The sequence below is a fragment of the Pseudopodoces humilis genome, chromosome 23, assembly GCF_049639895.1.
Source record: "Pseudopodoces humilis isolate 2021_Gansu_Grassland_sample_001 chromosome 23, ASM4963989v1, whole genome shotgun sequence".
Classification (NCBI taxonomy): Eukaryota; Metazoa; Chordata; class Aves; order Passeriformes; family Paridae; genus Pseudopodoces; species Pseudopodoces humilis.
In genome coordinates this window covers 1,883,367-1,996,129 of record NC_142222.1, presented here as the reverse complement: position 1 = coordinate 1,996,129, position 112,763 = coordinate 1,883,367, and the positions used below count along the sequence as shown (strand labels likewise).

General features: G+C 42.7%; 2 protein-coding genes across 6 annotated transcripts; one reads left to right on the top strand and one right to left on the bottom strand.

Moving 5' to 3' along the window:
• The first annotated feature begins 19,898 nt into the window (after positions 1-19,898).
• Positions 19,899-82,054, top strand: USP32 (ubiquitin specific peptidase 32). Of its 4 annotated transcripts, none has more exons than XM_014254982.2 (34): positions 19,899-20,010; positions 39,367-39,494; positions 43,113-43,218; positions 43,738-43,856; positions 46,762-46,921; positions 54,233-54,364; positions 55,687-55,794; positions 56,562-56,677; positions 57,062-57,124; positions 58,670-58,753; positions 61,063-61,124; positions 61,234-61,336; positions 62,661-62,706; positions 63,944-64,119; positions 64,832-64,972; positions 66,640-66,799; positions 68,927-69,081; positions 69,344-69,425; positions 69,917-69,991; positions 70,487-70,625; positions 70,883-70,988; positions 71,388-71,561; positions 72,042-72,216; positions 72,820-72,971; positions 73,559-73,670; positions 73,872-74,083; positions 74,424-74,608; positions 74,964-75,050; positions 75,973-76,093; positions 76,769-76,960; positions 77,506-77,797; positions 78,224-78,627; positions 78,927-79,019; positions 79,683-82,054. In XM_014254982.2, exons 1-34 carry the CDS (start codon positions 19,953-19,955, stop codon positions 79,854-79,856), a joined length of 4,692 nt encoding a protein of 1,563 aa, XP_014110457.1. In that variant the 5' UTR covers positions 19,899-19,952; the 3' UTR covers positions 79,857-82,054. The 4 variants fall into 4 exon arrangements, with proteins under 4 accessions (XP_014110457.1, XP_005525971.1, XP_014110456.1 ...); XM_005525914.3 differs by having other exon boundaries at positions 62,661-62,853; positions 66,640-66,757; XM_014254981.2 differs by having other exon boundaries at positions 62,661-62,853.
• Positions 82,055-92,206: 10,152 nt separating this feature from the next.
• Positions 92,207-107,874, bottom strand: CA4 (carbonic anhydrase 4). 2 transcript variants are annotated; one of them, XM_005525913.3, is made up of 8 exons: positions 107,428-107,870; positions 98,083-98,133; positions 97,541-97,711; positions 95,524-95,681; positions 95,304-95,396; positions 94,954-95,017; positions 94,681-94,844; positions 92,207-93,795 (listed from the first exon to the last, which is right to left on the bottom strand). In XM_005525913.3, the coding sequence occupies exons 1-8, from the start codon at positions 107,483-107,485 to the stop codon at positions 93,607-93,609; spliced, it is 948 nt and encodes a 315-aa protein (XP_005525970.2). In that variant the 5' UTR covers positions 107,486-107,870; the 3' UTR covers positions 92,207-93,606. The 2 variants fall into 2 exon arrangements, with proteins under 2 accessions (XP_005525970.2, XP_014110618.1); XM_014255143.2 differs by lacking the exon at positions 98,083-98,133 and having other exon boundaries at positions 107,428-107,874.
• Positions 107,875-112,763: the final 4,889 nt, after the last annotated feature.

Sequence of the window (112,763 nt, the reverse complement as noted above, 5' to 3'; positions counted from 1 at the left end):
CTTTTTCTAGAAATAAACTCCAGTACCTACAAAGAATTGGCAGCACTGGGAATGCTTTTGTCCCTAAATCTCAGGAACGTTTTGGGCAGTGACACAGGTGTCCCTGGGTGGTGTAAAGTGTGTGCTCTAGGGTCTCGTATTCCACTACTCCTTGCAATCCTCGGTATCTATAGCATGAGTGGCCTTAGTGAGTTTGTTGAAGTGCACATTTTTTTTTTTCTTCTCAGAAGTAAATTTTAAGATGAAAAAGATATATACTATATAAATATATAGAGATATTTAGAAACTTGGTTTGTGGTGCACAAGTTCAGTGTTGGATCGCTAAATACTCGTCGCAGGTACCATATGTGTAACTTTTCTTTTCTGTATATTCCTTTCTGGGAAGCAATGTTGCCATGGTAACTACAACTTTACAATTTCTTTACTACTTAATGATGTGAATGAATTCTACATTTTATTGAATATTACCAGGTTCAGTACTATTTTTATACTTTATTGAACTACAGGGGATTTTAATTTAATAGCATTTTAAAAAAAAATGTTGCTTGAACTCTATAACTGTATAAATTGAACTACTTACACAAACCCACCTCTAAACCAGAATCTCCACCTGTAGTGCCACATTCATTTATATAAAAGTATCTTGCTCATTACTAGACCTCGCAGCCCCCTCTCCCTGTTGTGTCAGGACGAAGGTTTCATACCCCACTTCTCCCCGCCATCCTTTGTGCCCACGGAGCCATCCTATGTTTGTAACCAGCATTGTGATATTCTGTAACTGTATTGCTCAAATGAAATATTGACCTAATAAATAGAGTGTTCCCGCAACCTGGAGTATCTGCAGTGAATTGGTTACAGCTCCCCACAGAGGCTGTGCCAGGGCAAGGTGAAATCCCTGCCTTTGGGGGTCAGTCCTTGTGGATGGGGCTTGTGATGGAATTTGGACAATGGGAGGGGAGAGCCCATGGTCTTTCCAAGATGTGGATCCTTCCTTACTTCTTGGTCTTTTTTTTCCCCCTAAAGTAGCCATGGGAACGCAGATTCTCTCCTGCAAGTGTGTGCTGGCAGCACCAAAGCATCTCGTGTGTGTGCCTGAGCGCAGAGTGGGTTAAAAAGCAGCATTTCTGGGGGGGGTTTATTTTTAAACCATCAGGTTTGTGTCATTTGAGTGACCTGCAGCTCCCCAGCTGTGCGTGGTGCTCAGGCAGGGGCCTCCCCTCGTCTCACGGGGCTGAGAATCCCATTTTGAAAGGCAGAATGCCCTGAACACTCCCCTGGCTCTGAGAACCCAGGTCAGGCTGGGGGCCAGGACCACGAGGGTGACCCCAGAGCCCCTGGGGCTGTGGCAGTGCCAGCTCTGCTCCCGCAGCCTGAACTCCATGAATGGAAATGGATATCCCTGGGTGGCTGTGTGCTCCTGCAGCTTTCTCAATTCTTCCCCTTTTCCTCAGAGAAATGACAAGTGGGGAGTGCTGGATCCACACTGCCAAGAACAAGCCAACAGCTGGAGACTCCAAAATAAATCTGTTTGCTGATGTGACAGAAGAATTAACAGCAGCAACCCTGAAACTTCTGTCTGAAAGGAAAACTGATGTATGAATGAGGCTGTTCTGCTGATTTTTGAGGGGAGCAAGTCCAGCTGCCTCTGCCATCTTCTAAAATCCAGCAGCAGGAAAGGCAATCCCTGTCACACTGCATCCTGTAGTTTATTCCAAAGATTTTCTGATCCTACTTGGAGCAGGAACCCTCGAAGGTGAAATCTTTCCTCTGCCCACATCACCTGGTCAGGAAACTGAGGTTATTTCTGGCAGAGCTCAGTTTTCCTTGAGAGCTTTCCTGTCACTTCTAAGTCAGCTCAAGTCCTACTGGAAAAATTGTGGGACAATCCAAGTCCTGAGCAGCCTTTAATCATGCTCAGGTCCCTGTTAAACCAGTGTGACACTTTGAGGGCAGACAGAGTTTTCCTACAGCAGCCACAGGCACTGCTCATTGGGTTTACCTTTAGCTGGAGGAATTATTCTGTTATCCAGAGAAAATTCCTCGTGATCCAGATCTGTACCACACAAGTGTCTGCTCTGCTGCCCTGGGAGGGTGGGACACAACATCCTCCCACTGCCTCTCAAGGTCAGGGCTGTGTCCAGGGCCAGCCCAGCCCAAGTTTGGGGATGGAAGACACATTTAAAAAGGAAATCTGTTGTCCTGATTCTAAGAATGGTCCCCCAAAGGGGTCTAGGAGAGGTTTTCGTGCTTGGGTTCAGAGCTGAAGGCAGTAACTGAGCTCCCACCCAGCTGTCCCATTCCAGCGCATGGGAGTGAAGGATCTTTGGGGTTTTTACTGGTCAGACTGAAAGATTTCTGGGCCAAATTATTGATATTTCTGATGTTTCCTTAAAGCCTGGATTAAACCATACATCAAATGTGGCCAACCCCAAATCCCAGCCAGAGTCATTCAGAACCCCAGAACCATTCAGGTTGGAAAAAACCTTTGGGATGATCAAGCCCAATGGTGATCCAGCCCTGCCAAGTCCCTGGGAGAGGAGTTTCTGCCCCAGCAAGGAAAGGAGCAAGCTGCTGCTTCCTCCAAAAGCTGCTCTTCCCATGATTGGGGTTTATACAAGAGGAATGAGTACTGAAGGTAGGTCTGGTACTTCCAGAGCCTTAATCCAGTCCTGGTGTTGATGCACAACTCTTAGGGATCTCCAGGATCATCATAAATAAGATCCCATAGCTTAAAATAACAGGTTTTTTTTTTTTTTTTTTCTTTTGGCTGGGCTGGAGCTTGTTGCTATGACGCTGCAAGTATTGCAGGACTTGGTTTTGGGGAACCATGGAGACAGGCTGGATTCCCTGCTTTTGTTCAGGTGAGGATGCTGTACTGATGAATTTCCATTGACCCCTGCTGTTGTCTTGGAACCTTAAAAACCCCTTAAAGGAACTGGAAGGCAGAACTGATCCTGGTGAGCCCCGTCTGTCCCCTGGGGGTTTGACTGGGCAGCTTCTGTTCGTGGCTGCATGCCACAGAAACCTCGGCACCAGGAGAGCAGGGAGCAGCAGGAACTGCAGGCTGCTCTGACAGCCCCAGGCTCTGGGCAGGGAGCAATCCCAGCCCCTCGGGATGTTCCTCGTGTTTCAATTGCACTGATTCGGGCCGTTTCACACGGCGTGTCTCTGGTGCCTTTCCCTCCGCAGGAATTGGCTGGCTGGTGTTTTCCCCAGCCCTGCGGGGAGCAGCCAGGCGGGGGAGGATCGCGAAGCCGGCAGGGCACGGAGGGACTCCTACTCAGCCTCCCGGATCACGTTGTCTGGCAGCTCTTGCGTTTTGACTTTTAGTTTACCAATTTAGATGTGAAGCGCTCCCTCCGAGCTGTTACAGACCAGATTGGACATTTCAAAGGTAAAGACAGAGACACTGGGGAGAAAAGAGATGAGAAACGAGCTGGTTCTGAGTGCCCGAGTACTCCCACAGAACACCTGGCTGTGTTTTAGCAGCTTGAAAATAAGTTTAGGACAAATCCTCCTTCCCGGGCAGCCTGTGGCACCTGTTTGTGGCAGAGCCGGTGCTGTCAGCAGCTGCCTCTCCCGTCCCTGTGTCATTCCACCTTCGGGGTGTGCAGGGACCGGGAGGCACGAACACCCCTGCTACAGGTCGGGCCGCATTTTTGGAGGAAGACAAACGTATGGCTGGGCTGGGGTGGCCCCAGAGCAAACCACAGCTATGTTGGAGCATCCAGATTGCAAGGTGGGGACGCCTTAATTACCAGCAGCTGACAACAAAGCGATGGCTCATTCCTCACTCCCTCCCCGGCTGGAGGAGCTGCTCCTGCCGCTGTTTTCCCCGCTCCCATGTCTGGGACAGCAGCTCAACCATCCCAGCTCCTCCAGCACTGATCACATCTTCACCTGCCCATCCTTCTGTAAAAACTGCAGGCGTAAGGGCTGTGTGTGAGCAGGACAATGTTCACCCCGCTCGGTGGCAGTGTGACAGTGGCTGCGTGAGTGCCTCACCTGTCCCTGCTGGGCGGTGACTTTGCAGGTGTTGGAGGTGAGGGTTCTCTTTGACCCGGCTGTTCCTGAAGGTACAACTGGTTTAAAGCTGCTTCAGAGTCTTCCTTGTGAGTTCTGGAACTGACTCGGGGTTTTCTGAAGGACGGTGGAATTGCTTAAACTTAAAAAAAGGAACATAAAGCCACTTCTAGAGGTGTTTATGTCAACGAGCACCGCAGGTTGACTCACGCTTGGGCAATAACTCTTGCTAAACCTCGGCCCCTTGGGCCGGCAGCAGCTCTGAGCTGAGGGATGGCTGCTCCATCCTCACTTGTGCTGTTTGTCCCTGCAGGGGCAGCCGGGGCTCCATGCCGGTGTGGCAGATCCAGCCGTGTCCCCGCGCTGTCCCCGCTCCCCGGGTGCCGCTCTGCCCGTGTGGGATGCGGGGATCGCCTCCGGCCGGGCGCTGCCGCTGGATGTCACTGTCGCCGTGTGTGCTGTGTGCTCCCTGCGCATCCCTTGGGCAATCCTGATGCCAGAGGTCCCGCTGCTTGCATTTTTATTTTTTTAACCGCACACTTTCAGGGCCTCGGAGAGCCCAGGAGCCTGGTTTCTTTCTCAGGGCCAGACGTGAGGCTGATTTCTGCAGCTTTCAGTCACTTACAGGAGCCAGGAGAGGGCAGAGGATTCTCTGCTCTAGCTCAAAGCTGAGAATTGCATCTGGGATTTTCACCGAGTGTAAAAACAGAGTTGGGACCAGTGCTTAAATCCAGATGCGTGTGGCTTTTTTGTTTATTAGTTAAATTATGAAATTCTATTAATACGGATTTAAATTTTTAATTAAAAAAAGGCCTAGAACTCCAAATGCTGAGCAAAGGGGATGTAGATGCCTCATTTTAGTTGTCTGATGAGCAAAGCTGGTGGATGGCTGCCCACTGGCCTCTCTCCTTAACAAAACCCCCCAAATTATCAAATTACCGTGCTGACAACCTCAATCCCTTAAAATTAAATATTGATTCTGTATTTTTCTGTTGACTCATCCGAATCAGGAGGCGTTTCCAAGCCATCTATTTCTGCTGCTCGGAGCGTGCTGGTGCCCCCCGGAGCCGCAGCCTGTTTGTGCTCGAGCGGAGAGTCGCAAAATGCTGATTTTTCTCCCACTTGTCTTGCATAACAAAAGGCATTTGTCACCCGTTACATAACGCGGGTTTGTCACTCCTCCCGCCGGCCTCTCCAGCCCAGCACAGCCTGGCTGGGTGCTCTGAGCATCCCCGGGATCCCCGGCGTCACCGATCCTGCACCCAGCACCGGGCTTGGCCTTTTTCCCCTCCTTGTACGGGAAGATGTGGAGCTCTGTGGTTTGCTGGTGTTTTTTTAGGGGGTCAAAAGGATGGGGAGAGTGTTTGGGTGCTTTTTTTTGCTTTTTAACACTTTGAGGGGGCAGTGGGGTTTGTCCTTAGCTGAGGTCGTGTCCCAGGCCTGCAGGAAGGGCTGTGCTGGAAATGGAGCTGGATTTCCTCTCTGCAGCCCTCACAAGTTTCAGGGAGCAGGAGCACCTGTCACCACCTGCCTCCCCGGGCTGCCAGCTGATTTTCAATGCCTCTCCTTTAATCTCGGGTGTCTCTGCTACCAGCAGGAATTCGGGTTTGGGTTTTTCTTTACAGTAGGTTTGATTCCCCTCCTGGATGGAATATCTTCTTGGAGCCTTAAAAATAAATAAATGGTTTTGTTTCCCTGTGAACTAAAAGGAAAAGCTGTCTGGATTCTCCTTTCTCCCTAACTGGAGGAGAGGGCTGTTTACCTGTGGCCTCACACTTATTTGTGGCCTTATCCCTGCCAGCTATCAAATGACCACAGCTCCCTTCTAAATGTGAAGCAGGCAAATGTCCCAGTAACCCAACAAAGATGTCCTTGTTCCCTGATTTCCTCAAAAAAATTTTGTAGTTGACACTTTTTTTTTTTTTGGTGGATCTGATTCTAATTATTTTTTAATAAACTCCCTAAAGTCCATGTTTCTTGTGGACCTTTGAACTTCCTGGTGCACCCAGCCTTTGCTCAGGAGATATGTTTATGGTTGGCTATGAGTTAACCCTTTGGAGTTTGTGCTCTTAAGGAACTCAATGCACTTCCCTTGTTCAGGTGATGCTCAGGCACAGAGATCACAGCTGGCAAACCCAGGCTGTACCTGAACTTATGGCCTGTTTCAAAGTTTAATTCCTATAGAATCAGATAAAGCTATGGATCAGATTGGATCTGTAAAGCGTGACTGGAAGCATGGGATGAGCAAACATCTCCAAAGGCTGTAAACAGCACTCAGCCACCCAGAGCAGCAGGGAAAGTCCTGCTGATAAACAGATTTCTCAGTAATAGGCTTCTCCTTCAACATGGATCAAGCCATGGGTGCTGCAGGGTATGGTCATCCCCTTAAATCAGTACAGCAGGAACACCTTTTGGGGATTAAATTTCCCATTTTCTTACCAGGCACTCGTCCATTCGCTTGTTCTTGGTGTAATTTTACAGATTGTGCAGTTACTTCCTGTCCATCCTGGGAAGAGGGAGAAAAACTCCCCCCAAAGAGCAGAAGGCAAGATGTGGATTGTGAATACAAACTTCCTCTTCATTCTGCTCCCCAGGTCTGCCTTGGGAGTGTAACCACTGACAGAGCCTTTGCACAGCTTTTATTCTGATGGGGAGCAGGGACCTTGGGCTGCACCTTGGGTGTTCTTAGGGAGCTGAGATCTCAGTTCCCCTCCCAGTATAATGGGGATTCAGGGTTACCTCCTTCCTTGATGCTGAAAGCCAACAGCAGTGACATTTCTCTCTCCTGCATGGCATCTCTCAGTAAACTGCCCTTGCCTGGAAAGGCTTGGAGTTAAAAGGATTTTATTTTGGAAATTTACTTCCAGGCGAAATGCTTTCACAAAGAGAACCGCACTGTGCTGCCGTCATGGCCTGACCAGTCAGACAAGTGCAATTGTTGTGTCTCTGGGACAATTGGTGCAATTGCTGCAGCTGTGACTCAGCTGTGCTCCTGTGCCAGGTCGCTTCTGGCACCCACAGTCACCCCCAGGGCTGCACAAAGGCCCCTCTCTCTGAGGGCTCTCTGGGCCCGGCTGTGCTGAGGATCCATTGCTGCTCTTGGAGGAAGTTGGGATGATCTTGGTCAGGAACTCCTTGTGCAGCTGGTGGTGCTGAGATCCTACTGAGCCAAATGCCCAGAGCAGCTATCACCTTGGGAAGGCACTTGTGGGTGGGTCTTGAACCAGAGGCAGGTCCTTGTTCTCAGGCTGTCTTAGGGAAGTTTGGCTTTTACCCATGGCTGAATTCAATAATGAAAAAAATCCATTAAGACAAGTCCTCCCTTAAGACATCTGTGGCATTTTCCCTCCTGTGTCTGCTTTCTTCCTCCCCCTTGTCTGAATTTCGCTGCCAGCTCTGGATGCAGGAGCCTTTCACAGGCAGGTGCTGAGCAGATGCAAAGGCAATTTCTTGCTAACTTTGCAGTGAGCTTTGCTTGGACCATCTGAGGCGCGTTACCATTGTTTAACCCACACTAGGAGCTTGCAGTGTTAGGTGTTACTTTACACAAGATAAGCTGTGCAGAGGGAAGCAGAGGTGACAGCTGTGAGTGTAGCTGTGCTGCCTCAGCCTGGTTGCTGTGAGGACTCTGTTAGAAGTGGTTTGGTTGAAGGAGTTGTTGAAAATGCAGCTGATTTCTCAATGCCTGTTCCCAACCACGCTCTCGTTGTGCCTGCTGCCTGCAGCCATGTCACCTGTCCCCGCTGTGACAGGCAGCTCCTCTCCTCACCTGCAATGACTGACACCAAGGAGAAGCCAGCTCATGTCCTCACCTCTCCAGTCGAGATGCCAAAGGGTAGCATGTTCCTGGCTGATCAGAGCCAGGAGAAACGAAGCTTCTCCATCAAAAGCTTTCACCTGCACCAGCAGCCAGATTAAAGCCATTTAGGAGCTCCAGGGACATGAGCTGGTTGTTAGCACAGGCATAAGCCATATTTGCATGGCCATATCTGTGTCCTTGTGAGATTACAGCTTCCACGTGGCATGTGACTGCAGCATGGAATGGCTCTCCTGGCTTATCATGTGTACATTTTGCTTTGCTGAGGATTGAGAGGGCCTTGAGCTCCCCTTGCAAATCCAAGTCTTTGTTCTCCCCTTCAGTGTTGGCTGCACTCGGAGCTCAGCCAAAGCCAGGGATTTACAAGTGGGAGGCACAGATGGACTTCTATGGCCAGCCTTCATCTGAGGATCTTGCTGTATTTAGAAGTTGTCCGTCAACCTGGTTCAATCCTGTGAGATCAGGCATGAGAGAAGCCTGTGGCTGTGTCCTTCCCCCTCCTCTGGGAGACAACACTGCTTTCTCCTTGGAAGCTTCTCCTGCTGGAAGGTGGCATAAAATAGACCACATATCTGGAAATCTATCAGATTATCCTGCCTACCTACAACAGGAATGCTCTGAAAGGATGCTCTAATTGGATGGGGAAAATCCAAGAGTACAAACAGATTATGCCTCTCCTGTTTCTCTCCGTGAAGGAAAGGAGCCCAAGTGCCAGTCAAACATATTGTACTGAAACAGTGCACCTTAGGGAAAACTCTTCCTTTTCCCCTGACAGCTCTCCTGTGAATATTAATTTCTCTATTTGAGTGCCTTCATCTTCCAGGAGCTGTGCAAGTGCAAACATCAACCAACTCCTCTGGTGCAGCAGCTCTTGCAGTGCAGAGTACGCATGGAGCCAGAAAGGAAGCAGTTGTGAAGATGTTCTGTGTCTGCTGCTGGTTGTTCTTTGCTGCTTTGGGCAGATTTAACATGATTACCACGTGCAATGTGATGAATCTGGTGTGTATAATATACGCAGGCATCTGATATGCTATTTATGTACTGATAGGTCACAGGAATGAGAACTGATAAACACAGATAGATGTACAGGTATCCTGCATTGCACTCAAACCAACTGCCTGTACATGTGGTTTAGTTAAACATCAACCCCAAACACTGTTGCCAGATGTATTGCAGTCTAATGCCAAATAGGAATTGTAATGAGGAATGTTTCCAGCAACCTGTTCTTACCAGGAGAGTGGTTGAATGCTCCATTTGATGGAATGATTAATGATACTCAGCAACTGCTCAGACTGTAGGGGTGGAGGCTTTGCTAGTTCCATCTGGAAATTCCTTTCCTGGTGCTTAAGGATCATGAAGATGATCTTCTCCCTGTACATGGGTGCCTACTGGCTCCAGTTAACGAATCTTGTGTCAGGGGAAGGGATCTGAAAGAGAATTTGGGCCAGTTGTTGTTCCTGTGTGGCATCATTAGAGGCATCTGAACTGCAAGAGGAGTTCCTTTCTGGTACCTGTAGGGAGTTACTCATTTAACCACTTGTTTGCAATTAATGTGGTCTAAACACAAGTGTGATTGGTGACCAGTGGTGTGGGGAAATCATAAACACATCTGCATCTCTTTTATCCACCTCTGGCAAAATCAGGTGTGGTCCAAGTGTTCCCAAACTGGGAGACACAGGCAGCCAAACCTTCCAGAGTGCCCAAAGGTACCAGTGACCAACCTCTAGTGCTGGTGCTTCTTCTCAGTTGTATTTTCAGGTGTTCCTGCACTATTTTATGCTTCAACTGTTCTGTAGATGTTTGTCTTCAGCTTCTCAGCCAGCTGTTTGTGAGCTGATTGTTGGTGTTTGCTAATGCCTATGACTTTTATAACTGCTTGAAGTCCTCAGGAACTGAAAGAGCATTATCAGCTTCCTCCACACTTCTTCAGCTTGCAGCCGGTGAGAAACAGAATAGTTAAAGGCATTACTTTTTTTGTGTTTCTTAAGTTTGTAAGGGTTTATGCAAATTAAAATAGGCATTATTAATGATATGTGAGAGCCCATCCCTTAGGTGCTGCTTATAAAATCAAATCTGTAACAAGTTGGATATCTAATTGTATTGAAAATAATTTCACTTCTTTTGGTAATCTTTTGGATGATGAAATATGAACTCTCTAGCTGATACCAGCCTTGGTCACTTCCTCACCCCTTGAATCAGAGAAGCCTGGAAAATGATGAACCTGGTACACATTTCTAAGTTGGTGCTGCCTGGGGAATGGGGAGAGCATCTTCCCTCTCTGAGCCATGGCACCTCCAATTTCACGACCCCCCTTGGTGGAAGAGGCTCTCAGTTCTGTATCTCCTTTCCCTGCTCCTTTAGAAGATTTTGGTGCCTATCCCCAGCGATGTTCTTTGCACAGGAGTGTCCAACTGGCTGCAATTCCAGGGAGCACATGGTGGGATGAGGCTTCTGGGCAGTGCTGTGTCCTGGGGTTCCATGGAGTAGTGAAGTTCAGGCTCATGGCAGCATTCAGGTCTCGTCCCTGTGCTGTCACCGCTGCCCTTTGCGTGCTCATCCTGCCTCTCTCCTCTCATGCCTCCCATCACACTGCCCTGTGCCTGACCCTGTGTGCACAAAGGGTGGCTGCTGCTTGGAGTGCTTCTAAATTCCCACTTAATACTGACTTCAGCTCATGGATTTTCTAGAGAAAATCAAGTTTTGTTTTTTGTTGTATTTTGGTTTTATTCAAAGAAAAAAGCACTTTCAACCTGTAGAATACAGCTGTCAAGAGAAGTGGCTCCATTTCTCTTTCTTAAAGCCTTGAGTAGCCTGTAATTCTTAAAATAAGCCCAAAAAAGGGCAGTCTTCTTTATGTTATGCTTTGGGTCTCTTGTACGGTGGTGCAGGGGAGTAGCTGTAGTGAAACGTAGGCTCTGCTGAGATTGGCAGGAGGAAAAAAAAGCAGAGCATGGATTTCATTTCAGTGATGTTCTGATTCCCTCCTACCAGCCTGGAATTGCTGAATGTGAGCCTTTGTCTGGCATATGGGGATTTGGAGAACTGTTGCTAATTACAGCAGTTGTGCTATCTCACTTAAATGGCTTAAATTATATATTAAGTGCCTTTATGATCTCCCACAACATGCTGGAATGCAAAGTAATGCGTTTTCTGCTGTTTATAGTTTATGGCAGGAGTAACTTAGAGAACATTAATCTGCACAAAAAATGGGGTTTGACGATTTATTGCTTGTGTAACTCCCAGTGGGGTCTCTAGATGCTCAGATCCTGTTGTGCAGGGTGTTATCCAGAGGCAGGGCATGAATTTCCATCTTGGAAGGTGAAGTTTAATCAAAAGGAAAGACACTGTGGGTGGCTGTAGGGATGGCAGGGAAGGGTCATGGCACACTGCTGGTCAAGCATTGTGGAATTAGTCTCATGGCAAAGGTAAAAAGTGTGGGACCTGGAGGAGGACCACAGGAAGTCACATTCTAGCTTATTTAAGTATTCCCATTATTTTCATTAAAATTTAATTTGAAATTAGAAACAGGTTACTAAGCATCATATCTAGAAGTGGGAGTGTTCCAGGGCCTAGATTAGTGCTTATCCAGAAAAAGAAAGGTATTATGTCTGCTCAGAAATCTCTTTTTTTACCCCTTTTCGTGTTTTTATTTAGCAGAAATTCTGTTAGTCATCTGTTTCCACCCAGGCTCCCGTGTCTCTTCCTTCTAAATCTTCAATTTCTATTTCTGCTATTGTACCTAATGTTTAGAGAAAATGTGAGAAGAGCGTGCTGTGAATGTCTTGTTGCTGGATCTGGTGTGAGGAGTAACTGTGGAGCAGCTGAGCAGTGCTAGCCAAGGCTCCAAGAACCTGGGAAGGCACACTTTGAGGAGGTACATAAATCACAAAGTGACAACAATGAAAAGATTGGCACATTCTGACCCTTAATCTGGTTTAATTTGGCACAGCTCTCTGTAAAATCACAAGTTCTGTTAGAATATGCTACTAATTAGCAATATTTCACCTATCTGAAATTAACAGGCTCTGCAGAATAGGAAAAAAAGAAGTATTTTTGTCTGGTTTTGCTTGCTAGTAGCTTGAAAATGGGGAGGTGAGAAACTTGTGTCAAATCTTGAAGTATAATTTTGCAATTAAAAGACTGAGGAGAAAGTGTGATCTGAAGACCTTCAGTTTCCTTGCCATGACATAAAATTAACAGCTCTCTTCATTTTCATTCTGGTTTAATATTCCTGCAGAGAAGGAAGCAGAAAGAGCTCCCTGGGCTGGTTTCAGTGGAATGGAGGAGCTGTTACTTAGGCAATAACAGGATACAGGCTGGGAGGGGTTTGGGCTGGCATTAGCTGGGTAATGTCTGCACAATGCTCTGGATGTTATAATGTGATATATATCTAAAGCTAAAAACAGAGAGATGCTCTCTGGGAGATAGGAAACTGTTTAAAAGCATCTCCTGATTGGCTTCCCAGAAATTTTCAAGGTCGTACATGCACCAGCTTGCAGGGATGCACAGCTGGCACCTCAGCACTAAAGGCAGAAGAATCTCAACTCGAAGGCTGTTAGTGAACTGTGTGGGTAAAAATAGAAGGATAAATTGAAACTACCTGAAAGTGGAAGAAACAGCTGGGAAGTGATAAGAGAAAGCGAAATGAGTGAAGAAACTCTTGCCCATCATTGTGGTGTCCAAGTGCTTTATAAGAACTTCAAATTGCTCCTTCCTTGAATGTACCAATTTTCTTTTTCAAACTGTGACAATTTGGCATCCTCCATCTACCCTGAACTTGTCTTCTCTTGCTAAGAATCTGCTCAAGAGTCTACTCCATACTCCAGGCCTAAATTTTATTACAATTGCTGGGTCAAAAGCTCTTCTAGGAGTAGCTGGACTTTTACCCAGAGGCTGAGTGAGTGCCAAAGGCTTTTATGGGTCAATTAACCATAGGTTTTATAAAATAAATATAAAACAAATAAAAATAAAGTAAAATAAATTTAAAATAAATTAAAAATAAAAAAAAAATTAAAAAACCAAATAATTAATATGGTAGGCAAAATTCTAATTAACCCCTAATGACTTACCTTGCTGCATGGGCACAATCAAGCCACAAAAGTGGCAAGGCAAAATGTTGTCAGAGCTACATGTCCAGCAGCGATCTGTCATGTTTGGGCTTGGGAGTCCTCTGGAACACACTGACAGGCACTGAGAGTTGGGCTGAAATGACAAGAAAACAACCTGGTTGTCAGTGTCCTGCAGTGGCTCCCTGCTGGATCCAGGGGGTGGAGTGGCTTGAGCAGATGGCAACTCACCAGACTGTTTTAGTTGCCTTCTTGGCTTGTTCAAACAGTTTTTCATTGACTCTGATTACAGGCATAATGCCATCTTAGATAATGCCTCTTGATAAAGGACTTTAAGGTCCTTAATTACTATTATTAGCTATTTGACACCATAAAATAGAGGTCTGCTGTTTTAATGCCTATTTCACCCCTGTCTGTAGGGTGTCTGGAGTGTCCTTAACAAAAACAGGGAGGTGGAACTTTTGGAGCCCAGTCAGAGGTAATGTGTGCATGCAGCATAAAAATGTGTGTGTGCACATTTGGATATGCCATTGTCCACAGCTCTTTCACTCTGTGTTGGGAGAGCACTGAACTGAGACATCAGCCTGTTGGCAGGGGCACGAAGGCTGGCAGGTTTCTCTGTTTGGGGATGTCCTTTGTTCAATGTTTGAATCGTGTGAAACCTTAATTAGCAAATAAGAAGCTTTGGCCTTCCCTTGCAAGTTCTGAAGCAGAATTAAGGGAAGAGCCAGGATGTGCCAAATGACACAACAATCCTGGCTCCGAGGCTTTTGTTTTGCTCTGCTGCCCTGCTGTTTTGAGATGCACTTCCCACTGTATCAGCTGCTGGCAAAATGTTCCCCAAGTTGGTCCGTGTTTGATGCTTTGGTGTTGCTTTCTCTGTACACAAGAATCAAACTGCTGCAGTGCTGGGGATCCTGTGAGCAGCAGCCTTTGAGCTGAGAAGAAAGCAGCCCTTTCTTTGCAGGGGAGAGGTGCCCCTGTGGCGAGTCCCTGCCCGCAGTGCACCGTGCTCTGGGGGCCACACAAGCTCCTCTTTCCACAACGCAATCTGGGCCTTCCTGGAGCAGAGTCAACATTAGTCACTTCTTGCAAAGCCACTCCTTTCATTTGATCTTCTGGTATTAATTACTTGCACTTCCTCTTGTCACAACGCTGGGATTTTTTCACTGCCCTGGATGGAACTGCAGAGAAATCCTTTACCTCCATTCCAATGCCACAGTGGTTTCTGTCTACTAGAGAGCACAGAATTGCTTTTATCAAATATATTTCTTTCCCCATTGTTTCCTGATGACAGATACTACTCTTAATCTACACAGAGACAACACTTTGAAATGGGAGATCTCTATTCCCATCAATTGTTGGTACGTTGATAAATCATAGCATGTCTCATTTTCTGAATGACACATGTCTGGATTGCAGTCTGCCTCTTTTTTGTCACAGTTTTTCAGTGCTAACAACAGCCTTGCCAAAGCTCATCTGTTCCCTTAGTGTGCACTCCAGCAGGCTGATTAATTCTGTCACACTTTCCCTGTATAAGGCATAATCAAACAGGTTGATAGAAATCGTAAAGGACGTGATATTTTTATAAATATCCAAGGCATTGCACTTATTTTGTGACTGCCATTAGCTGTGCCACCTTGTTACTCCTGGGTTGGAAGAGCATCAGCAAAGTCTGCCAGGAAAGAAGAGTTTGTCACTGTTCTTTGTGGGCCTCATGTGTGATTGTGCCACCCTTCCACGCATAGGGAAGCCTTGCTTAGGAGAATATCAAGAGTGGAGGGTGCCTTATGGTGTTTTCTTCTCTGTCTTTCAAAGGCAACTGCAGGAAAAGTGGGGGACCACTTACCCACAACCCTTAAAATAGCAGTGAACGTGTGTGACGTGCCTCACTTTTCTGGGTTGTGCAGATCCCACTATTAATAACAGGAGCTGAAATTATGGATTGAGCAGTAATGTGAGCAGCACTTCTGAGCAGCTTTAAACCTGTCATGGGCTCCCTGAACACAAACATCCAGGGGTAAGTGGCTCAGCAGAAACATTCATTAATTCTCTTATAATGGGCTGGCAGAATTAAACAGGGGTAGCCCATAGCTCAAATGAGGTCTGAGGGATGCTCCCACTTCCCTCGCTGCCTTTTTTATAGCCTGGGCAGTGCTGTCCAAACCCCGTTCCCGTATCTGCCACAACCTGATGTACAGGTCTGGCGTTTGGCACGTGTGGGTGTGCAGAGTAGGGCTGTCACTCATGCCTGCGCAGCAGTGGCTGTCACCCCCACGCTGTACTGTCACCAGAGCTCAGCCCTCTGGGACAGAGGGACGCGCTGTTCTCTCCCGTGTCCCCGCCCCGCTTGGAACTCACCAGGAAAAAGGAGGGGATGAGGTGTCCGCTGCTGCCGGGAAGCAGCAGGGGATGATGCCAGGGCACGGGCCTGGCTGTTGGGGCAGGGGCAGCTGCTCCAAAAAGTCAAGAGAGTGCCGGGAAGGGCAGGTGTGAAAAGAGAAGTGCTCTCAAACTGGAAATGAGGAAAAAAATCCCGATCATCTCACTCTGAGAGTCCCCTGGCCACACCACACTGCAGCCCTGGTGAGCCCTGCCTTCATTAACATGTCCCTTCAACAAGGGGGATGATTTTAATTTCATTAATTTTATTTTTTTTTAAATGAAATATTTATTCTCCCTAGCAGTATTCCACTACCAAGTTCATGCTGGCAATAGAGTGGGAGTACAGCTTAAATGACAAGAACAGGAGGGACCTGGTAAAAATCTGCTCCTTTTCTTTCCCCCAGAGTTCATATAAATCTGTCACCCTCTGCTACCACTCTAAGCCACTTATTTTCTAGAAAATGTGGGATGTGATAGAAGTTTCAGTTTGTATATTGTTCTGTTGTTCTTTGAGGAAGCCTTTTGTACTTCTTCTTACTCTCTGATAATATCAGAATCAGACTGGCAGATAATGATTTGGGGTATTTCTCTCATTCACCAGTTCACTGTAATTAGATATGAAACCATTTAGTTCTGACCACTGCAGACCTGATTGAATCCTCTTACTGCATCTGGATCTCTCTCCTGCTTTCTACTCTACTCAAATATTTGGGATGTGCTCTGTCACACTCCTGTCAGGTCTGTCTGAAGCAGGAAGGGGTAAAAGTTGTCCTGTGTTTGTCCAGTGCCAGGAACAGTCCTTAAAAAATTAACAGTATCCAGGGTGGGGAGACATGTATTGCAGAAAGGGACACAGATTTAGAGGCCAACAACAAAGTTGCATTTTTGGCTTCTGTCTTAGTGAAGGTGAACCAGGAAATCCTAAGGCCTTACAGTGCTCTTCTCAGAAGGGTTTTTGAATCACTGCAGCAGCTCCTCTGATGTTTGGCTCATCCCTTTTGAGTTCAGGCCTTTCCACTGCAGCTCCAAACCCCTTCTCCTTGCAGATGCCTGCTGAAGGCTGAGCTGGAGGGTGTGGATTTTCCCCTGTTCCTGTAGCCTTGGACTGCAGCAGCCCTTGCAGAGCCCGAGAGCTGCTGTGCTGCCAGGCTCCCGCAGCTCCTGTGCAGCAGTAAATACCTGCTTTGCCTCAGATCCTTGACAGTGATGCAGAGACACTTACAGATATTTGCTAAGTGCTTGTGAATTAGTTTTTGATTAGCGAATAATTAAATAAATCCCAGCAATCCAAAGGACACGTGCCCAGTTCGATTTGCATACGTAGCACTTCTCTGTGACAAGAGAGGAGCTCAATTCATCTAATGCAAGTCTAAATTCGCTGTATCTTAATTTGATTTACCTTTGACATAGCATTTAAATAGCAGCAACATCTATAATCTTGTGCTCCCCAATAAGGCTTCAGTAAAAACTTACTGCCAGATCTAATCCAGAGTTAGCACACACAGCCTTATCTCTGGGTTCCTGCTTCAGTGCCTTTGAGAACATGCTTAATTTAATCTGAACAAAGACTCTGCCATCAGGAGCCTCCAGCCTGGCTTTCCAATCCAGAGTATCTTTGTGATTAAATTTGGTGCAGGCCATGGTGTGTACAATGGATCCAGTAAATGATTTTGAAGTGCTTTTCAAAAAAAATTCTGCTGGTTCTTGGACACCGTCTGTACCTCTGGGACATGAGGCATGCCACTTCAGCTGAGTTTTTTTAAAGTATCATACGTTTTCCTTGGAAAGAGGTATGTGTTTTTGGGTTAATAGGAAATGTTAGCCATCATTATGAACCATCACACCAATCCCTTTTCCTTCCCACAGTGGAAGGAACTCCTCACTAGAGGGGTCTGCTTCCTCATTTGCACCAAATACCCAGTCAGCTGTTTGTGACTATAACTATAAGCTGGTGGTAGGACCTGACTTGTAATTATAATTTCAGTCATTCATTTTTTTCATGATTTAGTTGTTATTAAACCCCCTATACTGCCTGATATCCTCTATTGCCTGAGAGTGGGATTTGTGTGAATTACATGTAGAGGTTCTGTCATGACATCACAGATAAAAATAAAATAATTTTGCAAATTAATGTGGTAATTTTTGTGGTGGCTGCAGAGGCATCAGGTCAGAGTGTCCTGGCAGGGTCCCTCACTGCTGGGTGTAGACAAAACAGGACTGGCAGTGTCGTTTCAGGACTCTGGTGAGCTTTGGTACTCAGGAATTGGCTGTTGCTCTCTAGTAAGAGCCTGAGGATAAATAGTCCTGGAGAAATTGGCCTGCAAACCAGCAGGAATTGGTGTGGAGCTGCCTTACCCCACAATGAAGCTGCTTCCTGCTCTAATTGCTTTCTCTAACTGCTCTGCCAGTCTGGGGCTGGCTGTGTCCCAGTGCTGCTCGTTCCAGACAAAATGAGACTCTCATTATCTTTGTAATACAGAGGAGAAACCAAAACATTAAAATATTATTACTGGACGTAAGGTCACACAGGAACATGACAGAGAAGTCAGGAATTAAACCCCATCTCCTCAGCTGAGAGTTAATACTTCAAGAAAGGAGTCCATCACAAACAGAACACGGCTCTAGGAATGCCATGGAATATTTCACTTGATCACAAGATAAAACAGATTTCTCCAGCTGTTTCTGGTATTGCCAGCTTAAGCTTTTGATTGACATGTTGCCATATTGTTGAATTCATTCTCAAATGTTTTAAAGAGTTTATTTTCTTTCTAAACTGAAAGCTGCTTGGTGAGGAACTATGTTGAGAAGAGATGTAAAGGTAGGGTAGGAGTAAGAGGATATATACATCAAGGCAGATTATATCCTCTTACTCCTCTGCTACCTTTACATTTACCTTTACTCTTTAAATGATAAATACATAACCAGCAGCTGATGGGTGAAGTATATTTCCACCAATTTAATTTATATTTTTAAAAATCACTTAAGTTCTCTTCCTCATCCTCATAGCCTATATTCCAGAGGTAAAAGGTCTCTTTGTGGCAGATTTTATGCTTGAAAATGATATGGTTTTTTTATATGCCACAAATTTAAGATAGAAAAAACAATTCAGAAAAGATACAAGGAGGCTTTATGGAGCTTATTTCATTTCTAGTGTGTTTGCACTTGGGTTACACGAGGAGAAATTTGGCCTTGGAGCCCGTGTCTCTGTAAGCAGCATTCCTGGCTTTGCATATCAGATATGAAATTTGTTTGGAATGTTTGCTATAAAAATACCTACGCATGAACTTACATCAGCGAGAAAGCAACTCTGGCTTGACCTTTCTGCAGCTCCGATGTGGCAAGATCATTCCGTGCAGAAACAGTAACTTAGGGAATGACTCGCAAGTGGTGTTTTTACAGGCTTTGTTTCAGTGCAGGAACAATCCTTGGAACAAGCTGCCCTTAGAAATCAGTGTTTTCTTTCAAACTCCTTATTTTCTGCTCGGGAGTGACCCAGGGTAGGTTACCAGGCTTAATGTTGTAACAAAGCCATTTGGGAAATCCTCCCATTCTGTGTCAGTCCTGGGCTGAATACTAAAAGCAAACATGCTGGAGAACAGCAAAGGGCAGGGGTGGTTTTGATCCTTTTACAATTCAGCCCGTGTTTCTGTTTCAGACAGTGAAAAGACATTTTAATGGAACAGGAACCTCCTACTGACACCCCATGCCTGCAGCCCTGCGACTTAGAGGACTTTTTGAGGAGAACCCCCGTGCCCTGAGAGGTTTGAGAGAGCTGAGGGGCTGCTCCCCCTGAGAGGTTTGAGGGAGTTTGACCGTGTAAGGTTTGACAGGCTGATCCCCTATGAGTTTTTTGGGGGTTGAGGAGCTTATTTTCTGTGTGGTTTAAGGGCATTGAGGGGATGATCCCCTGCGAGGTTTGAAGGGGCTGAGGGGCTGTTCCCTGTGCGGTTTGAGGGCACTGAGGGGATGATCCCTGCGAGGTTTGAGGGGGCTGAGGGGCTGTTCCCTGTGCGGTTTGAGGGCACTGAGGGGATGATCCCTGTGAGGTTTGAGGGGGCTGAGGGCTGATTCCCTGTGAGGACTGAGGCTGTTGCCTGTGCGCTTTGAGGGTGCTGCGACTCTCACCCTCCCATAGAAGCCTGGGGCTGTTCCGCCGGAGGCCCCATCGCACCGCAGTCCTTCTCCTCTCCCCGGTGCACGCCACGGGAAGCGCTGACAGCTTTCGCAAGCGACACCTTCCGAAGAGCCCGTGCCGGGGCAGAGCCAGGTCCTTCCTCGTCACAGCTCCTTCTTCTGCGGCCGAGGAGCGGGCCCGGAGCCGTGGAGGCACCGGCGCGGCCGCAGCGCTGCAGAGCCCCGAACGCTGCGGCTCCCCCTCAGCCACCCCTGAAGGGACGCGCGACGGCGCCTCCGCGCGGGCGGCGGGAGAGGCTGGGGGGAAGGGCCGGCGCTGGCCAATCACAGCCCCGCCCTGTCCTCCTCGCGCCCCACGTGACGCGGCGCGCGCGCCCCACGTGACCCGCGATGGAGGCTGCTGCGGCGGGGCGGGCGCGCGGCCGCCGCCTCCTCCTCCTCCCGCCCCCCCCGGGCGGCCCCGCCCCCCCTCCCCCGTCGGTAGCGGCTCCGGCGGGCGCCGCCGCGGCCATGGACTGAGCGGCACCATGGGCGCCAAGGAGTCCCGCATCGGCTTCCTCGGCTACGACGAGGCCCTGCGGAGGGGTGAGGGGGGCGGCGGGGAGGACGGGAGGGTGGGTGGAGGTTGGTGGGGCGGGGGGGGGGGCCGCGCTGCCCCCCGCCAGCGGGCGGTGAGGCGGCACCTCCATGACGGACCCCGCGCGGAGGCACTTGCGCCGTTCGGGGGCTCCTTCCCCCCACCTTTCCGGCCACCCCCCCCCCCCGTGGTTTTTTTATTTATCTTATCTATTTATTTATTTCTCTCTCTCCCCTTCTTTAACGCGGCCCCGGCAGGGCCCGGTCCCCACCGCCGGTGCCGTCCCCTCCCCGCCGCCCTCGGCCCGGCCTTCGCCTGTGGCTGGCCGGCTGTGCGCGGGCAGCCCGGATAAATCGGGAAGCGCTGCCATCCCGCTGTGACAGGGCTGTCACCCAGCTCCCGGCTCTGCCGGCCCTCCCGCTCCTCGTGTTTACTTCCCCGTGCTCGGGGATCACGCATCTGCAGCTCCGCATGGAAAGATGGATGTGGCGTGCGTGCCTCGGGGTTGATGTCGCTCGGTTGATGTGAGCCCGGTTTAGGGTCCTCCCGGAGGATTTAAAGAGGAACTAGCCAAGGGAAAACATAAACAAGCTGAATGGTGAACGCTTGCAGCTGCAGGGCTCCAAGGCGACAGTAAGCTACACCCTGGAAGCTCCCTGGCTCTGGAACTGATAGCCAAGTCCAAGGACAAAGAGGGACAGGAATTTTCAGCGGTAAATGGTTTGCAGGAAGGACAGGTGTTTGTAATTGTTGCCCTATTGTGCGTTCACGTGATGCAGTGCAGGTAAAGCAGCTCACCTGTTTGATATTTAAAGCCCTGATAAAATTCATAAGCTCAAGCCAATGTATAGCTGCCCTTTTTATTCCTGCTTGCATGTGAGAGGCATGTCAGGAGTGATAAGGGAGAACTGGGAGGAACCACTGGGTGTTAACTGAAAAAGAAACAAGTTGACGTGAAATGGGGTTTTTGTTAAATATTTTCTAATTTTTTTTTTTCTGCTGGAGCCTCTGAGGGATGCCATGTCAGATAGGAAATGGAGCAACGTAGTGTCAAGCAGGAGAAACAAACGTATGATTCAAAGTCACTTGCACTTGCGTTGCAGATTTTAAACATAACAGCCCTGAAGAATTTTCCCTACTAGTGAAAGTATAGGAAGTCTTTGAAAGCTTTGGTGCACGTATTTTTAGAAGAGCTGGAGTTATAAATGCAGCTTGGTAGAGGTGTGAAGTTAAATATATCATGAAGTGTTTGAAATAAGCTGTTTGGTGGAAAATACAGTCATTTGGTCACGATGTATATTCCAAAGTTCCTAAAGAAGAAAAAAGAAGTGTTGTGAATTTTAAAGTTAAACTCTCACACTGCTTCAAAATCAAGCAAGTTGATTTGGGTGCTTCATAATTAATAAGATTGATTTCTTCTTAATAAGAAATTATTTCTGTGTGTGTAATAATATTCATATTATTGTGAATACAATACTTGCCTTTGTTATTTTTTTTTGATGTTTTTCTTCTCTATGTGAGACCTTCAATACTGTTTTTCTGTAGGAGACGAGAAAGGTTGTTTTAGGCACTCTGTTATAAATTGATGTTTTGCTAAATAACTATGTTGTTTACTTAACCAGTGAATCACTGTATGTATAAAACAGTCCAGTTATCAAAACATTATTTTTTAGACCATTCTTACTTCCACAGAACCTTGTTGGTACTTGTGGCGTTTCTGTGGATGCAAACAGAGATAATGGATAAACTTAAACATTAAGAGAAGAAAGCCAAATATATTAATCTCCAGTTAGATCAACCTTCTCTAAAGTTGTTTCCTGGTTGTTAAATGCCGAGAAAGTTTTGTATTAGGTGCTATTTGTACAAATTTTTCAACTGGGAATTCTTCATGAGTAATCAGTAGTGGTTACCTGTACTTGTGGTAATCATTCAGAATGCTGTGATCGTATTTTTGAGTCACCCATTTGAATTTCAGTTGTTCAGAAAAATGGTGCTTCTGTCAGCTTCAGAAAATAGGGCTGACTTTTAAGCAAATTCGTTTATTGCAATTCCATTTTGGTAGTAGCCAAAGGTTGTGAAGATGAGGGGGGTTGTGGTTAAAGGCTCACAATATAAATAACTGTAGCTAAAATGTAACTTCTGTTCAAGGAGATGAAAGTGCCAGTGCAGGCTGGTGCTGATGGCCTTTTCCACCCTTGAACAGGAGACAGTCCTGCTGTTTTATTTTCCTCCTTTTCCTTGGCACAGGCAGCTGACACTGCTGTGGTGACGTGGCCGTGTGGATGGGTGAAATTGTCCTGTGTCCACCAGTGCAGGTCACAGGAGTCTCATCAGCCTCCCTGAGATCTGGGTCTGCCTCTGCAGCCTGACTGTGGAAAGCAAGGGATGCTATTTTGGACATCTCTTTTTATGAATTTTGCCAATTGTGGTCATCTTATTTATAGTAGCCAGAGGCACAAAGTAGTATTGCTGTGGAAAAGGTATGAGAAGTGAGGAGAGCTATTCCTGACCCCACAGACCTCCTTCCGAGGATGGATTCTTTGTGAGGAGATGAAATCCTTGGGCAGGTCATTAGAGGTGAAGTCAGAAGTGCTTTGTTCCAAACTGAGCATGAAATTGTCAGTTATTTTATCAAACTAAATTTGTGGTGGCATGAACTGGTACTGTGGCTCTTGAGCTCGTTGCTTTTTTCTTAGGCCTAAACTCCAGCAGCAATTTTCTTCCTAGAGCAGTGCTGCAAATCAGCCAGTGTCCTGTTCTGGTGGACTTTTCAATGTTTGTCTCTGATTTCCCACTCCTCTCCTACCACTGTGTCCATCAGGCTGTCTGGGTGCTCTGGCCTTGCCAAGGAGATGGTGCTCTAAAGCCTGCCTTATCTCCTGCTTCCAGTCTTGACACCCAATTCCTCAAAGAGCTGTCTTTGGGCCTGTAAAACTTTATAAGAAGAAGAACTTTTTATCACTATTGTATTAGCTCCAGCACAGCAGCTCCTGCACTGTCCTGTGTTGTTTGTGGAATATTTTAATAAGAATTCTAGGAAAGAGATTCCTGTGTGATATTGGTGGCTGGTTTATTTCAGATCCCTATGGACTGTATTTTCCAGTGGCTGTTAATGTGTTCTGCTTCAGTAACTTTGAGAGGATAAACATAGACTGAGCATAAATTTATGTAGATACTTGTGAATTATGAAACTGTAGAATCTGTAGTCAAAGTTTCTGTGGATGCTACTTAGAGCAGGTGTAATTCAGGCCATTTCCACCTGAATTATCTATGCTAAATATTGACTCATGGAACCACTTAAAATAAATGCTGGTGAATAGTCATTGATCTGTCAAATTTGGGCCAGAGAGGAAGGCAGAGTTTTCCTTCTGCTCGAAGCAAGGTAAAATTTTTGTTTCATGAGTGCAGGGTAGAGGAAGGGGAGCTGCCACAACATCAGCATGGTCAGTGAGCGTAGAATTTGGAGAAATGGTGACTGCTGATAAATCCATTTAATTGTGTTTGGTCCTGTGCTCAGTGATCTCTGAGAAAAAGAGCAAAATGAAAGCAAAATGAAATAGTGCTGCTGTTGGGAAAATGTACATGTAGTTAAAATGCCAGCTAACAGCAAGGCAAAACTTGCAGGTGTATCAATTCCACAGGTTTTGCCTCTGGAGAGCTCATGGAATAGTGGTTTTTAAAGGCAGTTTTCTTCCCTGGTTGTGTGTCCCTGAGATGGTACCAACTGGAGAACACCAAGCCCATCAAAGTAACAAAAACCCGCTCTAACCCACAAGGAGGTTGGTGAGTGTGTGCCAGTAATGACTAATGTTGTGTGATGGGCAGAGGATAAATCTTGCTAATGACCTTTTGTGTCTTGATTGAATTTGAAAAATAGCTACATTTGTTTTATTTAAATCAAGGCAAATATATCTAGTGTCTGATCATTAACATCCTCAAGCGTACAGATGTCATAAATCTGACAAAAGGATGATGGAAAACTTGTGCAAATATATAATCATCTAGTTGAGGCTGTCGATCTCAGCTTGGTGACAAATCCATGGACTCAGCCCTTGGGCCCATGGAAAACTGCTTTTTATTATTCCAGATTATGAAATTAACTTTTTAAATCCCAAACATCTTTTTAGGAAAAATGATCAGGGAGCCATTTTAGTGGCTTATTCTTTCTGTATTCCATGAAGGGGATTGTTCTGCTTTATTTTCTCTCACAGCTGAAAACCAGAGCTTGACCATGATAGGGAGGTGAAGGTTCTTCAGGATATGTTATTTTCTAAGGGTATAAACCTGTGCTTTTCTGAGCCTTGAGTTTCAGAGGCATGTGGTAAAAATGCCTAGAAGTCTCTCAGCCTTTTTTTTTTAGCTATCAGAATGAATAGAATCCACTGTGGAGACAGTCTAGATTCTACAGTGAGGCTTGTTATGTCAGCCAGTATTTGATGGCTTCAGGGCTCTGTCATATGATGAAAGCAGGTATGAATGCAGAGCTTCACACTTCCTGTTTATAAAGCTGCAGAGCTGCAAGTGGCCGCTCAAATTCACAGAGCAGTAATTATTTCACAACTCTGGCATTCAGTTGTGGTGCTTGTTTGGGAGGGCACCTCAGTAGTCTCTGCTGAACGTGTATTTCAAAGGCAGGAGTGACTTGGGGAATTCTGCTGAAACTTCCATGAACTGATGAGAAGATGTTTCTTAGAAACATGGACTGGTTTGGGTTGGAGGGGACCTCAAAGCTCATCTTGTCCCACCCCCCTGCCATGGACACTTTCCATGAGAAGGTTGCTCCAACCTGGCCTTGGACACTTCCAGGGATGGGGCAGCTTCTCTGAGCAACCAGTGCCAGGGCCTCATGACCCTCACAGGGAAGAATTTCTTCCTAATATCCAACATAATCCACTCTCTGTCGGTGTGAAGCCATTCCCTCTTGTCCTGGCACTCCAGGCCCTTGTAAAATGTTTCTCTCTGTGTTTCTTGTTTAGGTACTGCAGGGCTGCAGTGAGGTCACCCTAAAGCTTCTCTTCTCCAGGCTGAACAATCCCAGTTCCCTCACCCATTGCTTCCAGCAGGGCTGCTTCATCCCTCATCCAGTCATCTTGGTGCCTTCTCTGGACTCGCTCCAGCAGCTCCAAGTCCTTCTAGAGTTGCACCTCAGGGCTGGGGGCAGCTCTGCAGGTGGGATCTCGCCTGAGGGGCAGAGGGGCAGAATCCCCCATTTGCTGCTGCCCACGCTGTGGGGTCAGCCCAGGACACAGGACATGTCCAGCCCCTCCCAGCAGCACTCCCAAACCCTTCTCCATACAGCTACACTTGATCTGTTGGAAGAGAGTCAGTTTTTAATCTGTAATTCTTCAGCTGCTAAATTGCAGCCACCACTTTCTCCTTTACCTCAGGTTCCAAGTTCAGGGAAGTGAGCCCAAGGAGTTTCAGCCTCTTGCTTAGAACTACCCGAATTATTTCCTATTGGAAATGAGGAACATTGGTGAAGTTAAGTCAGCTAACGGTAAATTTCCTTTCCTGAAATACCTTTTGTGGTTTTTAGAGGCTCTTTACCAGTGAAAACTTTCAAATTAGGGATGAATATTGCCTCCTGCTTAGGGTGCTGCAAGTTCTGTGGTTCTGTGGGAGCTGATTGCATCCTTTTAGGAGGTTTTTGGTAATTCTTAGATGATCTAAGTTCCCAAGCATGGCAGAAACTTGGTGATTGCTCAAGTGTTGAATGTACAGAGAGTGATGCAAGTCAGAGAAAAGAGGATTTAAGAACATAGGTGTTTCATAAATAAGAAAAAGTTGATCATCTTAAAGGAGAAAACCCTCAAAAAGTTGAATTATGATTCAGTAAACATTGGGAATCCTCTGGTTTCTCACTTCTCAGGTGAATCACATCTCTAAATACAAGCAGGCTCACAATACTAGCCACAGTTTTGTCCTGTCAGCGTGTTACTGGAGATTCCAATCAAAGCAGTCAGGAAAGCTGCCAGGGGAGTTTAAATAGATATTATTCCAGCCATAGGGCTGGAGGTCACAGGATAAGCTGAACAAATCCTCATTTTGAGTGTTAAATATCTTGATATAAGTGAAAAGACCACTATCAGGCTATTCTGTATGTAATACATTTTCTTATCTTGTTGTAGACTGAAACTGAGTCCTCAAAACATTTCTTTGGATTATAGATTTTATATATATATGTGTATATATATATATATATATAATAGATTATATGTCTATGTATCTCACAGGTCTTAAACCTTTATTTCCTATATTTTAATCAATGACATCAGTTGTTTTATGGTTTCTAATCAGATTCTAGTTTTTCCTCCTGTAACATCAGGCTTTTTTTAAAATATACATGCCCAGAGAAAGTTGTTGAACTTTCATCCTTAGAGATTTCCAAGCTCTGCCTGGACAAAACCCTCCAGAAGCTGGTTTTGAGCTCAGCCTTGACCCAGTTTCAAGCACAAGGGTGAACCAAGTGACCTCCTGAGATACTTTCCAACCTGATAGATTCTATAAAATATTTCTGTTCAGGATGAATTTTGTAAAGTCTTGTTCTGATGAAGTCCTAAATCTACCTGACAGTATCCTACAGAAGAAAAAAAAAAAGGACGAAAATAGAAACTAAGAAGTTGTTCAGTGTGAGATGAAGCATCTCTAATGAAATGTGAAAGTAAAAAAAATAAGAGGGGACTACTTTGAATCCTGTTTACTTGACTTGTAACAGTTTCAGGCTTTCTGGCTGCTGGCACTGTGGCAGGAATGAGTAAAACAACCCTCACCCCTTTGCTCTGCTCAAGGGAACTCGGCCCACTGTCTCCTTTCATAAAATAAGTAAGGCATTCAGTTCTTTAGTACTCAAGAAAATGAAATCAGATTCAAAAATGGGCCTCTGAAAGGATGACAAGCCTGTGAGAATGAAAAAGAACATAGCATTAACAAGTAATGTGATGAGGTGAGGCATGAAGTGTCTATTGAATTCTGTAAATTAGGATTATTGTATGACTTCTGCTTTGAGGTAGGACTGGTTAGGATTTTTCTGTATTTAAAACACCAGGTGTTACTAATATCTGTCATTCAAAAAGTGTCACTATCTTCTGAAAATTGAGTGTATCCTTGGTTAGGTGAAGCCATACATTGGTATAAATCATTTGGTATGTGGGAGGTCAAATGAGTCTTGAGCTCTTATGACATCTGTATGACTTCAGTTATTAATTATTATTAAAATAATCCTGCTCTGTTCCAAGAAGTTCCAAATACTGTGAGCATACGGAAAGCTGATGGAAGAAGGGTAGGATGAGTGTCGCATTTTCAAATCACAGAGTTGTTTCTGTCCACTGACTTTAGTTATTTCCAAGTCTGATATAAACCAGAACTGCCCAGTTGGGGGTTTTTAGGGTCTCCTACAGGCCTCTTTTAGGGCTCTTCTTTGTCTGATGGGTTTCTAGTTTGAGTTTCTGTATAGAAAAGAAAGTTCTGTGGGTTAATTCTAATTAAGACTTTCAATTTTTAGTCATTTAAAAACAAGTTATTTCTTAATTTGTTCCATTCCTTGAAGCAGGTGCTTTTTCTATAAGTTGTACTTAGTCTGAATTATTGTGAATGTCCATGTGATATTTGCAGTATTGAAGAGCTACAAAAAGCATCTTTAACATTTAATTTTCATATGAAAAGGTCATTTACATAATGAGACAATGCAGCCTTTGGGCAAAGATGAATGTAGAAGAAAAATCCATTAAGGTAGATTCTGCCTAACAGTTTGAAAGGGCCTAATTCACCAAACTTTGAATGCTGGATTATTGCTAGCACAAAATTCCCTGCTTGCCTAAAAAAAGTGGCAAAATCCTAATGCACATTTTCTTTTGTGATTTCTTCAGGGACACCGTACCTTTGTTAGTGATGACTCCATATCTCATAGGCTCTGTAGCTTTAATGTTTGCAGCTGAGCTGTGTAATAGTAGTTTTCATTTCTTTTTTTTTTTTTCCATAATGAATTTTAACACCTCTGAGAAATGGGGATTTTTATGGGGTTGTATTTACAGCTGAGCAGGGCTGACCTGGTCCCTACAGGTGGAGCTTATTTGGAAAGTGCATCACTTTGAAATGCTGCTTATTAAACGGATGTAAAATCTCTTCTGCATTTCTGATTTTTAATGGCTATAAACTGAGTTCATATCTTGGTTTGACACTAAATTTGTCTGCATATGGGCTTTGTAGTAGTTCACCAAATCTGCTTAAAAACCGGTGCGAGCTAGACAGAATTTTTCTATGTTAATGTATTAATTCATTAGAATGGCAATTAAAGGAAATTCCTTAATTATTTTAGCATATTATGGAATGTGCCTAAATCCCAGAGATGTGAGACTCTTGGTTTAATAATCTAAAAGTTTACCAGAACCATTTTTCTTATAAAAATATGGTAACATTTGCAACAGGGCCTTTATTTGGTGTTGAATAAAAGGAGATGGCTGAGAAAGGTTTGGACAAGGGCTAATCAGGCAGTTTGTAGTGACCAGGGTTTATGTTCCACTGTATAAATGTTATTTAATGTGGGACTGGTGCAAGCCCTGAAATAGCTGCTCACTGAGTCACTGGAGTGCTCAGCTGTCACAGGTAGGGTGACTTGGCAGATCCAGTGACATGCCCTGATCTCCAGGGTGGTTAAATCCTCCTTTTAACCAGTCACAGCCCAGGACAAGCCTCTCCCATCCCATGGAAATGTGGTTTGGAGGTGACCTGTGCTTCCCATGGGCTGTGTTTGGGGCAAAACAAGGTATTATTGGTGGTGGTGCTGAACTGCACAGGGTCATGTGCCCACCAAGGAGTTCTCTCCAAACCAGAGTTCCTGGGACAGGGATGCTCTTGAAAAACCAGCAGGGCCTTGTGGTGGGAAACACTGGACAGACTGAGATGGGCAGAAAGAATGTCTGGCTTTGTCAGACACTGCAGTTCTGACTTTTGGAGTGGTTTTAAATAGGCACTGAGCCAGTCTGTACCTTAAAAAGAGATCTGACTTCCTCCTGGTCAGGCTGTGCAGCCACAGGCCCAGGCAGTGGGAGCTGCTCTGAGCCAGGCACTGCTTCCAGCCAGCAGCTACAAAGGCAAAAGGAATTGCTAACCTTTATTTTGATGATTTTTTTTTAAATGTCCAAATCCTTTGAAGCTGTTTCACTTAGTTTAGAGTCTGAATTGGGCCCACAAGCGATGAGAGGCAATGTCACCGGGCCGAAATAAGAGAGAATTGCATTCTGTATAAAAATGTAGGCTTCATCCTTTCCAAATAAAACCTACTACAAGCCCTTTGGAATTCTTCCTCAAAACCAGTGATTTTATTCACATTGTATCTGTCTTTTTGTTAGCTGGTCTTTCAGTTGTCATCCGATCACATTTTAATTTCACATTAAGTATTTAATATAGAATGGATACTTATGTTTCTTTTGTGTTTTGAATGGATGTTCCTTATCTCAAATCTGGTGATAATGGCAGTGCTCAGGATTTGTGACAGACTCCAGAGCTGAAATATTTTAACAGGAATTTCTGTCTAAGAAATAGATATTCTAAGGTATATCTGATCTAAGCTTGCCCTCTTCCAGTTTGAACCCATTGCTACCACTACAGTTCCTGATGAAGAGTCCTTCTCCAGCTTCCTTGTAAGCTCCCTTCAGATGCTGGAATTGTTTCAAGTGATTAATTTTACTCCATTAGTTTGCAAAATTTCTTCTTTTCAAATTCTGAGACCTTGAATGAAATAAAAAAGTGGAAGAAACACAGAGCCCTAAGCAGAACAGGAAGTACCAGATTGAATAAGTCTGTGGATGTGGGGGAAAAAGAACTGAAAGTATTGGGATAGTAATTATGAGAACTTGAGTTTTGCAGATTGAATTTGTTCTAAAAATGAACTTGAATGTGGCATCATGAATGTATTTTGGGCTGAAGAAGCACTTCTTTTCAATCCCTGTTTCTAGCTGTTAGGTGTTATCCAGAAGCAAAATCTTACTCTGGAAATTTCCTCGTCTTGTCAAGATTTCTTGCACGTTTTCCCTCATGATGTGATACAGTTATCCTGGATTTTAGTTTAAACATTGAGAAAGTGGATTTGCACTTTGTACAGCTGAAACAGGAGTGCTTTAGGATGAATGAGCAGCAGTTGGTGCAGTCAGGGCAGCCTGGATTTTGTGCCAGGATCTTAGGGAGGGTTGTTAGCAGTGGAAGAGTAGAGAACTTTTTGGTCCCTGTTTTCCAATCCTGCAGCTAACAACATGATTTGTCTTTGCCTAAAGAATTATAATTGATCTTTTTGCCATTAACCAATTCCCCACTTTTTTTGTTGCCTGCAATTCAGTGTTGTCTTCTGATCACCTTGGTTAAAGAATTGTGGTGTAAATGTGTTGTGAGAACTAATGTTATTTTTAAAATAATGAGTAGATTGTGATGTTGATAGGGCAGAGCAGGAAGAAACCCCAACATGCACTAATTCCAGTGCAGAACACAGGATAAATATCTGCAGAGGCCACAGTGTTACAGAGATAGAGGTTGAAAAGCAGAATAGAAAATATTTGATAAATATAGAATCATAAAATGTTCATAATTTATTATGTAAATGTACTGCTGCTAATAGAGACTGTAATGTCCTTGAGGATATCTTGTGAGTCTCTCCAGGGATTCAGGGAGAGATTCCAGCTGCTGCCTCCGTTCAGGGCACTGGGGCTCTTTGGTGTAAAGTCATTCTGACACCTTTTCTGCTGCTGTGGAACAATGGGCAGTGTGTTTGTATGAATCTCTGGAATTGGAGCCATCCCATCCATCCGAGCTGCTCAGTGGCACTGGAATGACTGGGAGCTGCTTTCCAATGCAGCTGTTCCAGGGTGGATCTAAAGATGCTGTTTCATCCTTCCCCATGGAGAGCCTTAGGAATCATGTACATCTAATGCTGAATATCTTCAGTGAGAAATTCTGTAATGTAAAATTAGTATGGCATCTTTCAGGATAATACTAAATATGAATCCTGGGTTGTTAATTGAGGATTCTCTTAACAGGAGATGCAGCAGTGGAGATTGGAAATAGTAATGCTAATTGTTTTCTATTGTCTATTAAAAAATAAAGCTCTGATTCAGTTCTTGGTGTTCTACCAAACATGTAATGGGGTCCCAGAAATAAGCACATGGTGGTTTTTATTTCTTCACTCCCTAGTCTAGTGTCTGTATTTGTGATTTTGCTGGTATTTTTCAGCCTCTCACAGGTTGTATATAAAGCTTGTCATTATGTGTTTGTAGCAGTGTGACAGGAGACAGAAATTTGGGATCTGACACTAAAATATTCCCTTTTCATCTGAGTTTGAGATGATATTTTAGACAGATGTGTCCCCAAGAGCTGGGAATAGGAAGGCTGGAAGCAGAGAGCCTTCTCTTGGCCATGTGAATACACACATGTGGAGTGTTTGTGCCAGAACACCTGACTTACAAGTGAGTCATATTTTTCCTCTGACTTTAGAAATTAAGATGTAGTGATGTATAAATATTACCTGAATCTTTTATTATTTGTGTCATAGTATGTAAGTACTGTGCTTTACTAGAGTTGGCTCTTTTAGCTGCCAGAGGCCAACACTGGAGTGAATATTTGATCAAAACTATGCCAGCAATCCCAAATTAGAACTCCTTTCTTGCCTCTCATCCTCCCTGAAGGTGATGGGAAACTCTGCCTTCCTATGTAGAAGCTGTAGCTTCTGTTTAACTTTCAGGCTTAGACTATAATTTTTTATTTAAAGAACAATTCATATTACAGCTGCATTTAGTATCTTTGGCACTGTTGGGAGACAGGATATGAAATATTTGTTATATTACAATTTATTTTGTAGCACGGTCCTTATGTGGTGTTTGCATTTACATAGTTGGCAGTTGCCTTTCATTTTAACAGGGTGTTTATTTCTTGGAAATGAATTCTATATTGTAATTTTGTGAATCTTAACAAGCATAAAGTCTCAATGATTTTCATGGTGGCAATAAAGCAGAAGCAGCTTTTTTGAAGCTGCTCTGCTCACCTATAACAACACAAACTTTCAGTGTGTTTGCCAGGAACACTGATGAAGGGACAGCTCAGAAAAGCAGGGTTTAGTTTCTAATCTAAACAGGACTAAATATTAATTCTAAATGCTGGAAAGATTGAGAGGTAAAATATTCACCTGGGAAATCTTGTGCAAACCACAACTATGAAGGTGCATCAGTGGAAAGGGAAAGCAAATATTGGGAATTTGGGTGAAGATTGGCATCCCAGACTCCTGATTAGTTTTTAGCCCATGTTATCTTTTGGAGGGTAGTTCAGGGTTCTCAGTGCTACTCTTCAAGATGATGTGTGTTCTCTTTAAAACCATTTGAAAACCATTTAAAACTTGTTCCCCTTTTGGCCCTTTTCCCAGCCAGCAGAGGACAGGGGCCCCTGGGTGGGAAAGGTGACATCCTGGGATGATCCAGGGCTAGGAATTGCTCCTGGAGAATGAGCTTACCAATTCTTTACTTGATAACAGGAACCACTTTTTGTCCCTAATACATCATATTGCAGTTTATTGTGCTTAAATTTGCAGTTGTAGAAATGGTAAAATAGATTTTACTGATCTGCAAAGTGTTGTGAATTTTCAGATTTATCCCATGGCTCATATGGTTGGACCGGGGAGCTCCTTTAATTCCTGGGGGTCTGAAATATGACCAATAACATTTCCATGCTCAGATAGTGGGAGGATTATTTCACTGTTGTTGTTGTTATTATTATTATTATTATTATTGGGGTTTTTTATTTTATTTTTTAATTTTTTTTTTTTCACTGGCTGTTATGTACCAGTTCCTCTCCACACTGGTCTTACTGGGAGAGTTAATCCAAACAGCAATGTGCCCTGATGGAGATAGAGAGGGATAAAACAGGCTGGGAATTCTGGCATTCTTTTGGGGATGGGACCGTGAGGAGTAAGCTCTTTGAAGATTAAAAACATCACATAAATGCTAAGTGTTCATGTTACAGAAAATTGGCGAATCCTATTGTAATGACTAAATCTCCTTGCACTCCCTGCACAGGAGATGTTAAACCTTTGATATGCACTGGGGGAAGGTCTGATAGAACCAGGGAAAGCTTCATCCACAGGATGAGCCACTGCTACCAAAACCAAGGAAAAAGTACAGCTGAATTGAATAATTCCTTTTTTTAAATACCCAAACCATGGTGGTGTTATCCTTAAATTCCTGTTATTGCTAAATCTTGTGTGAAGCCTTTATGGAGGTGCCCTGTGTAAATTGAGTGGAGCCATTTCTGATATTCCAGTTATGGAAGATTCCTTAGGAGTGGATTCATTTTTCCATTAGGGAAGGCAGGAATTCTTAGTCTGTGTTTTCTCCCAAAATATTCCCAAATGGATTCCTTTTTAGCAAGGATGTGTGGGTGTGAAGGTTGACTTTTTAGTCATAGCTGGTTCATTTATCTCAATTGTATTTTGCAGTTGGTTCCTCCAATTTGGGGTTGTTCCCAAACACTCTTTACTTTCACTTGCACATTTTACCTCTTTGAAGCTTTTTAGTAATTGCTTTGGTTCTTGACAACTTCATAACCACAGCCATTAAGTCACAATAAAGACTAATGAAAAAAGTAATAAAATTTCCATGTATAACTAGGATGAAGATTCCTAAGGGAAATATTGAGCGAGTGATTACAGGGAAGATAATTGTCTGGTTAGAGAATTATATGCCCTGTGAGTTTGATATTAAACCTCTAAAATTGTCACTTAAAAATCAAAATATTAGAATTATGAAAAAACCTGAGCTGGAAGTGAGGAAGAACTTGAGACAGGTGAATTTTTCTTGCTTTCTGAAGGATGAGCAAGTTGTCGGTTTTATTAGAATTCAGGTTTGGTTATTTTTGGTAAAGAATAAATGCAGTGTTCTGCTGATGGCTGCAAATCATTGCTTGCTTTGTGTACTTGTGATGTGCAGGGCTGGTGAGACTTTTTTTTAGTGCATTGACTTAGCAAGCTGCTTTTCACCTGTTAGTGACATTGGAAATTCAGATTTCAGGGTGTGTTTGGAGAGTATTGGGAGCATTTTGATGCTTCCGTTTCTGGGGAAATACTTCAGTCAGTCAGATGAGCTGGAAAGATTCTTGACCCTTCACCTTGACTGACCTTTTTATCCTGGGTTTTCTCTTCCTGCTTATGCAATATTTTGTTTCCTGTTTTGACTTTCAGCATTGTTGATACCTTGTGGTTTTTCTCCCTTGGATGGGCTGGTTTGGGTTTTGTGCTGGGAACCTGTGAACCAGAATAAATCCTTTATTTTCACGTGGTCAAATGAAGTATTTCAGGCTTTTGGGACAAAGATCAGCTTTTTGGTGTGGTCACTGCTACTCCTCCTAATGGCAATGATGATTTGCATGGAGCTTTTGTGATTCTGGAGGTGTTTCTGTGTCCAATTAGTTCTACCTGATGTTAATTGGTCAGTTTATAGTAGCCAGGACAGATTAATTCCACCTTCCTCTCAGTTAAACGCTTGGAATTCTGCCCTTTTCACTGATTAAATCAGCTTTTTATAGTGCTTTTACACAATATCTTAGCTCATTTATCACACATCTGTCTGATGCAAGCTGGAATTTACATCCATTTCAGTGCTGAGACAAGACAGGGAGAGGTTAAGTGTCTCTTGCCTGGATGTCTCAGGCAGTATTAAGAGTTCAAATGCTTTTATTCGTCACCTTTGCTCCATCAGACAAGTGGCTGCTTTGGAAAGCTGCTTTGGGTCTCAGCCTCTATTTCTCAGCATTTTACATCAGGGTGCTTTCATTTTGAAGGGTGGGGGGAAAAGCCTAGTAAGGGAAGGTGTTTTTGTGGCTGGCCTGACTTTGCAAATAAATATTAAATAGGAATTTTAAACACTTTTATTGTGTTTGCTCTTGATGCATTTATCACAGGGAAGGTATATAATAACTTTTTCTAAGCTGTAATAACTCCACTAGGCTTGGCCAGCCACTCCTTTCAACCTTTAAGCAGAGACTGTAGTGTGTGGCAGTTCTTATATTCCTTATGTTCAATAGTTACATCATCAAAAATATCTATAATTAAGGAAGATTTTTAATTCCTTCTTACAGTATTTGAATAAAACACTTTATTGAGGTAATTTTTGCAAACCTTAGCTCAGATGCAGAGGCCTCTGAGGAAGTACCACAGAATATACAGTGTGGGTACTTTGATTAGTGAGGAATTAGCTTTGATAAAACCATTTTCTCCTCTCTTTTTCCAAAGCAGGACGTGAACAAACAAAAATATCAATATTACTTGTATTTAGCCATGCAGTTATATTTTTATGATGACTCTTAATAATTTTCACTAGCAGCCTGGTAACAGCAGAGCAGATTTTGCTGAGGCAGGTATTTGCTGCCCAGTTTTTGTTGTCAAAATTGTCCTTTCAGTGTGAGTTTTGGAGGGGACAAAGGTGGTGCCATACCCCAATCCCTACATTTCTCACAGGGTATTTTAGAACCTTCCCAGAAGGTGGGGGTGGGATTACAGGATCCTACAGGATGTGGAAAGAAAAAAAAAATATCTCCAGTGAACAGAGATTCTAAAATGAATGGAGAATGTGGCAGCAGAACTTGCAAAGCTCCACTGGAAGGGTTGATTTCCTGCAGTTCAGTTTGAACACTTTTATAGGGGTGACAAAACAAGCTTTAAGTCTAGAGTTGGACTTGCATAATCTGAGTTTCAGATACAGTTTTAGTCCAAAATGAAAACTCCAGGATGGCTTGGTGACAAATACGTGAAAGCAGAGCAGAACCAGGTGGTTTCCAGCACGGGCCAGTTTTGGAAGGCACTACACATTCCATTACCTGGATAGATGGGAATTAAAACAAAAAACGTGGAATAGTACGTCCATATAAACAGCCTGAAGTTTTAAGTAACACTAGGAAACTAAAAATACCCTCTGCAGTTGGTGAGCTGAAGGTTTGTTACAATTACTTTAAGCCGGGTGACATTTTTAGCTGAGGTTGCGTGGTTTCATTTAAACTTTATTAAACAAACTGGAGCTGGAATATTCCCTGGAGAGTTGGATGCAGCACTAATCTCCTGTAAAACTGTCTGCAGCTTTACTGGAAACCCTCCAGCTGAGGTGGCACAGGAGCTTTGTGTTAGCAAAGTTAATGTACACACAGTGACAGCCTGGGACTTGGTTTCACTGGTGGCTTTTGGAAGTGGGCAGATAGATTTTTAAGAATTATCACATAATATCTAATTATTGAAACTTGGTTTTGTTACCTTGAATCAACCTCACAGTCAAAAGGCCACTTGTGTGGTCTGGGGGTGAAAAGGATTTAAATGAGCAGCTCCAATTGAGTTGCTTTCCCTGCAATAATATTGAGGTTGTGCCACCTGTTATTGGCAGGTGGGATGTGAAGATGGTTTTTGCTGTGTTCACTACCACGAACTCATCCTGGGAAGTTGTCAGTGGCTGTTTTCCCTGTCAGGCTGTGAATACAACAAGGGTGCACCCCTTCCTGTAGTGTCTGTCTCCTGTGTCTAATGACAGCAGCTCTTCTCAGAAGTGTTTGTAGACAACTGGCTCCTGGAAGTGTTTGGGGAATCTGTGCCTTTGGAAAAAGTGAATATTCCTAATGAAAGGATTTCAGTCAGTAGGAAACAGGTTTGTCAACTACACTGCTGTCTAAAGGCAGGGTGAAAAACCCCTCTGTGTTCTGTGATGCTTCCTGTGTGTTGGGCTTGTGGAATTGAGAGAAAAAAGGCAGCTTCTGGGGATGAGAGCGTTCTAATTTCTAATATTATTATAGAAATAGATGTATTGCTTCTAGAAATGTTCCTTTAATAATTGAAGACTTAGTTTTATTTCCTCTCAACACGCCATCATGTTCTATCTCTGTTGAATAATTGGTGCTTTGGTGTTGGGATTTTGTATTCAAATATTTTGCCTTCCAGACTTGTAGTAAACATTGATAATATCTTTGATTTATACTCTGCTCATTTCAGTTGTACTTTCATGTGCATGGATCTAAATGTATAATGAACTTATCTTGACAAAGCTTTGCAGATGATTTTAAATGGCCAGCATCAGTCATTTTAATGGCTCCTGGGGAAGGGATGGAAGTAATTACCTTTTCTGTTATTCCATGACCTTTTTCGTAGTTTATGCATGCAAACAATAATACTGAGTGGGCTCTGGCAATAATAACTTGCATTTTGAAACGTAACATGGGCTGGCAGTATCAACTTATCACTCCTGTTAAATACACTGATAGTGCAGGGGCTTTTTTAAGATCTTGGGAGTATTGCTTGACAATTCTTGTTCCCAACCTTCTCTTCACCTTGGCTGGCACTCCAGTCTCCACTCCCATGGGTTATGGGAGATACCTTTATATATTGGTTTTTCCTACTCCTGAGCACTGCCTGGAGTGCACTCTGGGCAGTCAGGGCTTCTGTAAGCATCAGCTTAGCAAATGCTGTGTTTGTACAGAAACTTCTGCCAAAAAACCTCAAACCAGATTGGATTAAATGGTGGGGAGATCAAAAAATTAACAGAGAGGGAGAAGAAACCAGAGCACAGAATTTATTTTTGTTAAAGATATGTGTGTATGTGCAGGTATATAAAAACTGCAATAAATGAGAATATTTTCATCCCAGAACTGTTGTTTGGTTTAGTCTAGGATCCAAGTTGTTTGCTTTGCTTTGCCAAAATTACAAAGCCAGTAGCTTCCCCTTTCCATGATCCCTGAGCAGTCCCAGCACTCATTAAATGTGGGGAGTTGTCCCTGCTGGCTGAAGATTTGTTGTGCTTAAAGGTGATAGGAGGTGAAGCACTTCTCTTCATTTCCTCCTTGTTGGAGTGTTCATTAAAGCATCACCTGTAAAGGCACACAGTGACTCTGGGTAGATGTTAATGTGGAATAATGGAATTTAAACACCTTGTAAGCCAGGTAACAGTGTGAGACCAACATTCTTCTGCCATGTAATTAAAGCAGGCTCGTTTTAGTAAAACAAGATATGTGCTAATGATAATCACCACTGTGCTAATTGATAGCTTTGGTGTGTGTGGGTCACACTTGAGGTTTATCTCTTAGATACTTTGTTTTTGGGGTTTTTTTCTTTATCGTTAGAAGTACCCAGACTCTCTAATAAAATTGGCGAAGAAACATAACCCAATTTCTGTTTTTACACAATTGTTCAGTGGAGCTAACATCTGTTTCAGTGTTGACTTGGATTAAAATTAGGGAGGAATGTTTTAATGTGATTTACTTTTAAGGATTGATTTTTGCTTTTGATGAATGAATTAACTGAAAAGTAGACTTTTACTGAGTGCTGGATTAAGCCCTCAAGTGCTCTGTTTTATTTTGGCTGACAAAAAGCTCAACAAGCCTTTGGCCATGGCAGTGTTGTTTCTGTCTGGCTTGTGATAGCAGGGTAAGGAAAATGCCTTGCTATAAATACAGTGACCCAGCTCCTGTGTGCAGCATCATTTCCCTGGGCTTCTGCATGGTAAATTGCTTTTTCTGCACCACTCAGGAACTTCCAGGGGATCCTGTGCCATTCCCTGCAGCTTGGCTTTGGACAGAGGGCTTGTTTTGTTCCACGAGATCCTTCCCTTCTTAAACACTTTCTTAGAAAGTTGCTCTGTGCTTGTAAAATCTGAAGGCAGCACTGCTTTCCAGGGAGCTCCCAGGCCAGGATGAGTGGAATGTCATCACATTTTCCACCTTTGCAGTTGTGAACAAGTTTGAACAGGTGTAGCTGGCAAGCAGATTTTGCCTGTGCAAGGGAATCTTGGGTGAAGAATTACATGCAGTCCAACATTTTATTCCTATTAAGTCAAACCTCACTGCACTGTCTCATGAAGTTGTAGTGGTGATAAAGTATTTTATTTGTTTTAGTACAGAAAAGCAGACTGATTCATAGATGAAACAGCTTGAAAGATGCTGTTGGAGCTGCTCTTAATAATAATCACCATTGTTAGTTGCAGATAATTTCCCTGGCTTACATGCAATGCAAAATTGATCATAAAGCAGCCTTATTTTCCTTTGTGTGACAAGAATGGTGCTGAATTTAGAACAAATTACAATCCACTATTGTAGTTAGAAAACTTAGGCAGTGAGCTGTTGTTCACATTGATGGTAACCACGGGTCTGCTTCCCTTCTCTCTTTTCAAGCAAGATGAGATGATTAGATCTCATTTTCCCCAGTCACGTTTTCCCACTCTTTAGGGGAAATCATGCATTTAATTTCTTTGTGTCTTCTTATTGTAAAGGTAAACCTAAGGAGTGGAGGATTTTGAGATTCCTTAAGCTATTACCTGTCTGTAATGTCTTTATTGACCATATGTGTTTTTTCTTTCCTCTGTTCTCAGTTACAGACATAGAACTGAAGAGGCTCAAAGATGCTTTCAAGAGAACTTGTGGCCTCTCCTATTACATGACTCAGCAGTGCTTCATCAGGGAAGTTCTGGGTGATGGGGTCCCTCCCAAAGTTGCCGAGGTGAGCTGTGAATTGCTGTTTTCCTGGGAAGCCAAAAGCAGTGGATCAGGGGCAGCTGGATGCTGCTGTGCTCACACAAATGTTTATGGGGTTGATTGAATTGCTTCCCATTTTTTAATGCAACATCACAATGCACATTCTCTGCCTGAAAATGGTTTTCCAGACTTGGATGGTGGCTGGTCAGGGATGTGCTGGGCTCAGAGCTACTCCCAACCCTATTCATACCTGACTTTGAAGTAAACCCAAATATCCACATGTAAATTAGGGCAGTTATAAGATTGGGAATTTGTAACAAGACCATAATAACAGATTTTATTTACTCCAGAGATGCACTTGCTGTTGGTTTCTTTGAGATTCCATTGGCTGTTACTTTGTTTTCTAAAGATGAATCTTTATAAGCTCTTAAAAATAAATTTGTTCATAATCAATGTATAAATGAGCTGAAAAATACCCAGAATCAAAATTTACTACATGGATATAAACATATATCCATATGTATACGTCTAAAAAAAATAGTAATACCATCCCACACATTTGCATGTTTACAAAGTTCTTTTCTTTTATAGAGTTACCCCTTTCTTGAGAGAGATATCAAAATATTATTGGTAGTGAGACAAAGATGAGGCAGACCTTTCAAATGATCTCTTGCTCCATGTCATTTCTAGTCACAGCTTCTATTTTTGGCATCCTCAGAGCTGTTGACCTCAGAGGCAGGGTGCAAGTCTCCCAGTTTTATTTAGATAATGTGAGTGCTGAAGTGTTGCATTGCTGAAGGTTTTACACTCTGGCAGAGTTCCTTTTCCTGAGCTAAATCTTTCCTCATTCTTTTTTTTTTCCCCCCGTTTCTCCTAAGTGTTGGCAAAGAGGATGATACTACTTTACCTCTGTAAACAGTTGGCTTTTCGTGTGGGTGTTTATGGCTTAGCAGGAAAATTTGCAGTGGAAAAGGAGGGATCTGATTTGCCCAGAGCTTAAATTCTGTCTTCAGTATGAATTTTTGGGTGTTTTCTGGATGCTTTGAGCGTTGGTAACCCTGATGATTAAACAAAAAGTGTATCTTTGACAATGTATGATTGGTTTGAAATAGCATAAAATACTGATAATTTTATGTTCTGTGTTAACTTGTACTTTTATATCTCTGTTATTTTAAGGATAGTATTAAGGATTAAATTACTGATTTAGTCACAAATAGAGATTTTGGGGTTTCAAATGTCTGCTGGCTGGTTTTTATTTTATTTTTTAAAAAAATCTGTCCTTAAAGACAAAATTTTGGTGATGATTATCTCTTTTAACACTCATGACGGTTATAGAGCAGTTCTTGGTTTCCAGGTGGTGAAATAAAATTAATGGAAGACTCCTAATTGGTTTTTGATGGCTTCTCATCAGAACTCATCTCAAAATTTGAGTACAAATTATGATGTACTTGTAGCATTCATACTCAGGCAGTGCAGTATCAAATCTGAGAGCTTGAAAATTGTAAATTGGGCCAAAATTGGGATTTGAGTCAAGGGATGCTTTGTAATTCCTGGCTTCAGGATGGGCAGAGGCAGGCAAAGTCATTAGGCAGCTGAAAACTCTGAATTTTCAGCCTTTCAGTCGCTAAAACAGATCATTTGGAGCCTCAGGTTGCTGGGCTGTGTACTCTGCATGTTGTGAATAATGACTTTTCATATCTGAGGAGCAAGAGACCTTCAGGAATTTTTTCAATTAAAAACACAGGAGTTTTAAATTACACATAAAGCAGAGAACTGAAACCAGTGGAACTTTGCTCCAAAAGTTTGGGTGATTGTCTTGCACATTTTTTAAATGTTTCAGGACAGTAATGTTCTGGGAGGATCTCCTGGGAGAATGGATTTGAAGATATTAATAAAAGGAAATGTAGAGATGTCTGTAAACTGCAGGAAAGCTGCTCAGGTGGTGGGAAGCATGAGCACAGCTTTGATTTTTAAATCTTGTTATACTCTTCAGTTGCCCATGAAACAGAATGTGTCAGGCTTAAATTTTATTTTTTAGAAGTACTATTATATTTACTATAATGATAGTAAATTTTACATTCTGAAATGCAAATTGCTGTGATTCTGCCTGGGTGTGGCTGTTTTAAGTAAAGCTGCAACAGCATTAAATCATTTTGGAAAACACAAAATTGCATCACATTTTGATGGTGCATGTTATTAGAAGTTTTCCAAATGCCACACCAATGTGAAAAAATGTGGAGTTCCTTCCTTAGAAATTGTCACATTACTCTTCAGTCTTTATAAACTCTTCCCAAGGAGTGATTAAGCAGCTAAACTCCAAGCAATGCCAGCTGCCCGTGGTTGTAATTACATATATTAAATACTGATACATTGGACATTATCCATAGAGTTCCTTTCCTCTGTTTATCTCATGAGCAATCCTTGTGTTGTGTTGAAATAATGTATAAGTGTAATATTTGGTGCTCATCTGGTCTTGCAGCTGAGATGTACAAAGTTCAGCAGAAGTGAGTGGATAGTTGAGCTGCATATTTAAAAAAAGTAACAATTCCAGTGTAATATGAAGGTAAATTGCTCACATGGGCAGCGTAGCCTTGAAGGCATCTGGTGAAGACAGAAGGATTAGACATAAAAAGTGTGGAATTCAAATCTCTGCCTCAAAGTCTCTACAATTGTTGTGTCCAAATAAAGCACAAATTCAGTTTTAATAATTCAGCCCTTCAAGCATTTGTAAATGGATTAAAGTTTAGTAACAGAAGAGGCTGATCTGATCCCCCTGAGGAAATGAAAGTATTTGGGTAATGCTGTGTCTCAGAGTGGGATGGAGGTGAGGTTCAGGATGTTTTGTGGAGATTTAGATCTTGCTGTACATTGATTGACATTCCCATGCCTGCAGACAGATTTTGGATGGAGGGATGGGTGGGTGGGTGGATGGAGGGATGGGTGGATGGATGGACAGACAGACAGACAGACAAGGAGAGGATTTCTGCAGGTCACACAGCACTGTTGAGGTGTGTGCAGCCAGGCTGCAGGAGCAGCAGGAAATCTGGTGTAGCCACTCTGTGTTAGGTGTTCCCTCATCCTGCCACCACAGCACTGTGTGGCTTGGCCAGGTTTAACCTCGCCAGGCCCAGGACTGGTTTTGTTTGGGCACTCCCAGTCCTGGCTTAATTTTGACTTGTAGTTGAAACCACCCCGTGATGGTGCAGTGACTCACGGGGCTCTGGTGTTCCCCTCTCTGCTGCCAGCCTGGTCTTGCCTGCTGCATCCCCTTGATTCCTTTGGGATTATCAGAACCCAGCTTGGAGGAGATTTCAGCCCTAATAAAGAAATTTGGGGAAATAACCCCACAAGCAAGTGAGAAGTGTCTTCACTGGAGGGTTCTAACCTGGAGTTTATATATTGCTGTTCATGACTTGTACCTGTGTTTCACCAAGTAAAGGCTGCTTATAGGTACCAAAAGAGCTACAGAAAGGTAACACAATTAATAATTCAAGTGTGTTGAGCTGAATGTGAGGTGAGGAGCCTAAAACCCATGTAAGATGGAGCCTCAGTATAAGCTGCTGGTTTTACTTCTGACATCTCTTTGCCCTGGTTCTGGTTAACTTCTCTATTTTTGGTTGACTTCTCTATTTTATTCTTCTAGGTTATCTACTGTTCATTTGGAGGAATATCCAAAGGGCTGCACTTCAATAACTTGATAGTTGGATTAGTTCTACTCACAAGAGGCAGAGAGGAGGAGAAAACAAAATGTAAGTGATGTAACTTAAAGCAGTAACAATGAGACAGCAGATTGTGAGTGTAAAATGTGACTGTTTCACAGTGAAGACAGAACTTTTTAAAGCATTTTTAGCTGTCTTTTTTGAAACAAAATGCATCTTTGTTTTCTATATTCATCAAAATGAAATATTTGCCAAGTCATCACAAATGTCAGTGTTGGGATCCTACAGAAAGCCTGATGGTCTCTGTATGTGGGCAGAGGAAGGAGGATGGCATTGATATTTGTCCAAAAAAAAGCATCTGCCCACTGAGTACTGTTGTTTTGTCTTCTCTGTTAATCTGACTTGATAATACTCGTTTTCCTTTTGATTACAATGGTAAAAGAAAAAGATCTTGACTTAAACCTTGTGGACCTATATTGAACTTGGATCAACCCAAATTTTTAATCTTTTAGTTGTTGCACAGCCACTGACATTCTCAGCCAGTTATAAACTTTAAATTTGAAAAAATGTCACTGCCATAGATGTTTACACATCTTTCTATTTCCTCAGATATTTTCAGCCTCTTCTCTAATGAATCTGGGAGTTATGTTGTCCGTGAAGAGATGGAGAAGATGCTGCATGTGGTTGATGGGAAAGTCCCAGAGTCACTCAAGAAATGCTTCTCTGAGGTATGTCACGCACCTTTTCTCCTGTTGCATTTGCCAAAAAGTCAAGATTACATTAAGTAGCTTTTTTTTCATACTCATGCACTTATGGGAACAAACTGACCTTGTTTAAACGGGGTAAAAGCTCATGGTTTTTTGTGTTGTGGTATTGCATGTCATTTCTATCGATGGGAACAGTGTTTGGTGTATAAATGCAGGCATTCTCTGTGGTCCTGTATTCACTGGGCTGCTTGGAAAGAGATCATTTCCCAACGGTAATCATGTCAGCAGGTAAATTTAAATACTAATACTGCTGGTGGGAACTTAGTCATTAGTGTGAACATTTTATTGCAATCAGGGAAGAAATCTAGAACACAGAGCTGAGAAGAAAGAAAATCTGCTCCCTGGATTTAAAAATGCCTGACAGCAGTGGTTACTTCAAAATAATAGTTTTATATTATTGCTTTTGTACCATTATTCCTGCCAGGAGCTACAACATTTAATTATGCTTTAGGTTGTTTGAGAGATGTAATCTTTATGGAGCTTTGCTGAAGTCCTTCTCTAAACCAGGACATTGGTGCTTTGCTATATTCATAGATGATTCTTTGACTCCAGGGATCCTGATGAATTTTCAGGGTTTTTTGCTTGGTTTGTTATCAGAGGACTACGACCAGCAAAATGAGACATCACTGTACCCTCCTCTGGCAAAAGGATTGACCAGATTGTCTGGAGGCTTTATTTGTGGCTATCAGGTTACTTAATTACTTTAGATTTTATTGTTCTGTGTTGGAGATAAGTCTGGTTGTGGGCATTATCTGAACCAGACTCTGATCTGGTCCTTGTGTCCTGTTGGCTTTGGAGGCAGTGATTGCATTCCTGAGTCCTGGCTGGCATCATAAATCCTGAGTCCACTGCAGTCCAGCTTTGGAGCTGACCCATGGTGCCATTTCCTATTTATAATTTCCCATCAGTGTGGTGTGATGAATTGCACCCTACAAGTTAATTGCATGCTGTCCAAGAAATCCAGAAATACTTTATGAAGCCTTGCAGGAAGATGAGTATCAATCTGAGCTTCAGAGCATTTTCCTGTTCAAGAAAATGCTGCATATTGATTTTTCTTTTAAAATGAAAATAGTGTAATAACCCACTCAGCAGGATTTACTGGGCTCTTAATCATCCTCAGTCATTGCTGGAGAGTGAGAAAGTTTAATGTTCCTGCTGTGGGCCTTCCTGTCTGCCTTATGGAGGATGGGTTTGATTTCAAGGATGATGTTTATAGGTACTTCTGTTCATCAGAATTATTGCATGTACTCAGCTGGAAGTAGAAGCTTTAGAATATATCTTAGTTTCCCTTTTGTTTCTGAAATACAGGGAAAAAAATTCAGTGATAACTGCATTGCTCAAGTTCCGTCATAGTTCAGCTGTAATCGTTGCTTGCTTCAGATGCTTTCTTCCTCCTGTGCAAATTTTTTCTGTCCCTCTTCATTGTCCTTCCAGGGAAAATTGGAGTTTTAATGATTCAGGTCTTTCTGCCTTTATAAAGAGCAGCACAAAAAGTAGAGGGAAAGGGTGGAACAAGGGTGAGAAAAAGTTCTTTTCTCTTGATCCAAAGTATTGGAGAAGTGAAAGAAAAAGAAATCAAAGTGAGGGCGGGCAGGCCCTGGCACAGGGTGCCCAGAGCAGCTGTGGCTGTCCCTGGATCCCTGTCAGTGCCCAAGGCCAGGCTGGACAGGGCTTGGAGCAGCCTGGGACAGTGGAAGGTGTCCCTGCCATGGCAGGGGTGGCACTGGATGGGCTTTAAGGTCCCTTCCAGCCCAAACCATTCTGGGATTTGTTGGATGAAAATATAAAACTCTTTAGTCTAGAGAAAGAGGCATAAGAAGAATGAATATCTGGAACTGAAACAATCCCCTGCAATGGGAATAGGAAGCAAATGTTTCAGCAGTGCTGGTGATGAACCATTGGAGCAGCCTGGCAAAGGGAATATAGTGAATTTTCAATTTTCTGCACTTGGCAGTTGCAGATAGTCCATGGCCAAATGCAAATTGTTGGATTCTGTAGAGATGTAATTCAATGAAGTTTAATGGTCTGTGATATGAGGGGAGTTTAAATAATCAATGACTTGAAACCTCTTCCACTTTGCAGACCCCTGTTTATTTCCCCTGGAGATGAGAATCTCCATATAATGAGTTTGTCTACTGATAATGGGTTTGCTTTTATTTGAGGTAGTTTTTTAGGTCCTGTAGAAATTAGTCTGCTGATCCCTATGATTTCATGGCCACAGCTTGGCAAGAATTCAAATAAATGGTTTAAACAGCACTGAAATTCTGTGAATGTTTAGTTTTTATGTATTCCTGAACAGGAAGCTCCAGGAGACATGGAGTGAGGCGATCCTGGCAATGTCATGTTCACATTTATGTGTAGGTTTTGGTCAGTAGAGGCAAAAGCGTCTCCACATGTTCCTGCAGTAATTAATCACAGCATTAGTTATTCCCAAACCTGATTTTTCTGTGTTGTTTGTATACCTGCACAGGTAGAACAGAATGTTTACGATTTTATAGCACCTGTTTTTTGGTGCAGCAGAGCCGGTATCTATAATAATACATTTAAATTAATCAAAATAACCTCTGCTGTTTTGAATTGCAAGTAACCATTTTTCTTTTCATCCCTTTCACCTGAGGTTCAGGGTAAATGAGTTTCCAAAGGCCACATTGAGTAGGTGGCTGAAATGCAGAGAGAACTGAAAGTTAATTTCCCTCCCATTGCCGTTTCAAAAGGAAAGGGAAAACCAGGCATGGCTCCAAGCAGAAAAATTACATTAGCACTTATTTTTCTAGGAGATTGTCCCAATTTTTTGTTCATACAGCTGGATGGTTCCTGTTTACTGGCAGTGAGAAAAACAGCTCCCATTTTCTGTTTTTTCTTGCAGGGTGAGAAAGTGAACTATGAGAAGTTCAGGGTTTGGCTGCTGCACAACAAAGACGCTTTCACCTTCTCGCGGTGGCTGCTCTCAGGAGGGGTGTATGTGACCCTCACTGATGACAGTGACACCCCAACCTTCTACCAGACCCTGGCTGGAGTCACACACTGTGAGTAAAGGTGTTTCTTGTCCTGCACACCTTGAAAAAACCTGCCAGAGCTCTCAGGCAGAATCGTTGTTTGTTGAATCTCCCTGCTCCGCCACGTTCGGTTCAGTGAGAGAAATTCCTCTGAGCTCATTTGTTCTCTGCTTTCTGTGCTGTGATGTAAAATGTTGTGTACAAGGACACTGGGTTGTTATTTTTAAGAGATAATAATGCTGAGGCTACAACACTTCTGTAGAAGTTTGCTACCGAGCAAGCTAAAAAAAAAATATCTTCTGAAGTGTCTGGCTGGTAATACTGAGTTTATTTTTGGTCTTTATAGTGGGTTGCAAAACTACTGAGAGAGTTGAGAAAATAATATTTGTTTCAAAAATAAGTGTTACCTCTTAGTTTGCTTCTCCAGTAAAATAAATAATATTCCTGGCATGTGGTAGAATTAACTAAAGAGAAACATCCTCAGGAATTGCCTCCAGAGAAGTGCTTCCTTATGTCTATGTTAACGTAAAAGAAGGAACAGCTGGATTTTAAATTAAATCTAAAAACAAAAGGCTAATAAATGACACTTGATGTAGCAGTGTAATGCAAGCATCCATTCCATCCCTGAGGATCCCTGGGAGAAGGGAGTTGGTTGTGGAGGTGTAGGGATTTGAGCAGTCTGGTTGTGTTTTATGTGCTCTCGTGGATTTTCCTCACTGGTGACAGTGTGGCATTTAATCCTCAAAAGGGTGAGTTACTTGACTAAAGCAACATGGCCTTTTTATCTTCTTGGTTTTAAATGTGGGCATTCAAACTCTTTTCTGACCATCTGAAATGAGAATGCATAATGAAGTCAGGGGTTTATGAACAGGTAATTTATTTGCATTACGTGAAAGGCTGCAGGAGACATTGAGGTTACAGAAAACCACTGAATACATTCTGAGGTCTCACAGACAAGGTAGAGAAAGAGGAATGTGAAAAATACCCCAACCCTCTGAGTGTTTTGGAGTTCAGCTCTGGGAAAGACCTTGACCTGTATCAAACTGAGATCTGCTCTTTTTTATACTTCAAAACTGAGACTTCCAGAACAGTTTTTTACTGGGCTTTTCACAGAAAGTTTATTTATACTGAAACTGAGGTTTGGAATTATAAAAAAACCATTTAAATTTAAAAGCTACTGTTTTAATAGATTTTATTTCATATTTATTGTTTTCTCACTTCTAGTTTTGATATCCCTGTCAATGGTACCATCATTGGTACCATTGGTACCATACCAGTCAGAGCTGGGATTGAGCTTCTCAGTGAATTCCAGAAATACATGTAGGTGATGTGATTGTCCACAGAATTGGAAGATTCATGTGACAATTACGTTTGGACCTCTAGATAAAATTAAATTTTACTGAATTCCCTTGTGATTTACAACAGTGTAGGCACCTCATCCAACAGATTAAAAACTAGCACTTGGAAGTAATTTCAGCCTAATCAGGTCACTCCAAAGAGTAAGAAATTCAGTACAGAAGTATTTTAAATACAGCTGAATGTGTAAAACACTGAGAGCTGTTGAAGGCTTGTTCTTAATATTTTTCCTGGAAGAATGCTTGCCTTTGGGAGGAGCAGGAATTGAGATAATGTTTGGTAAACTGAGGCAAACACCATAATACAGAGAAAGAGAGAAAGCCTTTGTTGCCACTTTCTTCTGTTGTGAAATGCAAGTGAAATCTGTGCCACTCCTGGTGCAATCAGGAATTTCTCAGCCCTGCTGGGTGTCTTGGCATAGCCTCAGACCCCTCCCCAGCCTTACCTCACAGCTCTGCTTCCCATCCAACTTCTTGGACAATATGTCAGAGCCATAAAAAATGGCACTGATAAAAACAGGGAAACTTATTCCCTTTGATTTAGAAACAGCCCCCATTTCACTGCAAAGCATCAGTGACTCCATTTAAATTTGCTTAATGAGCCAGGCTATCAGGGAAACAAAGGAATACTAATTTTTCATTTGTAAGTAACATTTGTTTTGGTGTGCAGATGACTTTAATTACATTTCTCAACACATAATTAGAAATGAAATTTTAAAGTTACAGGAAGTTGCACACACTTGCTGCTTTTAATCAAATTTTGTTCCATTTCACTTTAAACAGAAATATGAATAATTTTATTTGAAAGCTGCCAAATCATCTAGCCTATGTTCCTAAAATACAGTTTCAGGTGTATGAATTTGTCTTACACCTGAGGAGTGACCAGTAGCAGTAGTTTGGATTTTCTCATGTCTGTAGAATGATCATATGCATTTAAATTTATTTTATATATATTGAAGCCATCAGATTGAACAATCTGTAAATCCCACATTTCTGTCACACTGAGTCAAGGGACACCTCACTGATCTCCTTCATTTAAGCTGGAAATGTTTTTTCTGCTGCAACATAGGTGCTGGTTGCCTTTTTCATGTGTCATTTTGGTGTGACTCAGTGTTGTGTAATGGGCTTAGATACGCAGGTTTTCAGCCCTTTCCATGGGGAAAATAATTCTGTTCATCAGGTTGCTGGTTTTGAGCTGACAGAATGTTTAATTCGTACTTCTTTGTCACCCAGTTCTTGTGTCACTGAGTTCTGATTAAATAACATTCAAATTCCCCTTTGAATGGAAGAGACTCCTCTGTTGTCAGAAAAATTCATCCTGTTCTTTCTGACAGCTCTCACCCACTGAGGTGCAGTTATGACTGCAATCAGGACAAATAATTCTATTTTAGAATGTACATTTATCACTCATTGAGTGCTAGAAATGAGAGGAGCCCTGGATAACCAGGCAGGGTGGTCGGAATGGAAGAGTCAGGTTTTGAAGCAGCACAAAATCGAAGCTGAGCGTTGTGGAAGGAACAACTTGTGTCAGAGCTGGGATTGTCAACTCTGTGGGAGGATGAAGATGGGAGGCTGAAAGGAAAGTGCAGCGAGGGGATCCCTTCACTTTTCTGGCATTAAAAGGCTGCGTGTTAAATACATGTTCTGCAGCTGGGGCACCCACTCTGGGAACAGGGATGTTGTGGAAGCCTCTAGAAGACAATCCTAAAGATTTTGGCTTTATGAAAGCTGCTTTTAAGGGCTCGTTTCATCCTGTGCTGCCTTTCCCAAGTGTGAATGAACACTTGTGCTGTGAGAGGAGCTGTGCTGCTGACACCTCCCTGTTCCCACCTTGAGGCACTGATAATCCATATTCCACTGGATGAACACCTGGATGGTCACATCTGACACACACAAAACCTCTCTTGGCCGAGGTTTTAATATTCCCTTCCCTGTGTTTGTTTTTAATCAGGAAAAGCACAAAGATGAAAGTCTGACAGCAGCCCAGGCCAATAAGTAAAAGCCTCGGTGTCACTTAATCTGTATTTTGCCACTTGTTATCCTCTTAGTTCCAGGCTATTTTATGTCTTGCAAAGCAGCTCTCAGTGCCAGAGTCTTCTGGGGGTTAATTTGAAAGCCACAAAGGAGAGTTTTTAGTGAGAACCAGTATTTGGGCTCCTGCCTGGCCATGAAGAGCCCTCCCTGCCAGCAGGGCCTGAGGTCTGCCTGGAGCACATCATGGTGAACAGGGAAACAATCCAAGTCTTGGTAAAATGTTGGGAATATGGTATGTTTCTGCTGCTGTGAGCCAGAGAGGATTGTACCCATAGGTGGGTAAATATTGAAGTTTTGTCAGCTATTGGAATACTTGGTGAATTCTGGTTGTATAAAGAATTGTGATAAGCAGTGGTTGAAATGAAAACATGCTTTTAAATTTGTTTTCAAAGGCAGAAGATAATTCATGGCTTGGTATCTATGGAATATTGTAGAGGGGCATTTTGTGGGAATAGCATTAAAGTGTAACATGGGGGTTTTGTGCTTATCACTGCTATGCACCTGCCTGTTGATCAACATTCTAAATTAACTCATTTTTAGTAGTTTTACAGTTTTAGATGATATTTTGATTGAAAACGTTTATTTGTTCTTCCTTTACAAGAAGATTCTGCTTCAGTTGTACTTATTATCATCCCTCTGATCATATTGGTCTAATTCTTAGAGAATGGAACCAAAAAAAAGCATTCATGGTGTTACAGATCTGGAAGTTTTTTGTATTTCTAATGGGCAAGTGATGAGGGAGACATAAATCAGCATGGGTGGTAAACTGCTTAAATTTCTCAGGTGCATCATGTCCGTGTGACCTCAAATAATCATATCATGTATTGAATTACCAAAATGAATATTTACTTGGCCTGTGTGTCCTAGGGTTTTGGCCTATATTTTGTATATAAAATACATCTTTTTAAGTTATCTGAATGAAAGCCTACTTTAGACTTTGATGTGATTTGAAAAGACATTAAGGAAAAATGCTTATATTCTGAAAAGATAAAATCTTTTATGTGTACAAAAGCTCTGTAGAATATGGTGTTTTGTCATGCACATTGGTATGTTTGGGTATTAAGTGTACTGTGCCTTTCCCATGCTTCATTTAACTTCAGTAACAAATATGATTATGTGTATAATCATAAATAGCCAGAGATTTCTTTTGCACTCATGGAGGAATAGATGGTGCACTGCATATCCTGAGACTGATTTACAAGATTATGTACAAAAAATCACTCTGGAGAAATCAAATTACGCAACAGCTGCTGCTCAGCTGCAGTTAAACTTCCCGTGTGCTGCAATCCAATAAATAAATCCTGCTCCCTTTTATTCACTGGAACTGGTGCACTGGGCTATAATTTGTTATAACTGTGAATGAGAAACATTCTTTTGTCACATTTTTACTGGTGGTTAACCTGATTTGTGTAAGGCTAATCAGTGCTAAGAATGTTATTTACTACTTGGTTTTACTTTCTAAAGTAAAAAAAGTAAAGCGGCTCTTGTGCAGAAAGTCAGCACGCTGGGGCTAGAATAAAAATGTAACACTTGTGCTAACACTTATCAGCTGTTCTTTTAAAGGTGATTATTTGAAAATTCTCTGAGTGACCATGATGTCAGTTCAACCTCCGTGAACAGAAACACAGACAAGATGCTTTCTGATAACCTTTCTTTTCTGAGATGAAAGAATAAAAAAATGGAGTTAGCACTGTAGAAACATCTGTGAAGTACAATAAAAAAAATCAGAATTCAGCTAACTTCTACTGTTATTTGAGAGGTATTTGAGAGAGGTTTTTTGACAAAATATAACATTTTTTCAGTTCTTAATTAAATATAATTGAAAATAAATATTGCACCTGCATAATAAGGTTTCTGCAGATTTACTCTTCAGTGAGGACAATTTGAGCTTCCTGCTGGCTTTTGAATATTCTGTGTTGTATCACTTGAAGAATGAAGTGTAGCTCACACATTTGTTATTCTTCCTACTTACAGAGGTGGATTAAAAGGAAGCAAAGTGATTTACATGGTCATGCACAAGAGAACATAAATAATGCTTTTGTGTTTGTTAATGAGAGCAGTAATGTGGAAGTGGAATTCCTGTAAATGGCAGCACAACCTCTCCTCTCCCATTGTTTGGGAAGGGGAAGAGCCCTGGGATTCATTCTCCTCACATCTGTGATATTTCTACATGCTGATCTTCTAAAGACATAACTCCTCTATTCCTCTTTCTTGATTTCCAGTGGAATAATATTCCTTTATAAATTTGGATTGCTGCTTCCTCATGTATTGGGGACAGACTTTCAGTAGTTCCTGTGGTGATAGGTTAGGGGCTAATGGGTTTGAACTAAGAGTAGATGTGAGGGAGAAAGTTTTTGTGATGAGGTGCTGGATTCCTCATCCCTGGAAATATTGGATGGAGGAGGATGGGGTGACCTTTAAAGATCCCTTCCAACCCAAAGAACTTTGTGATTACACCCCAGCCAAGAGCCAGGGGATGGCAAAACAGACCAGGGGATTGATCCATCTGGGAAGGAGGGTGAGAGGAAAGAGGAAATGATTTTTTCTTCTGGATCAGCTCTTCTCTCCCTGTGTGAATGCACAGGAGCTGGGAATGATGCCCTGAGGAACTGGGGAGGCAAGGCTGGGGTTGTCACCTGTGTGACTGTTCTGAAGGCACACAGGAAAGGGACATTTGTCACTGATGTCACTTCTCCAGCTGGGTTGTCTAAAAACACCTTACAGGAAAATGCAAACCCCTTCTACTCCTCCAACTCCAGATACTTTATTCAGATTTTCCATTCTCCTGCTGCTGAGGGTAAGGAGTTGTGTAAGTTTTGGTGCATCATATGATGCTCCTGCTGGGTAGTTACAACTACTTCATGCTCATTGCAGGTTACCTAAGTTACTATTTTAAGTAAATTACCGCCACTAATGACAGAAACGAGGAAAGGAATCAATAAAATTTCAATTTGACATAACATTTTAGGTGGAGCCCTTCTGTTCTTAAGCCTTACAGGATTATTATTGTTTCTGTGGACTAAACCAGGCCAAATAGCTCAAGTTAAACCTATTAGAAAACTGGCATGGATTTAAAGGCTCAGAACCATCTGGGAATGAGATCACACATAGTGGTTCTTAATATAGACAGCTTTGTCATTACGGATCTATTTGAGAACCAATTAATTGGCACTGACCTAAAGCACTGTTGTGACACACTTGCATATGTAAAAAGGTTAAAAGTATTGTTGGGCAGAAATTTAATCTTGTTTATATATATATATATATATATTTAATTTCAAGGATAAAGCATAAAGAGAACATTTGTATAGAATGCTTTGAAGGAAAACACAAGCTCTTCCTTTGGCTATTTTTATCCACACTTGCTTAGCACCTTCTTTTATTTCTTGGGTTTGGGGTTTCTTCCCCTTTTTAAATTGCTTTTTAAGTTCCTCTGCATTGTAGGTTTGTGTAACCACTCCCCAGAGTTTACTGGGATTGTAAATAATTCTGTAGTATCCATCATTACATCAAACAAGCTATTTTATATTTGGGAAAAAAAGAGCTGACTTAAAATCTTTAAATGGCACATTAAAATTTAGCCTTATTAATTTATCCTTCTTTATCAAAAAGCTAAAAATTTCAAATAGGAGTTTGTTAAGAGCAGCCAAGTACTACATAATTTTCATAAAAGATCTGTTTTTGTTTTTTTTAATGCTACTTCACATCTTTTTTGAGGATTTAAATACTGAATACCCTGGGAAAATAAGACACTGCACATATAATCTGCCTGTTCAAACCACCAGAAAGAAACAGGTGAAAAATGAAGGGGCTCTAACATGGGAAAAGTTAATTTCTGTGTTTCTGCACACTTGTGATGGTGTTACTGACGGTGAACTCCTCGATGGCGAATGGGTAAGAAGATTCTGTGAACAAAGAAGGTAATTTTGGTTTATTTTTGTTGATTATGCAGTGGAAGAATCCGACATCATTGACCTGGAGAAGCGATACTGGCTGCTAAAAGCTCAGTCAAGAACTGGACGCTTTGATTTGGAAACATTTGCCCCCTTAGTGTCCCCCCCAATCCATCAATCTCTGAGTGAAGGTATGGAACGAGATCAGTGAGGAACCTCTGCTGCTCTGCTGACTTACAACTGTGATGGCTTTAAAAGTGTCTGTTCTGAAATGCCCTTTATGCTTGAAGGACAGAATAGCTTCACTGAGTTCTGAAAAATGGGAGAAGAGGCCTGAGAAACCTCTGTTTGTTGGGAAATCTGGAATGCTGAAGGAGGTGTTGCATTCTTATCAGTCGGCAGGAGATATGTCAGTTTTTATGTAGAAGTTGCCCTGTAGTTTCTTAAATTTATTTCTTAAGATTCTGTAAAGACAAAATAAACTGCTGGCCCTGAATGAGAGAAAATGGAGCATTTTAAAACTGACAAATGAGAGTTTCATCTATGAAATGACAACTCAGTGTGCAAGTCAGCTGTTGTATCATGCAGCCAATGAAACACTCCTCCCTAACAGTGGAAATTAAGGAAGATTTTTTTCAGGAGACTCAGTCAGGAGATTTGTAGGTTGTTATTTCTGCTGACAACCAAACTGGTCTGTCCAGTTGAAGCCACTCTGGTAAGAACTGGAGGTTGCAGTTGTCCAGTTGCCATTTGCTGCACGACATGAGGACATTCAGGGACATTCCACTTGTGCTCCAGCTCTGCTCTGCAGTCCTGGAGTGACAATTATTTTATTACCAAAAGGTTGGCTGTACTGATAAGTGGCAGCACTAAGTAACAAATGGGAAAGTTATCTGAACTGGTAAAAAACCCCAGTATTTATGTCCAGTTCTGCAGGGATGTATCCCCACATCCTTTTGTTTCTGAGTGTTTTGTCTACTTAATGATTAAAACTTAAAGAGCTGCTGTGAGGAAACATGAATGATTTCTGGTCATTCTTTGCCTTCTGTAGAGTCAGTGCTGCTAAAAAAAATAAAATAAATTATGGCATGAAAAATGCTGAATGATTTGAACTCTTAAACACTTTGAAGACTGGTAGCTACAGCTCTTAACTTGGGGCCAAATTTGCAGTGAAATTCAGCGATTTCCATAGGAATTTCTGTCAGGCACGTTGGAATTTCTGGCCATACTGGTTCAGCTCCACTCCAAATCAGTCATTACAAGGAGGGTGTGAGGACCAGGCAGCTGTTCAGAATTCTTGATTCTCTCCCCACCCCTGGCTGGATCAGCCATCCCTGAGAGATCTCATTCACCTTTAAATGGTCTTAGTAGTGCTTAATTACCTTTATTACACTTAATGAGAAGAAATGACAAGTGTTTGTACTTCTCCTTGCCCATGTTCCCCATTAACCCCTCGTGGAGGTGCTGGGTGGCTCTCAGGTACTGTAACAGGAGATGCTTTTGTGGTTTGCAGGTTTGTTTAATGCTTTTGATGAAAACCGAGACAATCACATAGATTTTAAAGAAATTTCCTGTGGGCTCTCAGCATGTTGCAGGGGACCCTTGGCAGAGAGACAGAAGTGTAAGTATGCAAAATTTAACTGTTAATTTGGGAGGAGTTTTCCAGTTTGAACCATGAAATTTAGTTGTTTTCACCTTTTGAGATTCTTTTCCCACTGAACAAGTCAGTGAAAGGCGACTTTAGAAGTTAAAAAAAAAATAGAGGAATTTTAAATATCAAGGTTTCCTTTTATAAAGGATGATTAAACCTAATTCCATGTTTTTTACAGCTTATCAGTAGTTTCATGTAAATTATCTAACTGGGAAAAACTACATTTCAGAAGTTATTTTGGCAGTGTTCTGCATTTTGAGGCAGAAGTGTGTATCTCAATACAGAAAGTGCAAACACTTAGCTACTCATTATCTGTAACAGAAAACAAATGTCCTATTTGATTGTCTTGTGGTAAATAGCATGTTGTGGCTTTTCACTGCCCAGTTCCCAGCTGGCTCCCTGCAAGGTTCCTGTGTTTTGAAACACTTTTTTGTTCCCTACTTCTCCAAAACCACGTTGTTGCAACTTCCAAGCTGTAATTCCCTGGAAATTTCTGGATGCACATATGTTCCCTGCTACATCCCCTCAGCAAACACAGCAGAGGATTGCAGGAATCCGGGTCTGAGTTTATTAAACACAGCTGCTCCGTTTCCTCACCTCCCCACGTGCATCCCCCCATCAGAACTGTCAGCACTACATCAGCTGCTGGGGGCTCTGCAGGTTTAGGGGCTGTGAGGAATAAAGGAGAAAGAGTTGTGGAATGGTTCTAACAGCAAAGTCATTCCCTTTTCCCTCAGTTTGCTTCAAGGTGTTTGACGTGGACCGGGATGGGGTCTTGTCTCGCACCGAGCTCAAGGACATGGTGGTGGCACTTTTAGAGGTCTGGAAAGACAACAGGACAGACAAAATACCTGTGAGTGCTGTCTGGGGGTTGATTTCCTTGTTTCCTGAGCCATCCTTCCAAAGGAGGAACGTCCATGATGTCTGGGTGGGGGTCAGGGGGGTGCAGGCTCCCCTGAGCCCCTGGGATGGGGACAAGTGGCTGTCCCTTGCCTTGCAGAGCTGTCACCTGCCCCAAGCACAAGGTTTGATTAGAATGTGTTCCTGACCTGCCCAGAGCTCTTTGTCTCTAATGTGTGTTCTTTCATATAAAGACAGGTACAAAAGCACAGCTTTTTGTCTGGGAGCCCTTGGTTTGAATTACTGAGAGCTTCCAGCATCTCCTATGGTTTTATTTTTATTCTGAGCACATCCTCCTGGGAGACTTTAACTCTGATTTCTAATCCTTTTGTTGAAGGAGTTGGACATGGGTTTGTCTGAAATCGTGGAAGATATTTTACATGTGCATGATAACACAAAGGTAGGAATTTGCTGTTCTTTCCTTGTCATTTTTATACTCCGGTATCTTCAGTTTATTTATGAGAAAGTGCTTTCTTTAGAGCACAGATGTGTCAATAAAAGATTCTTTTTCAAGAAATGTCAGTTTTCCATTAAAATTTACCACGCTGTTCTGTGAAAGAATGAACTTGTTTGAATTTTATAAGCCATTTTAATACATGAAGCGAAAACCAAAATGCATAACCAGATGAAATTAATTGGAAGCCTGCACTGTTTGCAAGGCTCTGCTGTGCATAACTAACACCAGTTTTAAATCTGCTCCTTGACTTCTGGGGAAACTGTTCTTTGTTTCCTGTTAAAATTGATCTTAAGAGAGAGTGCAGAAGTTTATCTTATATTTTGTGCTGTGTCAAGACACATTATCTTCCTATGGAGGCATCTGTCATGACACAACAAAAAGTCCAGGTAGTTTATATTGTGCTTTAAATGTATCTGAGTGTAAATTTGTAATTATCTGTACTTCTCCTTGCTCTTTGGAAATAGGAAATTTGGAGATCTCCACAAAAAATATTGTGGAAGTTGCTTCCATTATTTCATCCTTTGCTTCACTAATTGGGAAGGGTGTCTGGAAATTATAAATAATTTATGAAAAACTATAAAGAATGTCTAGAAATGCTTAATTATGTGTTTGAATAGTTGTCTTGCCTGCTTGTATTCCAACAAAGCGGTGGGCAAATACTTCATTGTAATTCTTTAATTGCCAAACCTGTGGAAATTGTGACTTATTTCAGTTTCATCTTTTGAGGTTTTTATTGTTTGGCTTCTTGAAAAAAAGGGTAGTTTATAATCAAGTGTACAGTCCTGATTCCACAAAGAGTTAAAAAAGAAGATTTCAGTCTTCAGAATATTTTTGTAGTGGCATCATCAGTGTAGTGCTGGAAAGAGCTGATGGTGCAGTAATTACATAAATTATTTAACCTCTTTTTGTGTGTTAGCTTTGACCTGGGCGAACTCTGGAGAAAATGGTCTGTAAGGAGGGGCAGAGTAACTGCCAGTGCTGTAAAATTGGCTCTGAATTATATTGCCAGATAAAAAAATCAGATTGATCCCTTCACTGAATCAGAGATCCCTCTGCCATGGTCAGTGTTACAGCACTGTGACTTGGCAGGTGATGAAGAATTAATGGGATTTGTGTTGTTAGGTGAGATCACAAGGGCTTGGTGACCCAAACTGGTTTTTCCCAAGCCTCAGAGGAGGATGGTGGGTGTGTGAGTGGGTGCAGGTGATGGACACTGGATGTGAGTGATGGAGAGGTTCCACACTGAGCACTGTTCACCCTCTGTTCTCTCAGAGCTGTTCAGTTCTCTAGGTTGCCTGTATTATGCTAAAACTGGAATTTTTTTTCTTTCACTAGATCGAATTTTATTGAAAAAGTGGTAGATGCCAATTTTTATCAAACCCCTGGTTTTGTCATGACTTGTATGAGGCAGGCAAAGTGAGCATTTTGCCAGAACCAGGTTCATGTTTTGATGGTTTTTACTTCCCCTTTCCTTCTCCTCCCTTCCAGCTTGGACACCTCACTCTGGAGGACTACCAGATATGGAGTGTGAAGAGTGCTCTTGCCAATGAATTTTTAAATCTGCTTTTTCAGGTATGTTTAGGGGAAACCTAAGGCTGTAATTTACAGTAATTAACTGCTGAGCTTTCTGCTTGGCCACGAAGTGCAGCATCAGCATTTGTGTGCACAGGAGGGGATGTGGCTTTGCAGCTCTGGGCTGCCTTGGCAGAATGATTCTCTCTTTGATTTGTTCCTTGCAGTGCATGGAGATGCCTAAAGCCTCATCTATTCAAGAGGAACCTGGTGCACTGTTCAGAAAATGAAATTTCGACTGTATCAGCAATTATATTTTCCATTAGACAAAGGCTGTGTTTGAAATGATTTTTGTGGCAAATCTTTGCCAAGAAAGTAACCCAGGGAATAAGGAAAAAAAATAAATCTCTAATTCTTTCCCTTTACATTTTACAACCAGTTTTCCTTTACATTTTCTGTTAAGGCCCTCTAAGGTACCTCTCATTGCTTCCTTAATGAAGCAGTCCTGGAAAGCTGGGATATCCTATCACTGTTCACTTGCAGAAGCTGAGGATTAAGTATGTGCTGAATTGGGTTTTAATTGAGCTTGAATTGGATTTTTCTAAATCCTTGAAAGCCATATTTTAGCTCTGGCTCACTTTGTGCAGACAATAACCTCAAAGAGTATTTTTGTCCTCTGCAGTTTGTTCCTTACCTGCTTTCCTTTGAGGTTGATACTTGGAGTTTAAATTATAATAATAATAACAACAATAATAATAATCCTAACTGGCCTGTGACTACTCCATAAATTACATTTTCAATGATGCTTTCCCAAGAGCCTTGGGGTGACTGAGCGAGAGTATCCCAAGGCCAGCAGCTACACCACAGCTGGAAAGAGTAACACCAGAAAGTTCTTCAAATTCATTTTATCTCTAATTACATCAGGTTTGCTGAAGTTGCAACTTTCTCCAGAAGGGCTGTCTTTATTTTTGGCCTGTCTGGCATCAAATATCCCCTCATAACTAAATATTGATGAACTAACAAATATCCCTGCAATCTTGACAAAGAATGAATGAAGATATAATAAATCTGTCTTAATGCTGATTACACATCACCAGTGTTGCACATTCCTCATTGGAAGTCTCATTTACAATGTTTTTTTTCCTCCTGGCATAGCTGCTGTAGTTTCATTTTAGATTTTAATTTTATTTTTTTTAATAACTTTATCATGTAAAGCACAGGGCAGATTGTGCCATTGATTTATCTGGGCATTTATTTGAGGTGTCATGTGCCTCATCTGCAGACAGAAGAGCCAAATATTCTGAGTGGAAAGCTTGTCAACAAATGGGTTTGTTTGCAGAGGGGTTGGTTTATCTGAAGAATCTCATTTTAGCCCAATGCTACGCAAATTTAAAAAGAAACACCAGACCCAGCTGTGTTGTGTGTGCTGGAAAATCTGTTGCTTCCCCCTGGCTAATGGCCTTTGTTTCATTCCAAATGTGATATGGTCTCTCTCCCTGTAATATAAATTTAAATAAGACATCTTAGCAGCGATTAGAAATCTCCAGCTGAGATACAAATTGATAGCGTCAAAAGAGACATAAGGACAAGGCTGTAAATCATGGGGTGAGCAGCAAAACCATCTGGGAGGGTCGAGAGCTGCCCCTGCTCCCTGGAAGGCTCCCGAGGAGCTCTTCCCTCCTCTCCTCCCTCCCTGTCCAGCTTTACTGGGAAAGGAGTGAAAGAGGAGCCATCTGACACTGGCTTGTACTGGGAATAAAACCCCACCCAGGCCAGGAGATGGGGCCTTTTCCTTCTGGGTTCAGTTCAAAACTAAATAAAAAGAAAATAAAACCAGCTCCAGACATCCAGAGAATGGCCTGCACTCTGCAGAGTGGTTTTGGCTGTGGTTTGGGTTGGTTGCTCTGCTTTGAACTTCTTCCCCAGCCTCTCCAGTGCTTGTTTCCCTTTCAATCCCATCTAGAACCACTCATCCCCAGTTTGCTCCCTTTCAATTCTTTTTAACTTTTAGTTCACCCTCTTCCAACCACCTGCCCTCTCCCAGTTCCTCATTCCCTCTCTCCAGCACACCCAGACATCCTAATTTGTGCATCTGATCCACCTCAGTCCTGTGATCTGCCACAGCCTGGAAATAATGAAAACTGCTTTTTTTCTTCACCTTAATATTTGACTTGGGGCGTTTGACATTCTTGGTGCTTTTATCTTAACAGTGGGAACAAGTTGGGAATCTCACAGCTCAAAAGACTTTTTTATTAGAGTTTTATCAATTTAAAGTAATCTTACTCCATTATGAAATGATGAAAAGTCTCATTTGAGTTGTTTTTTTGGCTTTCATTTGCCTGTTAATAAGAATTTCTTTCTTTCTCCAGGTGTGTCACATAGTTTTGGGACTGCGACCTGCCACTCCAGAGGAGGAAGGACAGATTATTAGGTGTGTGCTTTGCTCAGAACCTTAAATGGCTTTCAGATCCACTTTTTAGTGTTTTCAAAAGAATGAAAATTCCCTGCTTGAGCTAAAAATTCCCATTCTCTCTGTGCAGAGGCTGGTTGGAAAGAGAGAGCAGGTATGGCCTCCAGCCAGGGCACAACTGGTTTCTCATTGCTATGCCCTGGTGGCACCAGTGGAAAGAATATGTCAAATATGTAAGTAGAGTAATAATAATAATAATAATCATAATCATAATCTATACTTAATAAGTGATTTCTTGTCTTTCTGAATGTGTTGATAAAAATACCAGAGTGGAGAAAACGGCTGCTGAACCAATAATGCTCAAAATTGAGCATCTCCTGTCTCTTGGTGGGAAATAATTGTTCTGCTGAATCATTGTTATGTGGGGAGCTTTGCACTGTAATTTCATTAAATTCTCATCTCTTTCATCATTCCTGCATCTCAGAATATTTTTTGAATAAAAACCTTGCTCACAAGAGCATTTCTTTCACGTTTTCTGATCCATTTGATAATAAAGCTGCCCACTTTGGCTTGGGCCATAAATACACTCAGAATGTTCTGGACAAAGGAGGAAACTGGTCTAATTTGCTTTAGAGGCAATGACAAAAAATAGTCTAATACCCAATCAAAGGAGTCCTGCTAAAACTTTATGGACACAGGGTGCACTTTAATACCCTTTAACTAAAATATTTAGGCTAAAGCACCACTAAATTGTACAAAATACAGAATGTCTAATAAATTTAATAATATTTAATTGGAGATAAATATTATTTGCAGGGTAAACAAATGAAATAAACCTCTCAGAAGGGTTTTTATACCCTCATAAGTAATCATATAAGTACATGATTTGTTTTATAAAAACAAATAGCTGAAAGTACTCAGAAAAATGCAGTGTGTGCACTAACTAACCTTGTAAGGACCATTATTCTTTGTGCACAATGAATTGGCCAAATGAGGGTTTAAATGCCAGAAATGCCAGGTAATTTGATCCTTACCCTGGTGTGAGTGCTCAGATGTGCTCAGGATTTCATCCCTAACCTTTTGCATAAAGGCACAAGGCAATTACTTACTGCACTTCTCAAGCAAAAATCAAAAATCAGCAGAATTTCTGTGAAAATGCTGCAGGTTGAGGAAAAAATGTGGTTTTTGTTGTTGTGTTTGTTTTCTCATTTAACCATACGAACTTCAAGTCTTCAAATATTTACAGTCTGTAATTACAGCTGTTTAAAACCAGGTAGATATTTTTATGTATCTAGGTAAGGAAAATAATTTTGGAATTCTGACTCTGTGCAGCATGGTTTATTTGATTGTTTTAACAATTTGGGTGTTTATTTCTGCTGGGGTTTTTTTTTGTTTTTTTTTTTTTTGTTGTTGGTACATGTAGAAAGCATTTTTCCTTCAGCAAATCTTGCCATGTGCAGAAGTGGTCACAGAACTGTGAATTTTTGGTGGCAGGTTTGACTGCAATGTCTTTGATCTTGGCTCATCATTAACTTTTCTATTTCTTCCCAACTCTAGGATGCAAACCCAGTTGTGATAGAGCCTTCATCTGTCTTGAGTGGAGGTAAGAATCCCCTCGTAGCTGCTGCAGCCAATACCCCAGAACAGGGAGAAGACAAAATGGGAGGTCTTAATGACTTCAGTGCACCAGAAGAAAAGTTTTCAGATAATATTTCCACTGCCTCAGAAGCCTCAGAGTCCACCAGCAGCAGTAAGCATCTTATTTCCTTGGAGGTTTAATACAGAACAGCTTTTGGGAAAACTGCACACTGCATGGACCCCTCCAGCCAGAGAGATAACACAGCTTGGATTGCAGGATTTTTAACATTTTTTTAGGATATTTTAGTCTGTGGTGGCTAAACACAAAATCTGGTTTAACAGCAATTAATCTGTTACGCTGGGATTCACTTCCAGAATTATTTTCAAAGTATTTTTTGTCCTATTGTTTATTTTCTGAGGGGATATTTTCCCCCCACTTTCTCATTAAGTTATTTTAAGCTGGTCAATCCCATATTCTGCCATGCAATGATAGTAAAAAGAGGGAAGAAACAGCAAAAAACCATGAGGAAAAGCACAGTTGTAGTTCAGCAGGGCATGTGATTTAAATTGGAATGAGTTTGTGCAGATCCTAAGATCTATCTTTGTGAAAGAAGAGATTTTAGTCCAGATTTTCAATGAGTTCTTGTGAGAATTGGAGATTTTTTTTTCTTGTAAGGCAGCTGAAGGTTGCATCTGATGCTTTAAAATCTTAACTTTGATTGAAATTAGGTAAATTACTGTGATTTTTTTTTTTTTTTGAGTATAGGGGTTGGGGGAAACAAAAGGCAGAGAGACAGAGGTTCTTTCTTTTTATTTTTATTTTAATTGAAATTTCCATTTAGCTCTGCATGACCAAAGCAGCTTCTTTAAGAATAAAACCATTTACCTTTTTAAGGAAAAATAAAACAAGGCATTATTGGATGTATCTTCAGTTCTGTATATGAGTTTTTTTAGGAGTTTGATATTCAAGCATCCAGATTACAACTAAATGCTCACCACATCTGCTCATGCAAAGCTGGTTAGGCTGTTTCACTGCTGTGTTTGTGTAATCATGATATAAAATATAAAGTCCTAAGTCCCTTTCTGAGAGCTGATACATTTATCCCTTTGGAGGTGGAAGAGTTGCATGTTTCACTGCAGGATGAAGGACAGCAAACTTAATATTTTTTAAAACAAGGATACAAGAGTGTAAGTCATTCCTTTGTGGTTTATGGGATCAGGAACTGAATGATTTCTGTTTTTTTCTCTTGCTCTGTGCTCAGATACTCTGTACCCTGGCACGCCAGGCTCTGAGGTGAGCTTTGCAAGGCAGCACAACACTTCAGACAATAACAACCAGTGTTTCCTTGGCTCCAATGGGAGTGCTCTGCTTCAGCTGAACCCCCAGAAACCAGGAGCTATTGACAACCAGCCCCTGGTGACACAGGAACCAGTGAAGGTAAAGGCAGCTAAGGCATGGCAGTAGAGGAAAAGCATATTTTAGCTGGATTTTATCACAGCTTTTTTATGTTGTTTTTTTTCAGCTTAATTCTGAGTTAACATTGCTCTATCATACAGCAAAATTAAGGTTTCTTACTCTTATTTGAAGAGGGAAAAATTGTGTTCTGCTTCTCCAGCTATTCTTGTGTCTTGTGAGAAAAGAAACATTCAAAATATTCTTACAGTTGGAGAGGTACTTATGAAAAGACAGCTTGCATCATTAAATGTAAAATACTTTGATAATCAAACACTTCAGCATTTCCATCTAAATATGAATTTACTGCTGTTGCATAACAATACTGTAAAACAAAACTGATAGCTTTTGCAGTGTGAGTGCAAACAGAACATGAAACACAGAGCAGCAGCATCAGTGCTGAGCAGAGAGGGGATTTTCCTGTTCAGAGTTGTTGGAGTAGGTGACACAAGAGCAAAACACATGAATTTTGTACTGCACAAGCTTTTAGAGAAACAGTAAATAATGAGACTTGAACATTAATTACTGTTACATTTAACTACCGGCTCTCAGTGTGAATAGCAGCTGCTAATTGTTACTTAGAAGTCTTTTAATAATTAAAGAGTATTCTGTGTTCATGAACTGAAATCATTGTGGCCATGTACTAATTTCCACATTTGAGATGTGACAAAACCCGTTTTGTTTTTTTTTAAAAAAGGCTGCATCACTGACTATGGAGGGTGGAAGGTTAAAGAGATCTCCACAGCTGGTGGAAGGAAAGGACTATGTCATGGTGCCAGAACCAGTTTGGAGAGCACTTTACCACTGGTATGGAGCAAACCTGTCCTTGCCCAGGCCGGTGAGTTGTGATTTTGGACACTTTTTAACAACCAAATTTGTCTAGCAGCACAATTAACCTCTGACAGTCATCTCCCACTTCATCCTGTGTCTTGAAGAGCAAAGTGGAAAAAAGCAGCCTCCAGACTGGCCCTGGATGGAAAGTTGTGGCTGTTAACTGGAGGTTTGCAGCAGAGCAGAAGTGCTGCTCAGCTGCTGGTGTTTGCTAAAGCACACAAAAGTAAACCTGAGGTCAGCTTAAAAGGCTTGGCATCAAAACTCTCATCTTTAAAAACTGAGATACAATTAAAAAGCTATAAAATGAAAAGTGGAACACCTGCAGCTTTGGAAACCTGTTCCTTCTCTCTGACAATTGCATGAAGTAGGGGGAAGGCAATAATTGCTCTTTCAGCTTCAGCATCACAGAAACACAGCGTGCAGAGTTTGGGGAAGAGCTCAAAAGCAGCTGGCAATAGGTGAGTCCAGGAAAGAGAACAGGCCAAGGCTCCTCTCTGTCAGAATGGCTGCTCAGAGCCCCTGGGAGCTGGAGCTGCAGGAGTCTGCTCACTGGGGAACCTTGGGAACTTTTTCTCCAATTTCCCTGCAGTGTATTTATTCCACAGAGAGGTTGGAATGTTCTCTGTCAGGTAGTCTCTTGTAGGAGACATGCACTTAAAAAAAGACTATGAGGGGATTTTTGTGCTGGTAGCAATAGATTTTTGGTGGTTGGTGTACAAACATTCAGTGTCACAGATGGGAGAGGATCATCTCTGATTTTTGACAATTTGGTCTGTTGGCTCTAGTGCAGACAATTATTTTACAGGGAAAAATCACTGGCTTCTTACCTCCTCCCACACATTCTCCATGGAAACAAACACCTTTCATGATCCAGAAAAGGCCACATCACTTTATACACAAAGTAATGTGTTTTTTTATTCTCAGAAAATGTCATCACTATTGTTTTTGTTGTAGCTGAAGTTGAATACTGTGGCACTTCAGTGTGGTACGTTCCTTCTCATAGCTCGAGCTGTTTTCTTCTGCTTCACGTGGTCACAAAAAGACTGAACATTCCTTCCATTTCTGGTTGTATATTTGGGCAGATCTAGGTGGTAAAATCTTTGTAGAAATGGCGGCTGAAACGCTGCAAAATATGTTTTGGGGTAATTTCAGCTTTTTCTGTCAATGCAGCAAAATGCAACAAAAGCAGGTTGCAGCCTGTTAGTACAGTATGAAGGTTTTAAGTCAATCCTGTGGTTCCCAAAGTTCAAACCAAATGTCTTATCCTGCATTTGTCAGTTCTTTCAACAGCTGTGAAAGTTTTATGTGGAAGTGTTATACACTGAGTGGAATTAATGAGGTTCATTGTGGATTCACAGATATTCCAGGAATTACAAAAATATTCTTTCCATGGTGTGATGCCGAGAGTGATGCTGCACTAAATAAGGTGTTTGCTTTTGACAACCTGCAGCTAATAAGCTCCAAAAAGTGCTTAGGAATCAGGAAATCGTCATTCCTGGGGATATTTGCCTAAAACCCCATGAGAAGTTCAGGTTTTTTCTCTTCTCATAAAAGAGTTGGTTTTTTTAATAATTTAATCAGTTTTTAATGATTGAATCACTCCTGTTCCTACTGCTATTTCCTCCACACTTGCAAGGTGAGTCCCTAAAATGTTCCAAACATGTTTTGCAGGTGATCAAGAACAGCAAGACCAACGTGCCAGAGCTGGAGCTGTTCCCTCGGTACCTGCTGTTCCTGCGGCAGCAGCCGGCCACGCGCACCCAGCAGTCCAACGTCTGGGTCAATATGGGTATGATGAGCCTCAGAATGTTCCCTCAGCATTTGCCCAGAGGTAACTTAAGAATGCAGCAAGAACCACCACCCCCTGTGCAGTTTCTAGGCCAGCCCAGGCTGGGGGAGCTTCCTGCTCTGCGTTTGTGCTCCAGCTCGATCGCCCTGCGGCACCATCGGCGCTCAGGAGCGTCCAGGGGCTTCCCCCTGCTCCCCACTCAAAGGAAAAGGCAGCAGGGAGCATTTGCAGGGAAATGAGTTGATTGCCACTGTTATGGGTGAGTTGGGAGTGAGAAATGAGCACTGCAGAAGCTGAGCTGATCAGAAGATCCAGAGCTGGGCATTCCCATTCTGGGAGTGCTTCCTGTAGCCATGGAATAGGTGCCTCTGTGCTTCTCTGATAGTGCAGTGGCACAATAAATTCAATTAATGCTCAGCCAACTGCTTCTGAGTTACTTGGGAAGCTGGGCTTTGATGCCCAAAATTATTTAATGCTCTTTAGAGAGTGATGAAATGAATGGAATATGAAGACTATTATTTGATGTAGTTCAAAAAGACAATTAAATACAAACACCCAGCTAAAATCTATTTGCCGTAATTGTGGTGGTAATGCTCACCAAAAGATTGTCCAAGAGTAATCTTCAGGTTGTGGCTTCACATTTCAGCTGAGGTGTTGCAGGATTTGTCTCCAGTTCCCAGTTTGCCTCGCACAAGAGGCTGCAAGGAATCCCTGTGTCACATTTGGACACACATTTGCATCCACAGTAACATGTCCAAAAATGGCCTCACCTGACTGCTGAAAATTCAGTCCTTCAGCCTTGCTCGTGTCAGAATGTGGGTAAAACTGATGCAGATGCTCAGTTTTTCACTGCTTTGGTAGGATCTCAAGCCTCTGTGTAGCCTGTGCCATCGAGTTGTGCTGCACAAACTGCCTCTGCCCAAATTCAGCTTTCCTGCCTGACCTAATCCAATGGAAACTGCTTTGTCTGGACATCCTAAAATGCCCAAATTCCAATGGACAGAATCTTTTCATGTGCCAAATTTGATCTTGATTTGGAATTACTTTGCACTGCACTAATTTGATTGTCCAATCTGTTATTAATCTTGTGGAGTTCTCAGATGTGCTTTCTTGCTGTAATCTTACAACTAATCCTCTGATCCCTAATCTCAGAAAATGTTGTTTTCTTTTAAAAAAAAACTGAGTACTTTGCTTGGTACACTGAAACCAGACTGATGCTTTGCTGATTTATAAGGTATCATTTACTCTCTTGTCAAATTGCATGTGATCATGTAATTCTGCACCTCTTCATGTTGTTCTGTTCATTTTATTGTAGTCTTTTAATGGTGAACAGGCTACTTAAGTATTGCAGTTGTCCAGTTTGGGTTTGGCTGGATAATAAAAGCTTTTCATGTTTGTAAGGATTGGGGAACTTCTGAATTTTAAACAAAAAAAAACAACCCTCTTTAAAGTTGGTCTCATCTCTAGTGCAAAAGTTTTATTGTAAGATGAGCTCCCATTAGAAAGATGGGATTTTAATTAATTTTAACCAGTTTAATTAATTTTGACCAATTAATTTGTTGTTGCAAATGTGAGCTTGTTGAGAAATTTTGGTGGAAATCCCAGGTGTCTTCACAGAATGATTTGAAGAATTTAGTTTTTAAGAAATTTTGTTACTAAGAGTACTTCTGTTTATTTTGAGCTGCCAGGCTGATTTCATGTGCATAGATCAGCATTCAGCCCCACAGAAGAGCTGAAGCAAAGTCATGCTACTCCCAAAAATAGTCAAACTGGTTTTTTTTTTACCTTATATTTTACTTACAATGTTCTCTCAAAAAAGAAATCCTTGTGAACTTTTGAAGTCCTTTATTTTGAAAATTCCCTTTGCCTCTCATACTGTGTCTTCAAGAAACAGAATTGTGAAAACTTGTAAAACTTCACTGAATTTTTTTATTTCCTATGTGAATCTCAGAGAAGCAATTTTCTAATAGGTTTTACTAAGAAGGGAGGTATTTTATCTGCTTTGTGACAGCAGATTTGTTGTCCCAAAGGCTCAGTGACAACCGGGTTTCCACCTAACTCATAAACACAAGCACTACAAGTGTATAATACTTCTTGCAGAAAGTATATTCAGTGTATAATTATTGGGTGAATCCATTCTCTTTTCCCCTTCTCCCACTGTGAATCCAGGCAATGTCCCTTCCCCAAATGCTCCTTTAAAAAGGGTCTTGGCTTACACTGGCTGCTTCAGTCGGATGCAAACCATCAAAGAGATCCACGAGTATCTGTCCCAGAGGCTGCGGATAAAGGAGGAGGACATGCGCCTCTGGCTCTACAACAGTGAGGTAATCTTGCTCCTTTTCCTTCCTTTTTTTAATTTGTTTTTTTTTTTTTATATTATGTGTTTTATTCCTTTTCAGGATATATTAACTACACATGCCCAGAAAAATGAGTGTGGCCATAAAGATTCTTCACAGTTAAAGAGCCTTGCTGTTAATTTTTCAGAAATTTTTGTACTTTAATTTCCGTGTTTTGAGGTGAAAGGATCCTCAGAAGGTTGTACATGTAGAACTCTAATCCTGTGGTGTGGTTTTTCTTCCCTTGCAGAACTATCTCACTTTGCTGGATGATGAAGATCACAGACTGGAATACCTTAAAATCCAAGATGAGCAGCATTTAGTAATAGAAGGTATAAAAAGTATCATTGACTATACTTCTAAAAATAGAGATTTCCAGAGGGAATCTATGGGGAGGTGATGGCAAAGCTAATTTAGGAAAGCTTGCATGTATTTTGTTCCTATTTTGAAATACATTTGGATCTTTTGTTGGTTTGCAGCAACAAAAAAATATTCATGATGGCTCATGAACTGATTTGTTCAGACCTGGTGGATCTTTATTGAGAATTGGAATAAGCACTGAAAAATTTGCTATTTAGCAGCAAAAGCAATCCCAAGGCTGCTTCCTAAAGATGTTACTGGTGTGGTTGGAGGGATGCCAGTGTTAGAATGAGTTCAAATAATGATTAGAAACATTGAAATGAAAACTAGCAAAAATAATAGCTAGAAGTAAGCACATTTCTAATCCCAAATATTAGAAAATTTTAATTAAACCTCTTCAGCTGTGTAAGCTCTCTGGAGTAAGTAACAATTTTTAAAAGTCCCTTTTCATGTCCTTTTCTAGTTCGAAACAAAGACATGAGCTGGCCAGAAGAGATGTCTTTTATAGCAAACAGCAGTAAAATAGACAGACACAAAGGTGAGTCTTCCACAGGGTCACTGGATTAAGATGAGAAGAAAAATCAAAAAAGCCAGTAGAAATGTTGAAACAATTTTTTAAACACAGGTCATGTTAACACTGGATGAGGTCTTTTATGCTGCTTTGCTTGGCCTTTATATTAACTTAAATGCTGGAAATGTGGGAGGGTGGGATTTTTTGTTTATTACCTTGGATTTTGTTAAAGCAAGGAATAATTAAGATTTTAACAAACAAACCCAGAATTTTCAGTACCATAATTACCTGTAAATATTCTGTATGGATTGCACTGCTGTCTGTAGTAGGTCAGATCAACAAAATACCTCAATTTCTGTGAAGCAGAGTTGAGAGAGCAGCTATTTTAAACACCTGCTGCATCCGTGTAGTGTCATAATTAGGAGCAGGTTCAATTAAATTGGTTACTGTGAGAAGATGCTGCTACAACATTCTGAATTTTCTCATTTGCACAACTGCTAAAACGATGGTTTTTTTGCTCAGTTCCTACTGAGAAGGGTGCTACAGGCCTGAGCAATCTGGGGAACACGTGCTTCATGAACTCCAGCATCCAGTGTGTCAGCAACACCCAGCCCCTGACGCGCTACTTCATCTCAGGGAGGCATCTCTACGAGCTGAACAGGTAATTCCTGTGGGAGAACAGTGGCATTTTGGGTGCTGGAACATTTATTCAGGGCTGTCTGCTTCTGCAAGCTGAAATTCAGTGTAAAGGAATGATTTAAATTCAGTGTTACCAGCTCTGCAGCAGATACTACGTTAGAGGCATGGAAATACAACCTCTTATTTCTGGGAGCAGGAGCCTTTCTGCTTTCTTCTACATCTCCAGGCTTGAGCTGTGGTTTAATTTTAATCAGGTATTAATTCCTTTGTGATTTCTAGGACAAATCCAATAGGAATGAAAGGACACATGGCCAAGTGCTATGGGGATTTGGTCCAGGAGCTGTGGAGTGGCACCCAGAAGAACATAGCCCCCTTAAAGCTGAGGGTGAGTTATTCTGGGGTGGAAAACAAGGATTGCTTGGAAAAGCAGAAATTCAGTGCACTTTGTCCTGGTGTTACCTGTATTGTAGCAGTTTGGAGACTCAATCTTCCCTAGAAGGAGCCAGTGTTCATCAGACCTGGTGGAATTTGTGGTTAAAAGGCCAAAGGAGTTATGTGGTGTGACATAGGTTGTGCTATAAGAAGAGGCTTTTATGGCCCTTTTTAGGTACAAAGGATGATACATTTACCTGTAAATGAGCTTTTGTTCTGAAAGAAAAGGGTCTCCCTTCAGCTCTTGGCAATTGAATTTGTGTTCATTGACAGCACATGTCTTGTCTACAATATTTTGATTTCTTTTTACATCTTTTACATGATATTAAATAAGTATCTGATTTTTTTATAGTGGACAATAGCGAAATACGCTCCAAGATTTAATGGTTTTCAACAGCAAGACTCACAGGAGCTTCTGGCTTTTCTTCTGGATGGGCTTCATGAGGATTTGAACAGAGTTCATGATAAGCCATATGTGGAACTGAAGGACAGTGATGGTCGGCCAGACTGGGAAGTAGCAGCAGAGGTGAGGCTTCAAATCCTTGGCTTTGGGGTGGTTTTCTGTGTTTTTTCTCTTCTTACAGTACTAAGCTGAGAAACTGTTGATTAGGCTGCCTGTGGCAACACCTTTGTGACTGTAGCACCTTTTGGACATTGTCAGAGCTGTGATTTACAGAGATAATTTCACCTTTGAGCTGAAAATTAATTTTAATTGTAATAAATTTATGAAGATGATACTTCACAACAATTTGTAACAATGCAAAATTAGGGAGTATCAAAATATTTCAAGATGCCTGATAATCCCCTCAGAAATATTTTAAATGATGTCACACCTTGATTATTGTGTTGAGAACTTTACTTGTGCTAAATACTTCCTATTTATTATAAATTAGGGAACAACTTTTGTGGAAATAATTTGACTCACATAGGCCAATGAAACTTTGGAGAGCAATGAAGTAGTCTCCAGTTTCTAACTTTGTTTTATATTTTTTGTGCTTCATTTCAGGCCTGGGAAAACCATCTGAGAAGAAACAGATCCATTGTTGTAGATTTATTTCATGGGCAGCTGAAGTCACAAGTGAAATGTAAAACTTGTGGGCATATAAGTGTTAGGTTTGACCCTTTTAATTTTTTATCCTTGCCTTTGCCAATGGACAGCTACATGCACCTAGAAATTACAGGTGAGTGGTGTAAATGTGTTGTTCCTAAAATAAAATCTGTATAAGTGGAACAGCTGTAAAACATCAAATTTTGCTTGTGTTACTACTTATTAAGAATAATATAGTCATTTTAATGTAATAGAGTGCAAGAAGTTTCACTGGAACACGGTTAAACCAAGATTCCTGTTTAGAAACAGGAAAGGATGGCCCATTTTCAGTCTTCATTGCAGGATTTAGTACAAAACCTTTTTAAAATGGAGATTTTGAGAACTTTCCTTCTGTTCCCTCTCTTGTGGAGGTTGTCCTAAATCTACCCAGAGGAAAAACAAGCAAGGGCTGGGGGAAAAATACAATATGGATCATGAACTGTGCTCTGAAGGAGCTGTGGATTGCTGGAAAAAAGTGAAGCAAATTTTGAAACCATTTTTTCCTGCTTGTGCAGCAAGAGGTTTTCTGACTTTGTGACATCGCCTGCAGACCTTGAAAATTGACTGGGAAAATAAAATAAATCATCCATTCAAGTTATGAAAAAAATATTTTCCAGTAACTGGGGAGCTGTAATGTATTATTGTCATTAAAACTTGCCTGGGTTGCTGACAAGGGTGTTTCTTTTCCCCTTTAAAGTAATTAAATTAGATGGTACCACTCCTGTTCGATATGGACTGAGATTGAACATGGATGAGAAGTACACAGGCTTGAAAAAACAACTCAGTGAACTCTGTGGCCTCAAACCAGAGCAGATTCTGCTTGCAGAGGTGCACAGCTCCAATATAAAGGTAAAAAGAAAAAAAGATTCATTATTGCTGCAACATGCTTTGAGTGTTTTTCTTATTTCTTTATTATTTTTAACATTTAAACTCTTCTTACAGGAGCTGTGAAATAATTTAACTAAAAGTATGATAAAAAATCAGCTCAGTTATCTCTCTGTATGAACTTTTATTTCATTCTTAACCAGTAATTTGGCTTGCTGTAAATAGATTAAAATTGATTGCTAAGGATATTTTTAGGAAAAGAAAAACATCTTGAGGTAATAAATCTCAAGTTAAGGTGCTGTGATGAGTTTAAACACTGTCAAGACATCAGGACCATAAGTAATGACTGGCTTACAGTGTGTATGGATATTTCCAGGTGGATTTTTTTGCTGTAGATTAAAAGTGCTTGAAATGAGCTGCTCTTGGTGTGCTTAGAGAGCCACTGAGAGCTTCTGCAGAGGGCTTGGGCTCCTTTATTCTTCTGGAAAGGTGTAAGGAGGCAGATGGGAGGGAGAGAGGAGTGCTGAACGCAGTTTGAAGAGGAGCAGAACACGTTTTGGTGCCAGATAAAGGTACCCAAGTGCCTGAGCAGCTTTCCCTCTCTCCTGAAGAACTTCCCTCAGGACAACCAGAAGGTCCGGCTGTCCGTGAGCGGCTTCCTGTGCGCGTTTGAGATCCCCATCCCAGGCTCCCCCACGTCAGCATCCAGCCCTGTGCAGACAGGTGAGAGACAACTCTGCTTTTCCTGCTTATTTAAACTGCACGGCGTTGAGAAGCTCAGGACTAAACTTTATTGTTAAGCCAGGATTAAAGAAAGGACAAGTGCGGGTTGCGCTCGGTATCCGCAGGGAACGGAAAGGATGAAAACCCTGGGATCAGCTGTGCTCGCTGTGGATAATTGATAATTTAATTGTCTGCCTTCAGAGATCCCAACTGGGCCATCAGCCAACGGAGCCCCCACCATCCTGATGAACGGGGACGTTGCCAAGCCAAGCCTCATTCCCAATGGGATGCCAAACACTGTGGTGCCGTGCGGGACGGAGCGCAGCCCGCCCAGCTGGACCCTCAACGGCCACGTGCCCTCGCTGTGTGACAGCCCCTGCACAGGCTACATCATTGCAGTGCACAGGAAAATGGTCAGTGGCCTTGCACACTCAGCAGCTCTTGATGCTGCACACTCAGAAAGAAATTTAAAAAAAACAAAGATTTTTTTTTTTTATTGTCCACATAATTATACACATTTACTTTTGACATGGTCAGATAACCTCACCATAATATCATGAAATAGAAATGTTTTTCAGATCAGTGATCAAAATTTACAGTATTTAATATTGGAATTAGATTAGTTTTAATACAATTATTGATTAATTTTAATTGCCAAGGCCTGAAATAAGTCACAAGGCCAACAACCCAGGTGATTATTGTACTGTGAGTTAATGCACCTTCACATCTGACTCCTCCTTTTGCTTCCCACAGATGAGGACAGAGCTGTATTTTCTCTCATCTCAGAAGAATCGGCCCAGTCTCTTTGGAATGCCCTTGATTGTTCCCTGCACAGTTCACACACGGAAAAGGGACCTCTATGATGCTGTGTGGATCCAGGTCTCCAGGCTGGCCAGCCCCCTTCCTCCTCAGGAAGCCAGTAACCATGCCCAGGACTGGTGAGTTAGGCACCTCAGCCTTGGATCTGAGTTAGAATACAGTGCCTTACACTTGCTTGCAAGATTTAAAATTGTATTCATTTGATTTATCATAATAATGGCAGTAATTAAAATTAAATCCTATTTAGTACAGTTAAATGTAGCTGCACTTAAAAGTTGGCTTCGGTCTTATCCAGTGATTGATAATTATTTATATCTGACAAATTTAAGCCATGGAAAGGCAGCTTTTAATAGTAAATTGTAACCAGAATCATCATTTTGAGGGTTTTCTTTAAGTAATCATAACAAGCCCAGTGAAGGGAGGTAATTGCAGTGAGAGTGCTGCTGTTTGATGTTGTGTTCTCCTCTATTTCAGTGATGACAGCATGGGGTATCAGTACCCCTTCACCCTCAGGGTAGTTCAGAAGGATGGAAATTCTTGTGCTTGGTGTCCATGGTACAGGTAAATTGTCCTTTTTTCCATTTTCAGCAGGGAATCAGTTCAGCAGAAAGGTAATTTATGGTAATGGATCTGTGGTACATTTCAGACTTCAGAGGTAATATCAAACAATAAGAATCCAGAATGTAATTTCACCAGAACTCTCTCTAGGCAGACTTGCACTGCAGCATGGCTTTTATGACTTGTAGAGCTGAAAGTTCTGCTGCCACAGAAACTTTAAATTAGGAGACAGAAATGAAATTATCCAAAACCTGTTAACCCCTTACAATATTCTGTGTCTGTGTGCAGCCTCGTGTGTCCACAGACTTGTGTGGTTTGGGGGGGTTCACACAACCCAAATTTTTTAGATGAAATTCATCTATCCCTATGAGTTCCTTGTCATTTGAAGGGTAAGATCGAAAATGGGCAATAAGAAATTCACCCTGGAAGGATGCTTGGACTTTTCCACAAACAAAGACTTGCTAGTGAAAATTCCAGACCCTTACTGGAAGGTATTCAGGCCATAAACTAATTTGTATAAAAGTGTTTTATAGCTCTTAGAATTAGCTATCATGACAAAAATGACTTGTGGAGACAGAGCAATGGAGTTTTTGGGGTTGTAGCTGGGTTTGGTCAGCACTGGATCAGACTGCAATGGAAGGGACCTTAAAGATCATCCCATTCCAACCTCCTTCCATGGGCAGGGCACCTTCTACTGGATCATGTGCAGACAGGTGGTGGAGCTCACCCAGCTGCTTCCATTTCTCACTCTGGTAAGGTTTTGCAGTAAAAACACAACCCTGAGCACTGCTGCATAAAAATGTCTCACACTGAAGGCAAGGCCGGGAGCTTGAAGGGTGCAGATGCTACAAAACGAGGAGCAGAAGTGAACAAATGTAGAAGTGATTGGACACTTCACTGACCACATCCAACCTTTCTGATTCAGATTCTGCCGTGGCTGTAAGATTGAGTGCACAGAGGACAGGGCTTGTGTGGGCAATGCCTACATTGCTGTGGACTGGGACCCCACCGCGCTCCACCTGCGCTACCAGACCTCACAGGAACGGGTAAAACACCAACAGAAACTCTTTGCTCTTTGGTAGCACCTCTGAAACACCACCCATTGCAGCTTTCTTATTTATTTGATGTTTCTTTTGTCTGTTTTCTGTTAAACCAAAGGCAGCAATCATGTGGCAGTGTGTTCTGGATAAATCGATGTCTTGATGTTAGACCTCTTATGTGGTCTAATGGTGTGGAAGGGAAGCTTTTAAAGAACCACAGCAGTGCATTTGCTGTCTGTTGTGAATTGCTTTTAAGCTAGTCAAGATATATAATAATATATTACATAATACATTACAAAATATCTTAATTTGAGACATTTTCCCTAACTATAAACAGTTATGCATGTGAGTAAACCTGTTTCCTCATTAAGCCAACAAAACACATCTGAAGGTAAGCCTGTAGCTGGGTGAATCTAGAATAACTGTTGCAGTTTGTGAGTTTTATCTATAAAGTTCTGCTTTATGGATAATTTATAAGCAGAGCCCAAGTATAAGAACAGTGAATTTTTATCTGCCTCTTCATAACTGAAATAAAATTCCTGCTGAAACTTATCACATCTCATTTTTATCTTTAATTCTGAACAACCCAGTGAAGTTATTTGTGTGATGTTGTGAGGAGAGCCCTCCTCTGAGCAGTGTGTGTTCCATTTCCAAGTCAGAGACAGTTTTCTCTCCTTTCAGATCGTGGAAGAACATGAAAGTGTTGAACAAAGCCGCCGAGCCCAGGCAGAGCCCATCAACCTGGACAGTTGTCTGAGAGCCTTCACCAGCGAGGAGGAGCTGGGGGAGGATGAGATGTATTACTGCTCCAAGTGCAAGACTCACTGTCTGGCCACCAAAAAGCTGGATCTTTGGAGACTTCCCCCTATCTTGGTAGGATCTTGTGTCACTTTCCTCCTCAGCAGCAAACCCAGCACACGTTGTTCCCAAATCTGCCAAGTCATCTTGCTCTGAATAAGATGATTTGCTTTGTTCATGCTCTCAGGTGGGGCACTTGACTGAGTTTGCAGGCAAATAAAGCAAATCTCAAATCCTTTTGAATGTTTTTAGGTACTGCCTTGCAGGAAATGGTGGTTTGTGCTCAGTGTCAGCTGCTCTGACACAGCTCATGCTCAGATGGTGACACGATCTCCTCTCTGGTTGGGGAACACCTGCAGTTCTTTTTTTTTCACATTTGGGAGCTTATTCAAAACAGACAGTGCTGACCACTGAATTGAAGCAACCTTTGCCATCATTTCCACATGAAATTATTAGCTTCATATTTTACCAGCTCGATCCCAAAATCCAATTGTCACACAGAGCATTATTTTTACTAGCATAGCATAAAATGTGTATGGTTTGGGGAAAACTCTCTAAGATTACTCACTGGGATGCCATTTCCCCCCTTTAATAATTTTCTCTACCATGTTTCCCCTTAGATCATTCACCTGAAAAGATTTCAGTTCGTTAACGGCCGCTGGATAAAATCCCAGAAAATTGTTAAATTTCCCAGAGAAAATTTTGACCCAAGTGCCTTTTTGGTACAAAGGGATCCAAGTCATTTCCAAAGGAAGCAGCTCACCTTGCAGGTTGAGAGCCTTCCTGAGGCACGGGCTGGCCAAGGGGACAGCAGGAAAACAGATGTGCAGATCACTGGTACAGCAGGAGAAGGGGACACACTGAACAGGAGTCCATCCTCCCTAAACACTACTGTCCTCAATAACGTCAAAGGTAGGGAATGGTTGGGAAAAATTCCACTCAGTGCTGGTGTTTGGAGGGGAGAAATGTTATTATGTACAACGTTTTAATGTTTGGGAGTTTTTTTTGCCAAAGCACTATGCTTGGAAACATTTCTTAGTGAAGCTTTAGCATAAAAAATGAAAGAAAGTGTAAGAAGTTGCTCAGTGACAACAGATACTGGTACTTGTGTAAGTGGGCTGGAATTAATGAGGGATGTGCTCCTGCATAAAAGAATTAAATTTCAGTTTTTAGGTGTATGGATGTGTGTGCACAAAGATGGGGTTTTATTTCTGTATATTACTTGAGCTGCATTGAAACAGTGGGGTTTAATATTTGGTTATTTAAAAAAATCACTTTAAAAAGAAATCTAGACCGTGTTTGTATTCTTCTTAGTAATCTTTGTGCTTTCTGTCCTAGCATCTCCATCTTTAGGGAGGAAAAGTGGAACCAGCTGCCCTTCAAGTAAGAACAGCAGCCCCAACAGCAGCCCAAGGACTTTGGGGAGAGGCAAAGGGCGCCTGCGGCTGCCCCAGCTGGGGAAAAACAAACTGTCCAGCAGCAAGGAAAACCTGGCTGCAAACAGGGAGAACGGTGCTGAGCACGAGCAGGGGGATGCTCTGACTAAAGGACAGGCCCTGGGGGGCAGCCAGAGCGAGCTGTACCCCGGGCAGGACAGCGAGGGGGCTCTGGCCAACGGGTACCTGTGGGATCAGAGCTCACTCAGCAACGGGCAGGGCGAGAACCACAGCGAGGACGACACCGCCGATGACCAAAGAGACGACATCTGGGTCAACCCCATCTACAACCTATATGCAATCTCGGTAGGTGGCTGCTCCCCTGGCAGAACTGCCTCCCTGGGACACTGCTTGAACCAAATGCCCTTTGCTGGGGTTGTGCCAGCACAGGGATCTGTAGGGAAGGAGAGAAAAAGTCAGCACAATTAATTCTCCGTAAAACTGGGTATGAATTAAGTCTCTGCTAATTTGTTCTCCTTGTGTGTGTAAAGTTAGTCAGCTCCAGCTGTCTAGATTGTCATGATGCCTTACTCACAGATAATGAATTTGGGAATCATTTATTGGATGTTTGATCCAGCATTTCTTTTCTTCTTCGTTTTCCTCAGTGCCATTCAGGAATTATGGGAGGGGGTCATTACGTCACTTATGCCAAAAACCCGAACAACAAGTGGTACTGCTACAATGACAGCAGCTGCAAGGTAAAAGCACTTCTTCTCCTCATTATTTGACATCATTATTTGAATTATTTCAAGTCATTTTTGCCTTGGTTACCCAGAGCTAAAGAAATTTAGAGTCAGAAATTCTAGCTAAAGAAATGTTAGAATCACAGAATGGTTTGGCTTGGAAAGAACCTTAAAATTCATCCCATTCCACCCCTCTGCCATGGGCAGGGACACCTTCCACTAAATCAAACATTTGTGGAGAGCTGCTGTTTGAAATCTGGTGCATCTCCAAAGCAGCATCAGATAAATATTAAATTTATTAACTGAAGTTGTACGTGAGGTTTTTTCCAAGGTAACATCTGTTCATCAGCTGCTCCCACAGTCAAGGAAGATGCTTATTTCATACAAAGATGGAAAAATTACTAAGAATGGAAAGCCAGGAATACATTTCCATGATGGCAGCAGTTTGTATTCAATTGGTGAATAACTCTGCTCTGACACTTCTAAGTATTTGCATTCATCACTATAAAATTGTCAGAGTTCCCAACTAATTCATGGAGTGAGATGATAAAGAGGGGAGACAAAAATGGGATTCCTTGTGTTACACCCAGTTAAAAATATACTTCTTGGGGCAGTAGCATGTGTTTGAAGTGCAGCAGTTACACCATGGGCTTTTTCTGGGTGTTTTCCCTGTGTCAGGAGTTGCACCCGGACGAGATCGACACGGACTCTGCCTACATTCTGTTCTACGAGCAGCAGGGGGTGGACTATGCCCAGTTCCTGCCCAAGATCGATGGCAAGAAGATGGCAGACACGAGCAGCATGGACGAGGACTTCGAGTCCGACTACAAGAAATACTGCGTGCTGCAGTGAGCCTGAGCTGCCACGGGCTGAGGGAGAAACCCTGGCATGTGCCCTTGGGGAAGGCGAGACTGAGGCAGAGAACAGCTTGTGGTTGTCATTGTCCCCTGTGAGCTGAAAGCACAAAAAAGAACCCCCTGGTTAAGCAGTTAATATCCAGTAGTATCGTTTTGTTCTGTTTTCTCACTACATGCTCGAAACGTTTCTGATGTTGGACATCTGAGACTGCCACTGGCCTTTAAATCCAATGGTTTGAGAAAAGCCGACTAGGACCAAATAAGAGCTAAACAGAGTAGTGTAGAGTTTACCAACTGTTCTAACACCCCCCGAGGCTCTCGTTAGGTTTAAGGTAACGGGGAAAAACAATTTGTAGTGTTGTCTTTGGACAACATGATATTGCTACCTCCTTTTTCCTGCAGTTTTATTGCATTTTATTGGCAAAACAGGGAAGGCAAGAGAAGGAAAAGTGCATAAATGGAAACAAATTATTGTCATGGGGAAGAGAAGTTTCCAGTTTTGCCACCACTAATGTGTGTCAGTTGCTTTCTTTCTGTATGTTGGGAGCACAACCAAATCGTCATTTGAGAAGAGATTAATTTCTACACTTGGTTTATTATACTTGTGTTTTCTCCACGTGTTGGCTGTGCAGATCAACATGTTTCAGGAATGGCTTTTCTGCCTGAAGAGTGCTGGCTCAAACTTTTTTGAGCTGCCTCAAGAAGAAACTTCAGGTTGGAGAGAGTAGTTGTGATTACACTCACGGTGTCTTAAAACGTGCACATTGCACAAAACGTTCCCAGCTTTTGGAAGGAGAGATGCTTGAGCTTATGTTTCATGACTGGTGTTGCTTTTGAAATTTGCACTTTTGAAAATGCATCTGATTCAATTGAAACCCATGGTTTGTTTGGTTGTGGTGTTGTTGTTGTAAGGGCTCTGGAGTGAATGGCTGTGAATATCCACTGTGTATTTCAAAGGAAGAAGCTGTGGCTGGCAGGTAGCTGTCGTAGCATTCATGGATGGAGGTGGTTTGTTTTTTTTTATTGGTTTCCTAACTCAGTTTCTTGTTTTCAAAATTTGGTTGCCTTTTCAAATTATCTTTTTGTTTGTTTGTTTGTTACACCAGGTTATGCAAATTCTTGCAATTAAACCAGATTTGCTTTCCATGCCCTTGCAACACGCTCTGTAATTCAAGGGGCTTCTTGCATGACGGGAAGTGTGACTGAGTCTTAGCAGAGACTGGAAAAAAAGAGGGTTGGTTTTTTTTGAGCAGGCATTTCTTTAAACATTTTCAGTGTTAAATTATTTGCATATCTGAATGAAGATAAAAATTTTCACTCTTTTGGCCTTTTGTTCTTCAGCTGAGCTTAAGCAGCTTATTAATTTTGTCGTACATCATCTTCCCAGTTCTCTAGATTTTTGTACCTTCGCTAACAAAACTGTTACTCACGTGGTTCTCTGCGATTCATGTTTGGATTCACTTTGGGGAGTTTGACAAGAATGCCAAACCTTCAGTGAGTTTATCATTTCCAGGAGGATCTGGGGTTTATCCATTGAAGAAATGGTATCAGCTGGTCTGGCTGTCTTTGCTCAGGCAGAGCCCTCCCAGCCTTTGGAGGTTGTGCCTCTTTGGGGACAGCAGATCTGTTCCAAATACGAGTCTTGTCTTACCTGTCAGGTGTTGCTCCTTATCCTCTATGGTCTTTTATCTTTAAAGTGGTCTGAACATTGAGCCTAAAGAAAAGCAAACATGACTTGTGAATTTCTAGGTTAGAAGCTTTTTCAACGCCCACTTGTCTACTCCTCCCTCCGCAAACTCCATGAAAAGTGAAAGATTTTCAACTGATTTACTTTAAAATGTTTTATTTAAGCAGGTAGCACAATCTACTAATGTTATTTGATCTTCTGTGTTTGTTACATTGGTTGTAATTAATTTTTTAAATTAAATTAATTCAAGAATTAGTAGTAAATTTATTAAGTTAACTATTAACTACGTTCACTTTGTAAATTATTGTATAAAACTTATTGACAATGCACTGACTTTAGAAAGATGTTAATGTACATAAATGCCTTGTAAATAAAATAGTGTTGATGTACTGGAATATGAGCTGTATTAAAACAAAGGTATTGGTAATTGTATATGGAGTGAACCTGTTTATCTGTAACTATATTATTCAAACAAATTAAATACTGTGGATGCAGATGAAGTGTCACTTCTTGTCAGATAATTTTTAATAACTGTTTTCCTGCTTTGAAGTGTCTGTGCTGCTTCCATGAAGCTTAAATGCCTTTGTCAATCCAAAAGCCGAAGCGTGGGCGTGCATCCAGCAATTCTTTGCAGCTTCTTCATTGTTTACAAAAGGTAAGTTGGGTATTTTATTGGTGATAATAACACTTATTAGTTGAAAGCAATCCATGTCAGCAGTGAAGTGATCCCTCAGGTACAGGAAGGCTTTGCTGTGGTGTCCTTGGACAGGATCTGCAGGTACCTGATGTCCAGTCCTGGTGCCTGCGGTGTCCCTGCTGCAGCCAGGGCTGTTTGCCCACGGAGCTGGTGATGGCAGACAGTGCTGGACACTTCCCCAGGGCAGGCAGGGATGGGAGAGCCCTGCTGCACTCACAGCCCTGCTTTTCTCCAAGCAGGAAATGGATCTGGTTGAATTGGCAACCAGACCAAAGTCTGCACAGAGCTGATGTCAGGAGCACGCATCACCTCGGTTCTCGAGCGTTTCCAAAAGCACCGTGCTGATGTTTAGCTGGAAATGAACCATTGTTCTTATTTTCTGGCCCTTGAAGGTGCTCAGTGGGTATTTATCCAAGGATTAGCATGGCTCCAGCATCCCCAGAGTGTCTCTGGAAGTGAAGCCATCTCTGGCTGGGCTGGGAGTGTTGGTGCAGCACTGAGTGGTGACACTTTCCTGGTGATCAACTCTCAGAGCATTGGTCGTTCTTACCAGGTGTGGTCACCCCACGGTGTCATTGGAGTCACTTGGGCATTTTCAATGTCGAAAATTTAATTTCAATATAAAGAATATGGACTATAGTAGTTCCTGTCATGAATTTTCCTCTGTTAAGGCTTTGAGGTGTTGAAAGTGGAATTTAAAAGGATGAAAAACTCTTAATTACCGAGGCTGTTCAGATGTGCTGCTGTCAGTGGTAAAGCTTTTATTGATTCAGGAGTGCAGCAGGGGACATTGAAGAGATGAAGGCATCACATCCCTGCCCAACCTGCAGCTGTTTGCTGCTGCTGAATCCTTTTGACTTCCCAGATCAGAACTGCGCAGATCTCACAGGAGGGCTCAGAAATGAGCAGGGAGCAGTGGGAAATGAGCTGTGGATTTATTTTCCCTGGTCCCTTTGTGTGTGTGGAGTGCTGGAAGTGTGTCCTGCTTTTGGGGTGGGTGTCCTGCGGACCTGGGGTGGCTTTTGATGCTTCTCCTGGGGGGGAGGGGAAGGACACAGCAAGGACAGCACCTCTTGTGCCAAACCCTCTTATCCCCCCCAGAGAGAGGGGAGGGACAGATGCACTGACCCTGCAGAGCCCTGCCCTTCCCTGAAATCCCAAATCCAAAGGGATTTGCCATCCTTACCCAAGTGCTGGATCCATTCTGGAGCTGCTGTTCCTGCCAGAGTGCATCCCCCTGCTCCCTGTCCTCCCCTGGGCTGGCACAGGAGGCTCTATCCCTGCTTTTCCCTCTTGAAATATCAGAATATCCCAGATTGATCTGTGAGCTCTGATCATGTCCTGAGAACGTGCTGGGCTCCAGGCACAGCTGCTGGCCTGGGGCCTGGAGCATCCACGTAGATATTAATTATATTAATTATACCTTTTGTTACCCTTTTTCCCTCAGGTCCAGTAAATTGAAGCAAGAAGTGAGTAAAATGCAGTCATCCATGCTTGCTGATTTATCGTTTCAGGAAAATAAAAACCTGTCAGGAGCTGAGGAGATTGTGCCTTTTGTTTGGGACAAGCTTCCAGCTTCCTCGATCGTGTGTAAAAGATTTCCTGTTTGTGAAAATGAAAAGCAATGTTTGATAAGGTCCCTTCAGCAAAATGAGTCACAAAGGAGAAAACAGATTAAGGACGCTTCTAGATTTGACAGAAATTAAATTTTGCTGGGAGTTGTGAGCATAGAAAAGCAATGAGGAAAACTTATGGCAAAATACAGCTTTTATTTCTATTTAGGGTCATTTCAGACAGACCTGATGACTGAACCTCACCCAGTTTTTAGTAGTGCATATAAAACTCGTGGTGAGAGCACAGAGATGTCCCCAGGTAGGTCACAAGGTGCTTTGGGTGGTCAGAGTTCATGCACTTCCCTCCCCTGCAAAAGAAAATAAACAGCAGATGCTTCAGAGTCTTTGTCAGTGTTTGTGTGAGCTGGCAATGCAGCACTCTCTGTACTCTGATATTTTTTATCTCAGTGCTGCTGAAATTTTTTTCAGCATTAGATTTTTATTGGTTGCAAAGTCCAAATGAAGTGACAGAGAGCTGGAGTGTGTGATGCCTTCTTTTGGGTTTTGGAAATACTGTCTCTAAACTGCTGTGAACACTCTCTGTTGTTTCTCAGCTCTGTGTGAGGTTAAAATCCTGTGTTTTCCCCTGATCCTGAACATGGGAAGCACAGGGAACTCCTGGGCCCCTTACCAAGGTATTATTTTGCATAAAACTATTGAATCCCAAGTTATTTCTGACTCTTCTCCAGCTTCTTATTCCCTCAAAGTACCTTGAAAGTACCTTGTAAATCACATTGTTTTTACACCATGAATTTGAGAGGTTTTGGTCAAACTGAGGTTGAAGAAAGGAACTAAACCAACAAATAAATTGGAGAGATGGTGGATTATATGCTATGTTTGGAACCAATGAAAAGGTTTGAGGCAACAGGTTTGGCTCAGTCTTTACATCATCCAGAAGTTTGTCGAGGAATTGCTGCATCTCTGGGTAATCTGGTTTAAAGTTTGCTGAAATGTGATCTAGAAAGCAGAGTTTGAGGTTAAATCTCCTGTGAGTTTAGCATGCAATGAAATTGTGCCTTTACCTAATGCAAAATATTGATGTGTCTTATAAATAAACCTTGGCCTGCCGAGGAGAAGCTTCAGGAAAGCTGGAACGTGGGTGTTGGTTGGGAGCTGGATAACAACAAAGGGAAGCTGCTGCTGCAGGGCCAGAAAAAGGATCCAACACCACCCCTGGCAAATCAAAACCCTTACAAATGGTGTTTGTACTGTGATGTTTGGAGTAGGGAGACAATGCAAGGAACAGGGTGATTACAGAGCTCAGCCCGGACATTGTGAGGCAGATCCCTCCTCCAGGGAGGGAGGACAGGGTGACAGGGTGACAGCTGTCCCCTGCTGCCTGCGGAGGGCAGAGGGTGTGAGGGGCTTGTCCAGAGCAGCTCTGGCTGCCCCTGGATCCCTGGAAGTGTGCTAGGGCAGCTTGGATGGGCTTGGGGCAGCCTGGGATGGTGCTCCCAGGCTGCCCCAAGCCCATCCCAACCCAAACCATCCTGGGATTCTGAGAGAGGGAGGAGGAGCTCAGCAGTGGGGCAGGATCAACACACCCCCCCAGTGTGGTGCAGACTCAAATATTTAGGAGTACTTGGGAGCAGAGCCATTAAATGTGGGCTGTGATGATCCCCCAGTTGAAACCAGCCCAGGGGAATTGCAGAGATCAGGGCTGAACTGGTGGAGTCAGAGCCCAGCAGTTCACTCGGGGATGATTTCAACCACGGCTCGCTGCTGGAGGTTTGTGTTGAGAGTCCCCAGCAAGCAGAACAGAAAGGTGGAGCAATTTTTTTTCCATGGTGCTTTCCTCCTGATACGGAATAAAAAACCCCTTTAAATCAAAGCCATTCCTGTTGTATCCCAGCACTCCTTGAAGGGGCAGGAAAGGATTCCACACAGGAAGGCCCTGGTGCTGCACACTGGCCATGAGCACATGCTCGTGTTTGTGACCTTGCTCAGGAGCTAATGCCTTGGAAATGTTTGCTTGCCATGTGGCCGTGCCTTTTTATCTGCAGGTTTGATTATATAAATGTTCCTGTTTAAAAGACACACACCAGGGAATAAATCTCTGGGCCCACAGACTCTTTGAGCACAGGCAGCCCCAGCGTTTAACAGGTAACAAAGAGACTTGGAGTGGAAGCTTTTTGATAAAGAGTTGGCAGCATATCAGAGGAGCAGCTTGGCCACGAGATGTGAGCAAGGATGTCATGCTGGGTGTTTAAACTTCTTACCTTTCCTTCCAATTCTTTTGTATTTTTTTTTTCTTTAAATGATTATGAATGAATTATGAGAGAGAAGGTAATTATTTTCAGTGTGTATGTGTTCAAATAGTGGCTCAGTTTAAAAAGATATTAAATTTGGATTTTAATGTGATCCATAAATCTGACTGGTCTAACTAACTGCAGTTTAAGTAGTAAGAATTAAGAGTGATCTGAAGAATGATCAGCTTTTAGCACAAAATCTCTTGTTTGACTGATTTAACTGGGCCCAAACCTCTGGCTACAATTTAAAGTTTTCTTCCATGAGAGTGGCAGTTGCTGCAACACAGCAAAAGCCAAGTTGAGTGTGATGAAGGGTAGAGTCCAAATAAAAAAAATACACTAAGGAATGACTAAAGAGAGGTGAGGGATAGAACACAGATGTGAATTTCCCTTCTGAATATCTTTCCCTGCCTTTGGCTGCTGGGCTTTGATGTCACAGAGCACAAAGAGACTCCTCCTGTACCTGAGCTTTGTGTTCCAGGCAGAGCCCAGCCAGGTTATAAATCTGTAACGTTGCACTTCACCTTTTGTGTCTTGCTTAATGACCTTTTAAAAATAAATGCAGGATGGCTGAGGGGAACAGGATCAGTGGTGGAAAAGCTGACACGTCCGCAACCTGAGCTCTGATCCCTCTGATTGCTCCAGCCTGTTAAACAAAACTTCTTTTGCTTTGTGCTTAAAAAAAAAACAACAACAACAACAAAAAACCAAAAAAAAAAGAGGGAAAAGGGGGTCAGGGAAGGGTTTTCTTAGCTGGGTTGTCTGTCTTAAAATGCAGCTGTAAAGTGCTTTACTAGGGAAATGCTGCATGGAGTTATCTGCCTAAAGAACAAGGGTGCAGTCACCCAAATATCAAAATATATTCTATCTGCTTTTTCATTTTCATGGAAAGCTGCTGTTTTAATGGGCTTTTGCCCTTTTGGAAGTGTCATCCTTCATTCCTCTTGCATAAAAATGTCAATTTAAGATCCTCATGAGGCTCTTGTTGTGTTTCCCACAGTACTAAATTTAATATGCACAGCCATAATATAAATAAGTGTCTGATAACTTGCTCAAATCCATGAAAATGTATGTTATCCCTGAGGAATATATTTCCACAAAATGTCCTCCACTTGAATGAAAGGAAAACTGCAGTTTCCCACCATTTCAGACCGGGAAAATAATTTATTTTGGTGATGATTATAGTGGATATTTTTGATTCATGCATACAATAGTAAAGCTGACACTATTTTCTTTTGTTTGTGTATTTTGCTTAAAATAAAAGATTACTCCAAAGGAAGGCATTTGAGGAAGACTGCTTGCAGAGGGGGCCAGATTTATTTTGGCTGGCTGTGCTGTCCCATCAGCAACAACCTGCACCATCCCCAGTCCTTCAACCTTTCTCAGCTGCCTTTGCCACAATAATTTCCCTGCAGAATCTCTCCTGGAGCTCACCCGACTGATGCTGACAGTCCCTTGCAAGCTGCACCAAAAACTTTCCAGCAATTTTACTGCTTAAGATTCCCCAAATGTCTGGAACACCAAAAGCTGAGTGTGCTGTGGGCAGGTCACTTGTATTAGCTTTAATTTCTGCAGTTGCGCTGAGCCCTAGCTGGGATTTTATTTCTTTTGGCAGGGTCCTAATTGAATTTTTATTTCAGAATATTGTTGTTTCCATCCAATCTTTGCAGTTTCCTCGTGTGCCTGGATTTTCCCTGGCTGTGCACTCCAGCCTGTCTTGCATCCCTGGTTTGATCCTGTGAGCAGCTGGTAAAGCTGAATGTTGCGGTCATTGGTGGGGATTCTTTTTTAAACAAAAGAGAAAAAAAAGGAGCAAGGGCTGGGAGGAGAGGAAATGAATTCCATCTTCTATATCTTGCTGTGCACGCTGGTTTTCTTCTGTAAATGAATTTAACTCTGTGGTGATTATGTGATCCCGTGTCCCACAGCCCTTCTGGGAACTCCTCATGTGTTTTCACCAAAGTGCTGCCTCTTTCCTGAGGCTGAATCCTTCCTGATGTCCTTTAGTGCTCCTTGGGGAACACACGGGCACGATTTTGCTTTTTAATAAACTTTACCTGAGGCATTTGTAAATCGTGGCCTGTGGAGTGCCCGTGCTCCCACCAGGCCTTCACTGCCACAGTCCCGAAACAGCCCCGTGGCTGCGGCAGGAATTGCACCGGATTTTTTAAAGCGTAATCTGAATGTTTGTGCTTTAGGAGCTTTGATGGCCTTTTTTTTGTTTTAGAATAAATCAATCTGGATCCATCAGATGTGCCCTCGTATCTGTGGGATCATAAACCCCAATTTCCCGTCCATGGCCTGGCGCTGCCACATGAAGGAGGGACAACAGGAACCCGCTCTGGGGGGGCCGGTGTGACACCAGAGCCCTTCTGCAGGATAAGACATCGTGTTCCTGCCAATCCAAAAACAAAATTGTTTTTAAAAAAAGGGTTGTAAAGCCCTTGGAGTAAGTGGAGCCTTGGTAGTTTTTCTGCTCCCAGCCTGCTCTGTGGACTGAGCTCTCTCCACATTCCTGGGACCATCCCAGCTCCCAATCCCCAAAATGTCTGAGCTGTGCCGATGGTTTGGAGCCCTGAAATCCCCTGAGGAGATGGAAATGAGTTTGGAGCCCTGAAATCCCCTGAGGAGATGGAAATGAGAGGTGAATGTTCCTTTTCTCAGGTGTGTTTGGCAGGAAGGGCTGCGCAGAACGTGCAGCATCATCACACATGTCTCAGCTGGCAGGGCTGGAGAAGCTTCAGCACCTCCATAGTTGACTTTTTCTCTTTATTCTGTTCTTTTAAGATTTAAACTCCTTTTGTTTTCCTCAGCGAGGTCACTGCTGCTCTGCCAGGATTATTCTTACGTTTCCCAGTGGCTGCTGGGCTCCAGGACATGAACCATTATGTTTTACTGCCTGTAAGAAAAGCGTTTTGTGTAAAGCTGAGAGCTTCGTGTACCACAAACCCCAATGATTGTAAGCTTACAAAGATACTGCACTCTTGATAGGGATTGTCTATGATTTATTTACAGTTTAATCTCAACATCAGCACAGTCAACAAAATGTAAAACTTCTCTGCCTTTCTTTCTCTCTCATAAATTCTTCATAACCACCCCCAATCTGCAAACTCATCCATCAAGATCTCTGTGCTGGGAACAAGGAGCTCTGCTGAGGTGGGGAGGGGAAGGGTGGTGGCGTTCTAAAGGTGATTCCACTCCATGGAAACCAATATGGTTTTGTGAGGCAATAAAAAGGAAAAGCAGGGAAAAGTTTAGATGGCTTGGAGTGGGTTGTTGGAAAACAAAACTCATTAAAACAGTGTCAGCTGTTTGGGTTTCTTTTACATCAAACTGAATTTGAGTTACTGGATGTGTAAATCACTTCAGAAGATATTAACAGGTAAAAAAGGTAATAAAATAACCTCAATTGATTACCATCTTATACCCTTTATGATATAACTTTAAATGCAATTTGCATTCAACTGCAAGAAGGGAAATAATGTGCCAAAGGCATTTCAATTAATCGCTGTAGTTAATTACACTCATAATTTTACTTGTGTGACTAATTATAATCAGGTTTTAACGGTGTATATGGATTTATTTCTGATACTAAAACCCCCAAACAGCAGGTTATTTTTAGGAAATGCATTTAAACCTCATAATGGAAACTGCATGTTCCCATTCTCAGCAGTTGTCTTGAAGGAGCTGTGTCTGTTCAGGAGGAGTTTGGAGGAGATCAGTAAGGAAAAGCGTCCTGGCTGAGGTCACTGTGGCCCTGCTGTGCCTCCAGCTGGGGTTTCATTGCCTTTTCCACAGGTACACATAATTTACCAGTAAATCCTACATTTCCTTCCTTTAAAAATCCAATTTGCATATGATATTCTCCCACACAAAGAAAGCATTTCCCACAGCCACTTCAGTTCCCAGGCTGTTTTTCTGTCATTGCAGAGTTTTTAAGTCCCATCTCATTTTAGTGCTTTGTGGAAGAAAATCACCAAGTCCACTTTTAACTCTATCAAAACGAGCCTTCCGTCTCCAAGAGTAATCATTTTTCATAGAATCATTTGTAGAATAATAGAACCACTTAGGTTGGAAGAAACCTATAAGATCACTGAGTCCAGCTGTGTTTTTTTGGGTATTGCTCCTGGGCAATGGGATCCCTGTCTCTGGAGCAGAGGGGGTTGGTGTTACACCTGGTATTTATTAAACTCCACACTTATTAAACTCTAAAAGCAGCCTGGGGAGTTTGATAGGCTTCTCTGTATCCTTTTTTTTTTTTTTTTTAAAACTACAGGTAGATGAATGGATTTTTTACATGGATTTGCTGTGTGACACATTTTTAGTGGGGAGGGTACGGGCAAATGCTCTTTTCCTTGTGGAACCCACATCTGGATGGGAGGGGAAGGAAAGGACAAAGGAAAAAACCTTTATCCTTCTCTCCCAGCAGTCACAGAAAACTAATTTTGTCCAGTTCATTTTGAGCTAGTGTTTTGTCACAGGAGGATCTGACTGTAAGTGGAGTTGCCAAATTCATCAGAATTCTTTGTGGGTAATGTAAATACATTTCTTGTGAGTAATGGTTTGGTTTCCTTGTCTCTTTGTGCTTCCTGAGAAAAATGTTTTGCTGAAAACACATTGTATTAGGAGTTTTTTTGTGCCTGCCCCTGCTGTCACCCTCTGCTCCCCTGATGACTGGGAAGGAGCAGTGCCTTCACCTCTCACACCTCTGGAGGCTGCTCTCCAGCCAAGGTGCAGCCCAAAGCTGGGAAAGTATTGCTTTTGGATGGGTTGTACAAACCCATTTATTTGTTTTAACCCAAATTTTAATTGCCAGTGTTGTTTCATTTTCCCTGGGACTGCAGCTTCAGCCCCACAGTCATCAGCTCTGGCTCCAACATATGTGAAATGTATCAGTGCAGTTCTGTGCTAGCCCTTCTGGACATGGGAAAATAATGTTCTTGCTGGATCCTTCCAAATGCTTCTGTTCCTCCCCCCACCCTTTCCTGTATCATGCCTTGGCTATTTGTCCTTCAGGACTGACTGTCATTTCCTGGTGTCTTCACAATAAAAGAATTTCATGCCAAACGTCGCCGAGACAAAATTCCTGAAAACCAGCACCTCAAGTTACCTGTGGAACAGCAAATTGCTTTTCCATAACCATCCTCACAAAGCAAATCAGTTGTCCCACTCAAAGCCTTCTTGTCTTTTCCTGCTTTTTCCTGGGAACAGCTTTTGCTGGGGGTTTTTGTTTATTCCCTGCATTGATGCTGGTCCTGTCCTTGTCACCCCCTGCCCCAGAGCAGAACCTGGGTGCAGAGAGGGGCTTTGACCACAGTCTGGTCCCAGTCCCTGTGACAGGAGCAGATGGAGCATTTCCCTTTTTCTTATTGCCACAGCACAGAGCCACTCAGTAAAAACACTGATCCTTGTCCAGGGAGGTTTTATTCACACTGGGATTGGTGCTGAAGAGCTCTTAGATAAGACTCATCCTCTTCCCAGCAGATTTTTTCTTCCTTTTAGTTCTCTTTTAATCTGTTTCATAGTAAATAAGATGCTTCCACATTGTAATTAGTGGCTGTGCCCTGTGATTTATCATTTATTATTAGCAATAAATGACAGCTGAGCCAGATCCTGCAGGTTTTATTCCACTCCCCCCTTAGACAGCTGCCTGTGAAATGAGAATTGAGGAAATAATCTGACGGAAAGGGATGGTGACTCTTGCCCAGCTTGGTCAGTGCAAAGGACATTTCTCAGGTATCCCAAGGAATGTTCCCATCGCTGCTTTTAAAACAGGAGGTCCCTGTCCTGGGAGCTGGCTGGGGTTGGGCACCAATTCTGCACACCTGGGCAAGGTGCCAGACTCCAGGAATCTGCTGAGTGCAGAGAACACCCCGAGGGTGTGAAATAGAGCCCCAGAACTCTGCTGACAGTAGAAACATCCCAAGATACTGCAAATCCCTGCCCCCTGCCCCAAAAATGCAAGCCCAGCCCTAAACCCAACCCTAAATATTGTGAACAAAACGAGGTGTGGGGGGGAAGTCACATTCCTCTTCTGAAAGAGTTTGTGGATTCCCCTTCAGCAAGGACAAAATAAATGAAAACTCAGAACAATTCAAATATAGGTCTGTTGTTCACCTTTAATATTTCATTTCTGTTTGCTCCTCCAAAGATTTTCAGTTACATAAAAATACAGTTAAAGTATTAATCTTTCCTTTAAACTTAAATAGGTTTATTTGTTTTCCCATGTGGGGGTTTTTATAAAGCTTTACGGATTGATTAATATGAAAATAATTTCACCTCTCCTTTGGTGAGCTGTGGTTGCTCTCACCACCAGGATTTTCCTGAAAATATATAAAGTCGTCTCTGCAAACATTGCCCTTAAAAGGAAAAAAATACAAATCTGCTAATATGAAATCCTATTTTGGTGTGGCCAAAATCTCAGATCCTAAAAGAAGCTGTAACGTGTGACACGGCATTAGCCAAAGAGAAATGTTATGTCCCTCTTCAGAAAGAGAACTGCAATAATATAAGGAAACCCCATTTCCCAAGGTGTTTTTTATAAGTAATTGGGTGAGATCTGAAGGTTCAAACCACAATCTTCTTGGAAAAAACTATGAATCTTGCCTGTATGTGAATATTGCAGGTACGCTACTATAAAAAATTTATTTATATAAAAGGAATATATATATATATATATATATATTTATATATAAGAAAGCGCCATTTCTTGAGCTGTCCTATTTTATTAGGCAAATAATAACTACAAAGGATCATCAGAGTCTCCTGCTTCAAAAGCAGCCCTCCAAAGAGAGGGAATTTCCACAGATGTGCCTCTGGTCTGTGGGGATGAGGCTCCCTGTTGCTTCCCAGCACATCACAATGACCATGGCATCCCAGAGAAGGATGAATAAATAACAGAGGAACCTGCTAGCCCCCAGCAGGAGATGGGCTGGAAGGAGTCCAGTGTTCTTATCTGAAATTAACTGAGATATTCTGAAGGAAGGAGGAGGATTTATGTGTTGGGTGAGTGCCCTTCCCTGGAGGAGATGAGCCAGATGCTGCTGGGTTGTGTGTGAGCATTTTATCTTTGCTCTGTGTTGTACCTTTGGGTAGGACAGTGTGGGATTGTAGGAATTACTCCAACTTCACTGCCAGGTTTGCAGTGTTGAATGTAAACATGCTCCAAAACAGCCCCTTCACAGGCACTTAAGAACAGATTCCTCTCCAAGGGTCACTGTGTAGCTCCTTCCAGTGCTGGCTTAAAGCTACAAGATAATCCAGACTAACGCTTTCTCTAAGTGCATTGGCTTTTAAAATTTAATTTCCATCACTTTATCTCCCAGTTCCTTTGGGTTCTGGTGGTTTGGGCTTCACCAGAGCAGCACAAGTCCTTGGTTAATGTCTGGAGGAGGACAAGGCTATTCTGCATTGGGACGCAATTCATGAGAGGCTGAGACAAAGAACAGCAGAAGTAACAAGAAATAAGGGGTCAGGATGTTGAATAGGGTGGGGGAGGCTCAGGGGGACAGAGAGCTGAGGGTGCAGGTCAGAGCCAGGGGCAGCAGCAGCAGCTTTGCCGTGGGCAGGGCGATGCTGGCGCCCGACCAGAGCACCTTGCGCTCGTTCAGGGGCTGCACTGGCCGGAAATTCTCCATCATGGGAGTGGAGTTCTTCCCATCAAAGTGCAGCACTGTGAACTGGGAAAGCTGCAAAACACAACAGGGGGTTAAATCTTTTTGCCAGAGAGCTCCAGGGGCTGTTGTGCTGCAAACCCGCTCTGCCTCGCTCTGGTTTTGAACTTGAGGGTTTAACGAACGCGGAACCTCACAGGAAGCGCCTTGGCAGAGGCCATTGGAGAGGTCACCAAGAGATGGCTCCTTCCAGCCTTGGAAATCACGGGCACTTCCTTTGTGTGGGAGCCAAATGCTTTGTGCAGCCCAAGGACCGGCTCCCCCAGAGCTCCTGACGCACGCGGCCCTGGGCCCGGACACCACGTCACGGTGACACGGGGCAGGAGCTCCAGGAATTCTGTCCTTGTTGGGTTCCTGGCTGCTCTGTGACACTGTCCTGAGCTGGGGGCACTGGGAGAACACCAGAGCACACCGGGAGCTCGGAGCTGAAATCCAGGCTCTGGCTCTGGGCCGAGCCGTGCGATCTCTGTACAACCTGTGCTTTCCCAGAGCTCCTGATTCCACCTCCTCTTCCTGCCTGCAGATCAGGAATGGGCTCCTTAACGCTGATGCTGATGGGCCCAGGGTGGGTTTGGAATGGCTGTGTGCTGTCCTGGCAAAGGGAGAACAGCCGTGGAGCTGGGGAGGGAGCAGGTGGCAGCAGTGGAAGTGCTGCTGACGAAGCTGGGCTTGGGGGGTTTCTTGGCTTTCTCCTCACGCCGTCATTTCCCCTTCCTGCCCCTTTCCTGCCATTTTCTGAGGGATGATTTAATGGGGTCGATCAGCTGGTGCCGGGAGCAGGTTTAGGCTGCAGCCAAGTGTGTGTGTGTGTGTGTGTGGGGAGCAAGGCAGGGAGGTGTCACCCTGCGGGCAGCCCGGGGCACACGGCACAGAACCTCCCGGCTGTCCCTCTGCACTCACCTGGGACAGGCTGAGCTCAACTGGCTTCTCAAATATCGTCCAGGTGACGCCCTCGTAGCAGTCAGGGCTGGTGAGGGACCCCTCGTAGCGATAGTACCTCCCAAGGTCTTCCTCAGGTGGGAGAAGAGAACTCAGTGGCAAAGGATCCACCTTTGCTTCTTGCCCTGGAAAAACCGTGGAGGAAAATCCCTTGTAATGCTCGTGGCTGCAGGTTTTGCCCACGTTTGTCCTCACCCCACACAGCTTGTGAAACCCCTGGCATGAGAGTCTTACCTTTGTATTTAATATTCTCTAATTCATTCAATAGAGTTGCATAGTTTTTATTTTCTTTGTCAGCCTGAAAGGGAAATATTTTCATTCCACATTGAGTATTTCTCTACAGGCAGTTGCTTTTTATCAGTGGTGAATAAAATAGAAAAGGGCCACAAGAAAAAATCACAGCAAGCAGGATGTAGAAAAGGGTAGAGGAACTCAGTGCTGGCAGAATGCCCTCAGAAGACAGGGAAGTTAAAGTCCTGGGCTACTGTAACTTTGACACAAACATAAAATATTGGCATAAACAATCCTTCAGCCAAACTGCTGGCTGAGATTTGAGAGGGGCAATTGAACATTTCACTGCCTACCTTTACAAAGAAGGCCAACACAGCAATTCCATCTGTAGTTTTCTTGGCTTCTGTCACATCTGGAACATCGTCTCTTATGTGGACGACGTGAAGCTGGAACACAACAGCCAAGGGCAATTATTTCCACCCTCAGACCTCCCGTGGGGAACTAGCTGAGAGTTTTTGTGAGCAAGATCTCAAAATTCCAGAGCTCTGGAGTGAAATCCACAATGGCACCTACCTCCATGGGGTATTTCTCTCCATCTATGCTGTGCTCTGAGCCAGGGATGCTTTGTGGCTCATCTGGGACTCCCCAGTGCAAATGGAATTCTATTGCCTTGTATTTTCTCCCCAGGCCTCCTCCTGCGACTTTAGGGGATGCATCTAGTGTCACTTTAACTGGAGAAAAAACCAGAAATGGTTCCAAAGGAGAAGAGCAGATCCTACATTAACAGTATGTGAGAGCAGAGATGTTCTTGAGATTCAAATTTAACTTCAAGTTCTCACTTGGCTTTTCAGACTGAGTGTTCCAGAAATTCTGCTTTGCAGAAACTGAACTCTTACAAAATCATAGCTGAGTTTAATTTGAGATTAATTATAGCCATTGTGACTTCTAGAGTCAGAGTTTCTTATACTTCTCAGAAGACCCTATATTCCTTCATTTTTTTCTAAAAAAACCCTCTATCAAAGTAAATTTGATTCCAGTTTATTTGACTTTTAACCATCATTTTAATCTCCTGTTGTCTGCAGTGTGACATTTCCTTTGGGCAGGGTTTAAAGATATTCTATTTTAATTTAGAGTAGTGCTGCAATTGAAGCCTAAATCATACATATTTGAGATGTATTTTAAAATTTTACTTTTTACGACCCCCACATTAAGCACAGCACTTTTCTTTGCATAGGAAAAATCTGGATTGCAGCCCCAGAGGAAAATTCTGGATTGCAGCCCCAGAGATTTCATTTTTGTTCTGAATTCCAAATGAACTTGGAGAGTGCATGAGTCATTTAGTTCCTTTGCTTTTTAATCTGTAAATGGATGAGTCAGATGTCTTTGTGGGCTTTGTTTATTTAGTTTAAGACCTTTGAGACAGCGACCTTTGCTATGTGCCCATCATGGAACATAACCAGGAGGGTCTAATCTCACCTGCAGCCTCTAATTGCAGCTAATTTCATCAACAACCTCCTCATTTAGCACAGGAATTGGTTGCCCTCAGAAGGAAGAGATTTTAAAAGCCCGGATTAAACTCCTAATCCTCATGCACAGCTGGGGAAGATGAGAGTTCAGAGCAATCCTTATAAATATTAATTTTGATGTAAAAGGGACTGTAATTGGGCATCCTGGAGTATCACCCTGTAATGGGAAAGTCATCAATCCATGTATTAGTGAAAAGTCAAAACATTCCTTTTTCTTGTGGTCTGCCACGATAGCAATATTTGAAATTAGCTGGAAATTGAAATTGGCTGTAAAAATCTCCCCAGCTGCCTTCCCACCTTTCCCTTTTAAATCAGGAAATATTTGCCACTTGCTTTGAGGATTTGGCAGTCAGAACAACCCATCCAGGATTTTAAGAACACCTACACGTAACTTTAAAAAAATAAATAAATAAAATTAGACCACAGGTTTATTTTTAAAGTCGAAGTAATTGAACATAAATTTTTTGGAGCAGCATCCTCAGTATTGAGAAGGAAGGGGGAGGAAGTGGAACAGTTTGAAATTACTGTTAATTGATTCACGGTTTACTGATTCACTAAGTAGCTGATCAACATCAGATAACTTCTGTGTGCTGAGAAAATAGGTCTGAATCTGAGAATATAGCTCATTATTTAAAGAACTAATAACACACAACACTGTGAATGACTTTCCCACATGAGGCTTTTCTCCAGCAGGATTCTTTGTGCAGAGGCAACAGTTGGAAAGGAGCAGCCCAGGAATGAAGTGGTTTCAGCAGAAAATGATGAAATTCTGCCCAAATTGTTGTCCTGCCCACCTGCCCCCAGTCCTGGCCTCTGTTTGGGTTGAGGGGGTTTTGGTTTCGATCTCCTGTGACACCTCCAGCTCTGTTTCGGCACAGAAATTCCTGCTGAGGGTTCAAGAACCACCTCCACAACCCCAAAACTTCGCAATTCCCGCAAACTTCCCGAGAAAATTTTGACGCCAAAAATGTTCTGGGAGTTTCACTTGTGGCCCAGAGGGATCTCATCTGTGCCCCAGGGAAAGGCCAAACCCATCCCCCAGGAGCAGGCTGGGCAGTACTTGCCTGTGTGGCCATTGTTTACCACGTTCCACTTGGCAGAGCCCTTCACATCATACCCTTCAAAAGTCAGGGGCTTGAGCCTCTTGTCATGAACCACATTTCGGGTGACGATGTTGACAGGGGACTGTCTGTTCCCTTTGCACACCGCGTTTATCTGATGCCACTGGAGAGGATCTGGGCATGGATGAAGAAAATGTTTTATTTTGGTTTTTTTTCCCCTCTAGACAGCAAATCCTTGTGAAAGCCAAACCACCCAACCAAACTGGGGCATTTGAGACATCACCCCAACTTCTGGGGTGGTTTTTACATTTGTACATTTACATTTTTACATTTATTTATGCATTTCTGCATTATCCTTGGTCGACACGAAATGAGCAGTTACCACAAACACCGAGGACTTCAGAGTACCCTGCTCACAGATAACGTGACCACGATGCTTTAAAGGCTGAGTTCTGTGATTTTTTTTGCATTATTTCTCTCAGCAGCCCCTTTGCAAAGCAGAAGAGTCACCAATGTGACTGGAAAAACAAATTGCTTGGCAGTACCTTCGCACTGTGGCTGCTCACACTTCTGGGACCGATAGCACCAGTGGCCCACTAAAAAACAATAAATAAATCAGGTGAATGAAAATCTGTACAAATTCTGCCCCGCAAAAGCAGCAGGGAAATGGATTGGCAGCCCTGCCCTCTCTAGATCTCCTCCTGATCTCTCATAAACCATTTTATAGCCATGAATTCTCCCCCAGAACCAGTGCTGGCAGAAATCTTTAGGACTCTGGATCATCAGAATTCTGGATGGGATGCAGTCCCAAAGAATTTGATTTTCAAACCTTGGCTTCCTCAACTTCTTGAGGCAAAAGTTGGAATATACATTGCGCATTTGAATATACGCGGTGTTAAAGTAAATTTCCTTTTATCAGCTCTGCACTTGCCAGCCTTTCACAGACTTGTAAATTCACTTATGCAAGAGGACTTATCTCAGGCTGTTCAGGAACTCCTTTGAAGGTTACTTGGTGAGGAATTCTGAGAAGTGAAGGATCTCACTTCCTGCAGGACCTGCTCTAGCTCAGCTGCGACCCATCCCACGGCAGAACATCTGAATTCCACTTTTCCATTGTCAAGAGAAATACAAAATTCAGAGGACAAGAGCTGATTTAACTTTATGTGTTTGTCTACTTAGGAAAGTAGAGGCTGTTTTGTTTATCCCCAGTTGCTTCAGTGGCTCTTTATTTATTCTAAACTTTAAATTGACTTTGGCAGGGATAAATCTCTTTGGCTATTTAACTTCAATCCATAACAATTCAAACCCTCTTATAATGATGATTAATACCACACCTTCTGTTTGCTTGTGATTAGTAAATTATAGACATTTTAATAAATGGCTAATCAATTTTAAGGATAATTATGGAGGAGCCCTGTCACTTGACTGGTAACTACCTTAATTTGTAATTTATAACACACCTCCTGGAAGGCTTTTAACACCTTGATGGTGATATCAGTGGCATAACAATACATCCATCTATTAAGGATTTAGAAGTTATAAATAGAGAATTGTTATAAAACCTGAGCAGCTGTGACACAGAGGGAGACCTTGTGGCAATTAATACAACCTTAAAAAAATGACAGTTTTGTTTTATCTTTCACAAAAACGAAATTTCTGCTGAAAACTACAGAAAATGTTGCCTCGCTTTGTAGTTTAGCAAGACTGAGAAGAAAAACAAACTTTGCTTTTCTGGGGGGATTTCTATGTTGTTATCCAAAAATTGGGTTTGACCAGCTTTTATCCTTTTGCCACAGAACTTCACTTGCCAGCACTGATTGTTGTATTTTTTTTTCCTTCCAGGACAGTGGCACCGAGCTTTTCCTCATCCCCACTGGGAAACAACACAAGTTCCAAGCACAGAATGGCAGCGAGTGCCTAAATCCATATTTTAATCAATAAATGCCTGGAGAATGCCGGGCTGAGCTGATTTCCACATGCCTGGGAGCGCTCCCCGTGTGTTTTTTGCACGGATGGAAGACTCCAGGTGTGTTTTTGGCAGCTGCTCGGGGCTCAGTGTCAACCTTTAACCATCCCAGCAGCCTGGGATTGGGAGTTTCTGGGCAATTTACACACGAAGGAACCTTCAGGAGTGAAAAAACTGGTGCCCAGCAGGAATAACCCGGATTTGCTCCTGAAGTCTTTGGGATGGGAAGCAGAGGGGGAAGGTGGTGGGTGAGAGCTCCAGGCTGGGCAGTTCCAGGAGGTCTCACAAGCAACCAAAGCATTTCTCCAATGCAAATCCCATTTTCCAGGCGGTCTGAGCCACAGCTGGGAGTCAGGGCAGCAGCTCCAAGGCTGTGGAGCTTCTAAGCTTCTTTTTGTGTTTTTTCTGGAACCACAAAAATCAAACAGAGCCACAGAGGGAAGGGGAATTATCCCCAGATTGTGCTGATGCTGGATCTGTGTGCCAGAGGGGGAATGGAAAGGGGTTATGGAGCCTTTCCGTGGCAAATCCACGTCCCACCCTCCTCAAACAAAGAAATCAGGTGGTTTTTACCACCTGGACAGGTGTCTGGCAAGTTGTCTCAAATAAACTTGTGGGTCTCAATCACGTCTGAGTAAAATGACACTTGAGCACACCATAAACCTTCCAGCCTGGGCATCAAAATGATGGGGAGAAAAAGTTAAATAAAATGAAATTTAATTTTGAAATCCCAGCTTTCAGTGGCTACAGATGCCTCACATTCAGCACTCTGGAGTGTTTAATAATTAGTATCTGATTTTTGCATCTTTCCACCAAGTTCCTGGTGTCTCTGAATAAGGATTGTGTTTTCCACCAAGTCTTTATCACATTTGGTACCAGTGAAGTAGAACAGCACATAAATTCAGCATTTCCTAAGGAAAATGTCCTTGAAGCTGTTAAACCTTAAAGAATGAGCTAATTAAACATTACAGGAAGCTTGAGCAAACAGTGGGTTCATGTTTATGGTGAATTAGGAGTTTTCAGTTGGGTTTTTTTGGGATTTCTTTGATTGGCAGCAATGGAACATCGTTGAACAGGATCCTTTGTGTGGGTGCTGCTCAGGAGGAGCCTTCCCTGGGGAGGAAAATTTGCATTTGGATTTTATCTGAGTGGGATGTGAGGCTCCCTGCCTATAGGAGCCCTGCATTACAATGGGCCTTTCTTCCCCGGAGCTTTGGGGCTTTCTTTCCGAAGCAAGAAGGGAAGATCCTTGTCATATCCAGGCACTTCTCCATGGTTTTAGGCATGATTATGCCCTCAGGCACGTTGTCCAGACCACTTTTAATTGTCTGAGCGGCTCCTGCCACTTCCCTTAGAAGACTTTTCCACAGTCCATTAGTCCACCCTGCCAGGAAATGTTTCCTATTTAATAGCTTACATTTTCCACTTCCTTATCTGCATCCCATCACTCCTAGAAATATCACAGAACCACCCTAAATAATTCTTTTCCCTCCCTGGTGTTTACAGCATTCAAATAGTTCCCTCTTCATCTGTAATTCCTGTCCTGGCTTCATTCACCTTCGGTCCCATCTCTGGACAACGGTGCCCTTCACCTTCCCAAAACCTCCCCAAAATCTCCCCAAAATCCCCCCCTGAACCCCCTTTTTGGGAACCCCCCAGAGCCCACCCTGCACTGCTCTTTCAATCAAGCCTCTGCTCCCACATTCTCTTTCCTGTAGCTTATCTTATTGCTGGGAGAACACAGCAGCAAAGTGGGGTTTTCAGTGTTTTAGGGGTTTTTGTTTGTTTGTTTTTCTAGCTGAGGTGCTGAAATCATTGCTGTGATATATATATATAAAAAAATATAGATAAAGATATCTAAATATTGATTATAGATATAGAGATACATAGATGTATAGATACAGGTATGGATATGCACACCTGGACTCTCTGTGTTATCAATTATATCTTTCTCTTTCATTTTATTATGGATTTATCCTTGATTTAAGATTCTGTACCATCCCACAGGTGTTACATTGACTTTATTTGGTTTAATTTAGTGTAGGGCTGGACAGGGCTGGCTCTTCCTCCACAGAGTTCAGGACAGTTAAATTTAGGGAGCCTCTCTTGGCACGTGAGCAGTCCCACTTCTCTCTTCCTCCTCGAATTTACAACTGGTTTCCTGCCCAAAGCTGCTTCTTGGCACGGGGATCAGCCGAAAAAACAATGCAATTACGTATTGTTTTCATTTTATTGCAAACGTTTTCAATTGTTTTAGCTATCAAGCCTCATTTGGAAGCTCGAGGCAGAAAGAAATAAAATATTCCTGCAGCTGAGAACTCCCTCTCCTGTCCACTTCCCCAGGAGGTGCTGCTGGCTGGGGGCCAGGCTGGGAGCAGCCCTGCCAAGGTGCTATTGTGTGATCTAGGAAAAGACCCTTCAGCTCTTTGGATCATGCTTAGATTGTCTGAATTCCATAAAATTTCCAAAATCTGCTTTGTCCAGCTCGTGCACTGCTTGCTGCCCTGCTTGGAGCTGCCTGGTGAGCTGGGGGTGCAGAGGGACAGGCTGCTGGAAATGCCATTTCTGTTGGTGTGCAGTCACTAAAGCAGGGCTCAATTCCTGCTTCTGACAAAGTGGCTGTGGTTTATTCACTTTATATTTTTATTTTATAAACAATAATTTTATACATAATCATTTTATAAATAATAATTTTATTATTTTTTTATTTATTAGCTGGTTTTCTTAACGATATTGAGTCCCTGGGAGTGTGAATGACCTTTTAGCCCTGGACAGCAGGACTGTCCTGTGTTGATTTTGAATTTAAATCCCTTCTCTCTTTCACCTGGGTCTTCTCTTTGTCCCTTTAGCCTCTTTCCCTTTCAGCCACATCCTGCCTGACCATTCCCAGTTTTCCCAGTGCTCCCAGTGCTGCCCATCCCAGAGCCCGGGATGCCCTCAGTGCCAGAGCTCTGCTGTCCTCGGTTCTCAAACTCATCCCCAAAATCTTCTGTCACCTCTGCATCCTTTCCCAAAAATGCCAAAAGCTGGGCTTGCATGGGATTTATTTTTAGGTTTGGCTTGTGTTGGCCTCATCCTATTTTTAGCTGGTTTTGTGAAACTTTCTATTTTTAGTGCAAAAGACAAAACAACTTAGAAGCAATTGTTATCTAAGCCTGTCTTTCTATTTAATGAGACTGCTGAGCACAAACTGAGCATATAGGCATGAGAATATTTATACATTCTGAAGCCTTACACATCCTCAGGAAGCTCCAGTCAGCCCCTTTGACAGACAAAATCAGTTCCAAAAGTTCACCTTGAGATTTGTGCATCTCCACAAGTGTTTGTGGCCATTCATTGCTCTCCACTTTTAACCTGGAATTTAATTTTTCCTAGGGATAAACATCTTTCTGCAGGTATATTGCAGGACATGACGGGGAGTTAGCCCTGAAAAATCAGCTTTATTGTGGTGGTGAAGCCTTGCAAGGCAGCACACCTGATGTGAGCACAGGGTTTACAATTTGCACGTGCACACATAAATCACATGCTCCATGATGCCTTTGGAACACAAATAAACTGCAGGAAGAATCCAAAGGGACTCGGGGATTCTGGATATGCCCTATTAACATCTGCAAACGATTTCCTTTGTGTCAGAGAGCGAGGGGAAGGTTTTTAGCTGTGACCTTTGGTACTCTGCCATAGATAATGTGCCCTCAGAAATGTCCGGTATCAAAGGCAGAAGCTGGAACAAAAAATGAGTATCCAGGGCTAAGGTGATTTCTTCTGTGAAGGGTTTTGCCTGGCTTTCTTGAATAAAAACACATTTCAGAGATATTTATTTTGAAGTATTTTGAAAATTTAATTCAAACAAATCGCTCAGCTGGCCTTTTGCAGCCTTGCACACCGAGCTTTTGGTGGCTGATCCTGTGGCTGAAAATATGACTGAAAATCTAATAACAGGCCATTGGATACAGCCTGGAACAGAGCAAAGCATCTCCTGCAGCACCACGAGCAGGGAAAAGAGCCTGCACGGACACTGACTCCTTTTCTAGGAGACCTCAAGGTTTGTGCTGGATTTTTGAAAGTGCCAGAGGCTTTTTCTGTTTCCAACATCCCAGTGGAAGAGCCAGGAGGATCCGTGGCTTGGGGAAATCATGGATAAAAGAGAGCAGGATTGGTCCTCGTGCCTGGGGAAGGGGCAGCTTGGATTCAGACCTGATGGAGACACCAGAGATGCTTAAACCCCTCACATGGGTAATTCCATAATTCCTGCTGCTCACTGCCTTTTCTCTGTGTTCCAGGTCTTACACTGCAATTATAATCCTCTTTTAATCAGCTGAAAATGCAACTTTTCACCCCGGAGCGTGTCCAAGCATGCCAGCATCCCAACTTTGCCAGCCCTAAAATGGATTTGGAGCCCAACCATAAATCTGTGTCCAGTCCACAGCACTAGAACTGGAAAGGGAAGAAGTCACAGCATCTTTTTTTCCTTTTTTTTCAAAGCCACTGCTGCAGCTCTCGGGGGTGTTTTGTACCCGAATGGCCCTGAGGAAACCCCAGAGTGAGAATTGATGCTGACGTCAATGTCCGCATGGTTATGTAAATTTAATGTTTGTGAAGGGTAAAAGCATGTGAGCAGAAATAGAGAAAATTGGAGGGATCTAATCTCATCTAAATTAGAGGAATGTCCTATCAGGCACCAATCTTCTGGAGCACCAGAGCATGGACTGTGGGAGATTTGTCTCTTGGCTGAGTCCTGCTCTGTGATAAAGCAAAAGGTTAAAACGTGCTGGGGTTCATTCCATTCCCCCTGAAGAAAATTAATTTTCAGTGACACCTGGAGCTTGCTGTAACCTGATCCCAGAGCTGCTGGAGGGATGGAAGGATGGATGGATGGATGGATGATGGATGGATGGATGGATGGATGGATGGATGGATGGATGATGGATGGATGGATGGATGGATGGATGGATGATGGATGGATGATGGATGGATGGATGGATGGATGGATGGATGATGGATGGATGGATGATGGATGGATGATGGATGGATGATGGATGGATGGATGATGGATGATGGATGGATGATGGATGGATGGATGATGGATGGATGATGGATGGATGATGGATGGATGGATGGATGGATGGATGGATGGATGATGGATGGATGGATGGATGGATGATGGATGGATGGATGATGGATGGATGGATGGATGGATGGATGATGGATGGATGGATGGATGGATGATGGATGGATGATGGATGGATGGATGGATGGATGATGGATGGATGGATGGATGATGGATGGATGGATGGATGGATGGATGATGGATGGATGGATGGATGGATGGATGATGGATGGATGGATGGATGGATGATGGATGGATGGATGGATGGATGGATGGATGGATGGATGGATGGATGGATGATGGATGGATGATGGATGGATGATGGATGGATGGATGATGGATGGATGGATGGATGGATGGATGGATGATGGATGGATGATGGATGGATGATGGATGGATGGATGGATGGATGATGGATGGATGGATGGATGATGGATGGATGATGGATGGATGATGGATGATGGATGGATGGATGATGGATGGATGGATGGATGATGGATGGATGATGGATGGATGATGGATGGATGGATGGATGGATGATGGATGGATGGATGGATGATGGATGGATGATGGATGGATGGATGGATGGATGGATGGATGGATGGATGATGGATGGATGGATGATGGATGGATGGATGATGGATGGATGATGGATGGATGATGGATGGATGGATGATGGATGGATGGATGGATGATGGATGGATGGATGGATGATGGATGGATGGATGGATGATGGATGGATGGATGGATGATGGATGGATGATGGATGGATGGATGGATGGATGGATGATGGATGGATGGATGGATGATGGATGGATGGATGGAGGGGTGGATGATGGATGGATGATGGATGGATGGATGGATGTCCCTGCTCTCTGAGTGGTTTGGAGTGTTCCTGCTGGAAATTGCAGACACTTCGTCTCTCTTTTTCCCCAAAACAGCACCAGAGCTCTCAAAGGACCCAGACAAGAAAGCTGAGGTGCATGAGTGCAGCTGTAAATGGAATATACTGAGATCTGGGTGAGCCAGAGGATGAGGGGCTGGACAGAGGTTTGGGGGGGATGGTTTGATCCCTGGGCAGGTGACTGCGCCTGCGTGCCTCAGTTTCCCTCTCCTACTACAGGGATAATGACCCTTCCTTTCTCAGCAAGCCCTGCAAGGACTGTTAGTATTAATTTTAGAGCACAGGTGCTCTGCTATTCGGACAAGGCTGGCAGCAGTTTCAAAGATTAGCAATCAGCCCTTCGACTGTTTCAGCGGGGGGAGTTAGGGAGTGCCCAGGTGGGGAGGGGCTCAATGAGCTGATCAGGGCAGATCACCCAGGCAGGCTCTCAGAAGTGGCAAGAGAGGAAGGAAATGTTTGTTCTTTAAAAAAAGAAAAGGTAACAAGAAGGAATGCAACCAGAAGGAATTTCAGCTGATTCTCAAAAGTGGAGTTTTTTGAAATGCGTAACCTTTAACTTAATCAAATGTATCATGTGGAGCTTCTGCCTGAGGAAATGTTTGGAGAAGCAGGTGTAGAGAGCAAGTCTCTGGTGTATTAATGACTGTGTAATTCGGTCCACACTCAAGGGAAAATGTGGCAATAACCAGGGGTGGCAAAAACTGCCTACAAACAATCATATATGCATTCCCTGTGTTAGTTCCTTCTGATAAAGAGGTGAACCATAAACGTTAACACCAATCTAGTAAAGCCACGAAGGTTTTCTAGGTAGCCTTTCAGGTTTCCCTAATAAACCCCCTAATGGGGCAGTAAAGTTAACCAAGTGTGGATAGGCAGGAGTCAGCAGCGAGCAAACAGGAGTGGCATCCCGGGGAAAAGCAGAAGTTTTTTGTGTTCCTGTTCACCTGCCCCAGGTGTGGGCAGCTCTGAACCAGGGGCTGCACCACAGGGAAGGGATTGCAACTGCCAGGAAAGAATCTGGAAAAGCCAAGCCACAGAGGGACAGGGAATTCATTAAAAACAGGGAAATAAAGCCAGGGAAACCCTTCAGGAATTTGTGAGCAGCTCTGAACCTTGATCTGCTTTAACACCATCTCCCTTCAGCAGATCTCAGGGCAGCACTTCCCCCTGATAATGCTGGGTCCCTTTTTTCCTCACTGCACTCTGCTCTATTTTAGTGCAAACAATGGACCCCTGGCCACTTTTAAGAGCTGCAGTGTTTAATTTCGAGGCTCTGTGCTGCTATTTGCATAGGAAAAGGGATTTATTCAGTGTTGCAGCGTTGCTGATTGAATAGAAGCAGGGGGAAAAATACCTGCTGCATTTTTCAATACTAATTATAGATGGCTATTTAATTGAGCCATCCTAAGTGCACAGTGTACTTATGGTGCCCAGGGAGCAAAAATAGATGGGGCTGCTGGGCTGATGCAGCAAAGACATATTGTTCTTTCTCCCTCAGCAGAATTTCATCTTGGATCATACACAGCAAAGCAAAGGGAGTAGAAATTTCAAACAAGCAATTTCTTTCAAGTTTAAAGGTGTTTTAAAGATAAAGAAATTAAAGTTTTGGTATTTTAAATGCAGGTACATAATAAAATATAGAGATCAAGTCAAAGCTCATTGATTTTTCTTGGAGGAGCAAGGCAGATAGAATCTCTAAAGGTGAAAAGAAACCCCCAAAGCATTCATTCATTCACAAGAAAAACCTATCCTTGATATTTTAACACAAATAGCAAAAGGCAGAGAAATAAATAAATCCTCCTTCATTTCCCATAGAGAAGAATCAGAGAGCCTGCACTGCATGTCCTGATAGAAACAAATCAGAAATAAGAGTAACCTTAACGTGGGGCTAGAAAAAGCAGGGAAGGACTTACCTACTGCCTCTGTCTTGAGAATGTGCAGGCAGAACAGAGCAAGGAGCAGCAATTCCATTCTCTATTTTAAATAGGCTCAGTGTTGAAACCAGAATTGATTAGACTCCTCGGGATGTGATCATATTTCTGCTCTCAGTTTTATACTGGAGTAAGTAGTCCAGGACAGACCTGAAAGCCATAGCAGGAAGGTGAACTCCTCCCCTTTGTAATTTCTCCAGATTTGTCCTGCTCCTGATTTGCCTAAATTTATTCATTCTCCAAAGTGAATGGCAAAAGGAGTGAGGCTTTCTGGCACAGGGCAAGGAGCTTTTAGAGAACAGCTGAGGCTTTGCCACCTGCACAGGTTTAGCAGCCCAGGAGTAAAATTTTCATTTTCTGGGAGTTTTTCTCCTGGCAGCCTCATGACATTCAATTCATACGTGTGTTCAAGTTAATGTTTCCTTAAAAAAAAACAAAACAGGGAGACAAATAAAACCCCAACTCCCCCTCACTCCTACCCCACAGTTCTCCAAACAGGATTGGAGTTGATTTGTGGGACTGGAAAATGGGAATTCCGTGTGCAGCAACAGGAAATGTTTATTAGGTGACATACAACACCTTACGTACGTAATTAAGCAACGATACATTTTTTTTTAATAATCCTTTTCCTCAACTTTCTGCTTCTGCTACTGTAGTATGAGATAGATATATATATACATACACACTGAGATTTTTTGTTTTAGACCCCTTTGTTTTCCTATCTAAATTTTTAAAATTTCATTATTGGAATTAAACACAATCCAGGGCTGTAAATCAGACTTTACATTCAACAGAGAAAAGCGACACAGCTTTATTACAGACACGGGGTCATCTTTGGGGTTTTTGGGGGTGGATTTGGATCCAGCTGAGGAAAACAAATGAAGAAAACTTCTCCTAATGCCCGTGGGGGTCACAGCCCCAAAGCTGGGTGGAAGCAGAGCAGGATGCCCATGAGGGATGGGCAGTGATGTTATTGCAGCTGAGCTGAGCATGCAGAGTCATCCAGCAGAGGCTGAATTTAAGAGAAAGGAGCCCAGGAGTGGCTCCCTGCCCTGCTGCTCTGGCAGTGAGGCTCAGGAGCTGCAGGGACACCCGAACAGCTGAGCCAGAGCAGCTCCTGGGGCTGGAAATAACATCCCCACAATCCAGGAGAGCTTCCCACCCTGCACGGGATTTGCCTCGCACATGGGGATGAGGTAAATCATTCCTGCAGGGGAGAACAATGGGGGATTGGTGGCATTTTCTCCCTTCCCAGCAGAGGTGAATGCTGAGCACGTAGAGGCAGCTGCAGCCTCCAAGGGCATCCAAGAGACAATTCCCTCCTGACTCTGCTCCTTCCTTGGGATGCTCCTTTCTGGGCAGCTGAACCAACACCCCTGGAATTTTTTTTACCTGTCCTCTGTCCAAGACTGAAAAGCTGAGGGTTAGAAATTTTTTGGTCTTAAAAATCAGGATTTTAATTTATTTTTGTTTTCCTTTTTTTTTCCTCCTTTTTGTTTTGAAACCTTCCAGCCTGTCATTATCAAAGTGGTAATAAACTGCACTGCAGTGACGTTAATTAAGCCTTTATTTGAGCTCAAAAGTGAAGGCACACCCAGGCAAAGACATTCCCTTTCCTCCTAAAGTCTGTCATCTAATTAAGCAGGGCTGGCATTATTTGATCCCCTTATTTTTATTTTTTTTTCCTAAGGAAACTCCCCTGACAAATGCTTGGATATCAGTTCCCAAAGACATTGTTGCACTTCAGGATTTGCACTTTTCAAAACCAAAACTGCCCTGAGATGCAAATGATGCCATCAAGAACTGGGTGCATTTTACATAAAGACTTTTGGAGATTGAACCTGAAGACTTGAGAGGATCTTGGCCAGAGGAGATGACACAAAGTCAAGCAGATCTCTGAATTCCAGGCTGGTTTTTCCTGGCAGCTGCAGCACAGGGAAGGACAAGTGGGAATATCAAATCCAGTATAAACTGTGTTTATTTTGTGGCCATGAGAGCCACAGCAACAAAGGCTGAGAGGGTGAGACTGGCTCGAGTCCAAAGCCTGGTCAGAGATGAGCTGATCCAGCAGGGACTGTCCCTGGGATTGGGAAGCACTTCCAAGGGATTTCAAACACAGATGGGTTTCAGGATGAGCGAGTGGGTGATTGGGAATCCCACCCTGCAGAGTGAGAAAACACCGAGTGCTCCTCATTCAGCTGCATGGTGTCATTTTATTCCTTAGAGTTCCCACACCTCTGAACAGGAAATCTGGAATTTCAGGGCTCTTGCTGAAGCAGGAACATTAAAGCTTCATCTTCCATGTGCAAACGTGGGCTGGCTCTGATTCTCCCTGACTCTGCTGCACTGGGAATGCTGTCCCAGCACAAGGTGATCCCGTGGAATGGGATTGAAATTCAGCTGGGAGCAGGGATGAGATGTGTTCTGCCTTCCTCACACCCAGCTGATCAGTGGAGAGGCTTTTGGAACACCTGGTTCCAGGTGTTTGTTCCCTTTCAGACAACACAGGTTCTCCAAAGGGATCACTCCAAACCTGGGAGGCAAAAACCCCTCCAGGAGAGCGGCCGGAGGGGGGAGGAGCAGAGCTCTGTGTTTCCAAAACAGCTCTGAAAAATCTTGGAAGGAGATCATAAACCCCATTTGTGTCTTCCTCTCCAGAAAGGAAGGCTTTAATCTGCATAAATTGAAACATAAATTGGATAAATAGGCTCCTTATTTGGATTACTCCCTTTCCTGGCTGTTTCCTCCTCTCAGGCCTCGTGATGCCCGTGGAGAGGCTGGGCACAGGGATACTCCGGTCATGGCAGTGAGACTTGGATCCATGGAATGATTCTGTGGAGCTGCTCACACCACTTGACATTTTTTGGTGCAGGTTTGGTGTCTGCAGCAGTGACAGCACAAAGCTGAGCACAGGGACACCAGGGGGAAGAAGAACCATCCCATTTCCCAAGGGCTGGGCTCAGGAACTGAGCAGGGGACAGAAAATGGGGCAGTGAAATAAATCCCTCATCCTCCTGGGGTTTTCCTGTCTGCACCTGACTTCACAAGAGACACCAAATCTCCCGTGGCTCGTGCTGCATCTCTTCTCCCCCCTGTGCTGTGGGATTCCTCTTTCCATCACAAGGATGCAGTTTTCCTCTGGAGTTTCAGGCACAGTTCCAGTTTCCCTGTCAGCACAGAGGACACGGGGCTGCTGTGCCTCACCCCAGGGTGAGGAGCTGCCCAAGGGTTACTCTGCAGGGCTGGGGCTCAGATCCTGGGTGAATTCCCTGTTTTGGGATCAATTTTGGTGTGTCCCAGCTGGGGCCTCTCCTTGTGGGTCCCACTGGAGGCTGACAGCTGCGGCTGGGGGCGATTCCGAGGCTGTGGGCTGATTTTCACCTGGATTTTCCACACTTGAATCATCACTAAAAATTCAGCCTGAAGCCTCTTGCGCCTCTTTCTCAGTCTCTTCAGCGTGGTCAGTGGTTATTGTCTTCCCCACAGGCACAACCAACAGATAATTCCACAAAATGAGGCCATTTCTTACACATACATCAAAACCAACTGGGCATCCAGATAAAGAAATGTAAATACAATCACAGAACTAAAAAAATAAATGTTGCAGAAGGTGAAATCTCACCAAATATAAATCAAAGGCTGCCCACAGCAAGGTACAGTCTGAGATCCTGGAGATTAGATTGAGATCCTGGAGATTAGATTGAGTTCCCCAGAATCCTGTGTCACCTTAAACAAACAATGGGATTGTTCTTTCCCCATTTATAGGATGCAGATAACAATTTCCTCACAAGTGTCCAGTGAGGTAAGTACAGGGAATGCTGCACAGTTCCTGGAATATGGGAGTAGGAAAATGCCCTTGAGTTGAGGTTGTTCCATGAAGAGGTTGGGCTTTAAATTGAAAGTGTTTTTCATCTGGTTTTGGGAGCTCCAGCTGCATCACAGAGGGTTGGAATATACAAATCTGGGGCTTTCTGTACATTAAAGCCCACTAAAAAAGCAGCTTCCACACTGTTGTCTCCCTTAATCCAGCAACATGATGGTAATTTGTATGCAATTCTATTAGGCAAATCAGATTACAAATCTTTTGTGGAGTGCTATTTATACCACTTGATATTACTTTAATTACATTCTGATCTCACACCGTTTAGCGTTCTGTGCTCGAGCACCAAATTTTCAAATTAGAGCAACTTCAAGCAGCATTTTCAGGAGCATCTGGAGCCCTTTGGAGCCCAAATTCACAGATAAGATATTTTTAGCCACCAGAGTATTTTCAAAGCCGTTTTGCTCAGTGGATGAACTGTTCATCACCGGTGTCCTGTGCTCCACTGCTGCTGGGAGTGAAAGGATTTGCTGGGCTGGCACAGAGGTGACAGAAATAGTGGGGCCCTTGTTCAGCAGCAACCTCACACCAGAGGTGTGGCTGCCAGGGCTGCCCCAGCTGGGATTACAAAGGGTGGTTTATCTGGGACACTGGGAGAGGAGTATTTCATAGGGTGTTAATACACCCCCAGGCTTGATTGATCAATTCCCAGCCCTTATTTCTATGTAATCACTCCCTTGTGACCATCTGAAATATTTATTGCTTACTTAGACTTGTATGAAGTATAATAATCATGCTTAAAAAGTGTATTAATTAATTATAAAGTATTCCTATTACACAAAAATTGTGGGTGCTGACTGCACAATAAACTGAATATACTTCCATACACTTTGATAGAAAAAAAGCCCTCGAATTCCCCTTTTTAAACTCAAAATTATAGCCTACATTTCTTAAATTTTAAATTTGGCAGAGCTATCAGAGTTCCCAGATTCCCATCTCCGGGCCTGGAATTGCTGCTGTAATGATCAGTGCTGAATGAGGGAGCCCATAAATTCAGCTGAGCTGCTTGGCAAGGTTGTGGTAGAAAATTGTGCCCAGTGAAGATGAATCCTTCATCAGAGTAACAATAAACTAGGAATTGAATCAGAATAAATAACGTGGCTTTACCTGGATAATTGTCCTGCTCACCTGGACTGCTCAGCTATTTCAAATCTCTCTGCTCCCACTGTACCCTGTATTTTATTCCAGCAGTGCCCTCTGCTGAGAGCATGGAATGTGCATCCCCAGAGCTTTTTTTTTTCCCCTCAAGTCTCAGGTATTTTCAGTCTAAGTCCTCAAAAATAATTTGCATTTAAAAAGATGGAGAAAGAAAAGCTACAGTGGTGTTGGTACTGGTTTATTAATGAACAAGCCAGATGAAACAAACACAAAACATCCTGTAGCAAAGGCATGGGGAGTGATGCTGGTTGGGTTTTAGCTATGTTTCCATGAAAGGATT

Coding starts and splice junctions, on each gene's coding strand:
- USP32 (XM_014254981.2), top strand. CDS start 19,953: ATGGGCGCCAAGGAGTCCCGCATCGGCTTCCTCGGCTACGACGAGGCC. Junction 76,961..77,505: donor GGAGACTTCCCCCTATCTTG/GTAGGATCTTGT, acceptor GTTTCCCCTTAG/ATCATTCACCTGAAAAGATT. Junction 77,798..78,223: donor TGTCCTCAATAACGTCAAAG/GTAGGGAATGGT, acceptor TTTCTGTCCTAG/CATCTCCATCTTTAGGGAGG.
- CA4 (XM_005525913.3), bottom strand. CDS start 107,485: ATGGAATTGCTGCTCCTTGCTCTGTTCTGCCTGCACATTCTCAAGACA. Junction 98,134..107,427: donor TCTCAAGACAGAGGCAGTAG/GTAAGTCCTTCC, acceptor ATTGTTTTTTAG/TGGGCCACTGGTGCTATCGG. Junction 93,796..94,680: donor TTGAGCTCAGCCTGTCCCAG/GTGAGTGCAGAG, acceptor TGTGTTTTGCAG/CTTTCCCAGTTCACAGTGCT.